General features: G+C 36.4%; 10 protein-coding genes, 1 long non-coding RNA gene and 4 pseudogenes across 18 annotated transcripts; 10 read left to right on the top strand and 5 right to left on the bottom strand.

Annotated features, from left to right (window-relative positions):
* The first annotated feature begins 217 nt into the window (after positions 1-217).
* Positions 218-14,158, top strand: ABO6 (DEA(D/H)-box RNA helicase family protein). Its single transcript, XM_086239690.1, has 19 exons — positions 218-655; positions 782-936; positions 1,034-1,121; positions 1,224-1,460; positions 1,994-2,089; positions 3,070-3,258; positions 3,407-3,566; positions 3,666-3,796; positions 4,225-4,395; positions 5,515-5,787; positions 6,307-6,501; positions 6,924-7,127; positions 9,513-9,582; positions 9,701-9,849; positions 10,184-10,492; positions 10,583-10,642; positions 11,729-11,881; positions 11,998-12,108; positions 12,832-14,158. Exons 1-19 carry the CDS (start codon positions 404-406, stop codon positions 13,300-13,302), a joined length of 3,474 nt encoding a protein of 1,157 aa, XP_086095816.1. The 5' UTR covers positions 218-403; the 3' UTR covers positions 13,303-14,158.
* A 3,730-nt stretch (positions 14,159-17,888) lies between these two features.
* On the bottom strand, positions 17,889-23,502 carry LOC147286659 (protein kinase and Mad3-BUB1-I domain-containing protein). The gene is made up of 14 exons (XM_086242070.1): positions 23,435-23,502; positions 23,204-23,351; positions 22,777-22,934; positions 22,588-22,672; positions 22,108-22,215; positions 21,925-22,012; positions 20,101-20,204; positions 19,942-20,013; positions 19,769-19,858; positions 19,533-19,690; positions 18,810-18,897; positions 18,605-18,739; positions 18,405-18,526; positions 17,889-18,170 (listed from the first exon to the last, which is right to left on the bottom strand). The coding sequence occupies exons 1-14, from the start codon at positions 23,500-23,502 to the stop codon at positions 17,981-17,983; spliced, it is 1,614 nt and encodes a 537-aa protein (XP_086098196.1). The 3' UTR covers positions 17,889-17,980.
* A 3,039-nt stretch (positions 23,503-26,541) lies between these two features.
* Positions 26,542-28,868, top strand: LOC147286660 (squamosa promoter-binding protein 1-like). Its single transcript, XM_086240103.1, has 2 exons — positions 26,542-27,066; positions 27,983-28,868. The coding sequence occupies exons 1-2, from the start codon at positions 26,765-26,767 to the stop codon at positions 28,212-28,214; spliced, it is 534 nt and encodes a 177-aa protein (XP_086096229.1). The 5' UTR covers positions 26,542-26,764; the 3' UTR covers positions 28,215-28,868.
* Positions 28,869-32,595: 3,727 nt separating this feature from the next.
* RING1A (RING 1A) lies at positions 32,596-41,393 on the top strand. The gene is made up of 10 exons (XM_086240142.1): positions 32,596-33,055; positions 33,192-33,234; positions 33,814-33,872; positions 37,614-37,695; positions 37,810-37,930; positions 38,553-38,594; positions 38,967-39,503; positions 39,724-39,831; positions 40,183-40,407; positions 41,105-41,393. Exons 1-10 carry the CDS (start codon positions 32,809-32,811, stop codon positions 41,132-41,134), a joined length of 1,494 nt encoding a protein of 497 aa, XP_086096268.1. The 5' UTR covers positions 32,596-32,808; the 3' UTR covers positions 41,135-41,393.
* Positions 41,394-42,277: 884 nt separating this feature from the next.
* Positions 42,278-50,048, top strand: LOC147286662 (uncharacterized; annotated as a pseudogene).
* Positions 50,049-55,218: 5,170 nt separating this feature from the next.
* TPX2 (targeting protein for XKLP2) lies at positions 55,219-60,385 on the bottom strand. 2 transcript variants are annotated; one of them, XM_086241450.1, is made up of 20 exons: positions 60,227-60,385; positions 59,251-59,333; positions 59,033-59,158; positions 58,862-58,929; positions 58,510-58,755; positions 58,328-58,424; positions 58,104-58,217; positions 57,906-58,013; positions 57,623-57,775; positions 57,466-57,528; positions 57,309-57,389; positions 57,053-57,211; positions 56,818-56,952; positions 56,636-56,713; positions 56,420-56,539; positions 56,143-56,309; positions 55,944-56,052; positions 55,768-55,827; positions 55,582-55,676; positions 55,219-55,491 (listed from the first exon to the last, which is right to left on the bottom strand). In XM_086241450.1, exons 1-20 carry the CDS (start codon positions 60,363-60,365, stop codon positions 55,377-55,379), a joined length of 2,316 nt encoding a protein of 771 aa, XP_086097576.1. In that variant the 5' UTR covers positions 60,366-60,385; the 3' UTR covers positions 55,219-55,376. The 2 variants fall into 2 exon arrangements, with proteins under 2 accessions (XP_086097576.1, XP_086097575.1); XM_086241449.1 differs by having other exon boundaries at positions 59,018-59,158.
* Positions 60,386-61,833: 1,448 nt separating this feature from the next.
* On the top strand, positions 61,834-62,202 carry LOC147286664 (uncharacterized). Its single transcript, XM_086240811.1, has one exon. The coding sequence runs from the start codon at positions 61,834-61,836 to the stop codon at positions 62,200-62,202; it is 369 nt and encodes a 122-aa protein (XP_086096937.1).
* A 4,236-nt stretch (positions 62,203-66,438) lies between these two features.
* Positions 66,439-70,258, bottom strand: LOC147286665 (uncharacterized). 3 transcript variants are annotated; one of them, XR_015121915.1, is made up of 7 exons: positions 69,846-70,258; positions 68,892-69,016; positions 68,320-68,439; positions 67,735-67,809; positions 67,585-67,640; positions 67,014-67,275; positions 66,439-66,871 (listed from the first exon to the last, which is right to left on the bottom strand). It is a non-coding gene; the product is annotated as an uncharacterized LOC147286665 (long non-coding RNA). The 3 variants fall into 3 exon arrangements; XR_015121917.1 differs by having other exon boundaries at positions 68,892-69,031; XR_015121916.1 differs by lacking the exon at positions 68,892-69,016.
* A 5,275-nt stretch (positions 70,259-75,533) lies between these two features.
* LOC147286666 (non-specific lipid-transfer protein 13-like) lies at positions 75,534-75,884 on the top strand. The gene has a single exon (XM_086240812.1). It carries the CDS (start codon positions 75,534-75,536, stop codon positions 75,882-75,884), a length of 351 nt encoding a protein of 116 aa, XP_086096938.1.
* An 8,116-nt stretch (positions 75,885-84,000) lies between these two features.
* On the top strand, positions 84,001-85,107 carry LOC147286667 (uncharacterized). The gene has a single exon (XM_086240814.1). The coding sequence runs from the start codon at positions 84,001-84,003 to the stop codon at positions 85,105-85,107; it is 1,107 nt and encodes a 368-aa protein (XP_086096940.1).
* Positions 85,108-90,381: 5,274 nt separating this feature from the next.
* Positions 90,382-93,171, bottom strand: LOC147286668 (LEAF RUST 10 DISEASE-RESISTANCE LOCUS RECEPTOR-LIKE PROTEIN KINASE-like 2.4; annotated as a pseudogene).
* An 8,400-nt stretch (positions 93,172-101,571) lies between these two features.
* On the top strand, positions 101,572-104,265 carry LOC147286669 (protein FAR1-RELATED SEQUENCE 5-like; annotated as a pseudogene).
* A 1,252-nt stretch (positions 104,266-105,517) lies between these two features.
* Positions 105,518-106,785, bottom strand: LOC147286670 (PR5-like receptor kinase pseudogene; annotated as a pseudogene). Its single transcript, XR_015121666.1, has 2 exons — positions 106,756-106,785; positions 105,518-106,634 (listed from the first exon to the last, which is right to left on the bottom strand). The product of XR_015121666.1 is annotated as a PR5-like receptor kinase pseudogene (transcript).
* A 12,022-nt stretch (positions 106,786-118,807) lies between these two features.
* LOC147286671 (uncharacterized) lies at positions 118,808-119,776 on the top strand. Its single transcript, XM_086240815.1, has one exon. It carries the CDS (start codon positions 118,808-118,810, stop codon positions 119,774-119,776), a length of 969 nt encoding a protein of 322 aa, XP_086096941.1.
* Positions 119,777-130,399: 10,623 nt separating this feature from the next.
* On the top strand, positions 130,400-135,197 carry LOC147286672 (palmitoyl-acyl carrier protein thioesterase, chloroplastic-like). 4 transcript variants are annotated; one of them, XM_086242086.1, is made up of 8 exons: positions 130,400-130,728; positions 130,881-131,148; positions 131,332-131,736; positions 131,837-131,970; positions 133,029-133,145; positions 133,436-133,616; positions 133,730-133,798; positions 134,678-135,197. In XM_086242086.1, the coding sequence occupies exons 3-8, from the start codon at positions 131,389-131,391 to the stop codon at positions 134,960-134,962; spliced, it is 1,134 nt and encodes a 377-aa protein (XP_086098212.1). In that variant the 5' UTR covers positions 130,400-130,728; positions 130,881-131,148; positions 131,332-131,388; the 3' UTR covers positions 134,963-135,197. The 4 variants fall into 4 exon arrangements, with proteins under 4 accessions (XP_086098212.1, XP_086098211.1, XP_086098213.1 ...); XM_086242085.1 differs by having other exon boundaries at positions 130,400-131,148; XM_086242087.1 differs by having other exon boundaries at positions 130,400-131,123.
* The last annotated feature ends 8,386 nt before the right edge of the window (positions 135,198-143,583 follow it).

Raw genomic sequence — 143,583 nt, forward strand, 5'->3', positions numbered from 1 at the left:
AAGTTTGACCACTGAGAATCAACTCCGAGGTGGATGTTTGACCAGCCACGTGTCGAGCTGTGACTGGCTGTTCGGATCGATGTGGATTTTCCCACAAACACTACTCATAATCAATTAATGAGATCCCTAAGCCCAAACCCATATGAATCAGCCCAAACCAAACCTAGTAAAACTAGTTTTGCCCGTTCAAACAAACAGAGAAGCTAAATCAATCGTTCTTAGCACAGACCAGACTGACTTCACAAGTAGTAGACATCTGCTGATTGATGTTCCTGCTCAAACAAGTGTGGGTGCCGAAACTCTCATAAATTGGTGCAAAATGGTAGATGGGATTCCTTTACACCATCGCCTTCTCACCACTACTTAGGCGCCGAACCCACGCACACCACCACCGCTTTTGAAGATGCGGAGAACATCAGTGAGTCTCCTTCTCAAGTCGGTCTCCAACACCAACACTTCTTATCGTTCTTGCTGGAACGCACACACTCGCTGCCTCAGTTTGCTTCTTCTACTCCAACCACACTCTTCTTCTTCTTCTTTCTCTTCTTCAATTTCCAATGAAAGATTCCTCATTTCCAAGCGCGGCTTTTGCGGCTACACTGCGGCGGAGCAGTTCTCCGACGACGAGTACGAGTGCGAATTCGAAGACCATAAGGTTACTTTCTTTCAAATTGTTTTTTTTTTTTTTGAAATTATGCTCTGTTTGGCTGCGGAGAAAATGCCGTGAAAGATTGAAGTTTTATGCTTTAGTTAAAAATGTAATTCTTTGGTTGGATTGTAGGCATCATCTTCGGTGGTCAACATTGACGAGTGGAAGTGGAAATTGAGCTTGCTGTTGCGCAGCGAAAAGGACCAAGAGATTGTGTCCAGAGATAAGAGGGATAGGAGAGACTATGAACAAATATCGAATCTCGCCAAAAGGATGGGGCTTTATAGGTAACAAAGGAGGAACCTTACTTAGGATTTTTTATTGATGTTGTTACTGTTTTGTTAATCATCGATTGAGAGGACAAATTGCTGGTTTAACTCGTAGTGAACTATATGGGAAAGTTGTGGTTGCCAGCAAGGTTCCTCTTCCAAACTACAGGCCTGATTTGGATGATAAGCGGCCGCAAAGGGAGGTAGTGACTTCTCGGAAACTCTGTGAAAGCATGAATATTTGTAATGCACTGTGAGTGGTTTTTGCGAGAGTTGAGTTGGTTTCATGCTTTCCATTTGAGTAGGTGGTTATCCCTCTTGGCTTGCAAAGGAGGGTAGAGGGTTTACTGCAGGAGCACCTTGATCGAGCCCGGTTAAGTTCTTCAAAGGTCAATGACAAGTTAAGTGACGGTGAGCAACTTGATCAGGTTGAAAAAGCAAATCCGGATGAGAATGCAGATTATTTTCTAGATGGGTCTGTAATGGAGAAGGTTCTTCAGAGGAGGAGTTTGCGAATGCGTAATATGCAAAGAGCTTGGCAGGTAAAATTGACTTTCTTTTGTCTTTGCCATGTGGTATCAAATGCACACTTCACTAGGCAACAGATCCTAATAATTTAGGTGCAACAATTTGTTTGTGTCAGCAATTCTCTATTTCGGTATTGCAAAAAACATTGGAAAGCAAAGGAGGCATGGAAATGCTCTCACTGCAGGATCTGTCAGCATAAAAACCCTGCATCATTTGAAGCTACCTTATAGTTCTTTTTAAGCTATACATTTAACAGACTCCTATTCCATAAAATATGCTTGCTGCACACCTGACCTCATCTTAAAAATTGGTATAGATGGAGTTGCCTGTGATCCCTCTGAAAAATTCTTATAACAATATAGTATTATAATTAGTTTCGTTAATTGAAATTTGAATAACTTCCTGTTAAGAAGCTCCTATCAAGCTAACTCTGCATTCATGTAGTTCCAAAGATGTCATCAATTATATGTGATAAAGTAGAAAGCCATAACAATACTATGCTAATGATTCTGGTCTCTTTTTCAATATGTATCCTTTTGATGTATAGGAATCACCTGAAGGCAAGAAGATGTTAGACTTCCGGAAATCACTACCGTCTTTCAAGGAGAATGAAAGGTTACTGCAAGCAATTGCACAAAATCAGGTTTAATTATAAAACTTGTAGCTTCATTTTCATTTAACCAAGCGTTGAAAGTTATTTCTTTTTTTTTTTTTTTAACTAGTTGAAGGACTTCTCAAAATGAATATATATTTATAAACAACATAAGACTTAGTAATTTATTTAGTTTTTGTTCTTTACCAAACTTAGCATCAACTTTTTTTTTTTGCCTGAAAACTTAGCAGCATCTTTATACAGTAGAAATGTATGAAATATTCTAATATATAATTCATCCAGAACTATGTTCTAATGGATTGAATTATTTGGGTTTGCCACTTGGGGGAAATCCAAAGGCAGTTAGCTTTTGGGATCATGTGATGGAAAAGGTTGAGAGAAGGTTGGAAGAGTGGAGAAAAGCATTCTTGTCAAGAGGGGGCTGGTTGACTTTAATACAATCGGTTTTATGCAGCTTACCAATTTGATTTTCATAGTTGTCTTCCTTTCTGTTGGCCAAACAAATGTTATAGCCAATCCCAAAAAATGCATGGGATGGAAGGGCAGAATCATTATAATTACCACTATCATTCTTGTGAATAATTAAATAGAAATATTTGATGGCATTAAGGACTTGACATGAACAAATTTAGGTAGACAGGACAAAAGAGGAAAATAGAAAAGAAAAAATGACAGAAAAAGAGAGCACACGGTTTCTATTGATATCTTCCCTTGATATAGTTAGAGATTGTAGATATCTGAGGGTATTGTATCCAATCTTGGTCATCTATATGTTTAAAACCAATTTTTTTATTCCTCCTAACTCAGTAACGATAATTTTGTCAGTTAGGAGTCTGTGCTTTTATAGTAGAGAATATATTGTATCCTCTGAATCATGTAATTAATAATATTTGGCTGTTAAAATAGGTGCCTCTTTGTTGTCTTTCTAACAATTGTTGAAAATACTTCTTCTGTACTATGTTATATATTTTATCTCCACCAGCATTCCCAACAAGTTGTTGTGTTGATAGGTAGTGGTGATATCTGGGGAGACTGGATGTGGTAAGACCACTCAGCTTCCTCAATATATACTAGAGTCAGAGATAGAATCTGGCCGTGGAGCATTCTGTAGCATTATCTGTACACAGCCTCGGAGAATATCTGCCATGGCTGTTGCAGAAAGAGTGTCTGCAGAGAGGGGAGAGCCTCTTGGTGAAACAGTGAGCCTTGTCTCCCTCAAATAAATACATAGATGCAAGCACACACGAGCACTGTGAATTTATTTACTTCAAAGAAAGAAAAAGATGTACATTTAAATTGAAAACTTCTTTATTCTGCTGCTATACCACAACAGAGATTTTTTGGTAGGTTGGCTACAAAGTTCGGTTAGAGGGAATGAAAGGAAAAAATACCCATCTACTTTTTTGTACCAGTGGTATTTTACTTCGCCGTCTGTTGAGTGATCGCAACCTGAATGGGATAACCCATGTTTTTGTTGATGAAATTCATGAGCGAGGCATGAATGAAGGTGCACTTCCGTACATATCCATTTTATTCTCCAACTGTGCAGAAAAAGAAGAATACCTTAATTCTATTTTTTTCCCCCTTCTATAACTGTTTTTTGCAGACTTCTTATTGATTGTACTGAAGGATCTGCTTCCACGCCGTCGGGATTTAAGATTGGTTTTAATGAGTGCCACTCTGAATGCTGAGCTATTTTCAAATTATTTTGGAGGGGCACCAACAATTCACATTCCGGTTAGCCAAATTCTGAGCTTTTCAGGTTTACCTAGTGTCAGGAGATTGTGTAGGCTGTATTAGCCACATGAATATTCATATATATGGTGGATCAGGAAAGTCTAACGAATATGAAACATTCTGCTGCAAGTGAACCAAAATAGTGAGTTCCAGAAAATAAAAAAACAAAGTAGTGATTACTAAAGATGGACTGTTACAGTATTATAGAATTGCAGTAACTAAGGCAACATGAAATTGATCTAATATTAATGCATTAATAAATATATCTCTTATTTCATTTTGGAAAATAAGAATTAGTTGGGTTACATGTTGTAGCACAGGCTGTCCTTGTGATTCTATTCCTTATACTCTACCATCAAATAATTTAAAGAAATTCCCATGCAATCTTTTCTCCCATCAGAATTTTAATGCATTTTTCTGTTATTCAGGGCTTTACTTATCCTGTGAGAGCACACTTTTTAGAAGATGTACTGGAAATGACTGGGTATAAGTTGACTTCTTTCAACCAAATTGATGATTATGGCCAAGACAAATTGTGGAAAACGCAGAAGCAGTTAGTGCCTCGAAAAAGGAAAAACCAGATCACTGTTCTTGTTGAGGTATGATGCTGTTTTAAAAAGGCTGGTTTTCCATGGATTTTTCAGAAATGTACAAGTTGAATGCTTGCAAATTGAAATACATAGTTTTGGTAGGGTGATTTGCATTAGCGTCATTAAAACATGTTGTTCTCTTTCTTTTCAAATTTTGAAAAAGATGGTTTTCCATGGATTTTTCAGAAATGTACATGTTTGAATGCTTGCAAATTGAAATACATACTTTTGGTAGGGTGATTTGCATTAGCGTCATTAAAACATGTTGTTCTCTTTCTTTTCTAATTCTAGATGGGTGGAGCAGAGGATGTCTTTTTAAGGGGAGACTTACCGTCATTCAGTCAGTCTTGAGTAGCATTCTTATTTTGTGTCTCTTCAGAATGCAAATCAGGGTAGCTAGAGTTTAGAAAAATTTATAAGAGGTTTCCTTTTGGAGAGGTTTGGTGAGTGGGGTAGAAGGATCATTTAATCAGTTGGGATCTTGTGGTGAAACTGAAGGAGAAAGGTGGGTTAGCTCTTGGAAATTTGTTAAAAAGAAATAGGGCACATTACTAGGCAATCTTCCCTTTTCTTAATCTGTCTTAGCTACCAAGTAAGTGTTTCTTGAAATTCATATTTTCTTATATTCTCGTTCAATCTGAAATTTCCAGCAATCCTTCTAAACCGGAGTGAATCCTACACATATCTTACTTTATGTTGAATAATCTCTGTGCAGAGTGTTAAATACAAGTGCACTGAGAGGGGGAGAGAGAGAGAGAGAGAGAGAGAGAGAGAGCAAATATCTCTTGTGGATGTAGGCAGGATATTTTCCGAACCACGTAAATCTCGTGTGCACTATTTTTCTTCTTTGTTTAATTATTATGCTCAATTGTTGTTTGTTATGAGGTGTGATTTATATCTTAATCTCAGTTAGCACCTGATTTAATCTCAACATCTACTCTTAAATTGTTCTATATATTGGTTAATATAAAACAAAAAGAAACTAAATTGCTCCCTTGTATTTCTTTCCATTCTTATGTTTTGCAAAATGATATGACTTATTATAGGGAAAGGAAAAAGCAGCACATGTAATTTAGAAGCTATGTACGAAGCTGGTGCGGTTTTACCTATTTTGTTGCTTTTATACAGGATGCTCTTAATAAATCAAACTTTGAGAATTATAGCCCCAGGGCACGCGATTCATTATCATGTTGGACACCTGATTGCATAGGATTTAATCTTATTGAGGCAGTTCTATGCCATATATGTCGAAAGGAACGACCAGGTGCTGTTTTAGTATTCATGACTGGGTGGGAGGATATCAGCTGTTTGAGGGACCAACTTAAAGCCCATCCCCTTTTAGGTGATCCTAACAGGGTTTTACTTATAACCTGCCATGGGTCAATGGCAACATCTGAACAGGTCAGTTAATTTCTATATCTGCTATTCTGCTCTAGGATTTGCATCAGCAATTCAGCATATAGGCTACATGAAAGATTTAGTTTAACCACACGTAAGTCGGTGTGTTGAGCATATAAAAATTCCACATCAGATATTCTAACCCTTGCATCTCAATATATAAAATCTTGGGCCTGTCCACCCATTGTTAATTGATTTTGGGTTAGGAGCCCCAACTTTTTGATGGTATTAGAGTATGAGACCTTAAGTTTGAATCTGTGCAATTGCAAACTTCCATATAATTTGAAGTCCACATGTTTAAACTATCAAGGAATTGGCCAACAATGTATATCAAGCTAATGGAGGAGTGTTAGAACTTAAACTGATTGTTTGCACACATCCTAATGGCTTAAGCTTTTAGGAATAGTGGTAAACAAACAAACTTTATTAATGTATATACTTCAACATGATTGACATTTCATTCCATAATTTGTTTTACTAATCTCAGCCAGTATTTGCTCATCACCTTTCTTTTCCCCGCAGAAACTCATATTTGGGAGACCACCTCCTAATGTACGTAAAATAGTTATTGCTACAAATATGGCAGAAGCAAGCATTACAATCAATGATATAGTTTTTGTGGTGGATTGTGGAAAAGCAAAAGAGACCACATATGATGCTTTGAATAATACACCTTGTCTACTACCTTCTTGGATATCACAAGCATCTGCTCGGCAAGTAAGTCTTTTGGTACCTTAAGCCACTTCACCAAGGGTGTTCACCTTTCAGTATACTTGTAGCACTAAATTCTGTTGCATCATAATTCGATAATTCTTGTCTCCTTTTTCTCACTTTTTTCCCTTCGGACATTTATGGCTCATTAAAATCAGAACTGCATAACTTTCATTTGAATTCGATTGTTGCCTGTGTTCTCGTGTGTGTTTGGACATGGTTTTTTATGAGCCGGTGGTGATGTTTGCTTTCACATGCCCATATATTTTAAAAGACATTGACTGGTTTTGAAAAGTGGGATTATAGTAGACTACTTATGTATTGCTTTCAGGGTGTCACTGGTATCCCTTATGGCTTCATCTATTTCATCTTTATGCATCTAATGTGCAAAGGGCTTTCTTTTCGTGTTGTATTATACTTGATTGCAGAGGAGGGGAAGGGCTGGTCGTGTACATCCAGGCGAATGTTACCACCTTTACCCCAGATGCGTTTATCAAGCTTTTGCAGAATATCAACTTCCTGAACTGCTGAGAACTTCTTTGAACTCTCTCTGCTTGCAAATTAAAAGTTTGCAGGTTGGTAGTATAGGAGAGTTCTTGTCAGCGGCCCTGCAGCCACCTGAACCACTTGCTGTAAGTGTTGTTGGTCAATGAATATTGCATGCTGTTTAATAAGTCTGTTCAATGCCCATATCTATGTCATGAATGATTAGCATATTGTTGTTGAAATGAATGGAAAAAGGTTGAATATAAGAGATCTTGAAGATTGAACCTGATGATAGATATCCGTTATTATGCCTCTCCCAGACCTTTGTTGCGTTAGTGAAATGCTAACTTATCATAACAAATCTTGGAAAACCCATAACCTTGCTCTCTCTGCCCAATTGAGTAATCCAGGTAGAATTTGAGCACGCTGAGTGGCAACATTCAGAATAGAAATTTGTGGCCTTTGTTACGTAGATGATAGATTCTGCCTTCATTTTACATATTTCTTTTATTAATCCTGTATTATTCCCATCTTGAACTTAGTCAAAGAGGGTTACCTCTTGTTTGTATATTATGTATCTATAATATACTAGTATAAAGAAAACACTCTTTGTTGCTTAAAATCACCAAAACACTCTTTTAAAAAAAAAAAAAAAATGGGAGTGTTCTAGGCCATGTTTACTAATGTGGAATGAAAAAGAAGAGGAATGGGAGACATATAAGGAGGAGTCATTGATTGGAAAAGTTCTCCCCTTAATGGGGGAAATCACAATACCAAGTTCTCCCTCATCAATGGAATTCCTCCATATTGAGGAATGATTCCCCATTTTTAGCTTGGGCTCCGCGTGGGCCCCACAACTTTTTTCATTCCCAAATGTAAGTAAACAGCTGAATGGGAATCACTCGCTACTTTTTTGATTCCCCAATACAAGTAAACACAGGATTATAGTAGAATGGGAATGACTCCCATTCATTTAACCCTCATTCCATGTCAGTAAACGTACCCTAGTGTTTTATTATTGTGCTGGGTTTGGTGGTAGTTGAAGAAGTTGCTGATATAGATAGTTGCTGCAAATAGGCTACCTTAGTTTCATTGAACCAGTGCAAATAGGCTTTCGGTGGTTATGGAGATTTTGAACCGTTTTATATATAGAGCAGTGGATGGTGGTATGCTGTTTGGGTTCCAGGTTGGTACAATTAAGAGACTATTCAAATTTCTAATTTCCTATTTGCTGTACCATCATATTTTTGTGATGCAAAACAAGAGCAGCTAGACCACTTGAGGAATTTGTTGATTTTGTTCTGAAGCTGTCACTGGTTTAAGAGTGAATATGGAGAAAGTGAATTTGTGCTTGTGGGCAGACTGGTTAGTAACTTTAATAGTTTAGTGTGTGAATGGGCCGGGCTTTAAGGTGGTTCCTTGCTTATGAGTTATGATTTATTTAGGTCTAGACTGTCTAGTTGTGGGATCCTCCTTAATCGTATCCAATTATTGAGAGATTTGGGAAGCATCTTGCTGGTGGAAGAATCAATATCTCTCCAAAGGGAGAAAGCTCACTTTGGTAGAAAGCATGCTTTTGATTCTTCTTACATATGTCCTTGTTTCTGCTTCTGAAGGCAGTGTTGGTTGGTTGGTGAAGATTCAATGTGATTTTCTGCGAATAGGGATGGGTGATGATTCCAAATATCACTTGGTCGATTTCGATACTTTTTGTTGTTTGAAAAAGGATGGTGGACTGGGAATGAGGAAGTTGAGAATTTTCAGTCTAGCAGTTTGGGTAAATGGTTGTGGAGGTTCGCTAGCATATAGTGAGGGTGAAGGTGACTCGACTACAGGAAATGTTAGCAGCACACTCGGTATGAGTGCAGAAAAATATTTGTTAAGGAGATATGAGTGTGGCATCTTTGTGTGCTATGGTGCATGTGTCTTAAGAGGAGCTTTTGAGGGGATAAAATTTTCAGTGCTTGAGTTGAGGCGTCAGTTAATCAGATCTCTTCTTGAATGGTCACATAGGAAACCAAACTCTTTTTTATTGTTTTTTCTTGCTTTTTTTTTCATTTTTTTTTCAATAACGCTTACTTAAATAAAATACTTCACTAATCAAAGGAAAAAAAAAAAAAAAAAGGGGTACAATCCAATGACTGATTGGAAACAATCACAAGTGAAATTGAGAATAATTGAGAGTGAGATTGATGGTTTGATGAGGTTATAACTACTCATGTCTGATTTTATTATTAAGCATACATAAAAATATGTCTATAAATCTGTATTCATCAGGGGATCCCAGTGCACCCATCTGTGAATTTACCTGATCCAAGTTCAATCAATTTTAACTTCTCTCTCCCAAACCTGTCCCACATTACAAAATTTTAAATTGAATTAAAGAAAAGCGGTTGTGTTTCTACAGATGATATGGGCCTGCTCATTTCCATTTTGTTATTGCGTCTTAATTTAGTGCCTTGCTTATTTTATTTTATTTTATGAATTACTTTCTGTTAGTCACACAAACTGACAAATTCATTAACTGACAGGTCCAAAATGCCATTGGTTTTCTTAAATTGATTGGAGCATTAGATGAGAATGAAAATTTGACAAATCTTGGTTAGTCTGTTTTCTGAATGAAAGTTGTACTAGTTAATGTGTAACTAAATTCCGTTATTAGTGTTCAAATGACTGAGATTTCTAGCCTTTTGTTCTTTGTTTTTTGTTTCTTGATCAGGAAAATATTTGACAATGCTTCCAGTAGATCCCAAACTAGGGAAAATGCTGATTATGGGGGCTGTCTTTCATTGCTTTGATCCTATTCTTACAATAGTGTCTGGTCTTAGTGTCAGGGATCCTTTCCTTTTGCCGCAAGACAAAAAAGATGTAAGTACAAAATTCAATAAGTTACTTGTTAGTGCTTCTTATTTGCTTCTGATACAATCAAACAGACTTGTAAGTTGTTAAGTTATAACTGAGCATTATTTTTCACGCATACATATGTGGAAGTGCTTTACATGTGTTGGCTGGTTGGTAGGCCTTCTAGCAGAGTAGGAGATGCATATAATGTGGCAGGATAATTTAACAACCCCCCCCCCCCTTTTCCCCAAATCTGTTCTGTTGATGTTCAATAATCATTGATAGGATCTAACAATGGACTTATTAAACACCATTAACTAGTTTTTCCTCTCTCTCTCTCTTCTCTCTCTGTTTGATCCAGTTAGCAGGGACAGCAAAATCTAGATTTTCTGCAAAAGATTACAGTGATCATATGGCTCTTGTTCGTGCATATGAAGGATGGAAAGATGCAGAAAGAGAAGGATCAGCATATGAATATTGCTGGAGAAATTTCCTCTCTGCCCAAACACTTCAGGCTATCCATTCTCTTCGGAAGCAGTTTAATTACATTTTAAGAGATGCTGGCTTGGTGGATGCGGATGCAAGCATTAACAACAAGCTAAGTCACAACCAGTCATTGGTTCGTGCAATCATATGCTCTGGGCTCTTCCCTGGCATAGCATCTGTAGTGGTATGTTTTCTCTACTTAAAAAATATGCTTTTGTTGTCTAATTCTTAAATTCTCAGTGTCTTTGACATTTGTATCTTTTCATATCTGCAGCACCGAGAGACATCCATGTCTTTCAAAACGATGGATGATGGCCAGGTTTTGCTATATGCTGTAAGTTGCAGTGCCTAATCAAAACTAAATTTTTCATAATTTGTGAAATAAATTGGAACTGTAGGTGGGTGAAGGTTCAAAATTTTTACTCTGTTGAACTGGAATCCGGGCCAATTGATGAAATTCCTATATGTAATTAATTATTGCTGACATCAGCTAGACTGAGACAAAGTTGACTTGGGCTTAGTTTTGTTCTTTCCTAGAATGAAATCTTTCTCCATGCACAAGTTTTTATGCCTGCGAAGAGGTATGGCTGGTAGTCTGCATTACAAGGCTGCTTGTAGTCACTGCTATACAATGTAGCAGTGACTGCTGTGTTGGTCTGGTAATGTGGACATATGTAAAAGAATTTGCATAGTTAATATGTGACTGCTGTGCGGGGATTCTAATTAAACATAGTTGTAGGCGTACATACAATGCAGGCATTTTGCACTTTTTAACTTTTTTCTGACACTTAAGTAAAAGAACATCACATTTTGAAAATGATTGTTGCTATTGGGACCATCTTAACTGACCGTGGTCTCTATTAGGAAGATGGTACACGACATGTCCGGTTAAGATGGTCCAAATAGTTTTATTCTTTTGAAATTGTCATACAGTTTGTCAAATGTGAAATGGTGGGTTAACACATTAATATGAATTTTTCCCCTAAGGCATTAGACATATCTACTATTATGTGTTGGGTTTGCATTCATGTCCTAAGGACTCTGCTGTTATGCATAGACTCATCTACATAATCCAAAAGAGTAATACATGCATGCATATGCCAGTCCACCGGCTGTGCAGCACATGCACATAGGTTAGATGCTGGAATGTCCTTTTCTTTGTGATAATTATCTTTAAAATTTTTATGGTTATCATCATTTCAATTAGGATAAAATTGATTATCTAAATTCAAAATTTTACCCAAGAAATTATTCCAATTGGCGTTGATTGAGCATTTGTTGGAAGTGAGAGCATTAAAATTATCACAACAAATTTTCAATACATAATAGTTAATTATTATGTGAAGAGATTATCTACTGATGTGATAGTGTTGCTTCTTACGTATGACTGTCTGGTCTCATTGTATGGTCTCATTTTCAGAATTCTGTGAATGCACGTTACCAAACAATTCCCTACCCCTGGCTGGTCTTTGGTGAAAAAGTAAAGGTCAATACTGTTTTCATACGTGATTCCACTGGTGTATCTGATTCAATTCTGATTCTTTTTGGTGGTGCTCTGAAGCATGGGGTCCAGGTGATTATTCGTTGACATATAAACACGAGTTAATTTAATTGAAGGGAATTGACTGTTGTGATTTTGTAATTTGTACTTTGCTCTTTTTCATTCTCTGTTCTTTGTTCCACCATTAGGCTGGGCATTTGAAAATGTTGGAGGGTTATATTGACTTCTTCATGGATCCTAGTTTGGTGGACTGCTATTTGAAGGTTAAAGAAGAACTTAATGAGCTTATTCAAAAGAAGGTGAGTCAGGAAGTGAAGTTTTTTTCATGCATCATCTGGAAACCCATGCAGATATCTAGCACTTCCTTTTCTCCCTAACAATGATATTTTCACTCATAAAATGCACATCACATTAACGTTGTGCTTTAATTATGCATTTCTTTCGAGGATCAAGGTGTGAAATTTTGGGTGTTGCACCACCTAAATTTATTTAGAGAATGGGTAACCTGATACTTTTTCATTAGCTTTGCACTTTGTGAGAGAATGGAACTTGTATGGATAACCATAGTTGAGTGGTTGGACGAACGGAGACCGGAAAAGGATTTTTCATTTGTTGGAAATTTCTTTATATATGCTTAATGTCAATTTGTCTCGTGTTGTCTCATGTACTATGTTCATTACAAAAATTTGACAAAGATGATCAATTCCTTTGTTTTCAAAATGTTCTACATCTTTTAGAACTTTAATTTCAAATTTCTTGTTTTCTTTCAGATAGAGATAGTTATACATAGGAAATAAGAAAACTATATTTTCTTAAGGCATAGAAAAGCCTACCCGGCATGCATAAAAAATATGCTTCTGGGACTAATGAACTGCAAAGACTGGATTGAAATCCCAACTGAGTGACTGAGTGTTGCTTTTGATCTAGCTTGATAAAAAAATAAATAAATAAATAAAATTGAAATTTACAAAAGAAAAAGTAATTCCTGATCTTTTGAGTGATAATCCCCTGCAATGATGCAGCTTGAAGATCCTAGCCTTGATATCCACAAGGAAGGGAAGTACCTTATGCTTGCTGTTCAAGAGCTGGTATCTGGAGATCAAAGTGAAGGAAGATTTGTATTTGGCCGTGAAAGCAAGAAGCCAAAGGAGTCTGGTGATAACAACAGATTCACAAAAGACGGAACCAATCCTAAAAGCTTGCTGCAAACTCTTTTGATGAGAGCAGGACACTCCCCTCCAAAATACAAAACAAAGCACCTTAAGACAAATGAGTTCAGAGCACTGGTTGAGTTCAAGGGCATGCAATTTGTTGGGAAACCTAAGAAGAATAAGCAGCTTGCAGAAAGGGATGCTGCTATAGAAGCACTAGCCTGGTTGACTCACACCTCGGACAGCAGTCGTGATGGAGATGACAACTCCCCACCTGATGTCACTGACAACATGCTGAAACTTCTTGGGAAGCGTAGAAGATCAAAGCGCCAGTCTGGTTGATCATGACTACTGATCCAGAAGATCAAGCTGCTGCCATCAAGTGGGTTGATGATGATGAGTAAATGATCTAGAAGATCAAGCTGCTGCCATCAGGTGGTTGATGATGAGTAAATGATCTAGAAGATCAAGCTGCTGCCATCAGGTGTTTGATGATGAGTAAATGATCTAGAAGATCAAGCTGCTGCCATCAGGTGGTTGGTGATGAGTAAATGATCGCTGCCATCAGGTGGTTGGTGATGAGTAAATGATCTAGAAGATCAAGCTGCTGCCATCAGGTGGTTGGTGATGATGAGTAAATGATCTAGAACAAGCACAGGGTGCTCTAAGAGCAGGTCTGGATATCTCCTGGGAAAAACAAAAAAAGAAACAGAAAAACCATATTTTTATCAGTTATATGAAAGGCTCGTGAAGTCTTGGAGAGCTCTGGGCATTTCGTCATTAGCATATAACTATTTAGGTGCAGTATGCGGGTGAAAGAATAACATTTGTCTTGTTGAGATTATGTTGTGTAATTTTAGGCATTAGCATATATAACTAGGAACTACCTGTATTGTTAAGTATATATATTGATAGATGGGATAGTATATTCAAAGAGAAATAATTTTGTGTTTTCTTTTTGGGGGGAGGGGGGTCGTAGGTTCTAGAACTTTTCATCAAATTTTTCATTTAATTGTATCAGGTGTCACTATTCATTGATAGTTGCAAATTTCATTGATGAAGTTTTCAATTTTTCATCATACATTTCATCAGTTAATGTCGATGGTTTTATAGAAACTAATTACATTTATGGTTCTATTCAACTTGTTAGATATCTTGAGCTACACGAGCCCTTGTAATTTTCAGTTAATTCAATGAATTTATTGTTATTCTCGCACGTGATATCCTTTTAATTATGGTGCGCTGGTTAAGATTTTATCATTTGACTTATCCAATGCCATCATATCTAGTTTCTACAAAATTTTGAAAAGATAATTTATTGTTGTACAGAGCTGATAGAAAGTAATTTCTATGTACCTGGTGGCAACTTCCGTTTTCAGTATTCCAAAGAGAAACTTGATTGGAACCTGCAGCAACATAAACAAGGGGACTTGCAGCAGCAGACACAGAAGCATTTGGAGGAGGTAGAAAAAGGGCACATCTTCTCTATAGGGCAAACAGCAGAATACTGCCATGAGTTCACAGGAATGAGATTATGAGAAACCTCATATCCCAAAGAGTAAGCACAACCCTTGAAGATCCTGACACAAACCAATTTTCACAAGGGCCTGTTACCAGCGAAGACATATGTAATCAACAGAAAACATATGTATCATGCCATTATAAATATACAACTTTCCTTTTGCATTACCAGATAATCCCATATCTTGAAACTTGCTATTGACAAATGCCTGTTTGATCATTATCCCTACCATCTGGTTCATGTACTACCCAATTGCCACCAGATGCAAGACAAAGAATTATCAACAAGATGTATGTTTGAAAAAAGAAGAAAAAGCTAGAAATCATTGACCTCATAAATGGATGAAATTTTATTTGGTTCATGCCAGAAAAGGTTTGTAATTTGTATGGATGTGCTCTTAAATAGTCATCTAGTAGCTTTTTATATCAGAGACAATTTTGTCATAGTTTGTTGTCAAGGGCAATCTCAATAATGAATGCAGAGGCATTTAGTTAGCAGTTTGCAGTGAATTCAATTATGCAGACACTAATTGAAAAAATAAAGTTTGAGACATATGATCGATATATAGCTGATAATTAAAGAATGGTTTCATAAAAAAATAGATAAGTGATTTGTGTGTCTCTGTACAGGTGCTATTCATTTACTTAGATGAAACCAATGAGTGGAAAAAGAAATTCTCTTCTAAAGCATGAGAAAGGTGAGCCATTGGAATGCAAGATTTTAATTTAAATAAAATAGGTGGTGTGCAATCCAATGGCTTACCCTTCTCATATGTATGCTCGCTTTTCTCATTTTTATAAGAGAATTGGTGTTCATGTGGATGTATTGAAATAACAACCATCAATGACATATACCCCTTTAACCTTTTTGTGTGTATAGAAATTTTTATAGTCAAGTTATGCCTTCAGTTCTAATATGATGATGGACTAGTACATGCTAAAAGAGCTCATGCCAATTTTCTCTGCTTTGGATATTGAACCTAATAGAGCACATGCTATTTTTTTTCTTGGACAAGTACATGCCATTCTTTTTTTGTTTTTCTTTTCTTGTCAAATCTACTGATGAGTTATTATTCTTTGCACTTTTTTTAACTTAATTTAACCCTCATTTATTTTGGGACAGTTTAGTCAAGTTATTTATTCATGCAAGCTTACTCAGAATTGTTAATTTTTACTCTCTTTGTATTATGGATGGCACTGTAACCTAAGTTTTGTGTGGATCTCTTTGTCCAGTCGGATTATTTACGGAAAATTTCTCTAAGGCCAATGCTATTCAGACCACCCTAAATTGCTAAGTTGACCACCCTATTTCAAAATTCCAACTTTACCCTTAAAACAAAAAAATTTCAATTTTGTTCGTTGGGTCATTCGACAGTTATCTACCGAAATATTTATAGTTATTCGACAGTTATCTGCTGAACATTGGTGGATTATTCGGTGGATAACTACTGAATGGAAATGAAAAAGGCATTCGACAGTTATCTGCCGAAATATTTGTATTTATTCGACACTTATCTGTCGAACATTGGTGAATATTTCGGTAGATGACCACCGAATGGATCTGGATAATTTTATCATGTTTTTGCAATAAAGGGTAAAATAGGAAAAAAGTTGAAAAAAAATTTATTAGGGTGGTCAACTCAGCACAAAAGGGTGGTTTGCATAGCCTCCCTCTTTCTCTAAAGATGCCACCATGGAGACCAAGTTTCAAACCTTGAAACTTGAAAATGACTATTGAAGAATAGCAAGATTCCTAAGCTGCTTGTAATATTTCTGAATGATTACTCTATTTATATTTTTTATATTCCTTCTTTTACAAGCTTTGTCAATTGTGCTAGATGCAAAGTTGATAGTTTCTCATAGTTTGTTAACATCATCATCATCCGTTTCCCCTGCATTTACAGGACATTCTTGGTGAGGTCTCAAAATTGCAATGGTTAATCACAATGCATAATAAAACAATAGATGTAATAGTGTGGATTATTTAGCTTCTCTGCTGTTCTGTTCCATATCAGCTAGAGTTTAAATCCATCGGCTTGAGTCAATATAATTGTAGTGTATTTAGCATGCAATTGTCAACGCTGCTAATACTATATCCAACAACCCATATTTCTCATAGGCATTATAGAAGAACAAGAGTAGAGTATCTCTTGCAGCATATACTCCCAGTATGAAAATATTAATCAGGCTAGAGCATTGCAACGTGCAATTACAATAAACATTGAGAGATATATGCATCAATTTCAATGACTAGCAGAAAATAATGCATTGCCTCATACTCAGGGAGTGCAATATCATAGGATCAAACAAAAACAGAGATGTATTGGAGAACACATGCAAAGTACACTGAAATCTTACAAGAACTGAACCCAACTTAACCAAGGGAAAATCATGCAGATTTGTAGTATACATATAGGCCAAAGTGCACTTTTGGTCCTTGTGCTTTAACAAAAATTCTACTTTGGTTCTGTTCTTTCAATTTTAGAAATTTCAATCCAGTACTTTTATTAAATTTGCAATTGTGTCCAAATCATTAATTAAGTTTAAATGATTGGCAGAAATATGATGTAGCAATGATATTTTGGACTTTTTAAATAACCTATGAGTAAAACTTATTTAACAAGATGACGTTACCCAATTACATTTGGACATATGTCTTTTTTTTCTTAATTATTTAAGTTTTTATCTTTTCTTTTTTTCTTAATTTTATTTTATTTAAATTGGTTTTTTAGACTATAGTAATCATGAAGTATCTATAATATTCATTCATATGCGCGGTCACGTCATATTTACATCTAAAAAATAAATAGAATTAACAGTTTGAACCTAATTGCAAACGTAATGAAAATACGGAACTAAAATTGCCAAAATTAAAAGAACGAGAATCAAAGTGAAAATTCCATTAAAATACAAGAACTTTGGCCATATATATATAGAGATTTTTTCTAGAGAAAATGTCCGTATTTTTCAAATTTTGCAGATGTGTGGATTATCCGGTCAATAGATGTTGTAGCAAGTTTGGATGTCCACACAGCAACCGAATAGTCCACACATCCAAACTTGCTACAACACTTGTCAATCTGATAGTCCACATGGCGACCAGATAGTCCACACATCCGCAAAATTTGAAAAATGCGGACATCCTCTCTAAAGAAAGACTGTATATATATATATATATATATATATATTTTCGATAAAAGATTTGTAGATAACATATACTCTGTGCCTGAACAACACATGTACAACAAGTAGACAAACATGCATTTTTTTTTTTTGGAGATAAGCATACATATATCATTTCTTCAATGTTTGGCATTTGCAGTTTACAAATGCTCCAGACATGAGCTTGACTGAAAAATAAAAATAATAATTTACATCAGAAAGCTAGAAGCAAGGTTCGGGAATTTCGTCATACATGAATTTCAGAAAAGTTTCTTCTTTTGCTTGAACCAATACAATCAAAGATTGCAACAGAAAATCAGGAGAGATGATATGGACACTAATTAGAACACAATGAAGCCCTTTGCTTAACTAGTAACTCGCTAAGTTTCTTTATAAGCTTAGGGTCCGAGCACATGTAATCCTGGAAGGACTCCCTCAGATTTTGCAACAACTCCTTGTCATTGTAGCCAGGGCTACAGTTAAGCAGTTTTATAAAGAAATTCTTCCAGAGTTCAACATTCCAATATCTGAAGTCATTTGAATGATTAGAACAGAAGTCAAAATCGTCAAAGGACAAACTGAAGAGTGAAGGTAAAGATAATAGATGGAAGAAAAAAAATAAGTGCTCGGTTATGACCTTAATTTTCTAAGTTCGCCTTTATAAATGATCAAGTGGGGAAACAGAATTTGGTTTCCCCCTCCCAGAAAAAGAGATCAAGTTGATAGACAAATGGCGATGTATGCAGAACTGAGAATAGTACCTTTTAAATGATGACTTGGGTAGATAAACGTAACCACCATCAGGTGATGGTTGCTTGTCAATCTCCATGAAAGTATTATGCAGCATCATATGAACAACAACACAGAGGCCATATGTGTCTACCTGGTAACAAGTGACATAGGCAAATTAGATATAAAAATGGAAACTGAATTTACAATGCAAAATGAAATGTAGACTAGCCTGAAAAGTCCACGGCTTATTCTCTTGCATCTCGACACAACGAAATCCTGAAGTCCGGCAATCTCCCTTAAACTCGACATTGTTAGGAAAGAGATGCAGATCTATCCCTCTTCCCCAGTCGACAAGGGAAAGACCCTGCAAGATAATACCCAGATTAATCGTAAGAAACTAACCCAAATACTAGTCTTCTGCAACCAGAAATAACCTGATCAAGCCAAGGACCACTTCTGTCACGAAAACCATTTTCTGTAAGGTCACTTCTGTCACGAGATCCATCTTTTGTAAGGCCATTCCTACCAAAAGGTCAGGTAATTGATGTCACAAGATGGTAAACATCGTATGACACAATATCTTGAATGAAAATTACACTTTTTGTATTGCAGAAAACTCATGACAATTTTAGTCAGCACTCCATTGTCAGATATAAAAGAACACCAGAATGTAACAGCAATTAATGGGAGAAGAGAAGTCCTAGAGATTCTGTTTCATTTGTTGTTAGTAGCACTGCTCTGAGAAAATAATCTCAACTCAACACTTCTAATTACAACCACCATGTTGTGCTAATAAGCTGGCAATTCTAATTAGGAAAAAGTAGTCACATGTTATTATGGAAGATGCTTCTACTCTATATTCAATGACACCCTAATATTCTAAGTTAAGAAAGTGTCACCTTTCCAAAACTAAAGCATGAAACATGTCTCATAACCAGAGAATGCAGTAAGAATCAGGGAAGAAAAGGAAAGAATGTGAAACAATATTGCCAGTAAGCAGTAACCACGAGGAAAAAAAGGACATGCCAGATTGTGAGAAAAATATAATGAGTAGGCCAAATGGTCCAGTTTTCAGTAAGTTTGATTCTGATGTTTGTAAAAGTTCTCTATAAGAGAATGCAGCACATTCAAGATCCATTATGGAGAACATTCGTTACCTAGCATAACGAATAAGCAGATTATCAGGCTTGAAATCTCCATGAATGATGCCAACACCATGCAGAGTTTCTAGCATGTAGAGCATTTCTATGGTGTAATAAATGCATAGCACTTCTTCCATCGACTTGCCAATGACTACATTTGAGTTTATTGCATCCTACACAAGATCTTTAGCTTATAAGCATGACACAACTGTGCCAGACAGGAAAACCAATATGAAATATGATTAACCTACATGAAGTGTCCCATTAGCAAGATAGTCGCAGACGAGTATGCTACAGTCAGAATAGAGATGCATTCTATGAGCAAAACCAAAGCTTGGCCTCTGAAACAATGACATATCAAGCGTAAATAAACAGGACCAGAAAATACCAACAAAAAAAAAATGGAGAATCAGGAAATGCACACTTCCTTATCTGAGATTCGTTGATCCAGTTGACGATACATATAGAACTCCCAAGGGAAAGCAGGCTTTTGTATCTGCCACAGATTTCAAGACTATGAAACTATCCAGTAAGGCATTTGTCAGCAGCATTAGGAGAGTCCAACTACTGAGGTAGAACTTACCTTCAATGCAACAACTTCATCAGGATTACAGTTGACATATGCTTTATATACTTGAGCAAAAGCACCCTGACCTGCACAACCAGTGATCTGGTACTTTGTACGACCTGTGTGTATCACGATAAGGGCAATCAGCAATAATAAATTGACTTTCTAGCATCCAATGGAGTATCCATAGATAAAATGAAAAAAAAAAAAAAAAACTGTTCAGAAATAGAAACACTCGATTTTATTTAATGGAACTGAACATTCTGAAATGGAAAAAGATTCTGGCTCCCTGGGCCGTAGCTCAGGTGGTAACAGGATAGGGTAGTGTTGAAGTTGGTATTAGGTCTAATTCTTGACTGAAAGGGAGAAAGGAACCAATGATACATTAAAATTTACAAAGCAGACTTTTTATCAGGATATAAACTACAAATGTTAGGATTAGGGTCCACATAGCCAACCCCAAATAGTTGAGATTAAAAAGTCAAGTTGAGTTGCATATAAATTGCGAGTGCTGGTTGGTATTAGGGCAGTTCATAGCAAGCACAGGTCACCAAAGATAGAGATGATAAATTTATCTTCCAGCATCATTTCTATCTGAAAACCAGAATCTCAAGGATGTGTACTTAATGAGATAAACCTCTTTTTTATACATCAGAGGCAAAATGCAAGCAGTCAGTAAAAAAGACTTGTCTATCCATCTCTCTCCTTTTGTATCTGCGTCACATTATATCCTGTGAGGCAGTGCTCATCAGTTTTCCTAATTTTCTCTCTTTCATTTTTTCACTTAGTATTAATCAATACCATGATTAAAATTCCTAAATTGACTCCAAATCCTTAATTTTTTGCATTTGTTCCACCTTTACTTGCTTGAGAGGAAACAATTATTTGAACCAGAAGTCATAACGCACTTGGAAGAAAAGACACCTGATAGATTCCATAGGTTTTCAGCTCAATTATGAACAAGAGAGCCTCTAATTCCCCAAAACATGTTGTTTCATCATTATGAATGAAGCTTATTTTATGGAAATAAATTTGATACTATAATTGTGTACATTTATAGTGTTGGTAGGTCAAGAAAATTATTCAAGAAACCAATGGTGGGGACTAAGAAAATGTTGTCTTCCAACAAATAGGTAAAAAGAACAAACGAAAAGGTGAAAAGGTGGCATGCATACATAGTCATCCAAAAGTTTATTAAGCAAAACCAATGTTAATTTGAAAGCTGTTTACAGAAGCTCTGCTCATAATGTCCTTTATCCCTTCATTGTCCTCCTGTGGACTCACAAACTTTTGAAGAATAATCCAGCATTATTAATCAAAATTGAATTTTTGCATTTGGATTTTTGGATTTGAAATAAAGTTTCTAGGTTTGACTATTTAGTTTAAATTTGGTTTGCATCAAATGTTAATAAGAATAAAAAAAAAAAAATGAAAAACACAGTTTTGACACTTTGTTGTGGATTGAGAAGAAAGCACTAAATTTAAGTGATTAAATGGTGAATTTAAAATAATACATTTTTCTTGAGTACTTGAAATCCATCCTATTTCAAATAATCAAATTCACGTGTTGGACTAATTAACATAAAAATATTATTATTACTTCTAAAATCTCATTAAACAATTTACACTAAAACTTCAAATCTAAATGTCTTCTTCTACATCCACAAATCCAAACACAACATCAGAGGATTCCAGCACAGATATGCATTTCTTTGGAGGCCTAACATATCCTGTACCACTACTTAAGAAAACTACCCCACTTATCTTAGAAGTAACAATGTATCTATACATTCATATATTGGAATATAGCAATGAAAATGAACCAATAATGTGAATCACCTATCTCAATAGTCTTGTTCCTTGACGAGTTCTTCAAAGAAGACAATGCCACTTTTCCTGAGTAAGCTTTAGTAGTAGAATGGTATCCCTGAGACGTGTGTGAAAAGGCATAGATAAGAAGCTAACTCGTAATTGTACTACTTTTAGTGAAATTATGCTACAATGATGAGCAAAGTATCTCACATCATATTTCTTAAGTTGAGGATTGATTTTCTTTAATAGGTCTTTCATGATGGAACTGGACCATGGATTAATGAGACTCCCAAAATGAATGGATTCATCGTTGCCAACCTACACCACGAAAATGCAAATTGATCATTTTTCTTACAGCCTACATATATATTTTGCAACTATACAACAATTCAACCAAAATTTTAAAAAAATCTAAACAAATGGAATAAAGAATAAAAATGTAATAAATATTAATTGCATATGTGTTGATTCCTCCCGTCAGCCTTAAATCTAAACACAGAGCACACATAATATAATCCACATTAAAACAAAACAGGCTTTGCAACATAACAAGTCACAGAACAAGTACATAAAACAAGGCTAGCTGAAATATAATGTGAATAGAACAAGTAAAAAGAAGAAAGTGAACAACCCGAGTTTCAAGACTTAAGGTTTAAAATTTCATAAAATAAAGAAAAAAGGTTCACTTACTTTCTGCAATGAAGAAAGTAGTTCAGACATCCTATCAAGAAATAAGGTATGTGCCTTCTTCAGCCACTCAAACGGTTTAGCATTCCTAGCACCACAGTAACATCGTAAGCATTATATTGAACAACTAAACTGCACATCTCCATTTTAAGACACACACACAAAATCATATATAAAGACAAAGAGAGGGACCTTGAAATACCCATCTGATAAACCATGTTCGCATCGTATAACTTCCCCTTTGCTTCGAGAAAGGATGCATACCAGACATAAAGTAAAGAGTGCCCAACACAAATCTCACTCTCCAACATTTCCAGAAAAACGCTTCCAAAATCTTCAGTAAAGTCCATCTACAAAACCCACAAGCACAATTCAAGTAATTGAATCCTGAGAGTAAATAACGCATACATAACCAGCTGGTGATGGACAAACAAACTAAATGACCCCATCAAAGTGTTGAACTACAAAGTTAAAAATAAACAATATCTTAACCCAACAAAATACCATATTTGATATTATTAACATAAAGTCATAAACTATAGTGACCCATAAAATGTATAGAAGCAAAATGCTTGAAAAATGGTACAAATAGGTGTTAGAGAGGGAGTGTATGAAATACATAAAGGAACCAAATCTTGAGGAATCTGATGTCGTCTCGGTACTGATCATTGTCCTTGAATGCGGTGATGCAATCGGTTAGAAGCTTGGTGAGATCCGACCCGGAATTGTTTCCGGAGTTAAAATCCTCAAGGGCTTGCTTTATGGACCTGGGTTGGTAGCTAAGTCTCAGCAAATTTCAAGAAATTGGAAGGGTATATGTGACGGAGAGAGAGAGAGAGAGAGAGAGTACCAGAGCCACGGCAAGAGAGGGTCGTGAAGAGGGGTGGTGGCTTGCGAGTCTTGGAAGACGACAGCCATAGTCTCACTCTTTTTGTGTTCAAAACCAGAACTGAAATGTGATTTTGTGAAGTAGAAGAGTGACAGAATGAGAAGAAGCGCGGAAATGATTTTTTGAATTCGGAAGGATATATGTTTCCAATAGGCCCATACGCCCGCCCAACCCAAGCTTCAATTTGTATTTGAGGAAATTTAATAATTTTTAGGTCTTTGTGGGAAAAATTTACGAAAATGACATAAACTTTGGGGTAAATCGCATTGAAAGATATGTTTAGACTGTGTCACTGGAGGACATAAACTTTCATTTGGTATCATTGTGGGACAATTCGTCACTTCCGCTAGAAAATTCGTCTAAAAGATATTTAAAGGAAAAAATGTCATTACCTCAACATAAATTTTTAAAAAAATGAGGGAGGATGGATGCGCATAAGGTGCTTCCATCTCGCCCACTCCCCTTGATTATGATCACATTCAATTTCATTCAAGCTAAAAGCGGTCATTGACGGTGGCACGCCCTCACATTCCATTCAAAAAAGGACCAAAGGCTTTGCTTTCGCCCTTCCTTGGTTGAAAACACCCCTCCCCTCTCAGTCTGACCCCCACGCTCGCCTCTCCCCTCCTTAAGGCCTCATTTTTCTTAATTTCTCTTTCTTTCTCTCTCTATTGGATTGCGGACACCACAAGACCCAATGGGTGTTTAAAGGATTTGAATTTTTGTTTTCATTGTTTTTACTTGTTTCAATCATAACCGTGTAATATAAATTTAAGAGTTGTAAAAACATAATGTAATCCAACTCATACTCTTAGTGTGATTAGACCAGCATTAATGCACCGAATCTCATCAGAATCTGCAATTAAATTCGTATTAGTTAACTCCGAAGTTTTTTGGAAGATTATGGTTGGGATGTAGATTGCTTGCATGAATGCTTGCCTCCTGAAATCATTGAGAAAGGCCTTTGTGTTGAAGCTAGGTTGTTGGGAGTGGTGATGACATATGTTGTTTTTTTTTTTTTTTGTTCTCATTATTTGGATTGCCATGAGAGTTTTTGTTGGTATTTATGTGGATGTTGGTGGTTGTTTGAGATTCTTTAAATCTAGACACTGATGGTTGTAGGAGTTCTATGACTGACTTGTTTAGTGCTGAGGACTTACTCAAAAATAGCAGTGGTGATTGGCTCAAGGGTTTTCACTACGAAGTTGGGATTTTGGTTTTTTGGAGGTGATTTATGGGGTTTTTTTGGCCCACTCTTGCTAAAGATTTTGGCATTTTACAGCCCTAATGATAAATAAATTTATTTAAAAAGTTGTAATGATAAAGAGGTCCACTTTTTGACAAATAAACTCACGCTGTAACAAACTCGTGTTTTTACAATGATGAGTGCTCGACGTGGATTTTATTTTATTTTTATAAACTGGACAGATTGCTACTGTTAAACTGTAGCAATTAGTAACAGTTATTTTTACATTATAACGCAGATGGATGTGACTCTATTAATGTTTGGGCCTAAAATTTGCATTTGTCAAATGGGCCAAGCTGTCTAGAAATTGGTTATGCTATGTGAACAATAGGCCTAGTTACCAAGGAAAGGGACTGTGTTTAATTAAATGGGCCGTCCATGAAGATAGGCCCAAATCACATGGGATACCCAAGTCAAGAATCACGTGGAGCGAAAGCGGGCCGAGCCCAATCACGAGGATTAGACCAAAAAAGGCAAGTCCCACTAGAACAAGGAACTAGAGTATTTTCAAAAAATCAAGAGTCGATCATAACCCTTTGAGATTCTTGTCGGATTACAACCTCTTGAAGAATCAGGACTCTTGGGATCCAAGGTACCCATTAGGGTTTCTTTACTATAAATAGAGGCCTTTAGTCACCACTAGGACAACTCGAATCCCCAAAAAAATTCTCAGAGATCAAGAGCATCAAGCCTCCTAGTCTTTAATAGGTTGTTATTATGCTTCATTAATCTAGTTTTTAGGTGTTGTTGAGAAAATCTTATGGTTTCTCTCAAGAACTTAGGATCAAAACCCTTGTTTTCTTCGATTTTTGTTGGAATTAATATGAGTATGTTTCTTTGATTCGCTTATTGTTAGTTTAGATTTATTTTCTTGTTTTTAAATTCCGCATAAGTAGGTTTATTGCTTTTATGTATCGCTTTCTTAGATTAATTTAGTGATAGATTATGCGTTTTACTGTTCATACTCGTATTATTACAATTAATACCGAATATTGCTTGAGTTTTGATTTCGTATTTACATTTAATTGTTATTTGCTTGATTTTAATTTCGCACCCATCACTCGCACATTCACATTCATCCATCGCATCACCATCACCCCAGATACGACCCCACCACCCTAAGTCCTTGTAGCCAAGGCATCAGAACCTTTGCGACCGAGAGGTGTTCCTTCTTCAGTCCACGGTCGCCTGATCGGAAGTCAGATTCGCGCAACATCATCACTTGTACACCCGGCTTCTCGGTCGTGTACTGGCATGCCCAATGCACATTAGAAAGACGTGGTTCCCTAGATCCACGACCTAAACGACACGTGGCCGTAGAGATTTTGAGGCAAACAATTAGTTTGAATTTTGTGTTTTATGTTGGTTTTATTAGTTTTTAACATGTTAATGTAAAAGGTATATCTATAATTATCATTTTTATGCAGTTTCAAATAAAGTGTGAACAATGCTAAGCATTGCCGAGTGAGTGTTGGGTGAACAATGTTGAACGCTCGATGAACAGTGTCGAGCCTTCGACTCATTAAAATGGACTGACATGTCATTGCATTTTTGCAAGTGGGCTGTACAATTATCAACTTTTCTGTTTTGGACTTAAAAAAAAAAAAACAATTAAAATTGAAGTAAAAATAAGCAAATGATTTAGATCGGTGCTTAAAACCCCCATATTGCATAAATGGCTAGGAATGTTTAATGTTAGAGTAAATTTCTTTTGTTTTCTTTCTTTTAAATTCTATTCTTTTGACACTCCCCTATCATCTCTCCCCGGACCCCTCCCCGTATGCATTATTGTACAACAAACTAAACAACAGCCAACAGGCAATAGAGAGTTATGGAGCAGATTGTTGTGGTCCTCACTCTCCCACTCTTTCCTCTGTTTCACAGTTTCACTTTTTATTCTTCTCCTTCCCCTCCCCTTATACTTCCACTACATCCCAACCCATTAATATCTTCCTCTTCCTGATCTTGATAGCTGGCTCTTTTTCAAGGAAGAGCTCTCATTTTTTTTCTTGTTCTTTTCTCTGTCTTTGTTATTTGGGTCATTCATGGAAGTGAGCAAAAACAAGCAGAGGAAAGAGAAGCCCCATGTGGTGGTGAAGAAGGAGGAAGAGGAAGATGACGAATCTGAGCATGTGGAAGATCAGAACAAGAAGAAGAAAGGATTACTTGTACTGGGTGGAACTGGGTCTGCAGTGAAGATGAGGTGTTGTCAGGCTGACAAGTGCACAGCTGATCTGAGTGATGTAAAGCAGTATCATAGAAGGCATAGGGTGTGTGAGCACCATTCTAAGGCTCAGGTTGTGATTGTGGCTGGGATAAGGCAAAGGTTTTGCCAGCAATGCAGCAGGTTGGGGATGGGCCAATTTTTTCTCTTGTTTCATGTTTTTTTTTTTCCTGGATTATGTTTGGTTTTGTTTGTGGGGTATGGAATTTACACTAATTTGTTGTCAGAAATGCACATGGTTAATTGGGGATGTCCAATTTTGTTGCTTTTTTTTTGGTCAATGCTTGGTTTTGTATGTATGGGGTTTGGAATTAACAGTAATTGTTGCTCAATTGAGTGGTTTATCTATGTGGATTCGAGGAGATCAGTTTAGTGCTGTAGTTGACTGGTTTTTTACACTCTTTTGGTATGAATTTTAAAGTAATTGCATTAATGGTAGTTGCTGTACACTAGTCTTTAATATATTGTTACTCATTCTGTAATATCTCTGTCAATAATTTCACAATTCAAACAGTATTTATCTTTCTTTATATCTTCCTTTTCTTTTTGCAATTTGCAATGGGGTTTGAACTTAAGAATCTAGCAAGAATACCATTAGAACAGTTCACTGGTATAAGTGTGCTTGATCTTTTTTATTTATATTTTTTTTATATTAATAGTAGTCGAAGATAAAGATTCTTCAGTTCAAGGATAATATCATTTTATAATATTGCTTGTATATGGCACCCTTGGCCATTTCAGGAAGGATGAATATTCTTTCATAGTGTTAGATCTGGCAATACTAAAATATAAATTGAATTTCATTGCATGGGATGCACTGGATTTGCTGTTAGTTTAAAATTTATTAAATACTCATTCTCTCTTATCCAAAAATATAAAAATACATGAAGGTACATGTTACATATAACTTAAAATGTGTTTACACATTGTAAAATTGTTTTTCTCCTGCAGCATATTTTTTCTGTCATGCTCTAGCAGCATTTAAATTCACCAAAAAACAAACAAGTACTGATTCCTGACTGGAAACGTTGCGGTGCAGATTTCATGAACTATCAGAATTTGATGACACTAAACGAAGTTGTCGCAGGCGTTTGGCTGGACACAACGAACGACGAAGGAAGAATTCATCTGAGTCTCATGCAGAAGGCTCAAGCCGCAAAGGTATAGGCACTCAGTTGGAGGATGTTGTATGTGGGCAGGTTGATGATAAGGGAAGAATTCAGATAACCATCCAAGAAAATTCCTCTTACAAGCATTTCCAGATCAGATAAGATTTATCAAGGATATATGCTCTCTCTCTTCTGTCATTCAAGATGTAATAGTAGTTATAGAGTTCCATATAGATATGTGTTCAAGATTTTTATTTAGGTGAAAACACAAATTCCAATTGCATCATGACATCAATTTCATTGTGTGCACTAAGGTTGAGCTTTGGCTGTAGGTATAAACTAGTAATCATGTGATTCAGCTATATAACTTGTACACTTTTCAAGGTTGGAACTTAGGATTATTGTTCTGACTCTTTTGAAGTGTTTTACCTTGTACATTATCTCATGATGTTGAATTTTGAGGGCTATTATGTTGAAGGAAAGGGGATGCATGGAGCGTAAATAAAAAGGCCTCAAAAATTGGTTGCTGGAGATTGCAGCAGCAGATATCAAGGCAGAACCTGTAGGCTAATGGGTTCTAGGAACAGGCTAATGGGTTCTGAACTGTTCTCTCTACTGTTTGAACTATGCATTTTCATTTTCATTTTTTAAGGTGAGTAGATGCTGTTACCAGGAGAAATTGTCAATGGCCAATGTATGTATAAGCTATAACAGATGCAAATGCACGGTTCAATTGTTTTGAAGCAGGAAATTGAATAAATGTTAGCACCATTAATAGCCAGTGGGTTGGGAGTTGCTGCCTTTTCCCATTCCATGTGTTCCTTTGTTAGCAGAATGCATTGAGTGTGACATTTTGGTTGTTTAAACTTCCAAATTGCTGAATCTATTTTCATACTTTGATCAGCTATAATATTGTTGTTGTTTTTCCCTAAATGTTGATGGAGCTGTGATTGAGGTTTACTCGTGGATGCTACTATGATCGACCGATGTGTGGAAGGTCAATTTTGATGAAGCTGTGAAAAATTTGAAACTGAGGTCAGTGATACAAATTTTCCTAAACCTTGATGAAGCAACTTGCTAATGGAGCAAAGCAAAGTTGTGGTTTTCATCAAGTGCGTATTGATATTGCTGTTGCCTTTGTTTTGGATTACTGTCATGCTAAACTAAGAAACTGAACACCATTACAATGCAACTAAGCAAGTGGCTCATCTAATAATGTCAGTCGCCTCTTTGGGCTGGGCCGTGACGACTTGGGTAATGACCCCAAATATAAGGAAGAAAATTCAGAATTTAACATTTTTAAATAGGTCTATGTTATTCCAACTACCCTAAATTGCTGAATTGATCACCCTATTTTTAAATTTCAATTTACCCTTAAAATAAAAAATTTCAATTTTATTCGTTGGGTCATTCGACACTTGTCTGTCAAAATGTTTGTGGTTATTTGGCACCTAACTGTCGAACATTGAGAGAGTTTTCGGTAAGTAAGCACCAAGTGGAAATGAAAAAGATATTCGACAGTATTCTGCCGAACATTGTCATCCATAAACTGCTGAACTCCTTAGTATATTTCGATAACATGCTACCGAATGAGTCTGGGTGATTTTATAATTTTTTTTGCAAGAAAGGGTAAAATAGGAAAAATTTGTTCAAAATATGTTAGGGTGGTCAACTCAACAATGGAGGGTAGTCGGAATAGCCTTCGCCTTTTAAATATCTACAATTGATGGAGTAATAACCAATCAGATGAGTGAAAACTTTTTACTCTTTGAGTGAATAAAAGCACTGTAGCCTGTAAGAGCATGTACAATGGCATGATTAAATGCTATTTTAATGCTAAATATACTAGAATTGATAAAAAAAAAACTCACTACAATGTCATAGCTAAATTTAGCTTTTGATATGCTATTGCTAAATTTTTCACTATATATAGCAGAAAATTTAGCAATTACTATTGAGGAACTCAAGAAAAAAGTAGACTCACCATTTGAAAAGTATGAGTAAAGAAAGAATAAAAACTAAGTGAAAGAAAATTATTGGTTGAAAAAGTGCTGGGTCCCATGAGGAGAGAAAGAATAAAGGATATTCACATAGATGAAAAAAGTTACAAGAGGCATGAGGATGAACAGTTGTCATGGGTTGATTGGCCATGTATTCAAATTTTACAATTCCTAAATTTGACTTTGACATGAAAAATACTAAAATATTAATTTGGGTATTAAAATAATAATATTTAAATATATTTAATATTGGACTCATATTAAAGATCTTATTAAAATATTTACAATGATATAATTATTAAAATAATTTAATATATTAAAATTAACTTGTAAGGATATATATGAATATATTAAAAATATAAACATACTAACATATAGTTATAGCTTTTGTGTGATTGGAGCAAAAAACACAAAAGCTATTGCTAAATGCTAAAAGTCATGCTAAATATAGCATATAGCATAGCATATAGCATATAGCAAAAAGCCATTGTACATGCTCTAAGCAATAAAAAGGTTAATTTTAGGAAAATGACTCCAACTTAGGTGTTGAAGCCAGATCATGACTCGTCCTTCAAAAGTGTATCCGTTAAGACTAATACTTCACTTAAGCCTCAATTAAGGGTCTTACGTCAAATCTGTTACACTTTTTGTCAAAAATTGATCACGTGCCATGCATGTGATCAATTTTTAAGGACAAAATTGACATTTCTCACTATTAAAAGATTTATAAAAATAAATCTAAAAGAAAAATATTAAAAAAAAAAAAACAAACTAAAAGAAGAAAAATAACAAAATTAGAAACAAACTAAAAAAGAAAAAAATAAAAAAAACAAATTGAAACTAAGGAGTGATGCAAGGCTGGTAATGTAAACTAAACTATTCTCCAGGTAGTAGTAAAAAAAAGGGAGGAGTAGACCCTCCATCCTCCACCCTCAGCCTTGCCCCACCCAGACCCAGCCCAATTCCTTCGCACCCCCTCCCCTCCCCACCCACCCACCCAGCCCCAGCCCCAGTCCCAGCCCAGCCTCCATAGCAAGCCCACCCATCCCCAGCTCTGTCGCACCCCTTCCCCTCCCCACCCACGCCCCTCCCTGCCCCGCCTCCACCGCAAGCCCACCCATCCCCAGCTCTGTCGCACCCCTTCCCCTCCCCACCCACGCCCCTCCCTGCCCCGCCTCCACCGCAAGCCCACCCATCCCCAGCTCTGCCTCGTCGAAGCCACCGATCTGGAATGCTAGGGAGGGAGGGAGGGAGGGAGGGAGAGAGAGAGAGAGAGAGAGAGAGAGAGAGAGAGAGAGAGAGAGAGAGAGAGAGAGAGAGAAAAGGTGGCCGGCACGGGGAGCCTGCTAGAGTGAGGGAGGTCGGGGTGGGGGGCTGCCAGAGTGAGGGAAGGAGAGGGTATGCATTTTTTTTTCTTTATATTTTTAAATAATTAATTTTTAATAGTGAGTGAAGTGACAATTTTATTCTTAAAACTAACGGACGTTTGCATTAAATTAACGGAAGACCCTTATTTGACCCTTAAGTGAATTTTTAGTCTTAACGAATACATTTTTGAAGGGGGAGTCCTGATTTGGCTCCGATACACAAGTTGAAGTCTTTTTCCTCAAATTATCCTCAATAAAAAAAAGGTTAAATTACACCTTTTTTTTTTTTGTCATGGTCAAATTACACTTTTTCTCCATGTAGTTTAGCTGAGTTTCCACTTTTGTCTTTGTAGTATGGATATTGAAAATATTTTAAATTTATCTTTGTAGTTACCAAATGTTTAAACTGTTAATCCAAATCATCAAATCCATTGATTTTTGATCAATTTTTGTGGACTACTACCTGGAGAATAGTTTAGTTTTTTTAGAAAGATCCAAAATCAGTTGAGAGCATTGGGAAAGACTACAATTGACATAAAATCAATGAATTTGGCATAATCAGTAAAAATTGAAGCATTTAACCTTGAACTAACTGTCATTTTATATTCAGGTATGGTGAATATAAAATAGATTATTTTATAACACGCTCTTTCAAGTATGGCGTGAGTCAAACTAAATATATGAACTAACATATATTGAATGACATGAGAGCACATGCTACTATTGAACCTAGCATATGAGCTGCCCGCTCTTATACCATAAAGAAATTAACTTAACCGAACATAAATTGGCCTAAAAGTAAAGTAGCTCCATGAAGAAATTAGAGCATCTAACCGAGCATAAATTGGCCTAAAAGTAAAGTAGCTCTCATATCATGAAAAAATTAGAACATCTAACCGAGCATAAATTGGCCTAAAAGTAAAGTAGCTCTCATGCTATGAAGAAATTAGAGTATCTAACCTTGCATAAATTGGCATAAAAGTAAAGTAAAACTATAGTGAATTAGTGATAGCAAAAGGAGGAATAGCCAAATGGGAATGGGAAGAGTAAGACAGAGGGCCGCCTACCAAGGGAACATGTGCTGCTTTCTGCTGGCCGTAACATCTGATTCTCGTTTCTCATCTCTCTCTCTCTTTTTATCGCTCGGTTCTGTGTTACTGTATATCGTATAAAATAATAATATAATATTTTATAATTTTATTTTTAATCAAAATATATAGCCAGCGAAAATCTCCCACTCCCAGCATCTTCTTCTTCGGCTTCTAATCTTCTTCAAGTACGCAGAGAGAGAGCGAGAGAGAGAGAAACTCACACACCCACCCACCCACCCACCCACCGATCGATCTCTCTTTCTTTCTCTCTCTTTCTCTCTCTTTGTGTTGTTCATCAATGCCTGCACAGAAGCGCTCTTTGACAGACAACCTCACCGACGATGAAGACCCTCCACTCCATCACCGTCGCCGACGAGTCAAGCAATCTCGACCTCAAGGTGAAGACCAGCTAGACTATGTAGTAGTAGAAGAAACAGAAGACGAAGACGAAGAAGAAGAAGAAGAAGAAGCAGAAGAAGAAGGAGAAGAAAAAGAAGAAGAAGCAGAAGAAGAGGAACACGATCGAGATGATGAAACTGACGGTGGTTACGTATCATTTCTCTCATATTCTCTGTTTTTGCTCTGTGTGTGTGTTTGTTTATGTGTTTCTTCATCTGGGTCGTGTTTTGCTTCTCGATTGTTTGACTTGAGAAGTTATTGGCTTATTTTTCGTTTTTTCAGATTCTGAGGGAAGCCCATCTTCTACCTCTCAAGAAAAGCCCGAGTACTCTCTCTCTCTCTCTCTCTCTCTCTCTCTAGCGTACATTTTGGCATAGTTTTTTGCTTTGTTCTGTCATAAAATATATTCGGTGGGTACTAGCTTGTTGTATATTTTTGCTGATTTTACCACCTTCACGAGCAGTTTCTGAGAGCTCAATGCTTTGGATGTTGATGGGTTTTCCACTTATCCTCACATTATTCCAAGGGTACAATGAATGTTGAGTTGTTGTTGGTGTTGTCGATTTTGGTATTGCCTATAAGTTCTTGTTCTGCTTGATTTAATGCATGCTGGGATCCGAGCCTTTTTTTGAGCTTGTAGTACTTTTATAAAGTCAGTACGTTAAACTTTTAAAGGGCAGGTACTGGTTTTCTGATTTTCCTTTCTCCGGTACAGTTTCGGTGTCACTAGGGTTATTTTGCAAACTATCATTGATGGCATAGTAGTGGTTAAGCTAGTGGTGGCTGACAATATTGGGTATCCTCCAACTGGTGGTCTATATGAATTTAGAATTGCACCTTTTTGTGTTTATGAATGAAGATAATGCGAAGTAACGATTCTACGTACATCTTGTTGTCCTTGCAGATATATATTCGTGCAACTACAAGAAATTCGTAAGGATGTACACTGTCCTATATGTCTTGGTAACTTCTGCTTCTGAACCTTTTGAATAAAAATGTCATGCTTTAAACATAAGTTGGTATATCTGTCCACTGGATGCAACTGATAAAGATGGATCCTTGTGCCATATAGATAGACCTTTAATTATCCTGAAAACAGAACACAGAGTAGAAGTCTAATGTCACATCTTTACTGCATACTAACTAGCAATTGTCATGATATTGTTTACTGCTATTTGTTGGCCTCACTTATGAGTGTTGCTTTACTGGAACTTTAAAGTGGTATTTAACAATTAATTACTGTGCTATGATGAATCATAGCACACATATCTATGTTGTATTTATTAACTCACATTTCTATTTTGGTTTGTGGTTGGCTGGAAATTTTGCCATGCCCTGCCTTCTTGTTGTTACAATGCAATGCCTGCATTGCTTGCCATGTATTCTCAATGATGTAGAAAATGAATTGCCTATTTACTATTTAACTATTGATTCTTAGTGTTCTTTGTAGCTCTGCCACTGTTTTTAAACTGTAAGATGCCGTGTAGTCTCTTTTGTGGCAAAATCTAGTTACTCCCAACTTAGCTATTTACATGGCAAGTAAAACTAGCATTTGTTTAAAATTCTACAAGAAGTGAGATTCATGCCAATAGACTGCATTTCAAGGTCCATACTAATAGATATGTTTGACAAACTATGCAGTGCCTGCCATTTGATTCATATGGTTGGCTCCGTACACCACAATCATTTGTGGGTCAAGAATAGTCTGGATCTGGAAACAATGGATGGAAATCCTAAGTCGTATGCAAGTGTATCCTAAGCTAAATCAAAACCAACTATCAATTTGAGAAAGAAATAATGTGACTTAGTCTATACGTGAACAAGGGAAGCCTAAGAAGGGTGTGACTTGAGTTGAAGTGGTTAGAAAAACTTGGTGATCTACAGTTGCTCAACTGGTATTCTGTTTACAGAATGGAGTCAGAGATCTGCCTCCTTACACCCTTGCTGGGTTTACAAACCCTCTATAAGTCATGGCTCACTTTGAGAGAAAAAAAATCTTAGTTTTTCCTTGTAATCCTTGAATCTTGATTTTGTCATTTGGAAGTAAAGATAGCCTCAGTATAAGTGTGGGAAAACTAGTAAGTATTGAATAGTTTCTAAGACGTAAATAATAAAAAATATATTGATTTGGGAAAAGGGAAACTCAAGGGAATAGACCACATACATACTTGTGCTACTGCACAGGAAGCTTGAAACCTTGAAACAATGGCGATTAATAATTCACATAAGACGTGGTTGTGAAGGTCAATTGTGATGATTCCCATGCTCTGGAGCTCACCTTCCACCTAGCCAGCATCTTTGCTACTAATATTTAGTGTGACAAATGTCCAAAAGGATCGATACAAGGGGCCACAATTTCTAAATATTGTTAGAAAAGTTGGTATGGCATTTGGTGACTTAATACATTTCTTTTGAGTTACAGAATGAACCTCGTCTATGTAGATGAGAGGATCTGGAACTATTGGAGAATAGTGAGTTTTTGGATTTGCTTTCATTTCACAATGAATCTGTGATAGGTAGTGAATCACCAAAATTTAGGAGTGCTTGGGTGATGGGTAATTCTTATCAGCTAATAATGGTTTGAAATGCATGGGTGTTAACAGTTTTGTAGTAGGGTGAGGTGAGTGATGACTTAGTTAATATTGGGACTGATGATGAACATTGAAAGTTGAAGAGTAAGAGCAACTTGTTATTGATAATTGTTGGAAGCACCTTTCATTTAAACTTTTAGTGCCTTGCTGATGTTTTTCATTGGGAGAGAATAATAAATCTGTATCTGGAAGTCGGGTTGATTCCAAGGGTGATATGACTTTTCCTCAACACACACCTGCTCAATGTACTACTGGTGTCTTGCTGAATGGTCTGAACTTTGCATTGTGGGCACAATCATGTCATCTCTATCTTAGCTGGAGAGGAAAATCTGGTTGGTTATTTGGTATTGTCAAGAAGCCGAAAGTGACATCCCTATTTTGCTCAATAGGATATGCCATTGATATGGATAGCTGTATCATATTGGGCTATTTCAAGTATTTGTGTGATAAGATGCCACCCATTGGTTTTCAGCCTACAAGAATGCTTTGGAGTCAAAAGGGGGACGACATGGAGTTCTCTTGGGGTCAAGTTAGGTTTTGGGCATCTATTTGGTCTTTGGTATTGCCAATATTTAGGGAGTTACCAGTTTCGGAGCTGTGGTTGGGTAGAGTTGTTTTGGGTTTTTTCGAGAGTTGTAGAATCTGATAGAGTTGCAAGCTTTGCTTTGTTTTATTCTTTTTGAGAGCACGGGTTGTCGGGGTGGCTTTTTGATTTTAGATGTTGGTGGATATTTTGTCCACTTTCCCTGTCCTTTGTACCATGTTGTTGTTTTAATAAATTTCTTTTCTTATATAAAAAAAAAGAACAATAATGAACATGAAATTTGGAAGCATGAGCAAGTTCTTTTTCAATATTATCTATTAAATTTAAGATCATGACTCATGAATTGGAAGCCTTTCACTTTTAGCAAAGTTTTCTTTATATTAGAATTTATTTGTTGAATTTCAAATGTTGCCCCCGTTGAATATAGAATACGTAACAAAATGTGCAAAGGAAATATTAAAACATAAACCTAGTAACTTGAAAGAAGTCCAAATTCAATTTAAGTTTTGTGGGGGTTTATAGCTCTAGTGGTAGAGCCCTTATCTCCACATCCACGATAAGAGTTTGACTCTTGCTCATCTAAATAAAATATAAAATTGAATTTGAGATTCGTCGTCTTCTTTTATGAAAAGGCTTGGATATCTTCAAGAGCATGTGAAAGACTGAAGTCAGAATGGCCACATGCCATTGTCCTAGCAGTAATTGACTGCAGTGATGAACTTTAGGCTGAGTTCTTCACATCTTGGGTAATTGGTAAAGCTTCTTGCATTTTTGATGTGGTCTCTTGTAGTTTCTGTTGGCTTTGACGTGTGATTGCTGAAAATAAAATTAAAAACTCCTTGAATTGTATATATATAGAAATGAAAGAAACTATACTTCCTTGCCAAATGGTATCTTATTCCCCGGGTCTGCTTAGAATACACAGCATATATCACCCTAAAGTACCTAAACCTGCACCCTGCCTAGCTAGAACATGGTCACAGCCAAAAATCAGCTCAGCCTGGCCCATATAGAAGTTGCATCCTAAGATCCATGTCTCTTCTCTGTTCTCCCTGTACCCTATAGCTCCTGTTTCTATTGCCAGCACATGGGCATTTTTCAGTTATTTTTTATTTTTTATTTTTTTAACAGAAAAGAAAATTATAGACGGCCATCTTAATTTTTTAATGGAAGTATCTACTGAACCCAGATCGAATATGCAGTTTTCAGCATGTTGAAATTTTGACAAAAATATCAGCATTGTTTTGAACTTATCAATTATTTCAAAGAGGATACTAGTTTAGTTTTACATATAGATTGAATTCCTGTATTGGCTTTCCAAGAGTCTAGATTTGTCGGCTATATATTTTTCCCAGAAGTTCTCATTAAACATCAGCAGCCATTTGGATGTGTTATTTCTAGTGGTACTAGTACAATTACTCTGTTCTGGTGATTTTGTTAAAGACGAAAACTGTGATTCCTGCTTCTTGTTTCATCTGTAGTTGTCTCAACACATTTCTTCTTCTATTATCCATGATGGATTATCAATCTGGTAATGAAATCATTGATTAATTTCTTTTGCCTGGACAGGAATTATTAAGAAAACACGGACTGTAATGGAATGCCTACACAGGTTTTGCAGGGAATGCATCGACAAATCAATGCGAATGGGGTTTGTACTTTTGAGCTCTTCCACTCTTAACTCTTTTTTTATTTTCTGTAATAGTGCAATTTTGATTTTCTGATTATCTCGTTGGGTTAATTCTGTTTATCATAATACTTTCAGGAATAATGAGTGTCCTGCTTGCCGCACACACTGTGCCAGTCGACGTTCTTTGAGAGATGATCCAAATTATGATGCCCTAATTGCAGCTTTATATCCGGATATTGAGAAATATGAAGAGGAGGTATAAGTTAATTAGCTTTTGCACTTCTATATTTACTAGCACATTGACACATATACTGCATGTTGCTATTAAAGAGAAAGGATAAATACTTCAAATTAGTATTATTATCAATTAACTATTAAATCAATAAAGAAGTATCATGTAAGAAAATTAATAGGTTTTTTTTTTTTGGTTTTTTTTTTAAAATTTTTCTGAAATATAGATATTTAAATGAAGACATAATTAATAGGAATTTTTTTATTAGATGATTCCTCACAGATATATGTTCTTATTAACTGAAAATATAAACAATTTGAATTGAGCTTGAAAGTAAATTTTAATAAAGAAGATGGAAACAACAAAAAAAGAAAAGAGAGAGAGAGAGAGAGAGAGAGAGAGAGAGAGAGAGAGAGAAATTAAATATAAATATGAATGAGAGGGCTAGAGAGCTGAAAGAGAAAAGAGAGAAATTTATTCCTGAAAATGACTGTTTTTTTGGGACCGAAGAAAATGACGTACTTTTAGTAAGGGTTTTTCTAGTTCAAGAATATTCAAAATTTATTTTCACTTTCATGTATAGTATAGATGAGTGAATTTTGCAATATTTTTGCAAACCAAGTATTAATTCACTTTGTGGTTTCAGGAATTGGCTTTTCATGAAGATGAGAGGACTAGAAATGAGCAGGTTAGGTCATGGGTAACAGATTTGTTCATAAAGATTTGGATTGTGGTGTTTTTTTCCCATATAATTTCAATTCTGAATACTAAAGAGCATCGTTTTATGGGACATAGTCACTGTTTACATTGCTCTTTATTTGTTTCACCTTCAAAGGGCCTTCGCCAAAAAAAAAACCACACTTTTTTCCTCATTGTAAGATCTGAATGTTGGAACCTGACATGACCCTACTTTTTGACCACTTAGCCAAGGACCAGGGCAATGGAGCAAGTCCATATGGTCTTATATATATATATATATATATATATATATATATTCCCTGTTTAGGTGTTGCATACTCACAGTTTTCTTCCTGGTGTTCTGTTTAATGCTTCAATACAGATCCAAGCATCAATTGCCCAAATTATTCAACGACAATCAGAAGCTCTAATCAAGAGACGCCCACTTGGAAAAGATACACCAGATGGATTTATTGTGAGATCACAGCGCAATAATCGGAATGGTTTTTCAAGGAGGCGGAACTCTCGAGCCACTGAACTTCAAGGATCTGAAGACAATGAGGATGAAAACGACAATAATAACATGGGCAAGAATTCGTCTTCCCCTGATGAGCGACGTACTGGAGTTAGGCCAAGAAGGCTGAGGAGACGGGCAGGATTTCGGTCCTCTCAGCCTTCTTCATCAGTGGCCAATTCAAATGGAGGATGCACTGAAAATGATTTAGAAGTGAACCGAGAGAACCGGGGGGTTTCTCCTGGTCTTGTATGGACCTCTGAAATGCTTGCTTGGGGCCGGGGTGGTGCTCGGAGTCACACACGGCATGGCATTGCTAGTGGTTGCAACAATAAGAATTCTCGAAGCACTCGCTTATCAAAGTTGGTTGATTATCTTCGGAGCTTAGAGGAAGACAGTGATGAGGTATAGGGAGATGCTGTTGGACTGATTGATGGGTCATTAATGGGTCCATTCATCGCATGTGCTACCCATGGAGTTGTTTCTTGAGGGCAGATTGAATAAGATACTACTAACTAGTTATTTTGGCTTTAACTGAGCACGAAAGTGGCCGGATTAGAATCAGTAGTGTTTTCCTTTTGTGGTTCTGTATCCTCTTTGATCAAATACTATTCTTTGTCTGCAGTTAGATGTTCATCTCATGCTTATTTCTCTGGATAAAAGATGTACACCCAGTTTGCAGCAGCCGCACCTTTGCTGTCGGCCAAGTTTGTCAGTCAAGCACCTTTGTGAAGTGAGATTATTCTCCTTGTATTGCTAATCTAAATATGTAAATTGAATTTGTGAAGCTTGCTTTGGCTATGTAAAAGTTCTAATTTCATCTTGTGCTTTTTCGGGGGATGAGAGTTATAATTCTGACTGTGAAACTTGCTAGTCATGCCTCGCACCTTATCCTCAGTTGGATTGATAGAATGACATGGAGATGATTCATTCCAAAAATCTGACCAACTTTAATTTAGTGCTCTTTATTTCCGTTCATTCTAAAAATGTTAATATAGTGCTCTTTATTTCCTCTTGGTATTATTCTACATTACCTATGTTCTCCTGTGCTTGTGTAATTTTGCCTTGCGTATTTTGTATGCAGTATGTTGCTCGCCAGACGCCTTTGCGAGCTGAAGAAGTTGAATTGTTTGCAGTTAAAGGGCATCACAGTTCCAATGACGAGGAATTGACCCTAAACCCTTCAGCCTTAATGAATGATTCTGTGCCCCTTATGATTGATCCATGCAGATATGACCTGCAAATTCTGCAAGCAGAAGAGACTTTGGCTCGGGTTAAAGCCAATTGCACTACCAGTAGGGACCATTTGGTGAGTATAGGTTAGAAAAGGTTATTTTGAGCTCTCAATTTTACAAGCTCTCCTGAGCTAGATTCTTTACTATTTGCAACCTAAAAGGTGCACACACGTCAGCTTTGGGCAGAATATAGATCCAATGAGAAAAATTTTGTGGAAAACTTCAAGCAAAAAGTACTAACCAAATAAAAAACGCATCTGCTGGTTGAATTTTTCTCTGATTTGACAGAGGGAACATTCTGACCTCAATTTGTGCAGTATATTTGAATGTGCTTTGAGCTTAAAATGTGAGAATAGAATTATTTTTTATGCTCATATGTGATGATGCTTACATGATTTGAGTGCTGAAAACTAATCGGAAAAACAGTAAGATCCGTGAAACTGAATATGGTAGTATTTGCAGGCATATTGAAAATGATTTTAAATATTATTTGTGTTGCAAATGCTATTGAAATTTCTTTTGGAATATTAGACAATTAATGATTGTATGAGTAATATTTTCTTGTCAGATGGTTTGGAATGTTATGTTGGTACATCGTGAATGATGATCATTTATTAGATAGAATCATGTATGAATATGCGATCTTGATTCACAATTTAGAAACATACGATGCCGCATATCTGGCAAGAGATCATTCCTCACGATTGTATTGCTATCAAGAATCAACAATAGCCAAACAACACTAAATCAATATTTCTTTGCTGTTTTCAGATTCTAGCATACAGGCGGAAGGAGATTTAGGAAATTCCAAACTTGCCTAATGTATTTGGATGAGAAGATTGTCCTGTCCTCTGTATTGGCTGTTTATAGTTACTGTAAATGTAGTCAAAGAAAGAGAACCGGGATGCATTGATCCCCCCAATTGAGAAATTGTTGTTGTAATCTTAATGATGTCCAAGACTTGTTTCTATTATTTGTGTAATATGAGGAAGTGAAAAATATTCATATGATTTTCTACCCCGGGTGGAGAGGAGTGTACTTAAAAAGCATGCTTTATTTATTTATTTTTTTTTGTCAAAGAAAAACAGTTGGTCAGTGCTGACTGCTGAGTGCAGTGTGAACAACCAAGATTCTCTTTCCTAACCAAAAGTTGTTTGACTTGGAAGTGCTAGGAAGTGCTAGGCGTAGAAATATAAATCGGTTATGAAATCCCATTATGTTGTTTAAAAGATGAAATTTAAAATCATAAAATATGTAAAGTTTATTGTTTAAGCTAACTTATTAAGCAAGATGAAATTTAGAAGCTAGCAATGTGGTTCTGTGGGTGGTGGTAATAGTGATGGAGATGGAGATGGGGTGGTGGTGGTAGTGGCAGTGACAATGAAAGCGTTGAATGTGGTAATGGATACGAATATACGATGGTGGTGGTGGCGTTAGTTCCATTCCATAATTCTTCACTTTCAATTAACCAACGGTACTACATATTTTATTTTTATTTTTATTTGGGTGAGATTTTGAATTTGAGATTTTTTAACATTGTAAAGAGAAATATAGTTAAATGGTCAATGTAGAATGGGCAGCTGCTTCTGGGTGTAATCCAATCGGCATCGGCGGCTCCTGAAAGCAAAAATAGGCTGTGGGTAAGAACCTCAAAATCCCTTTTACATTCTCTGCTCTGCTCTGATACCCACGAGAGAAAGAGAGAGATTTTTGGGATTAATATTCTGTTCCTTCTTCTCCAATATGTAAGCAATATGGGGGGGGTTTAAACAACTGTATAACAATACAAGTACATCAGTAGCTACATATGAGTGTTTAGCCATTGGTTTACATTGTTTAACCTTCCATGTTTGTTTACTATTCTTTTTTTTTTTTTTTTTTTTTTTTTTTTTTTTTTTTTTTTTTTTTTCTGTTTCAGTAGAGTAGAGTAGCTTGGGTGAACTGATGGCTGAACAAGTGCTACTAGGCATGCCTGAACCATGGGCTGATGATTATTGTGAATCATCTGATCGTTACACAACAAAAATTGGTGGACTACCTGTGAGTGATGAGCAACTGCAGCTCATAGCTATCTATAGCATGTTTTGTTTTGTTGGAGGAAATGCTGCTGATTTTGAGTTTTAACTTGAGCCCTTTTTACTTTCTTTGTAACAGGACTGGCCTCTCCCTCAAGAATCCGTGCCGCCTAATCTGCTTCAGTGTAGTGCATGTGGAAGTAAACTAAGTCTTGTTGCGCAGGTTTTAAGTTAGCGTGTATATAGGTTTTCCTTATTTAGCTAGGAGTTAATGTCATAGCTGTATAGTTGACTTACCCTATTTGGTCTTTGTACTCTTGTATAAATATACCTTGATATATGAAATTAAATCATTCAGCCATATTCTAATTTGGTATCAGAGCCCTAGGGTTTTTTTTTTCTGTCGCTACAGTATCGCCGACGCTACAGTACTTCGCCGCTGCTACAATACTCCGACGCTACAGTACCATCAGAAAAGAAAAAAAAAAAAATCTCGCTAGGCTAAAGATTCCCGCTGCCTACTCTCTTTGCTGAAGGAAAAAAAAAATCCTAATTTCTACAGCTGCTACCTTTTCCAGAGAGAAGCGACCCCAGCCTCTCTTTGTACTGCCGCTGTGTCTACTTCTTTTCGAAAACCCTAGCCCCAATCGTCTTCTACAAAATCCTTGCTGCAATCTTCTTCTGCAACACATATGGCTGATGGAAGATCATCCAGTTTTGACTCCAAGTTCTCTCCGATCCTTGAGAATAAGGTGTCATCTATTGTGACCATTCAGGAGACTTCTTCTCCAATCCATATCAAATTGGATGGCACAAATTATCACATTTGGTCTAAGATTCTGGAGATGCATATTGCCGGCAGAATGAAGAAGGGCTATATTACTGGGAGAAAGGTTGCACCTGCAGAGGCAGATCATGCCTATGATGAGTGGGAAGCTGAGGATGCTCTAGTCAAGTCATGGCTCATCAACTCCATGATGCCTAACCTCATGTCTCATTTTGTTCAGTGTGGAACAACGAAGAAGGTTTGGGATGCTGTTAAGAGAAGCTATCTTGATGCCTCTGATTCGTCTCAGGTTTATGAATTGATGAAAAAGACCTTTCAATTGCGTCAGGGTGGCCGATCTCTCACAGAGTACTACAATGAGCTGAACTCCATTTTCATGGAGTTAGATTATCGAAGGCCTAATGATATGGAGTGTACGGCTGATGCTGAGAAACAGAGGAAGCGTATCCCTGAGGATCGAGTTTATATGTTTCTTGCCGGTCTTGATCACAGTTTGGATCAGGTCAGCAGCCGTGTTCTGGCTGCTTCTCCTTTACCAAGCCTGGAAGAAGCCTACTCACTGGTTCGTCGTGAAGCATAATGACAGGTCACCATGAGCACTGAAGATAGTTCTGAGGCTTCAGCCCTGGTAGTCCAGAAGAGCAGTTTTCGGCCAGCTCCTCTTGCTGGTTCCTCTGAGCCTTCTACTCGTCTCTGTACTTATTGCAATGGTACTCGACATACAGTAGATGTTTGCTGGAAGAAGCATGGTTATCTGGAATGGTATAAGCTTAAGCAAGCCGAGCGGAAAAACAAAAAATCTTCTCAGGTTGCTCTTGCAGACGCCTCTCTCTCTTCTGCTTCTCAGGTTTCTCGAGTTTCTTCTCACGGAGGTAATTCTGGTTTGGCCTTTCTTTCTTCTACTAACAATACTTGGGTTATTGATTCAGGGGCTACTGATCATATGACTAGTCATTCTTCCTTATTTAAATCTCTAATGTCTCCACCTGTTAAGTCTGTTCAGGTTGCCAATGAGACTCCCATGCCGATTACAGGGGCCGGGACCGTCTCTCTTTCCCCTTCACCATCCATGTCTTCTTTGTTGCTTGCCCCTATTCTTTCAAATAGTATTCTTTCCATTAGCCAGCTTACTAAGAGTCTTAATTGTTCTGTAACCTTTTATTCTATATATCATTGTGTTTTAGGACAATATCACGAAGACGACGATTGACACTGGTAGAGAAAGAGGAAGACTTTATTACTTGGAAGGGGCTAGGCAGTTGCAGTCAGAGTCTGGCCGTGGGTTTCAAGTTGAAAGAGGGACGTCTGAACGGGAGAAGATTCTTTTATGACATTGTCGTCTAGGACATCCATCGTTTCTTTATCTAGAACGTTTGTTTCCTAGGTTATTTTTCAATATTCCTGTTGCTAGTTTACGGTGTGAACAGTGCATTTATGCAAAAAACCATCGTGTTCCTTTTAAAGTCAGTTCAATAAAAGTCATGTTCCTTTCTCATGTGTTTATACTGATATTTGGGGTCCGTTTTCTACCTCTTCTACTTCTGGTCATAAATACTTTGTGTCTTTTATTGATGACTGTACTCGGGTGAACTGGGTGTATTTGCTGAAGTCTAAGAGTGAGGTTATTCATGTTATTCCTCAATTTTACAAAATGATTGTCACACAGTTTAATTCTCAAGTTCGGGTATTCCATTCTGACAATTGTCGGGAGTTTGTTAATCAGTCTCTTACTGATTTCTTCAAACAACATGGCATCATTCACCAGACGACGTGTGCTAACACGCCACAATAGAACGGCATAGCAGAACGTAAGAACCGTCATCTTCTTGAGGTGGCACGGGCCTTATGTTTTACTATGCATGTTCCTAAACGTTTCTGGGCTGATGCTGTCATGACCGCTGTCTTTCTTATTAACCGAATGCCTGCTCGTATTATTGACTATCATACTCCATTGAGGATGTTGTCACGGTTTCACTATATTCCTTCTGCCCTCAATCTTTGCCCTAAGGTCTTTGGTTGTGTTTGCTATGTCCATGTTCATTCTCTCCACATGGATAAACTTGATCCTCGGGCTCTTAAGTGTGTCTTCCTAGGTTACTCTAGTTCCCAAAAGGGGTATAAATGTTTTCATCCTCCCACAGGTAAATTCTATGTATCCATGGATGTTGAGTTCTGTGAACAGGTTTCTTATTTTTCTGGGGAGGTTTCTCTGGCTCCTATTCAGGGGGAGATTCAAAGTAAGAAAGAGGAACGTTTGTGGTTGGCAGAAAAAAAGTTTTGGATTTCGAGTGACATCGAATCAGGGGAAAAGGGTGATGAGTTGGAGGTTGAACGGCCAAACACGTTGTTTGGAAAAGTTTATACCAGGAAGAACAAAAATGATATTGTTGCGCCTCCTAGTGACTCCAATCCTCCCCTTAATGATACTACCATGCCATCGGATGACTCTTCTGAAATTGACTCTGAGGTACATGTTTCTTCCCCTATAACATTAGCTTTATATATTGTCTTGGATTCTAACCCTGAAGCTTCTGAGTCTACTATCTTGGAACCACAAGTTGGAGTCCAGGATAGGAGATATCCCCTTTGTACTAGTACTGAGCCTGATAGGCTCGGTTTTTCCAAATCATCTTCTAATATTGTTTATCCCATGTCTGATTTTGTCTCTTATCATCGTCTGTCTCAGTCTCACTTAGCTTTTGCTCTTCAGTTGTCCTCTGTGTCTATTCCTAGTCATTTTCAGGAAGCTCTTGGAGATCCCAAGTGGAAGTCTGCTATGGTAGAAGAAATGAAGGCTCTCTAGAAGAATTCTACTTGAGAATTGGTCGAGTTACCTCGGGAAAAGAAGATAGTGGGGTGTAAGTGGGTGTTTACAGTGAAGCATAAGTCAGATGAGACGGTTGACAAGTATAAGGAAAGGTTGGTTGCCAAGGGTTACACTCAGATATATGGGATTGATTATCGAGAGACCTTCGCTCCTGTGGCCAAGATGAACACTGTTAGAGTTATTCTATCTCTTGCAGCTAATTTGGATTGGCCATTACGACAATTGGATGTGAAGAATGCTTTTTTGCATGGTAATCTGATGGAGGAGGTGTATATGGATCCTCCTCCGGGATTTACATGCACCAAAAGGAGGAAAGGTATGCAAGCTGAAGAAGGCACTGTATGGATTGAAGCAGTCGCCGAAGGCTTGATTTAGCAGGTTGAGCTATTCCATGAAGGCATAGGGCTTTAAGCAAGCCTTGACAGATCACACTCTGTTCTATAAACGAGATGGTGATGATATTACTTTGCTTATTGTCTATGTTGATGACATGATTATTACTGGTAGTAATATAAGAAAAATAGAGAAGCTTCAGAGTTATTTGGCCAAGGAATTTGAAATAAAGGATTTGAGAGTTTTAAAATACTTCTTGGGCATTGAAGTGTCTCGGTCTAAGCAAGGAATTTTCCTTTCCCAACGGAAGTATATATTAGATCTTTTGGCTGAAACTGGTAACTCTGCCTGTGAACCTGTGGATACTCCTATCGAGGTGAACCATGGTCTGACTATCTATCCTAATCAGGTTCCAACAAACAAGGAGAGGTACCAGAGACTAGTGGGGAAGCTGATCTATCTAGCTCATACTAGGCCTGACATATCATATGTAGTCAGTGTGGTGAGTCAATTCATGCATAATCCGAGCAATCGACACATGGATGCAGTGAATCGTATTTTAGCTTATCTGAAGTCTTCTCCAGGAAAAGGTATTATGTTCTCCAAGCATGGACACTTAGATATTGTGGAATACACTGACTCTGACTTTGCTGGATCCAGATTGGATAGAAAGTCTACTTCAAGGTATGTGTCATTTGTTGGAGGCAATTTGGTGACTTGGAGGAGTAAGAAACAGAATGTAGTATCTTTGTCTAGTGCAGAAGCCGAATACCGTGCTCTTCACCATGCAACTACGGAGGTTACTTGACTCAAAATCCTCTTAGGTGAACTTGGATATGGTCCTCAAAAACCGATAGTGCTCTTTTGTGATAACACGGCGGCTATTGAGATTGCTAATAATCCAGTACAACACAATCGAACTAAACACGTTGAACTTGACAGGAACTACATCAAGGATAATCTAGATTCTGGTGTGATAGAGGTTCCTTATATTAGGAGTGTGGATCAGTTGGATGATGTGATGACTCATGCTGTTACTAGTGGTTCTTTCCATACATCGCTATCCAAGTTGGGCATGCGCGATATCTATGCACCAACTTGAGGGGGAGAGTTAGCGTGTATATAGGTTTTCCTTATTTAGCTATGAATTAATGTCATAACTGTATAGTTGACTTACCCTATTTGGTCTTTGTACTCTTGTATAAATATACCTTGATATATGAAATTAAATCATTCAGTCATATTCTAATTTTTTACTTTCTCAAAACTGATCAATTTATAATTTTTTGACAACATATCATTTGAAATTAACAGCCACTGTTTTTTATTTTGTTTATTCCAGGTTTATGCCCCAATTTCAAGTCCAAATTTATAGATTGAAGAGCGTGCCCATTTTGTTTTTGGTTGTCTAATGCCAAAATGTGGGAGCACTCGTTTTAGGTCTTTTTCATGAATCTGTTTTGATATTACAAAACTGGAATATAAGTGTTGGTTAATGTTGGTGCAAAAATTTCTTTTATTCTCAAGATTATATATATCATGCAGCTGGCAAGCCATTCGTGTTCAAAAATCAAACAATGTGGAGGAATCAAATACCACTTCTCAGGAAGTGGTCCCTTCAACTTCATCAGTACCAGTTTCAAACACCAGCTGGTGGGAGGATTTGGATGACAAAATGATGAAGATATTGATCTGGAGGAGTTAGGTAAAGCACTTAATGACGCTGCGAGCTTGGCTTCTCATGCCAAGAAACCACATAGCAATAATCTTTGTAAGAATATGAGATGGAGAATGTCTTTAATTCTCCTTTTCATTTTAAAGAAAAAGGTAAAAGTAATCAAATTATGTTATGTTATGTGGAAAAGAACTGGAAAAATCATTTCTTCATTGAGTTTAGAATTAGTTTACAGTTCTTATATGCTTGAAAAACCATATTTTGCTGACATTTTTGGATGAAAACTATGTGCTGACTTTGCATCTTCGTGTTTTAGTAGTTTGTCTGAACTTGTTTCATGTGCTTATTGCAGTGGTGCCTTGATTTTATATATACACTCAAGAAGAGTGATCCTCAAAGGATCTTACTTCTATATGTTCGAACTACTCATCACTTTCCATTACAAAGAACGAAAATTCTGATGATGATCATGTACAAGATGAAACATGGGCAGAGGAAGCTTATGAATATGATAAAGCTTTGACTGCTGACAGGAAATATCTTAAGTTCGAGAAATGATTGGACGCGTATTGGAATCGATGGAACTTAAAATGCAAGTAGTGGAATTACAATTGCAGTAGCACTTGTTATCATTATTAGTTGAAAATATATAGAGATTCTTATTATGCATTTGGTGGTCAATATCAATGCGAGGCTCACTATGATGCAGAAGTGCATGGAGTTCCTTCAGGCTTTATTTGATATGATCTTCCTGAGTAACATGTGTGCCAATTTCACCAACTTGTTTGTGTTTTTTTTTTTTTTTACTGTTTTTTTGGTGTGTGTGGGGGGTGGATTTCAGAAATCCTTTGTGGTTAGACCCCAAATTATGGTTCATACCTGTGGTTTGCTAAAGTTGTCTATTTAACAGACGTAACAAAATGCATATGTAAAATGACCATTTCTTACTCTATTTTTTGCAGCTTTCTGTACAATCTCTCTCTCTCTCTCTCTCTCTCTCTCTCTCTCTCTCTCTCTCTCAGACACACACAAAACTATTCAGAAATCAACCAGGGGTGGAGTTGGTGGCTTTACGGTGTAGGTTTGGGTGAGGAGCGAAGTTGATGGAGATAAAAAAAATGAAGAAAATAAGGGTTATATGGTCTTTCACACCCATTTTTCATGGAATTATAATAAATATCATAATATGCCATTTACATGCTTCATTTTCTTACAAAATTTAGGATTTTGTGAGAAAAACACATGGGAGTTTAAGCATCATGAATAAAACACAAGGACGGAATGTCTTTAGGAACTAAGCATAGGAGGTGTATCTGTAATTTTCCCTGTTTTAATCTTTTGTTAGAGCTAACCAATGAGGAGTTGCAGCCACAGGTGATTAGAATTCTTTTTCTTTTGAAAAGACAATATTTGTCCAGCTTTAATTTGACCTCAAATTGGAATCTGGGTATGAAGTTAGGAGAAGTTGTGTCTGAGGCTTCTCGTAGATTTGTTTTTCCTATGTTTTCCGAAATTGGTCTAACAATATCATTGTTAGAATTGGTGAATCATATCTGCTTTTCAACCTCCCAATTTGCCTTTCTTATCTCTTGTCATATCTTCTGTACTCAGATATTCATATGGTGGGAAGCCACTCCTGGCTACACCAGCTGAAGCAAACCTTGGGAGATGTAGGTTGTGTGGTGGATCAAGGCACTATGAAATGCAACTAATGCCCCCGTTATTATACTTTCTACAAGGAGCAGCTGATGAATGTCAAATACAGTCACTGGAGAACTGGAATTGGTTGACACTTCTGGTGTATACTTGTTCCAAGGTAAGTCAACTCTTTGCAAGTTGGTCTGATTATTGAGGCCTTCGAATTTGTTCATATCCATATTCTTCAGCAGGTGGTAAGTGACCTTTAAGTATATTTAGAAACAATGCAATGTAAATCTGTCCCCTTTTTCCAGAGCTGTTCTCAACATTTTAATCAAGAAAAGTCCAATGATGTGAACTAGCTTGTCACAGAGGAAGCTGTTCTGTTACAATTAGAGAAATCGTTTCATGGGTTAGCTGCACATGGCTATTTCTCATAATCGGTACAGTGTCTTCTGGGAAAGAAGAAAAAAACAGTACATTCCATATGCAGGTGAATCGTTGTGGCCTCTTAAATGTTTGTACACATATAAGGTTGGCATGATGCACCAGAGAAGCTTCCAGATTGAAGATTCTGGCCATAGGGTCGATATCCCAAAGCTCTTTTTACCTTGGAGAATCATATAGTTGCCTCATGGGGATTAGGGGTTTTGTCACTTGGTTATTGATGGTGGTTACTGTGTAGCATCGACATAGACTGGAGTGAAGATAACTTTTTGTTCATTAACCAGAAGAGTTCTGGTTGTTTTGGTAAAGTTTAAAGAATTTCTTTGTCTCACCAGTACTTATGCTTAAAGGAAAGGACATTAATTTTTTTTTTTTTTTTTTTTTTTTTGAGGAAATGAGCTCTTGAGTCTGTCTGTTGTGGCATACATGTTTTGGTAGGAACAATTTCCTACAAGGATGTGGAAAGGGTAGGTCGGTGAGTTAAGGAGCACGAGTAAGTGTTTGGGGTTTCCAGGAAAAAGGAGCATAAGTTTTAGTCTGGCGCCAATGTCTTCTTTATAAGTTTGCAAACAGGGGCTGTGGAAAGGAAAGGGCAGGTAGGTGTATGTGTTAAGAAAAGTGAAAATTTAAATATATTTTAGCTATAGATTTTATTAATGATCTATAAACATCTTTAACTAAAGTAAAGTGATGGAGTTTTGGTCCATGTAATATGTTTTCTATAGTTTTTATGGACTTCCTTCAGTTTCATATTTATTCTGAATAACTTTCGTTCTTAAAAGAAAAAAAAATGATAGGGATGAAAAAAGTGGGTGGAGTGAGCAATTGCTAGCTGGCGATAATTAACTTGAAAAAATTGCCACGGATTAATAGTTGAAAGAATTCACTTCGTGTATTTCAAATCTATGAATCCAAGTTTTGCAACTTCTGCAAACATTTGAATCTAGCCTCTCACCTTTCCATCCCTTTTTAGTCTTATTCCATATGACACTGGTATGCAGGCTTAGGAGTAGTTTGATGTGCTACCTACATTTACTTCAGTGAAAGCTGTATATAAGATATTGGAGGAAATTAAACCCATTTTTCAGATGGAGGCAGATGGATTTAATTTCCACCAATTCTCACATACAACTTATGCACTTCCATTACTGATTTCTTCTTGAAACATAAAACTGATGTAGCAAAAATTGGAGGTGAGATATTGGAGGAAATTAAACCCGATATGCAAATTGACGCCTCCGGGATTAATTTCCTCCAATTCTCCTCACATACAACTTGTGCACTTCCATTTACCAATTTCTTCTTGAAACTTATTTCTCAATGAAACTTAAAACTAATGCAGCAAAAACTGGAGGTGAGATATTGGAGGAAACTAAACCCTATATATACGCAGAATGATGCCTCAAGGGGTTTAATTTCCACCAATTCTCACATACAGCTTATACACTGACATGCTTTACTTTATGTCTTCTATTCTCATGTTTATGGAAGAACTAGACCCTCCCTGGTTTTTATAGCAAGAACCAACACAGTTCATGTGATATATATGCACACAAAACTTACTCAAAAAGAAGGCAAAATGAGTGTGAAGTTTGTACAACAGTTGGTTGTTTGACTGCATACCTAACTCAAAAGCATGCCTTATATTGTTTTTTTTTTTTTTTTCCATTATTAAAAACATGCACTAGCAGACAAATGATTAGTCCGATGCCTTCAATATTCCAAAAATACCTTAAATCCTAGGCCTACTTTTTATTATTTATTATTTTTGTATTTTTCCTAGTTATGAATAAGGGAGACCATAGCCGCTCTCGGCAAAATAAAAAACATGGCCTTGCTATAGCAGCAATGCACACATGGCCTGGGCATTGCCATGACCAAGGTAGAGGCAAAACCAAAAAGTTCAGCCTTGGCTTCATTTCAAAATAAGTAATAACACATATAGAGTTTACAATCTAAGAAGAAAAAAAAAACTACAATTAACATAGTACATAACCATATGGTTTACAGCTTTGCATAGAAATTGAGAAAAGAACAATTGAATACTTGTAGTAAGACACAAAAGAATATATGGTTTGAGTCAATGTGAAACCTAGAAGCAGAGCGCAGCAGCAAATGACAAGATTGACCAAGGGTCACTAAAATAATCACGTCTAGAATTGTTTGCCATATCTTTATGTGTGGGAATTGTCAAACAATTATTGTGTTCTAAAAGCTTAAACTGTTAGAGAATTAGCGCACCAATAATGTATATTAAGCTAATACGAATGATCCAAGTAAATACTTTCTAATGAAGGCAAGTAAGTGATTGATTCCCAATTCTTCATTAACCTGTGAATTAAGCGCTAAGGTTCAGTTGATAAAGAATTCAAGAATAAGCTGTGGATGATGTATTAGAGAATTTAGATTGATATATATCAGTAAGTGTAAGATAACAAATCGCAATTTCTTTAATTTTAATTGTATCTGTTCGTCGCAATTTTTGGCTGAGAGAATTCTCCTAGTAAAATGTTGGTTACTCTCCCTGTACAGGCGTTTTGGTTACATCTGAAATTCGACTGTTCAATATAAATCATGTTGGTTACTCTCCCTGTACAGGCGTAATGCTATCTGAACTACATTTACTCATTACACCTCATGACTTATAGGTATTTTAAGTTTCAAAGAAATCAAAGAAAAAAGAATTTTAAGGATTAATTTGAAATATTTCAAATGTTGGGTGTAAATGTGTAATTCAGGGTGTTCTGATTAGACTGTTGAAATGCATATAAAATTTCCCAAATTCTTTTCGTACCATATCCATGCATGATATGTTCTTGAGTACAATGTGGTATCGAAAGTGGTACAAATGTTTTATCCTTGGTTATACTTTTGGCCATAACCAAAAGAGAATATTACAAGGGTTAAAACTTAAAACTATGGATTTTTTTATTTTTTTTTTATTTTTCAGTCTAGTTGAAAAATAAGGTTATAATCCAGCTCACATGCTACAATGCGCTCCTAGTTTGATATACTTTAATGAAATGTGTGTGACATGGAACCCACTAGGTGCTTGGTGAATAGCACCGATCGCTCGAAACTATTCACCAAGTGTTCGGCAATTGTCATTATGCAACAATGAATATTTGAAACTATATAAAAATAAGAGATAATTAGGCTTGAGTCTTTTAGAAAAATAGTTTTTAGATAGAGATCAGGGGTGTTTTAAAATTTATAAGAAAATCTTTTTAATTCATAATAAAGTCCGTTAATTTATAAATTTTTTTTAATTCATAATAAAGTCCTTTAATTTATAAGAATTTTTTTTAATTCATAATAAAGTCTTTTTAATTTATAAAAAAATTATTTTAATTCATAATAAAGTTCTTCCCCGATTTGAAGGGTATTTCTCCTCCTAGGGTGTAAAGTGGGCTTTGTAGAGGCTGCATATTAGGTTTTAACTCCGGGATTTTGGGCGGAGCCAAAATTTCCAGAGTTAAAACCTAACATAAAGCTATCAAAGAAAAAAAAAAAAAAGAACTTGATTAAAAACCCTAAATCACTACCGGTCTTAGGGCCCGTTTGGCACTACTTCTTAGAAGCATTTTTATTAATATCGCTTTTATCAGAAGCACTTATGTTAAGAAGCACATACAAATTTTTATAAAACTTCTAAGTTGTTTATGCATAAGCACTTGAAAGTGCTTCTTAAAAAACTCCTTAAAAACGCTTTTATAATCCATAAACACTTCTATTTATTTAAGTCAAACACTACCAAAAGCGCTTTTGACAATTCTAAAAGCAGTGCCAAACGGACCCTTAGTCTAATAAAGACTCATAAAATGGACTGAACTCTAAGTCTTTCTAAAAATAATATATATACTTTATGTCTTTTCTTACATAAACATATCAAAACTAATGAAACCAACATAAAACACAAAATTCAACCTTATGAAATTACATTCACACGCATTATAATATGAAAATAACTGTTACAAATTGTCATTGTTTGACAAGGGTTACAACCAATGTAACCCCCAATGTTGTATAGTCTCTCACAAAAAGAACATAGGCCGAGAAGCGGTTTCTTGCACGGTCTTTCAATCACCTAACTAGGAGTCAGGCAACAGCTCAAAACATTAACTCACTCATCTTTTCAAGCCGACCAAGTTGTAACTGATTGGTGGCACTCCCTTCTCACACTCTTAGCCGAAGAAAGACCAATATTTTTCTCGTGGCCTTGTTTGGTCGAAAAATAGCAAACAAATATTCCAACCGGAATTCCTCCCAGACGCCCTTCAGATCTCAAAGGCTACATAGAGAAGATATTATACATATTATGTTATATTACCCATAAATTTTGTGAATAAGCTCGTAGTGGCCCCCTCACTTTGAGTTTTTAAACTTTGGCCCCCTAAATTATAAATTCTGGCTCCGACCCTGAATCACAAACTAATAAGCTTAACAAGAAAGAGAGGGAAGAGGGAGGGAGGGTTGCCGGTGGTGGTGGGGTTGCTGGGCTTGGAATTTTGGTGTTTTTTTTTAACACTTAGGGGTAAATTGGAATAATTTGGGATATTTTTTTTTTGACTTTTAAAAGAAAACAATGAGGTCTTGCTAGAGTTTTCCAAACTTTCTCTATAACTCATTGTCGGACCAACCTGGTGCTCTAAGAGCATCTCTAGCCCTTCCCTAAACCTTTTTTCAAATTTAAATTTGAAGGCAAATGACATAAAACACAACTCTAATCCTTTCATAAAATCTCCTCAAATTTGAGATTTTCCTAAAAATTTCCACAAATCAAGTTGAACTTTTTTCTCAAACTTATCTTCATTGGAGGAAAATATAGGGAAATGACAGGAGATGCTCTACAGGGCTACATAAAGATAGAGCATCTCAATTAATAAAAACCACCCATAATCATAAGAGTAAGGAGTTCAAGAAAGAACTCCTTTACCATTTCAACCATAAACCTAAACCCGCTTTGCCTCCCAAACACCATCCTCCGTTCTTCAACTTAATAGTAGTCTAAAAATTCTTGTGCCATGGCTATATCCATGCCCATGGGAAAATTCTGATAATTATAAATTTATATATATTCAGAAAATTTATTAATAACCAGCAAAAAACTGATGTTCACCTAATTTTGAAAGAATACTAGAAATTGGGTTTCTCATTCCAAGTGAAAAATTTACAGTAATCTTGTGCGTTCAGTTGGTGTTAAAAGAATGATACACGAATATATTGCTATTAGCAAATGGAATACATAAACTCGTACAGACCCTATACAAGGGTTCAAGAGTTCTTGAACAACTACACCACCCCCGCAACCTGGTACCCAATCATCTCATCTGTGAAGCAGCGCTGGAAATGGCGTTGTTGATCATCATCCGCCTTTCTTTCCGTTGGATCACACGTAAATTTGGTGATTTTGCTTTTGTTGTTTCCTTTGAACCCCTGTATCATGCAGCACCAATCAATCAATCAATCAAGTAAGAAAACAATGCAATAAAGAAAACTGTTAAGGTCAGCATGCATTTTCCTTACTTCTTGGGGCAGAAAGGATGCTCAAAATTAGGCACTGGCCTTGCATGGGGTACCAGTGTCCTTCTCAGTTGTTTAAGTGCCTTCTCTTCCTCCAACTGCAAACAATAGGTCAAGTATATTAAGTTTGTATCATGCAAGCTACTAATACCATCAACTATGCAAAAGTAGATATAAAATCATGCATACCATCCTTGCTGCCTCACTCTCCTCTCTATATCTCTTGTACATTTTTTCTTTCTGCTTAACCTGTAAAATTTAACTTTGATTAGTACTGAAAACACCATGCTTTCTAGTTCTAGCTATGCAAAAGTATTATTTATAATGACTTCAATTATATGCTACCAAAGGAGGATGTGGATTACCTTTTGATCAAATTCTGCTCTATCCACAGCCCGATGAACAACATGGAGATTGAATTCTTGAACTTGAGTTAGAGGCTTACGCACTTTTTCTGGAACAGGAATTGGGTCCCTACATTATGAGAAAAAGGGATATGAATCATTCACCTCTTCATACTTAGATGCCAGGGCTAAATAAATCCTACAGAATTAGCTTTCTTACTCTTTCAAGATTGGTTGTGCCTTAAAAACCCTTATCTGGGCTGCTTCTCTCTCCATTCTCTGTCTTTCTTCCATTTCCCTTTGCATTTCCTCCTCATGCCTCACCAAACTCTCCAGTTGGAAAGGTTCAGGTTTTGTGCATTGCTTGGGATCTGGTTTGGGTGGGATCTGGTTTTCAGAGAATAGGAATCATGTAAGAGAATAGGCATCGTAATACCACCTTTATTGCAATTGCAAGTAAATAAAATCAGGAAAAAAGAAAAAATAGATTTATGTACCACTGGGTAATCAGTTGTATAGGGATATGGGTTAGCCTTGGGCACCCTAGCTCTTTCTTCTTCCCATTGCTTCTGCATTACTTCGGTGAAAAATCTCCTTTCTTTCTCAGCCCCTCTTTCCTGATGACGTAAAGACAAAACAAATAAACAGGTTATGAACAGATTGCATCACTGACTTCTGAACTTCATTTGTTCTGAAGGAAGGGATTGCCATACCTCAGTGTGGAGATGGAATGGATTTGGCCTTGTGTTTCTCGGAAGCGGATTCTGGTGGGGCTCCGAATTCAAAGACAACTGGAAAACAGAACGTATTATTTATGAGAAGCTGTACGTACTGATACTTTTCTTTCTTATTATGCTAAATTTGCAGCAGGATCAAGAAGATTCATTTTCACTACCTTATCAAATAGATCAGCAATGGCAGAAGGTGGCGGTGGTATTCTTTCATTTGTTGCAAAATGGAATTCCTGAGGTTTAGTCACATGTTTCTTGGCATTACAGAACACCCCCAGATCTCCTTTACTTTCAAATATCTACAAAATATGAAAAGAAAACATCTCAATTAATCGGTTCCTAAAGTTTTTAAGAAGAATATCATTGAAAACTGAAAAGGAACTGAAAGGTAGGAAATACCTTCTTATTCAGAGGCTTTGCCTTGAACTTTGGAATTTTTTCAAGTTCTTCCTGCTCAATTTCCAAAGAACTTTTCACCTTGGTTGGACGGGCCCTCAATAATGTATGTAGCACAGGGGTTTTAGGTTCAGTTAGATGGTGAGGCTTCCATTGATTATTCTGTCATTAATGGAAAGAGAAAATCATCAGTGAGCTAATTAATTTAACTAGTTTAGCAAGAATGAAGAATGGAAACAGCAAATATGATTCTCTATACCTGTCGGGACACATCTGTTGAAGCCACTGAGGCTGTTTCTGCATTCTGATTGGCTCTTGCCATTGTCTCCAAATGGAATTCCTGCATCAATTAGAAAGACGTATTATTATTAACTTCCATTTCCTTCTTACCAACATCCAATCCACAGTAGCTTTACCTGAAATTCCGGTGGCTGGGGTGTACTTCTTGGCATTGCAGGTAATGACGGGGCTTCTAGAATCTGTAACAAGCAACAAAATCCAATGAATCCAACAGATATAGACAATGGGCGAAAGTGAGAATCACAAATAAAAGTAAAAGAATTACAAAATTACCTTTTTATTTACTGGTCGAGCCTTAAACTTCGGCATTTTAGCCATCATCTCTTCTTCAATCTCAGCAGTACTCTTCACTCTCACTGAACGAACACGCTGGGATGTTTCAAATTCAGGCTCCTTAGGCCTTGTCAAGGTGAGTTTTGGCTTCATCTGAATGACAGAAACAACATCAACCTAAATAGTAAATAAAAGGAATTTGACAAAAATAAAACAAAATAAGATATAAAAGAACTTAAAGAATCAAATTTCATAAAGTGGGGACAAGACTAAGTTTCTTTACATGTGAAAGAGAACCGTGAGGCAGTGACAAGTCTCTGGTACTTGATTGGAACCTTTTCATCATTTCAGCCATCGAAACAAATGGTGCTGCAGGTTCCCGAACATACACCTGTATATTGAGAAAGAATCACCGAGTCAATTCTGATATTGAATATGCAAGAGAGTTTAAAACTGGAATAACGTGGTGAAAACAACAAACCTTTCTATCCTCTTTTTGAGTTTTAATAGCAGTTGAGGAGATTAAATTGGAACTGCCATTGATATAACCCAATTTTGACTTGTGGGGCAATGTTTGGGGCTTGGGATTTAGAATCTGTATATGAGGGGACAACAAGACCAGTTAAGGTAATCTATAGAAATGACGTTCACAAAACAAGTGCCTAGAAATGATAGTCAACACAGAAATACAGAAGTAAAAGTAACCTGTCTAGATCTTCCTCCTTCCAACTTCTGCCGCTTAATTGCCTGACTCTCCTGAGCTAAATTGGGAGTCCCAGTCACATTTTTATCATTTGTTTGTCTACAATTTTGAGTTCAGTATCCAATCAGTACATCAACATTGAGAAGAATTCAACACGTATCAGAACATTGTTAAATACACCAACCTTTTCACACTAGATGGTTTGATATTTTTGGTTTGTGACGACTGTAAGTGACTTTTTTGCTTCAGTGCTGACGGGTTTCTAACCAAATTGGCTATCTTTTTAGCTGTCTGGTGCTTCTTGGAATCACTCACTAAGTCTCCCTTCTTGGAATAACTCATGAGTGGTTTTGGAGTGCAAGCTTCAGTTCCTACTTCAACAATGGGTTTAGTATTCTCCTTATTAGAAGATACTCTACTTGCCAAAACACTGCAGACAAAAATAAAAGGGAAAACCATAGAGCTTAAAATACATTCTTATCCACCAATAACAAGTAAACATACTCAAGAAAAAGATTTGTAGCGAGGAAACTAACCTTCCATTATCTTTAGCACATTTGTCCTTTCCTTCATCATCTTTGCTAATACCCTTATCAGCAGAGGCCTAAAGGGATTATATTAGGATTAGATACTGAAAGCACATAAGCAATCAAGAAAATAGCTTTTAACAGGAGTAAAGTTCAAATTAGTACATTGACTTGGCTTACGTCTTTTTCTTCTTTAGCCCCACTAGAGATAATCTCTTCCTTCTCTTCTGCAGGCATGAGCTCTGATTGAGGCTTAGTTTCCGTAGAATTATCATTAGCTTTGACTTCAGAGGATGATTCAAAGTTCTGCGAAAAATTAAAACACCAGTTAGACTAGAAAAGGTTTAGGATTCCAAGGTTTAAAGGCGATATAAGAAAATAACGTAAAAGATCACCACCTTCTGCATTTGCTCTGCTTCACTAAAATCGCACATGCTCTCAACTGTAAAAGATCTACCAGTCTTGATTCTAGGCATGAAGGCTGCAACAATTAATGAGTCCAAAAATAATCAAAACCTTGTCACCGTTTATATTGACCCAAGCAAACAAGAAAATGTATCATGCACAAATACGCATGAAATTCACTTTAATTGAAAAAGGTAGAAACAGAGATTAAAGCATAACTAAAATGACAATCCCAAAGACAATTCCAGTCAATTACGTACCTAAAAAACTTATATATGGATCTCTTAAATTGCAAAGAAAATTTGGGAAGTTAGGAAAAAAAGAAAACCAAAAATCTTAATTTCTTTGAACAACTTCTTTTATCCTAATTATGACTGTCTTGGTACTAAATTGATTTTATTTTTCTGCACAATAGCAACAGAGGACTGCCAAAAATTCTTATGTCTATCAGACTCAGACTCTTAGTAATTGTCATCTTACTCATATTTTCTTACCCCATAACTTCAGTTTAATTGCTGAAAATAGATTAACCAAAAACAGAAGTAAAAAAGAAAATCTTGCTTTCAAGAATTTGGAACCCCTCGATTGAGTTTAGTTTTTCATTTGTGCAAACGAAATTACTAACAAAAAATAAATAAACTGAATTTTTTTTTTCTAGTCCCTGAACTCTTAGCATCCAAAGACAAGCAAACTAATTTTCTGAGAAAGCAAACACCACAAAACAGAGCAAGCATCGAGACACCAATCGCTTCAATTGGAACAAATTCACAGCAGAAAAGAAAATTGAAACCCTAAAATTCCAAGAGAGGTAACGGAATTCAAAGAAGCAAACCAAGAACCCTAAAATCGAGACCAAATGCAATCAAAGAAAGATAGATCTGAGAGAAACCCTAACAAAGAAGAAGCACCAGGCAAATGAATTGAAGAAATTCACACAATAAAAAAGACGAAGAGGGATAGGGAACGTACGTGAAGGGGCATATGCGAGAGCGGAGTCGAACCAGAGCTCGGCCTTGTGCTTGTCCTCATCGCTCTCGTCCTTCATGAAATCGAAGTAGCGCGGCGCTAAGAACTCATAGACCTCGTCGACCATCATCATCGTCGTCATCGTCGTGGTGGTGGTTGCGTTGGAGTCCTCAGCCACAGGCATTGGTTTGGGTGTTCAAGCAATTGTCTGGTGTTTGGTGTCTGGATTCGAAGGAGGAAGAGATTTGGTGATTAATGAGAGAGCGTGGAGTGAGAGTGTAGAGGAGTATAACGTTAGGGGAAGGATCTCTAACGGTCTAATTTTTTGAATTTGGGGCCAACGGCCAACTAATGCGACTGTTCGCACTACGCACCGAGCTGTTTCTAACGGCTCTATTTTCTTGCCTTTTGATGACCCAAACGATGTCGTTTGGGTTCTTACAAGTTACAACCTGCCACTGCGGCACTGCTTATGTTTTCTTTATCGTCAAACATAAGTCATTGACCAATAAAAAAACTGTCAAACATAAGTCACTGTGTGTAGGTGACCTATAAATCAATTCAGTCTCTTTTATTTTTATCATGTGTCCCTGGTCTCTACCTGTCTAAATATGATCCAAACATTGTTTATCAGTTATAAGATTGAAATGAAATCCTCATCATTTAAACAAAAAATTTGATCAGGTGATTTCTTTTTTCCTTTACTACACAGTCTACACATGGGAATATAGAGAATACACTTTCCTTTATTAGAAAAATTTGTGGACACTCTATTCAACGCTGATTATATTTACTAGCGCATTTCAATTAATTTAATTTTCGCCGCTAATTGTATTTCTATTAGCATTTACCCAATGTCAAAATTGATTATAATTGTGGTGGTGTGTTAGTTATCAACTAGTTACTGGTTTAATAGTATTTCTCTCCATAATATTAAAGAACTCTAAAATTTAAATTCTTCTTTCCCTAGATATAAGAAAGTTATATTGATGTTGTCATATATATACTATCGTCCATGAGTTTTAAACTTAGAATCACGTCCGACAAAGGGAAGATCGATTAAGTATTATCCACTAGACCAAATGATCATTATAAATATTATATTAAATTAGTCCTTCAATGTTAAGCAATGTAAGGTTATCCTTAAAATTTAAATATATATGTTATTATTTTTTTTTAAACCTCTCCATCCATTTTAAACATGTTGTTTTTTGTTTTTTTAGAGCTCCATAGCCTCCATTTAAAATATTGTAATTTTAAACATATGTCTATTTTATTCCCATATGCTGTAGAGTGTAGATTGTAAAGAAAAAAAAAAAAAAGAATTACCGGCCACCTTGTCATATATATATATATATTTTATTTTATAGTCCAAGAAAAACAGCATGCACTCATGAAGCATGATAGTTTAATATTCAGATAATTAACAAACTAGCCAACTAATGCTGCTGCAATTACTGTAAGTAAATAAATCGTGGTAGAAACTCTCGGTTCCGACCTCCGAAATTAACTACTACATATACCATACGCAATCTCCTATTCACCAAACCATCAAAAACCCCATTTACATTTAGCGACTCTTATTATACAAACCAAGCCAGTGCTTATATATGGCTCGCCATTTTGCCTTTGTCTCTGTAGCAAGCCTTGTCGTACTGCTTTGTGGCGCGTCGGCCGCTAAGGCTCAGACGGCGTTGTACTGCGCCGCTGTTTTTGTGTCGTTTAGTCCTTGCATGACGTTCGTTGGGGACTTGAGTTCGGAGCCGGTGGAAGGTTGCTGCGACTCCATACAGGCTTTGAATTCGATTGCAAAGCGCGATCAACATGAAGGTGGTCCGCAGATGATATGCCAATGCATTGAGAACTCGTCTTATTGGACCAACGTTCCTTTCAATGCCTCTCGGATTCAAGAGCTTCCTATAAGATGCCAACTCCACCTTAGCTTCCCCATTTCTAATAGCATGGATTGCTTCAAGTAAAAATATTATTCTCTCTTCATTAATCGTCTCTACTTAGGTATCGTACGTACCACATTTACGTGTGTCGCACATTTGTTAGAGATATGATTAGCAATAGAATTAGTAGATAGTAACATTCTAGACTTTAAGAAGACTATATTTGTGTATCATTATACGGATCACAATATTAATAGAAATGTATGTGATTCTAATACACATATATGAGTGTCGGATTCTGCGTCTATACTAGAAATATAGTCCACAATGTGAAACACAAATATGGGAGAAATATTTTTCTCATTGCCAAATGTGATACAAACACCTTATTGCTTTCTTTTCATATTGCAATTAACGTGCAGTTAACTTTTGTTCTTTGTGCAGGGTTTGACTAAGAAGCTTATGGGGAATGCATATTCAAATTAACAATTTGAAGATTAAAGCAATAGTACTACTAAGCCTAAATATAGTAATTTAATTAGGGGAATAAGTCAAGGCTTATATTATATATGTAAGAGACCCTTGTAAATACTTGATGAGTTTCTTCTTCTCATGGGAATGAATAAAGGAAAACATTTAATTGCAAGATCCCTAGCTATGATTCACAATATGTTATATTAGCAAACTTGGTTTTCTTATAATGTTTGATTTGAAAAATGCATGTATCAGCAAATATATATATACTTATATATATACAAACCAACAACCCAAGTGCTTGAGCCAAAAAAAAAAAAAAAACAACAAATTATGGTACTGCACCCTATTGAAATTGAATGAAAAATTATATTTAATTATACATATATATAGTCCCTTGTTATTTCTTTGTGTAATATATATGCATATGCAACCCTAGCCGTCACCCCCAAACGCTCTCTTCTCTCTCCTCAGTACTCTTATCTTTCTCAACCAAGTATTTTCAGGGGTGGGGGTGGTGGCTCCTGTGTTCCTCATAGGCCCACCGCTCCTATCTCCGCTTCTTCCTTTTCCTTTTCTTCTTCGCTTATGAGATACTCTTTTCCCTCTTTGTGAGAGCTTTTTCATCTCAGTAAAGGAGAGTTTTTCCAATCGCTCTAGTTTGGTCTATCAGTGGCATTGTGTGCTATCTGCTCATTGATGCGCAGCGTCGGATCCTGCTTTAGCGACGCTTAGTTGCTCTCTATAGCTCTTTCTTCCAGTTTGGCTCTAGTTCTCGTTATGCGGTGTAGGGAGGTCACTATATATGCTTGTCGGTACCGGTCCTGCCGGTTACACTGCCCGATCCGTCACCTTGGGCTACTGTCAAACTCGATTTAGAAATGTTGGTTGGATTGTGGACCCAAATGCGACTAGTTCTCTAATGTCTACGGTGCTTCGCTGACTCTGTTTGGCAGCGCGCTGTAGTGTTTGTTCGATGCTGACGTTACGAGATCAGACTCTTATTCTGTTGTAAGCGTTTAGCTTTTTGGCCCTATTGTTGTAGGGCTTCTTGCCATAACTTTGTACGTATTCTCTCTGCCTTTTTGGCTGTTTTAATGTAATGTTATTGTTTTCTAAAAAAAAAAAAAATGCATACATAAGCTTCTTGGATGGAATCTCGTGGAGAGTTGTAGAGTGTATGGGGTGGTTCTTTGTTGATCAATTGATAAGTTATGTTAATGGATCGACAATGCAAAATTTATTTTTCTTTGAAAAATTTACAAAAAATGACCTATTTTCATAATGCAATTTTAAAAAATCTCTCATTTTGAAAATCCTTTTAAAATTCATTCTTAAAAATAAAAAAGATAAAAATTCTTACAAAATTAGTTCTTTTGGGTTGCAAAAAGTATAAATTGCCCCAATCAATCAATATTTAAGCGGTGATATGGTCAAAAAGAGGGTTGATAGATAACGTTTGTCATTATCAAACATGCACCATATTATCGACCATATACTATTGGTCGATATCTGACCAAAAAAAAAATCTCGATCAATAACTCATCTGACGCTACCATAACCAAAGATTGTTACTTAATTGGGGGATTTTGAACTTTTCACAGCCTAAAAGTGCTATTTTTATAGACATTGTTAGATTGTAAAATTTTTGAACCTATTATAAAACGGTGCCATTTTTATACATTTTTTTTATTGTATAATCAATTAGTGGAGTTTAAAATTCGAGAGCTAAATCTTAATCCTTAAACTCTAAATGAAAATCCCACCTGCTAATTAAAGTAATTAACTATATATGTCGCTAATGGAAAAGAAAAATCACAAAAGTCCCTTGCCGATCAATTTGAACTTGAAATTTTTGCGAAGTGTTGCCTTGTCAATTGATGAGAAAAAAAAGAAAAACTGTCAAAAGTCCCTTGTAAGGGTGCTCTATATGTAATTAAAGTTATGTTGGGGTTTAAGTTTAGGTTTGTTTTGGGCCCTTTATGTTTTCTTGTATTGTCATTGTGCTTCGGCCCGATCCATTTTGGGCATTTGAGCATGTGGGCCGTTTCCTTTAACATCTACAATTTAATTCCCTTCTTCCAGAAGTTACACTCTGACAAAAAAAGAAGGTGGTGTAATCAAAGTCATCCATGAAGCGTGATAGTAATTTGTTTAGGAGGCAATCAACAAACTAACTGATTAACAATGAATTAAAGCTTTGTTTATATGTCTAAATGATATATATATGTACATCCCCCCTCATAAAAAAAGCATCAGTACTTAGTACGTCTCCAATTATATATATATGTATTAATTAGATTCCATAAAAATTAGTGATCATGGCTCGCCTTTTTGCTTGTGTGACTATCTTTCTCTTAATTTGTGGCTCGGCCAACGCTCAGGCGTGTGCTGATGTCTGGCACACATTCGGCAACTGCGTGACGTTTGTTACCGGAATATATAACGAATATGAACCATCAGTGCAGTGCTGTAACTCCATCGAAGCTTTGAACTTGATGGCCAAAACTGAAGAGAACGGAGCTCGGAATATATGTCAATGCATTCAGGACATGGTTTCTATATATGCTCTTCCTCCTTTTGCGCCCTCCCTCATCCAATACCTTCCCATCAAATGCAGTCTCCACCTTAGTTTCCCAATTTCTACTAGCATGGATTGCAACAAGTAATAATCTCTCTCTCTCTCTCTCTCTCTCTCTCTCTCTCTCTCTCTATGTATTAATAATATGCATGTTATAGCTTGATATATATCAATTGATGGTCTATTCTACTGCTTAAGCTTATGTATGGGGTCTAATTTGTTGTTTAACATGCTATCATAACTTTGATCGCAGGAAATTTTGGGTTCAATTGTTCAAAACGTCAATTCTCATTTTTCACTTTCTTGTTGATTTGTAAGGTGTATATAAGGTTGCACCTATGTGTTTACCTCTTTATTTGTATATGTTAGTCTCTATACACGCACCTTAGAAAATTGTATATAAAAGATCGAAGATATTAGATTAATTTACTTTATTAATACATTTCCTAAGAGTTTAGGTTTTTAGAATTTAATAATTGTCTAACTATGTATATTATAAACTAGTTATTATTCTTATAATATTTCACTCCACTTGGTAGAAGATGTAATAATTGTTTGAATTTGTCTCCCTTACATTAAAAAACCAATGTAATGAACTTATTAGTATTATTATTATTTTCTGCCACTACTACAAAAAAGGCCTTTAATATCGGTGATCCACTGATATCTATCAGGGTGAAAATCCGATATTTCCAGGGGTGATATCTATTCTACCCCTAAAATAGATATCAGTGTAACACCGATATCTATTCCATGTTTTAATATCAGAATGTTTGAAAAAACTGATATCCAAACATCTCAAACTGATATCTAAACGTATTTTAAATATCGTTTTTGTATTTTAAATTGATATCTAAATGGACTTTGATACTGGTTTTCAGTAAATAACCAATATTAAATCATTTTTATATATCGCATTACTTATTAAACTGATATCTAAACTAACTTTCATATCAGTGGTCAATTATTAATTGATGTTAAACTCATCTTTACATATCGCATTACCTATTAAACTGATATACAAACTAACTTTGATATCGGTTCTCAGTTATTAACAGATGTTAAACCCGTCTTTATATATCAGTTTTTTAATAGAACTGATATTAAAAACTCCGAAAAAAGTGATCTGTAAGGTTGGTGTGAAATAAATTTATTTTTTTTTTTTGTGCAAAAACTCATATAAATGCCCTGACCATGCAAGTACACAAATGTGTGGCTTGAAATTGGTGCATTTTCAAATTTTCCTTTCATCCAAACATTCCAAGTACAAAAATGCATTCCATTGATCCATACATTTCAATTAAGTACAAAATAAAAGGATTACAAATTAATCCCACAAAAACAATAGTCACAGCCATGATCAATATTTCATAACCCCTATCAATTGTTCCAATTCAAAGCTGCCTACACTTTCAAAATATTGGCATGGCAGCAATTCTCCTAACATTTGACTACATTGTTCTAAAATCTGCATGCACTTGTTCTTCCTTTACAAAAAATTGGCTTGGCCATCTAAATACCACAAAATGGCTAACGTACCCTGGGGGCATCAGATGCTTAGCTCGCTCCAGAACTTGTATCAAATTAGCTGCATATTTCCAATCATGCTCAGAGAAAGAGTTGTACAACACCCCATTTCTTTCAACTCGGTAAACGTAGTCCTCAACCACATTAGGGAAATCATAGTTAATCACCACCCTGTAACATGAAAAATCATAGTTAATCTCTTACCACTCTTGATATTTGTCCCAGTGAGTCGCTGTTAGTTTTTCATTAATAAGTTGAGCATGAAAACTTAGGGGAAAAAAGAAGAAAAGAAAGTGCGATGACATGAGCTAACCTTATATCTTTGATGTCAATCTGGCAAGTAGCATCATCAGTAGCAGCTAATAATACTGGGGACTTTCCGCAACAGAACTCATGTAGAACCAAGTCTCTCTCATGTTGAGACTTGTCCCCATGAATTGCAGCAGCCCCAATAGTGTCTGCAACCACAAGCTCTCTGTGGAACAAAAAACAATGACCTTAGAACCTTGTTCCCGGCATCTAAGGATCTGGTCCAAGTGCGTCTGCTTCTCCATTTGTGGGACAACTTCAAAATACTGCAGATTTATAAACAACTTATGTTTTTGTGAAGCTTGACAGAGTTCTCATAGAGAAGATAATAATGATATCAAAGTGATCAAACACTCAAAAATTACTCATAAATCATAACCCTTTTCAGATTAAGACTAGTTCATTGAAAAAGAAGACATTAAAATTAAAAAAGAGAAGAAAGCAACTAAATAAGTACAATAGATTGTAAAAAGGAAACAAACATCAAATTTTGCTCAAAAGGAGGAACCAACAAAACTAAAACCCAACAATCCCAATAAACCCTTTTATAAGAACCTGAATGCATTAGTACTCACCAGACCAGCAAGACAAGCATTTTCCTAGAAATCAGTGTTATCACATAATATATAACCTGCAAAAGTGGGAAACAACATACACTCCTTCAAATACCTCCTTTAATGTTCATAACTACATAAATAAACCAAAAATGATAACATATACAATACCAACTCCATGAATCGATCTCGCCATGGCCCAATTAGTATTCATAGCTCCTAGTCTAAACCAATTAGTTCTGAAAACTGCAAACAAAAAAAGGGGGAGAGGGAGAGGAAGGAAGTGAGAAAAGAGTCCATTAAAGTGGAGAAATAAGAAACTTAATGCTCAGATATTGGAGTCCAATTCCATTTATCACTAGGACTGAGACCAATTCACCAAATAATCTACAAAATTAAATACTGATTACTCTAAAATTAAATACATTAGTAATGATAACCAGACCATCAAGACCAATTATTTAAAATAAAAATACCATCCAACAACCAAATGAGCTAATATGTGCATATGCATTGACATTCAAAGATTTTTTTAACTGAGGAACATGTTCTGGCCACTTGCACCTTCAAAGATTTTTTTTGACTGCCATAGTCCATTTAGAAATCATCAGAGTACTTGACTTTTCATGTCATATGATATATGCAGTCTATAATTAATAGAACCATCAGGGTGAGAATTGCATTGTGAAACTTGCAAACAGCCAGTATGGTCTAGATCAATAACAAACAGCCTCTATCTGAATAACAGGGAATCACCTTGTAAAATGTCTCGCCAAGTCGCCAGAATAATTTGGGTTTGCTCCAAATGTCACAGTGTAGTAAGAAAAACTAATAGAGAACTTCTGTAATAAATATGCTAGATCAACAGTCCAAATGCTGCAAACGAGATGTCAGTATTCAGTCAGATATATCAAAAACGTTTCACATAAACTTATATTGAATATTTGACCTTAAGTATCAAGCATAAACCTAAGTGCAACTTTAAGCTATCAAGCATTCATATGGCACTACATACCTATTCCAACTTCACAAGAAGTATTCATTTATACAAACAATACAAGATTTCTGTAATAGGACCAGCTATAGCATGACCTTCATTAAAAAATAGCATTTAGGAAAGAGTAAATTAATCTAGTCATACAAATACTAATCTAGTATTTTCAACACTAGATCAAGGAAGCACTTTCATTCTTCTACAGTTTCTATCTTCACCAAGCTCTGAACTCATAATCCTATAAAACATAAATTAATTTATAAAGAACAATAATCATAAGGGAAAGTATATAACAGAAGGAACTTAAGTTTTGACTTTGTAAAGAAGGGAACACCTAGTTGTGCAACATAGTTCTGCCAATGTCTGAATATCGTAGTTGTTAATGCCAATGGTCCTAAAAATCATCAGAACGCAGGCGAGGCCGCAATACCAAGAATATAGCTGGTTTATGTGTGGGACCTATAAGCAAGACACCTAAACAAATTAAAACTAAAGTCACAATTTATTGTGTATTTGAATTTGAATCTGTATACATAGGGAAATCATTCAATTATTTGATTCATATTCAAAGGTGGTGCTGATACATAGGGAAATCATGGTTCACATAAACGTAGCTTCACAAACTCTGACGAACCATCAAATTAAACTAATCAATTTTCATCATATAGATTGAATTTCCACAAATGAAACGATCAACAAATTGAACAAGGAGCTCAACTTTTACAACTAAACCAACCAATTAAAAAACAAGGAGATACATATCATCAACAATAATAAAGCTGAATAATTCATCAAAGATATATATTACAGCTCAATACTTTGTAATGCAAATCATCAAATCTGGTTGTAGTTTCAGATCAAAATCCAATCATTTTTCAAAGAGTAACAAAGATTTTTTTGACTTCCATAATCCATTTAGTAACAGATTTCAAAGAGCACAAAATTTGAAAAATGTGAATATGGAAATTGAGAACACAAGAAATGTCCAAATGAACTGAGTAATCGAAGCAGATTTCTAGGATAAAGTGTAATCAAAATACATAATTTATACACATATATAATCAGAACTCCCACCTCAAATTTTTCTATTTGTTGCTTCAACACATATATCCTCCACGTTCTAAACCTTGAAGTTATATCCTAAAGCTGAATTCTCCAAAAATTTATGAAAAACCCAAGACAAGTATAAAGAAAACCCTAAATTTGAGGAAGCACCCAAACCCTAAATTCATTATAATTTAAACACAGTGAAAGGGAGACAGAGACCAAGAGAAAGAGGAACCCTAACCTTAATTCGGTTCAATTACCCACACCAATAGAGAGCTCAAGTTGACAGGAGAAGAACCCCTATCGAACCGCTGCCACCCACCGCTGAAGTTGCCAGAATCGAACAGAGAAGGTCGCGACCTTTCAAGCTTCAAAATTCTACCGTGCGTGGTTGTCGAAGAAAAGGGAGGCCATGGATCAATTCAGCTCAACGAGAGGAACCCATTGCGGTCGGAGTTGGGCCGCGACACCACTGGAATTAGGAGATCGCTTCGCATGAGTAGACCTTTGGCTCTGCCTGGGTTAGGTTAGGGAAGGGAAAGGAAAAAGAGAGGAAGATATGGCCGGTGGTCTCGCCAGCCATCGCTGTTGGACGGTGGCAGTTCGATTGGTGAGGAGGCGCGGTGAGAGAGAGAGAGAGAGAGAGAGAGAGAGAGAGAGAGAGAGAGAGGAAAGAGTGAGTGAGAGAGAGAGAGAGAGAGAGAGCTCGGGAGGGAGGGTCTAAGAGTTAGAGTCGAGATGAGTGAAAGAGGGTACCAAAAAAATTTTAAGTTGGAGGAAAAGACCGGTTCAGGTAACATTACATATCGGTTTAACCCTTATCTACTGAAAAAGGGTTACATTAGATATCATTTAAAAAAAAGTGGTGATATGTTATCTACTTTACATATCATCAAAAACCTCAATCGATATTAAAATTTTTACGATATCGATTTTTCAAAAAATCGATATGTATCTAGTGATATTAAAGGCCTTTTTTGTAGTAGTGTGCAGGCTCAACTAAGAATTTATGAATAGAAGCAAATAATTTACTGGGCAAAATGGTCGGAAGCCTGTTATAGCATGTATTTGGCAGAATCTGTAATGAATTAGTGGGAAATGCAAATTGATGAATAAAAGTTATTGTACGGAAAATCAAGGCTACGTACTCCAGCCTCTACATTTGGTAGGACATGATTAATAAATAAATTACATTTGTCTTGGTGGATATTCATCTCATGATATTCTCATCAAAGTGCTTTGCTGCAATTACTATTTACCAGTGGAAAAAAGGAAAAATTTGATAATGCCCACTTAAAATTATGACCCTTTTTCTACTTTGTCCTTATTTTTTTTCTTACAGCTAATTGCTCTCGAATTTCACTTTTGTGTTTTAAAAATACATACCGTCAAATTTTCTAGTACAAATTGTCATGTGCAATGCACATTGCAAATAGCCGAATGTTTAGGCCCTTTAGGGGTACAATAGTTCTTTTCACATGTGTCAAATATTAATTAAAAGGCTAAAGTTCAATTTAGACACTCAACTATAGAAGGTATTTCAACTGCATCCATCATCTACAAAATCATTTAAAAACATATCCAATCTAAAATCTAAAATTTAAATTGAAAAAATGAAAAAAAAAAAAAAAATTTCTTCTTTTTTTCCTTTTTTACCCCTCTCCACCTCCCACTTTCTCTCTCTTCCCTCTTGTCGGCCAACCCTTCCAACCCAGCCCCTCCCAACCCCAACCCCAACCCCACCCCTACCACAACCTTTCTGCCGCAACTATAGCTCGTAAGGGGATGGCCGACACTAGGGGGACCCGCCGGTGGCCTTGGGCAACGATCGAGAAATGGCCAACCTTGGCTGGGCTGAGGTGCACACAGGGAGGGAGTCGCACAGGAGAGGAGAAGGAAGATAGGGATGGTCGGGGGGAGAGAGAGGAGCTACGGGCTAGTGGTGCTGCGCTGGCTGGGCTTGGCCGGAGTTGGCCTAGTCACGGCCGAATTGTGCGAAGTCACACGAGAGAGAAGGGAGACATGGGGTAGAAGAAAAATGAGAGAAACGAGAGAGAGATAGAGAGAGATAGATAGAGAGAGAGAGAGAGAGAGAGAGAGAGAGAGAGAGAGAGAGAGAGAGAGAGAGAGAGAGAGAGAGAGAGAGAGACTCATGTAAGTGGAAGGGGAGGGTCCGGCGGGTTGTGGTGGAGGTGAGGTCGGGAGGGGCTAGGTTTGGTGGGTTGACCGGAGAGAGGCAAGAGAGAGAGAGAGTGGGAGGTGGAGAATGGTAAAAAAGGAAAAGAGGAAGAAAAATTCATTTTTTCAATTTAGATTTTAGATGAGGTATGTGCGCTTTTGAATAATTTTATAAATGATGGATGCAGTTGAAATACCCCTATAGTTTAGTTTCTAAATTGAACTTTAGCCATATATATATATGTGTGTGTGTCCTCAAGTACTGCCATATAAGGGAAACAATCTTTATCATCCTTCCTTGTACTAGCTCGTAGCTGAATGATTTTTATGGTAGATGCTACTGAATTATCATGCATCCCCTTCTCTCTCTAATTGGCGTACGAACTATATGAGGACTTTAGGCTGGTACACATGTGGCTGGTACCAATATATAGTCTCCCTGACATTATTAACATATAATTTTGTGTTATTAATCATAATAATTAATGCACCTTCATCTAGCTTGTTCATACTTATTAGAATATTAGTTTCTTTTTCTTATTTTCTCTTGTTCATTGGAGCCAAGGGGTCCAGATGGTTTACTGATCTTAGAAATCTGAAACTTGCTGTTGCAATTTGGAAGTCATCTGTGCTGCTGGGTTCGCAGATCATGCAATCAAGTTGCCCACTCTCTTGCGAAATATGGCTTGAATTGTACTGATGCTATTTCTTGGCCTGGGTTGGTGTTGCGCCCTCTTGGTTGCAACCGGCCCACTCTTAATTCTGATGTATTGCTTTAATTCATCAATGAAAATCTAATTTTCCTTAAAAAAGAAAGAGAGGGGAGTGGTAAGAATCCTCCTCTTTTGTTGGGTGCAGGCTGAGGATATAATTAAGTGCTGTAGCAGTAGACTTAGGAGCCGGCCCATAATTTAGAGAGAGAGAGAGAGAAGAGAGAGAGAGAGAGAGAGAGAGAGAGTTTTCATAACTTTTTATATTTTAATTAGGCTAAAGTTTAATTTAGACACTAAACTATAGGGGATATTTTAATTGTATCCATCATTCATAAAATCATTCAAAAACATACCCCATCTAAAGTCTAAATTAAAAAAATGAATTTTTCTTCCTCTTTTCCTTTTTTACCCTTCTCCACCTCCTACCTCTCTTAAGCCAACCCTCCCAACCCAGCCCCTCTCAACCCCACCCCCACCACAACTTGCCGGACTCTCCCTTTCCACTTACCCAAGTCTCTCTCTCTCTCTCTCTCTCTCTCTCTCTCATTTCTCTCATTTTTCTTCTTCCCTGTGTCTTCCTTCTCTCTCCCCCCGACCATCCCTCTCTTTCCTCTCCTCTCTTTCGCGAATCCCTCCCTGTGCGCAGCTCAGCTTAGCCAAGGCTGGCCATTTCCTGGTTTCCCAAGGCCACCGGCGGGTCCCCTTAGTGCCGGCCATCCCCCCACGAGCTATAGTTGGGGTCAGGAAGGTTGTGGTGGTGGTGGTGGGGTCGGGAGAGGCTGGGTTGAAAGGGTTGGCCAGAGAGAGGGAAGAGAGAAAGAGTGGGAGGCGGAGAGGCATAAAAAAGAAAAAGAAGAAGAAAAATTTATTTTTTCAATTTAGATTTTATTTGGAGTATATTTTTGAATGATTTTGTAAATGATAGATGCCGTTGAAATACCCTCTATAGTTGAGTGTCTAAATTGAACTTTAACCTATATATATATAGAGCTTCTATTAAGCAATTTTTCAAATAATTTTATTTAAAGGGATTCTTCGTTGGACCCATTTCATATTATATTTTAATGATTTAAGCTAGACTTAACAAAAACACACATGATCCGTTAACACGACACACAAATTTACGGGTTCGAGGTTATCCGGTCGGGTTAATATCAGTGTCACCCTTTTAACGGGTCAAGTTGGGTCAATTTGCAGGTCACCCGTTTCACCCATTAAGTGAAGAGCATTTTAGTAATTCCTAAAACTTAAAAAAACTAACTCTAAAAAACCAAAACTCCAAGTTGTGCACATGATTCAAACATAGGACCCCAAATTGAAGCAACGCCTTATCCACTGGACCACCAAGCTTTTTTATGCTTTTTATCCCAATAATTATGTTATACTAAAACTAGTAGAAAACATAAAAAAACTAAAACAACACAACAAAACTAAAACACCCAGCCTCATAGACATAAACTCACTCTAGCCTAAACCTAACTTCACAACCGCCTCCTCTCTCCCTCTCCTTCTATATCTCTGATTCTCTGTCTCACTCTGTCTCTCTAGCTCTCTCTTTCTTGATGTGCTCTTTCTCTCTCTCTTTCTCTCTCTTGGCCTGGGTGCGAGATGGGTTGGGCACACAACGCGTGGAGGTTGGGGGCGCGTCCGGGGGGTTAGGCTAGGGGAGGTACGAGAAAAGAGGGGGGATTGGGGAAGGGAGGGAGGAGGGTAGATCGCCGGAGGGGGGAAAAGGGGGGAATCGGGGTGACGGGGAGGGAAGAGGCCAGATCAGGGGGGAGGGGAGTGATAACTGTGAATCTGTGATTTTTTTTTATTATTTTAAATTTTAAATTATTTCTAATGGCTTGGGTCGTGCATACCCGTTATTTTTCGGGTCGTGTTTGGGTTTGAGTTTTTGCCATCCGTAGATTAACGGGTCGTGTCGGGTTCACCGGTTAACACTAACGGGTCATGTCGAGTTTGATCTGAACCCGCAAAACATGATTTGTTTGTCAGGTTTAATTCAAGCCTTCTAATTTTAGGTCTCTATTTAAAGATTATGCAAAAAGTTGGACAAATCTAAAAAGTTTAAGATATCTAATTTTGATCAAATAAATAGACGAATAAAAATGTTTTCAATAAATAGTTAAATGATGACCGTTTAATCAAACATTTAAATAGTTTATAATTTATCTAATTTATTGCATGGATGATTATTCAATAAAGGCCTAAAAAGTAGACTATGTGATCGTTAAAATACAATGCTTGACTAAGTATATAATCTTAATTCATTTATATTGAAATTCAAAAGAGAATTCTAATAACCTTATGGAAATCTAATTAATAATTGTATCTATTGAGATATTTTTCACTCCACAATTATATATTTGATAAAAATAGTCGGATACGATTTCATAATATTGAAAACTTTAGTCAATTATGAATCTTTTAAATATCCATGTATTTTACCAACCAATGTCATAAGTTTTAACTTGTGGGAAATTTTGGCTCAATAGGGCGCTCACATTGACCCATTATAGTTGAATATTGTATTTAATTAAAAACAATTTGTTTAAGTCGGGTTTGAACCTAAGTTGTCTTAGGATATGACATCAATTCGATATCATTTGAACTATAAACTCTTGTATTTTTTTTTTTTTTTAGATATGAATAAATGAGGAACTCAATATTATTATTTTTTTTAAAAGCCAGAGAAACTGATCATCAAATAGCAAGTAAATGAGTGGAGCCCCTATCCAAATATCCGATCGGTCTGAACTTCAAGTTTTTGTAACCTGTTGCCTTACAAAGTCATTCATGAAGCGTGATAGCTAGTGATTTGTTTAGGTGGCAATTATCAACAAACTAACTGATTATTTGGCTTCTGGCCATGGATTACTCAAAAACAATAAATCAAAGCTTTGTTTATACGTCTAAATGTTATATATTTATACACATCCCCATTCCCCATATATACTAAAAAGCATATATATATATATATATATATCACTAGCTAGTCCCAATTAGTTAGCTTCTGTAAAAATTAATTAGTGATCATGGCTCGCCTCTTTGCTTATGTGACCATTTTTCTCTTAGTTTGTGGGTCGGCGAATGCTCAGGCGACCCCGTTCTGTGCTGATGCCTGGCGCGAATTCAACAACTGCCTGAGGTTTGTTACCGGGCTATATCCTTTAGTACCAACAGTGAAGTGCTGTAACTCCGTCGAGACTTTGAACATCATGGCCAAAAGTAATGAGAATGGACCTCGGGATATATGTCAATGCATTAAGGACATGGCTTCTACAGATGGCATTCCTTTTCAGGCCTCCCTCATCGAAGATCTTTTCATCGGATGTGGTGTCCACAATAGTTTCCCAATTTCTAATAGCATGGATTGCACCAAGTAATAACCCGGCCTCTCTCTCTCTCTCTCTCTCTCTCTCTCTCTCTCTACTTTCATATACATTGTTGGTCCATTTTATTGTCCACATTTTTGGGGTCTAATAGTTTTCTATAATGCTATATATATATATATATATCATAGTTTTGGTTGTAAGAGATTTTGGATTTGAACCTTCAATATTTCACACTCCTTTGTTAATTTATAAAGCTTAAAATGAGACTGCACCTATATGTTTATCTCTTTATTTAATTGTATATGTTAAGATTTAATGATCGTCTAATCATATTGATTATAACCAACTAATTACTATTGATCTTTTATTGTTTAATGCAGGCTCTACTGAGAGTTTAGTAAGATCGGAAGCCTTTTATTAGCATGTATTTGGCAGAATGTGCAATGAAATAGTGGGAAATGAAAAAAATTGATGAATAAAAGCTATAGTTCGGCAATAAAGGCTGCTCCAGCGTCTAAATTTGGTGGATATTCTTCTCATTAAAGTGCTTTGCTGCAATTACTATTTACTACTGAAAAAAAAAAAAAAAAAAATAGCAGTGTACACGGTACTATGAGTCTATGACCCTCGTTGTACTTTTTTTTTTTGTCTGAACCCTTTGTTTAGTTGTTATACTTTGGTCACTATTTCTATTCACGAATTTACCCTTGAATTTCACTTTTGTGCTTAAAAGATCCATATATACCGTCAATTAAAGTTTCTATTACAAATTGTCATGTGGGGCCCCATGCATTTTTATTTTTTATTATGTATGTGATAAATATTAATTAAATTACATAGGAAGAGAAATAGAAGGTTCCTTTTCCTCTCCTTATTCTCTCCCTTATCCTCCTCTATTTCTCTTTCTATTTGAAGTTGAGAATGTGAGGGAAGGGATGATCGGAGTGGATATATTTGTTTTAAAAAGTTTGTAGTAGGTGTGAAAGTAGGGTACGTACGTGGGGAAATAGAACCAATGAATAAGGAAATAGAAAGAGTTTGATTCTCTCTCTCTCTCTCTCTCTCTCTCTCTCTCTCTCTCTCTCTCTCTCTCATGAATAAGCTAGGAAATAGAAAGAAAGAAACTAAAATTCTAAGAAGAATATGTGACCTTGAGGAAGGTACACCATTATGATTGATTAAAAACACAATTATACATTCATAGACATTGGACTTTGCACGCCTTTCTATTTTGCTATTTCTCTGGATTTCAAATTAATCTCATAATTAGGAATATTGATTAATCCACAATTAACTTATTCACAAATTCCATGAACATATATACAATGAAACGCCTCAATACCAGGCCAATAGTGAAAAAATGAGTTCATATTACGAAGCTCCAGCCTAGAGTTCAGTTCAGATTACAACATTGTTAGTCCTTCCGGAACATAGATTTCTACACAGAGAGATGAAAATCAAATTTGGCTGTGACTCTGTCTGGAAGCAGTATTTGAAGGAAAGAAGCCCACCATTTTGCTGATGTGCTCTCGTCTCTCTTTTTTCTGTCCCATTGATAAAGTGCTTTAGAGGAAAGTTATATGGCCAAAATGAGTTCATATTACGAAGCCCCAGCCTAGAGTTTAGTTCACTGATTCTTTACCAAAGACTTTAGACTCATCGAGGATATTGTCTCCACCACCAAGACTTTGAGAGTACTTGAAACCTGTTTATTGAATCATCGGCATTTCATCCTTTTGGCAGACCACCCTTGCCTTCTTCTACTTGTTATGATTCTGCAAGAAAACATTCAAGTACATGATTTAACTAATATTAAAATTTTTAAGGTAAAAAAAATAAAATAAATGAAGATATTCTTTTTGGGATAATTAAGATATAATAAACTTACCATAAAATTGCTTTCAATATAGCTCGATAATCTGGTAAATCATTGATCCGATTGAAAATTGATGTGTCTTTCTCAATATGTGTATTCTGAATTTGAAATAAAATTTTCTCCGGAGTTTTTTCAAAATATCTTCCAAGACTGTTGCAATCAGAAAGTAAACGTAGTTACATTTGCGAAAAGAAAAAAGGACCACTTAATTCTATGTTCCTCACAAGTTCCTTTTTAACCTAAATTCTTTATATATTTTGTGTAATAATTATAAGGTTAAGGGAATTCATGATAATTACAAAGCCATAAAAATCATTCAGCTAACTAGCTCTACTACAATGAAGGATGATAAAGGCTATTTCCCATTATATGGAAGTAGCTGAGCGCGCGCGCACACACACACATACAAATAAATATGCATATGAATGTTAAGAGTGGGATTATTTGTACCCACCTGTTTACTCAGTATCTCCACTTTTAAAAAATGTCAAGTTACTTTTCTCCCCTTTTGATTTTACGAGTTGAGGGAGGAGATAGAGAGACCCACTAGGCACAACTTTGGCCGACCAGCAATTTTTCTGACTAGCTCTTCCCCATGCTGGTAGTGCCGGCCATCTCCTCCGTCCTTCTCGATCCTCTCGGCCCCCAGCTCCCCGACTCACCCCTCTTTCTCTTTTTCTTTTTCTTTCTTTTATCCCTCTTTCTCGCCCACTTGAATCAACGATAAAAGATGCCATGAGAGGAGAGAGGAGGGAGGGAGGGAGGTGGGGATGTCGACCACCAGTGAGACGACCATAGGTTAAGGATGTAGTTGGTGGGTCTCTCTATATCCTCCCTAGCTTGACTCAAAATCAAAAGGGTAAAAAGTATCATTTTTTACCATTCCTTCTAGATGGGGACACTTAGTAAAAATTTAGTATAAATAGACCCAAGAGTAAATCAACCTTATGAAACTAAAGAGAAAAGGAATTCAGATTTAGTGAGCAAATAAAATATATAAAAAAAACCTAACATGCTGTATAGAGATGATCTTACAATGAAAGAATGCCATAGGAGTGAAGAACTTTCAAGACATCCAAAGCAAATCTAATGGTGGTATCAAAACTCTCTCGTTTCGTATGGGTCATTGTTATGACTTGATTAATTTCCCATGCTTGAGTGAGCATAGATTCCTAATTCATTTATAGTGAAATTCAAAAGAGAATTTCGGTAACCTTATGGATATGTAATTAATAATTGTATCTATTGAGATATTTTTCACACCACATTTATAAATTTGATAAAATTACGTTGGATACAATTTCATCATATTGGAAACTAAGTCAATTATGATTCTGTAACATATCCACCTGTTTTACCAACCAATACAAGTCTACCTTATGGGGAATTTTGACCCCATTGGCTAAAGGTGTCAAACATAAGTTGGGCCTAACTCACGCTTTTGCGTTGTACTCTTGAGTCTTGTTGGCCAAAATTAATAATCGTGCTTGTGCTCGTGTTGTCCCATATAGCTAAGATCCAGGCCCGACATGGCATGTGGCTCACGAGCTATTCGTGCTCATGTCATTACTTTAATAGGCTAGCCCACGGGCCCTTTTTTATTTTTTATTTTTAGGATGAGAAACCTTATCTTAAGATATTTTTTCTTTCTTATACTTTAATATTAACATTTTTTGTTTAAAAATTTGAATTTTCATGTTGAAAAGTTCTTTAAAAAAGGAAGAAACAATGTTATATGAGTCGTGCGTAGTTCGAGCTCATTTCTTGCTCGTGCCTGCTAAAAATTTTGCATAGATCTTTTTGTTTGTTTGGGTTTCTAGTCTAAAATCTTAAATTTAGGAAAATCTTTTCCTTATATTTTAAGGATTGTCATGCAAGATCATTCTATCTCTGTTATTGGAAGTTTTTCTGAAGGGATATTCATTGCCGTGCTTGTTCCGCATGCGCTTCACGTGCCATTGGTGCTTTGCTCTTTTCTTTATTCTTCATTAATTACTAGAGGTTTGGAACCAGAGAAAAATTTGCAGTAAAAAAACATAGGCATAACTGAACCATGTCGGTACAAACAAGGTAGCTCAGAAGAAAAAACCCGGAAAGAAAAACTTAACAAAACTAAAAACTTAGACCAAGGTGTGTGTGAGATTATCTAGTCATCTAAGCTCTCGTAAAACGTACACATGTATCAATCACCCACTCCTTTGGGACTCCATGGACCAAGATCGCCTTTCATTAATTATATGGGTCGGAAACGACGCTTTGATGATACGTCTTTTTGTAAGCACTCTCTATTTGCTATGACAGACAATTTCCTTAGGTTTTAAAAAGAAAAAAACATAAGGTGAACTTATTTCTACCAAATGTGGACTTTATTTGTATAAAATTGACATATTTATTTGTACAAAGGGCTCTAAAATGAACTTTTTAGTAATTTACTTTAAATTTTTCTCATTTTGTATAATCACATATTTTATTTCTTAGCATCAAACCGAATAAGGGTACAAAATTATATCTTTAATATTATAAATACAGGAGAAGGATTTTGTGTTATAGGCTTCACAAAAAATAGGATTGCCTAAAATACCCTTCACTCAACAAAACATTTATATTAAAAAATCCTAATAAATGAGGGTATAGTTGTAAAATACAACAATTAAAATAAAATTTTAAAAAATCAAAAACACTCCACTACCTTAAAACATGGAGAGAGTGGTGAGAATTTATTAAACAATAAAAAAATATTAAAAGAGAAAAAAAAAAACACAATATAAATGTTAATTAACATGTGCAGTGCGTGCCAAAAGGCTAGTATAGTTGATAGTTGATAGTTGATAGTTGATAGTTGATAGTTGATAGCGTGGGGGTGGGTGTTGACAAGCCAAGACAATGAGAGTTGTTTCCAATTTTTTTTTGTTTTTTAATATTCATTTTTTGGTTATATATTTTTGTAATGTTTTCAATTCTTTTAGTATTTGGGAAGCATTATTTGCACTCCAAAAATGTCATCCTACACTCCAAACATAAGAGAATATTTTATCTTATGTTTGGAGTGTAGGATGACATTTTTGGAGTGCAAATAACATTTCCCTTTTTATAATGCTAGTTAATTTTTTTTATTGTCTACATGTGGCACATGTCAAGAAAAAAAATGGGTTCCACATTAGTCGTGTTGAACAAAAGAGTGGGGCTCACATATGCCACGTTAGTAGATAATGTTTTGGTTGACGGAAATATTGTGGGAGGAGTGACAATGAAACTTCCAATTTACTTGAGGGTGACTCTGTAAGGTTTTGAACCATAGGTCTTAGAGTGACTTTAGGTATATATTTGAGGAGTGTGAAATGAAATTAACACATAACTAACTTTTGAGTGGTGGCATAATTGGCATTGGGGTTTTTTTTAAATTAAAAATCACTTACCTGAACTCGGATGAATCTGACCTGGCATCCCGAGCCAGAAAAAATGAGACATCATTTTTTTTTTTGATTTGACAATGCCGAGTGCTCGGTGAATTTACCGAGCACTTGGTAGTGTTTTTATTATAACTACCAAGCGCTCTGCACCATTTCCTCCACCGATTTTTTAGGGTACTTCCCAGAAGGTTCATCCCTTCTGATCTTAGGGTATAGAACGAGGCTTGTGGAAGCTGAATGTTAGGTTTTAACTCTAATCTCAGAGTTAAAATCTAACATGAAGTCAACAAACCAGTGCTGAGCACTTAGAAGAAGGAGAAAATGTTAGTGTCGAGCACTCGACGATAGGACCGTGCGCTTGGTGACCTACTGCCGAGCACTCGAAGACCATACTGAGTGCTCGGTGACGCAAGTCAGGGATTTAACCTTGCATTTCGGTTACATGGAAGTTTCTCTCTTTTTTATTTGAGAGAATAATTATGGGAGCATTAGGGAAGACAACTTTTTCCCATGAACTTGATTCTTGTGCAGCCTTTTCCCGCATGAGGAGGGCATGGGTACAACACTTCCTATCTTGTTTCCATGTTTAATCTTTTTAAATATAAATCATGGTAAAAAAAAGAATCTTTTAAATAAAAATAAAAATAGTTGATTTAGAACATAAGAAAACAAAGGATAATTTCATATGGAGAAAAATAAAGAAATTAAACTGATTCAAAGTCACAGAAAAAAATGAAAAATTGAAAAATTGGAGCTCAAGAAGGTTGTGCATTGTTGGAAAAGACATAAGATGATTTTTTTTCTCAATCTTGTATTTTGGATACTTTTAGGCTATGGTGTAGGTTTTAGGCCCCTAACGTGTGAATTCAAAGGGAATGATGCGGTGTACATGAATATGGTACATCATGTGCTAGCTTATGAGTTTTTAACCAAATAAGATCGTTCACCTGTTTAAAATCATATTTCTAGTGTTTAGTAACAGTAAATTATTTTAAAGCCTACTTTATAGCCCTTGATGATAAATAAACTTACTTAAAAGATTGCAATGACAAATAGGTCTACTATTTCACAAATAAGCTAGCTTATGTTAATTATAACTATTTTTTCGTGTTTTTGGAGATGTGTGCTCGACATTTTTTTTGTTTTTTTTGAAACTAAAAAAATTGCTACTATCAATTAGTAACAGTCATTTTTACCTTATAACACAGATGTATATGACTTTATAAGCGTGAATTGTGTGTTTTTTGTGTGTTTCATTAGTTTTTGACTAGTTTATGTAAAAAAAGACATAAGGTATATTTATAAATATTTATTTATAAGTATTATTTTTATGCAGTTCAAATAGCTATTGTTGCACATGTCAATAATTGCCACTGTCTGACAATGGGAATTTTCGAGCACTTGATGAATAGTGTCGAGTATTCACTGAGCGCTCAATGAGTTTCGTGTCGAGCGCATTTCATTAAAGTGAACCAGGTTGGAAGGTTACTGTAGCGTGTGAGCTGGGTTAACTGTGTTATTTTTCAAGTGGACTTTAAAATAAAAAAACCGTTTTAGTAATTTTTAGGTAATTTCTATTTTTTTGTTTTCCTTTACAATTAGAGCATTTTTACTAACATGGAATGAGAGTAGAATAAATAAGAGTTAATCTCATTTCCAATCATATATATGCTTACTTACATAGTTACATGTCAACTGAGTAGTTGAATAAAATATAATGTATTCCGTACATAGATATTTTAGTAAATATATTTGATTATATTCTGATTCTTGATTATTAGTAAATCAAGTCCATTTTCTTTTTTATTCAAAAAGTTAGTAAACAACTTAATAAAAATGACTCTCCACGCTACAATTTCTACTCTCTCCGATTTCTTTTCTCTCTCATTTCATGTTAGTAAATGTGGCCTTAAATTTAGGATTGGTTTTTTCATCCTATTAAGACTGAGTTAAGTGTGGCTAGTATTTAAACCCTTGTTATAGTCTTTTGTCATTTTCTTTTTAGAGTTTTTCCAATTATTATTAATAAAATTCAATGATTTGATTTGATTTTCTATTTTGGCTGGTGGATTCCAGTTCATTTTTGTGGAATTCCACGCTTGTCAATCCATACTACGTGATTTCACAACGTCAATAGTATAGATATAAGCTTTTATGCTACTGTTTCAATTTTTGGGTTTAATTTTGATTGTTTTTTCAAAGCTTATATTGTTAATTTATGGTTCTCTTTTGAAAATTTTTAGACAAAATTAGTTCGCATGTCAATTAATTGATATTTTATTATTTACGCAATTAAATTTTATTCCATATGTTCTTTAAAGTGAAAAAAGTTTACATCTAATTTAGAATTTTAATATGTGCGTGGACAAGATTATTCGTATCTTTTAATGAAGAAATATGTATATAATGAGTCTAATGACTCATTCTATAAAAAGAAGAAAAATTCTCTTGTTAGTAATATTGATTATTCAACAAGAAACCAATACATCATCACGAAGGATAGGGGTTAAAATTTAAAAATGTTTTCCATCACTAATAAAAGTTTTACATATAATTGTTTTGAATTTTTCACTCGTTTAATTAGCACCTAGATTATTTAAGCATTTTTATTTTACATTTATTTTGATCTAATGAAATATTGAAATTTCAATTTCGAACAAAAAAATAAAAAAACACCGACCCCTTCCCCATATTTTAGTAGGAAACCAAGTTGATAGTTAGCCCCAGCCAGAATCCGCGTACCCCTAATATATATTTTGGTAGGAAACTCTCTGCGTTACTCTTTCTCACTCTCTCTCTCTCTGTCTGCATTCCTTCTGCCGCAAGTCGATTCAAGATTTTTGAGTTGAAAAACAAGAACCAAACCTCATCATTATCATCAATGGCACCTTCTGCTGCTAAAAGGTGTAGACCAGCGGAACCCTTTGTGGCTACCCTGAAGAGACAAAAGGGTTTGGACCGCAAACTAAGGCACTCCTGTTCTGCCATCTTGGAGTCTTTGATGAATCATCGCCATGGCCACTTCTTCAACCACCCAGTTGATCCTGTGGCTCTCAACGTACCCGATTATTTTAAGGAAATTTGGTGGCCCATGGATTTAGGCACTGTCAAATCCAAACTGGAAAAGGACGTGTATTGCTCTGCCGATGCCTTCGCTGCAGATGTCCGACTCACTTTCTCCAACGCCTTGAGGTATTACCCTTCTGGGAATTATATCTATTCAGTTGCCAAACATCTCAATGGGATTTTTGAGACCAAGTGGACAGAGGCCATGAATGTTGTTTCTCAAAGGAGACTACCTCAAACTGTTTGTGAGGGTTTCTCAAACAAGTCCAAGGTTCCTGATCTGAGTGAAGGGTTTAGGAGGACAACCCACTTTGATTCTCTTTCTCCTAAGAGTCCTTTGTGGAAGAAGGCTTTGTCCACAAGTCACAGAAACTCCAATACTGTTGTCTGTCATAGCAAGAGGAGACAGACACTGGATCAGGTTCTGGGTTCTCCTCTTCCTCTTCCTCATAGTCCTTTGTCAACCGACCTTGCCACACTTGTTGATCATGCAATTCAACATGCTTGTGCCTCTGTCACCAAGTCGACAGAGGCTACCATCAAACTTTCTCCAGCCAAGGCTCGGCGAGCTGAGATGCTAAAGTGTCAGTTTAAGGACACAATATTGAGAGCAAAGGAGAAGCTAATGGGTTTACCATATGATACTCCATCACAGACGAAGAGGATTAACCAAAGGGACAAGCAAAGAGAAATAGCTCGTGATAGACTTTGGAAGATGAAAAAATCAGTTGAATTTGAGGATCATTTGCAGGATCTCAAAGAACTTGAGATATTGTGTGGCAGTGAGGACAGTTCTGTCAAGGTTTACCTTGGACTGCCACTCAAGAATTTGGGTTTATGTCTCAAGACGGATGAATTGGAAGATGAGGACGAGGAGACATTTTTGAATGGAGATTGGGAGGAAGGTGAGATCCGTTCATGATTGCAGAGCTAGCACCCTGCTGCCTCTCTCTGTTGTATTTAGTTCCCACTTCCAGCTCATATTTACTTCTTTGTGACTTTGTTTCCAGTTTTTGTTGATTAACAATTGTTTAAACTGTAGCAAGAAGGAAAATATGTAATTAACAATTCTCTTGATGTTGAATGATATTATCTCAGTTTCTAATCGTCTTTGTCCTATAATTATATGTCCCTCGCACTACAGTAGGTACCAATTTGAATTTTCCAAGTATTTCTGAATATAAATGTAGAATAACCAGTAAGTTTAGCACACCATAATATGTATTGTTTACCCCACATTGTAATCTTAAGGCAACATCAGTATGGTATAACCTGCTAATAAGATTATAAAATAATGCAAACTTTGACATTAAATAGATTAGATATCATGTGCTTGTTCGTATTGAATTTTGGTTCAGAGTTCATTTCTTAATTTGCTTTCCTAACTTTAGCATTGTGCTACGATCATATGAGTTTAATAAGGAATGATGATGACAAAAGTCTGAGTATTTAGCATCTTGAACTACAAATAATGATTTCTTGTATAAAGAAGGTTCAGCTGATAAGATTTGATGATAGTCAATGCCTTTTTTTTTTTTTTTTTTTCCCATGGAAACACTTTCTTCCCTATTGCACTCTCTTCCTTTACAGTATGTGTCATCTATATGAAGGAAATTTAAAATTCCATATCATAGTAAAAATGTACCTAGGTAAACTTATGAACCTAATTATCTAAATGGTCAAGAACATGTAGTGAAGTGCCAACTGCCAAGCCAATAATCCGTTCATCTATTTGAGGAAGATGGTTTCTTTGATATAGCAAGGCCCTGTACCTTCATAGATAGCAAAGCCACTCCAAATTTCTCTAGAATCTTTTGTTTTTCTGGAACCTCTTCAAGGACATAGAAGCTAAAGTACAGGGCAATCAATGCTAATTTGTTGCGATGTGCAATGATGGCTATTTTGAGGGTGATATTACGGTGCATATAACAAAAAGAAAAAAGGTCAATTATTTTTAGGTCATGTGAATGGTGATTGTGCAGGCACAGTCACCTGCTGAAACCAATATATAATTAAGGAAAGTTGGAACAATTAAGTTGAAGCTCCATGATGGCATAGTCAGAGAATTATCCAATGTTTGGTATGTTCCAGATTTGAAGAAAAATTTAATTTCTTTGGATGCTTTGGAAGCTAATGGGTTCAATATAAATTTGTCAAATGGTGGTTTTAAAGTAACTAAAGGAGCTTTGGTTGTGATGAAAGGAATTAGACAGCAGAACTTATATTTTTTGCAGGGGAAAATAGTTGTAGGTGGAGCAGCCACCATCTCAGAAAGTGCAGACTCTGACAATACTAGATTGTGGCATATGAGGCTCGGACATGCTGGTGAAAAACTCTTCAAGGGCTTGTGAAACAAGGGCTATTGAAAGGTGCTAAAATCTGCAAGCTTGATTTTTGTGAGCATTGCATTTTGGGCAAGCAGACAAGGGTCAAATTTGGTACTGCTGTACATCAGACCAAGGGTATTCTTGATTATGTGCATTCTGATGTCTGGGGTAAACACTGGTTCGTAACCTTTGTTGATGATTATTCTAGAAGAGTGTGGGTTTACACGATGAAGCACAAAGATGAGGTGTTGAATATTTTTTTGAATTGGAAGAAAATGGTTGAAAACCAAACTGGGAAGAAAATTAAACTTTTGAGGTCAGACAATGGTGGAGAATATACTTCTGATCCTTTCTTTAAAGTTTGCAAAGAATAAGGCGTAATTAGACACTTTACTGTACGAGGAACTCCACAACAAAATGGAGTTGCTGAGAGGTTGAATCGAACATTGCTTGAAAAGGTGAGATGTATGTTGGCACAATCTGGTTTAAGAAAAGCTTTTTGGGCAGAGGCAATCAACTATGCTGCTCATATCATCAACCGTTTGCCTTCAGCTGCAATTCAAGGGAAGACACACATTGAGGTATGGACCGGAAAACCTGCCTTTGATTATAATTTTTTGCATATTTTTGGCTGCCCTGTTTACTTTCATGTGACTGAAACAAAACTTGATCATAGAGCCAAAAAGGCTATTTTTGTTGGTTTCAGCAGTGGCATTAAAGGTTACAGGTTGTGGTGTCCGGAGTTGAAGAAACTTGTAATCAGCAAGGACGTGAAATTTGATGAAATCAATATGTTAAAGAAGAATGAAAGAAATGTTCAGCAGGTGGAGCTTGAAAAACTTGCCTCTGTCACTCCCAGATATGTCCAAACTGATGGTGAAACTAGTACAAGTGAAGAAGATGAGGTCTCTACAGAAGAAGAAGAATATGACCATGTTCTAGAGCATCAACCTCAATTGGAACAGTCCATTGCAAAGGGCAGACCAAAAGGAGAGATTAAAAAGTCAGCAAAGCCTCAATTCCATGAGTCTATTGCTACCGTCAGACCAAAAAGAGAAGTTAAGAAACCAGCAAAGTTGAATGATTATGTTGCTTTTGCTTTTCCCATTATAAATGCAGAAATTCCAATTAATTTCAAGGAAGCCATGAGAAGCTCAGAAAAGGAAGAATGGAAGATGGCTATGAGTGAAGAGATGAACTCACTTTTGAAGAACAATACATGGGAATTAGTTCAATTGCCTAAGGGGAAAAGAGCTATTGGCTGCAAGTGGGTGTACACCAAAAAGGAGGATCTACATAGCAAAGGTGGAGTGAGATTTAAAGCAAGGTTGGTTGCAAAAGGCTATGCCCAGCAAGAAGGTATTGATTATAATGAAGTTTTTTCTCCTGTTGTTAAACATCCCTCCATTCGTGTTATGCTTGCTGTTGTTGCACAATTTGATCTTGAATTGGTGCAGCTTGATGTTAAGACAGCCTTTTTACATGGGAATTTAGATGAAGAGATTTACATGTCTCCACCAGAGGGATACAAGGTGAATGGAAAAGAAAATTTGGTCTGCAAATTGAAGAGATCACTTTATGGGTTGAAGCAATCACCAAGGCAATGGTATTTGAGATTTGATGAATTTATGAATTTATGAAAGGCCAAAAGTATAAGAGAAGTCAGTATGATCATTGTGTGTATTTCAAGAAGTTGCAGGATGAGTTTTTCATTTATTTGCTATTGTATGTTGATGATATGTTAATTGCTGCAAAGAATATCAAGGAGATTGAGAAATTGAAAGCACAATTGAAAAATGAGTTTGAAATGAAAGATCTTGGTGAAGCAAAAAAGATCCTTGGTATGGAAATTACTCGGAATAGAAAAAAGGGTCTGGTATATTTGACTCAAAAGCAATATTTGGAGAAATTGTTGCAGCGTTTTGGAATCAATGACACCACCAAATCTGTGAGTACTCCCTTGGCTGATCATTTTAAACTTAGTGCATTATTATCTCCTAAAAATGAAAAGGAGAAGAAATACATGGCTAATGTTCCATACTCTAATTTGGTTGGTGGTTTAATGTATGCTTTGGTTTGTTCGCGACCGGATATTGCTCATGCTGTTGGTTTGGTAAGTCGTTATATGCATGATTCGGGTATAGAACATTGGAAAGCAGCTAAGTGGATATTGAGGTATCTAAATGGGACTAGAGATGTCGGCTTATGTTTTGAGAAGGATAATTCCAGTTTTGGAAATTTTGTGGTTGGATATGTTGATTCTGACCATGCAGGTGATTTAGACAAAAGAAGGTCTACTACTGGATACTTGTTTACTATGGCCAAGGGTCCAGTTGGTTGGAGATCAATTTTGCAGCCCACTGTAGCTTTGTCAACCACTGAAGCTGAGTATATGGCTATTACAGAAGCTATAAAAGAGGCTATTTGGTTACATGGACTGATAAATGATTTGGGGATTTATCAAAAACAGGTGGAGGTTTATTGTGACAGCCAAAGTGCTATATATTCACTTGGCTAAAAATCAAGTCCATCACTCAAGAACTAAGCACATTGATATCTGCTTTCATTTTGTGCGTGATATTGTGTCTAAAGGAAACATCCATCTACAGAAGGTTGCATCTGCAGATAACCCTGCTGATATGTTAACTAAAGTGGTTGGGAGTGCCAAGTTTGAACATTGTTTGAACATGGCTCACATTTTGAATGTTGATTAAGTTGTTAGATGAGCAGCTGGAACTTGGCTTCTTGGCTTGGCATGAGTTCTCTTGTCAAGGTGGAGGATGGTGATGATTACTTGTTGATTTGTTAGCTCTCTTGTGGGTTCTCTCTCTGTTGTGAAGTCTGCAGTCTCGCCAAGGTAGAGATTGTTAAATATTGGCTCAATTATTAATTTGGGCTGCAGACCTTTGGGCTTCCCAATATCTCAGCATGCTTTGGACAACTAGCTTATCTCTAATTATGAAGACCTTTACTATTCCACATAGTTTTGTCTTAATCACCTCTTTGTTTCAACGTGGTTTTGGGGAATAAATATAAGAGCATACTTTAAGAAGTATGCTGTAGCTTTTGCTGGTGTGTGTTTATTTCATCTTGTGAGAGAAGCTATTTTGTTTTTTGAGAGCCATTTAGAGAGAAAGCTTGAGAGCTTAATTTGTACTTTGTAATCTCCATTATTTAGTAAATTGTTACAGCTGCTCCGTGGATGTAGGCACATTGCCGAACCACGTTATATCGTGTGTTTGTTCTCTTTTCTCTGTTCTTGCATCTCTGTTGTGATTGTTTTTGGTGCTTTAAGCACAACAGTTTGCTTAACAGAGTACGACTACTTTACTTTGCCTTCTCTTTAAATCCACCGTGAAACCTGAAGGCTAAACCCGAAATCCCAATCGTTAAACCCTTATAAAGTTGGTGGTGAAGAAATTTGGTATACCAACTGGATTTTTGGCCCCAAACTAATAGTGATTCATTTGTTTTTGCCTAAAACTGAAGGGATTGAGTCCGTGACATCATGTTTTTGGCACAAGTTTTGACACAATTTTAGAACCCTTAAGTCATATTAAGTTTGATATGGCAAAACTAATGTCACAGATCTGCCCCCAAAACTGAAATACAAAAAGATTTTTGTACTGCTGTTGAAATAAAATTGAGGGGCAGTTTCAGTTTAGGTACTAAACTAAAGTTTCCTTTCAATTCAGCTAAGTTTTTTTACTATTTCAGTTCACCCAAAATTAAAAAATCAATTAAAACTCTAATCTATAAAACATTTAAGGTCAAATGACACTTTTGGTCACTGTACTTTTGCGAAATTTCTACGTTAATATTGTTCTTTTAATTTTGACAATTTTGAGTCACAGATGTGATTTTAGAAATTTTACAAAGTAAAAATGAAAATGGCTTTCATTTTGACTTTTTATATAATGAAAATTGTTTTTTTTTTTTTTCACTTTCTACATAATGAAAGTTGTTTCAATTTCACAAACTAAAAATATTTTTACAATTCAGCTTGAATTTCCTAATAAGCATATAATTAATACAGCCCTAGCTTGTTTCAGATAGTTGGGATGTGGTCACAGGTTCTTCTGCAGGTCTTGTAGGTGAAAACAAGAAAGGCTTTGGTGCAATTTGCAAGGAATAAAGAGGTCAGCATCTCTACCACCTTGCTCATTGATGGCCGATTAGATGGAATGGTCTGAATACACCATAAACTTATTAATATCATCTTTCTTGCTATCTCCTTCTCCTCTTCTAATACAACCCCAAAAATATTTTCATCATTTTCCAACTCTAGATCTTTATAAACATAATTTGGAAACATTTGACTAACATGAGACACTCCAGAATCCAAATTCTTTCTTGCTCCAACCATTTCGAGAACCAACATCCCATAGCTGTAAACATCAGATTTGTGAGATGCTCCTCCAAAGTTCCGACTAAATACTTCCGGTGCAATATATCCAACAGTCCCTCTTGTACCCATCATCGACACAATACTCTCCTTCGTCATGCATAGTTTTGCAAGGCCAAAATCATAAATTTTAGGACATAAATCTTTATCCAAGAGAATGTTCTGTGGCTTTATGTCAAAGTGCAGAATTCTTGTGTTACAACCACGATGTAAGTATTCTAGTCCTCGCGCAACTCCAACTGCAATTTCCCATAATATTTTCCATTCTAACCGACAATTTTCATTAGAAGATGCGTGATCAAGTGTGAATTTATCCAGAGATCCATTAGGCATGTATTCATAAATCAGAGCTCTTTTATCATTCTCATAACAAAATCCCAAAAGAGTAACTATGTTGACATGAGAAGTTCTACCAATGCTAGCAACTTCATTAATGAATTCTAGCTTCTCCATTAGCCTTGGACTCCATTAGCACTTTCACGGCCACAACAAGGCCTCCTGCTAGCTCTCCTTTGTATACAATGCCATACCCTCCTTTACCTATTTTCTCTTTGAATGAGTTTGTCATTTTTTTCACATTCGAATAACTATACCGCTTTGGGGTAAGCGATCCATAATTTCTTATAAATGCTTCGACATCAAACTCATTCCTTTTAAATTTCCTGAAGATGACCTTTCTTTTCCTTGATATGCACATAATACCAACAATGATTATGGTGGTCCCAAAAACAGTTCCCAAGATAACTATATACAAAAATTATTGAAGTTATTAATTTGTGCAAGAAAGGAAAAAGAAAAGAAGAGAAATATTCAAAGAAACTTCTGTTTGTTATATATTTCACTATATATACATACCTAGAGCAATAAGTACCTGCGGACCAGAACCTGGAACCAAAAAGGTTAAATCGTAAGAGTTCTTGTTTTTTCACTAATAATCATAAGAGTTCTGTATATATATATATATATATATATATAGGCCCCTTCTGGGAAAGGGGAGGGGCCGGCGGTGGTAGGGTTGCTGCTAGATGGTGGGTGGGTGGGGAGCGTTGTTTGCTGGTACGTTTTTCATTTTTCATTTTTTTTAAATTTGATTTGAGGTCAAAATGAAAGATTTTGAAAAAAATAATATTGAGTATTTGGTAGGTATGAAAGAATTCCCCTCAAACAAATCAGAAACCTTGATAGAAATGGCTTGACATTTTCTAACATCTTGCTAATCTGTAATTTATAAGACAATGACAAGTTAGGGACACACATACTTGATGATGATGTGCAGGGTTTAAATTTACAACCAATTAATCATTTTAAAACAAAGACCTAAGTAGGTCGAAGCCTAGGATGGGATAAAAAGTGTGGAGACACCAAGTCTGGAATTAAATGGGCATAAAAATTTCTAACATCTTCCAATTAAGGATCTGTAATTTGTATGAGAATGACAAGGGACATAGTACATACCTCCTTCTGATTTAGTGTTTGTATAACATATGGTTGAATAGGGCTGGTCTTTGCAAAAGCAAAGGAATTCACCACCATTACTAGTGTCAATCCCACACTTTCCTCCTGAATCCTCACAACTGTTGCATTGAGTCCATTGACCATTATTAATCTGCAACCCCAATTCAAAACCCCTATTTATCTCAACAGTGATATTTTGAATTTCCTGTAAAATAGTAAATCGGAACCGGAACCTGCACCTCAGTTGTACATCCCTCAGAATTTCCAATTGTTGAATTTCCTGTAAAATAGTAAACACTGGCGTTGGCTGTACCGCCTGTCGTGCAAGGCTGCTGACTCGGAATCCCAGGAGAGATATTGCAGCCGTAGTAAAAGGTCACGCTGCTATTCCCAGAAGTGGGATAACGAAACAGAGAGGGGTCGAGGGTGGTGTTCTGTAAACTCGGGGGGCAGATAGTACCCCAGTAATCCTGTCTAGCAACTTTTACAGTCGGAGGACTAGTAGAATTCATTTCAAGGATTCTGAGCTCGATATCGATGCTGGTGATCACTAGGGTGTTGTTTTTGCATTGGACCACGAATGCAGGTTCACCACAGTAATCGGGTCGGTTTACTCCCCAAAAGGGGTACGTGATGTTTGTGTTGCCCCCGCAGTTAATGGGTTGGCTGCAGTTTCCATATTGTGGATCATCTGCACATAGAGATAGCTCGAAGTTGATTGAAATGAAGGAAGTGATCAAAAGGAAAGGAATCAGAAACTGAAGCAGAGGAGAATCCATGTTTTAGATGAGAAGCACGGAGTGAGGGGCAGAGAAATTCAAGTACTTACAAGTTACAACCACAGGATTATTGTGATTAGGAAAGAGATAGTTATAGAGGAATACTGGATAACTGGGTGTTGTAAAATATGTAGAGATTAGGGATTGTGGAAAAGAGGAGGCAGAGAGAAATATATCAGTCGTCATCTTATTCATCTTATAAATATCCTTATATAGAGGTAGGGTTTACTAGGTTTTCTATATTTACTAGTATGCCCCTACAACTAATTACAGGAATAGCCACACATAATAATATATTTACAACACTCCCCCTTGGATATTCCATGTCATTAGTGTTGTCTCTGCTATGCGCTTCTAAGTTGCCTCGTTAAAACCTTGCCAAGTAATAAAAACCCTGTGGGAACAAAAACAACCTTGGTCGAAGGAAAAAGAGTACAACGCGCGTGAGTGTGGAGTAGTCGCATCAGAACCTCGAAAGTAGGTGAAGTCATATCTTCTTGATCATAAGCAGATAGTATGTCAATGGGAGCGGGGTGCATTAGAGTTGCTACACCAAAACCTTGCCCGGTAAACCCAATGGGAAAAACCCGTGGTCGAAGGGAAAAGATGAGCAAATGCATATATATCAGATCAACACATCTTCAAGATGTAGTATGAGTAGGGTGACCATGCCAAGATGTGCCTCATTAAAACCTTGCCAGGTAACAAAACCCAATGGGACAAAATAACCCTGGACGAAGGACAAAAGAGTACACGATGGTCAAGCGAGTATGCTTCGGGATACTCCCCCTGATGTCGACTGCCCCTGAAGACTACATACTAGGTAAATCAACCAATCTACGCAACCCAATACCTCGAACATGCATCAAGAACGTGGACTTTGGCAGTGACTTGGTGAAGAGATCTGCATGGTTGTCTTGAGATCGGATCTGCTTGACTTCAATCATCTGATGCTCTTGTTGCTATTGATCGAAGAAGAACTTCGGTACAATATGCTTGGTGTTGTCTCCTTTGATGAAATCCGTCTTCATCTGCTGGATGCAAGAGGCATTATCCTCATAGATAATCGTTGTTCATCAGTGGTGGAATTCAGCCCACACGTAGTTCGAACATGCTTGGAAACTGCTCTTAGCCATATACATTCACGAACTGCTTCGTGAAGGGCTAGAATCTCAGCATGATTCGAAGAGGTAGCAACAAAGGTCTGTTTCGTAGACCTCCAAGATATTGTTGTATTCTCAATGGTAAAAACATAACCAGTTTGAAAACGCGCCTTATGCGGGTCTGATAGATACCCTGCGTCAGCATATCCAAAAGGCGGGCATCATTCCGAGGATCGAGGGGGTTCGATTCATTCCTTGATGCGTAGCTAGGGATATAATAAGCCCATATCCGTCGTACCTCTAAGGTGGCGGAAAATGTCTTTTATGCCATTTCAGTGGCGGCGTGTTGGCGCAGAGCTACATCTAGCTAACAAGTTCACAGCGAATGATATGTCCGGTCTAGTACATTGAGACAAGTACAATAATGCGCCTATTGTACTTAGATATGGGACTTCTGGTGCCAATATCTCTTCGTTATCATCTACTGGATGAAACGGATTATTCTTAGGATCTAGACAACGGACGATCATGGGCGTGCTAGAAGGCTTCGCTTTATCCTCATTAAAGCGCCTTAACATCTTCTGGATGTAATTTGATTGATGGACCAAAATTCCATCTGCACGGTGCTCGAGCTCCAGGCCGAGACAGAAGTTCGTTCTCCCAAGATCTTTCATCTCGAATTCCAACTTCAGGTGTTTAGTTGTTTACTTGATCTCTTCAAGAGTACCAATTAGATTCATGTCATCGACATAAACAACTACAATAGCAAAGCCGGAACTTGTTCTTAATAAACACGCAAGGGTATAGAACATTATTCACATATCCCATCCCGATCAAATACTCACTTAGACGGTTATACCACCTCCGTCCAGATTGTTTCAATCCATAAAGTGAACGCCTCAAACTAATGGAGAGCGTGTTCCGTGGTCTAGAACTATTTGCATCGGGTGTCTTAAGTCCTTTGGGAACTTTCATATATATCTCTGTATCAAGATCCCCATAGAGATAAGCAGTGACCACATCCATAAGCTGCATACTCAGTTTTTCAGAAACTACCAAACTGATAAGGTAGTGGAACGTTATGACGTCCATTACGGGGGAATACTCTTCCTCGTAATCAATCCCAGGGCGTTGAGAAAATCCTTGCGCCACTAGACGAGCCTTGTATCTCACAATCTCGTTTTTCTCATTACGCTTCCTTACAAATACCCATTTAAATTCTACAGGTTTAACATGGGGAAGGTGTAGGAACGACAGGCCCAAACACCTTTCTCTTTGTCAAGGAATCTAATTCGACCTGGATTGCTTCTTTCCATTTTGGCCAGTCGTCTCGACGTTGACATTCATCAACGGAGTGAGGTTCGATGTCATCGCTAGTTATGATTTCAGTAGCTACCGCGAATACAAATATATCATCGATGATAATCTCGTTTCGATTCCAGAGCTCACTTAAGCATGCATAATTTATAGAGATCTCTATGTTCTCGAGAGTGGGTTCTAACGTTGGAGCGTCCCCCAACGTCGTCTCTTCTGGGACGGACCCATAATCCGAAACTATTTCGTGAGATGGATCGATTGAGATCGCGATGTCAAGGGGACTCATTTGTGCCAAATGTATCCTCTTCCGGGGATAAGAGTCCATCGAACCTAGTGGTCAACCTCACTTCTGGGCAGGGACATATGACTGGTTAGCCACTATTGTTGTACCTCGTCCATCTGGGACGACACGTCCTCCTAGGACGACACGTCCTTCGGGGACGGATATCTTTGCAGGCACATTTGCAGCAGGTATATGTGATCTCGTCACTTTAGCTAGATCAGAGAATGCGTCTGGCATATTATGAGTTATACTCTGTAGATCTAGAATTCTCCGCACTTCACTATCACATTGTGCGGTTCGGGGATCGAGATGAGACATAGTGGGGACATTCCACGTCAATTCACGTCGTTCTTCAGGAAAGGTGACGTTCATATCTCCCCCTAACGGCGGGAAGACTGTCTCATCAAAGTGACAATCCGCAAATCTAGCGGTAAAGAGATCGTCTATCAAGGGCTCTAAAAAGCGTATAATGGATGGGGATTCATAATCGACATATATGCCCATCGTTCGTTGAGGACCCATTTTGGTACGTTGTAGCGGCGCAACTGGCACGTAAACTGCATACCCAAATACGCGTAAGTACGAAACGTCAGGTTCGTACCCAGTCACCAGCTGTAACGCGGAGTAAGGTTGGGTAGCAGTGGGCCTCAACCGGACCAACATGGCTGCATGCAAGATTGCATAGCCCCACGCAGAAATTGGAAGCTTGGTGCGCATAACCAAGGTTCGTGCGATCATTTGTAATCTTTTAATGAACGCTTCTGCGAGACCATTCTGGGTGTGAACATGGGGAACTCGATGTTCAACATTAATCCCTAGGGGCATGCAATAATCATCGAAAGTTTTCGATGTAAACTCTCCGGCATTATCAAATCTTCTGGACTTTATAGGATAATCCGTGTGGTGAGCCTTCTGGGCGAGAAGTTTAGCAAAAGCATCGTTTCTTGTGGACAATAGTGTAACATGTGATCACTTTGTCGATGCATCAACCAAAATCATAAAATATTTAAATGGTCCGCATGGTGGTTGGATAGGTCCACAAATATTCCCTTGTATCCTTTGCAGGAAAAGGATGGAGTCTTTACTAGTCTTTGCATATAATGGTCTAGTATTCAACTTTCTAAGCGAGCAAGTTTGGCATAGTGTGTCACTAAACACAAGATCCTTATTAGTAAGGGGATGCCCGTGTGATGAATTGAGGATACGGCGCATCATACATTGACCTGGGTATCCCAACCGGTCATGCCATAGAAAGAAACTGCTCGAATTGGTTAACTTCTGGTTAACTATGTGATTTGCCTCAATCGATCTAATGGTGGTCATATAGAGACCGCTCGATAGACATTTCAATTTCTCCAATGTACGCTTCTGGCCATACAAATTGGAGGTTATGCAAAGATATTCCACTCCATTTTCCTCAGTGGTTTCAACGTGATAACCGTTGGCTCGAATATCCTTATAACGCAACAACGTTCTTCTGGAACTTGGAGAATATAAGGCCTCATTAATGGTAATTCAGTACCATTGGACAACATAAAAATGGGCTTTTCCATGGCCCTCTATCAGGTTGGATTGGCCTGATATGGTTGTCACAGAGGTATGAGTAAGCAATAAGTTTGAAAAATACTTCCGATCTTGAAGTATGGTGTGCGTAGTAGCACTGTCTGCCAGACAACAAACTTCCCCACTAAACATGCTTATTCATAAATTTAATTCAATAGATCACATGTATGAAAATAACTTAATTGAATTAAATAATATTCGAGCATAACCAAATTTCCAAAACAAATAATCCAAATCATAAATCACCAAAATAATCTGAATAAGAAAAACATTATTCAGAAAATAAATACGGCACAAGCGCCGATCATATCCATGTCATCGAGTTTCTAGTCCTCGAAGTGTCCAGTAGCAGTCTGGAAATCAGTGACCTCTAAGGTGGTATCCATAGGAAATGATCCCTCAACGAGATTGGTCTCTCGAGTTCCGCGACTGGCGTGATACTCATTTACAGCTTCCGCTGATGCACGGCAGGTGCGGGACCAGTGATCAGTTCCTCCACATCGGTAACAGAGATCATTCTGATTCTGATTCTGGTGGCGACGGGCTGGACCAGTGTTCCTCTCATTTCGAGTTCTTAGGGCCGAGGGACCGTGGTTTCTACCACGTGGGCCATGGCCACATTGGCCTCCGTCATACAGGCCATTCCTCTGAGAACCTTTCCTTCCATATCTCGGGCGGTCAGACTTTGTGCCCTTTCCATGACCTCGGTATCCTCTTTCGCGGTTTGAATCGCGATAAGTAACAGCGTTTGCTTCAGGCAATGGTGCTGCTTTAGTACCGACAGGTCGGGCTTGATCATTTCTCATTAATAAGTTGTTGTTCTTTTCGGCGAGCAACAGAGTGGTGATCAATGCCGAGAACTTGGTAAAATTCCTCTCCCTGTATTGTTGCTGCAGGACCAAACAGGAGGCAGGGAAGGTGGAGAAAGTCTTCTCCAATAGGTCAGCTTCGGTGAGCTCCTCCCCACAAAATTTGAGGAGCGACCGGATCCGGTAGATCTCCGAATTATACTCATTCACGGATTTGAAATCCTGGAAACGAATGTTCTGCCAATCATGTCTTGCTTCAAGCAAGAAAATGGTCTTTTGATGGTCAAACCGCTCTTCCAGAGCAACCCAAAGAGCTCGTGGATCCTCTTCAGCGAGGTACTCAACTTGGAGTGCTTCCTCCATATGCTTCCTAATGAAGATCATGGCACTTGCCTTAAGAGATTCTGCGACAACATTGTCTGCATTGATTGTCGATCTCATCTTCTTGGCAGTCAAATGAAGCTTAACATCTTGAGTCCACTTTAGATAGTTTCTTCCGGAAACTTCCAAAGCGACGAAATCAAGCTTGTTGAGATTTGACATTCTTTGGTTGAAAGGAACAAATAATCATAATTAGTGCTTCGGGCAATAATATCCATAAACAATAAATAAGAACTTCAAGTTCTATAACATGGTATAGACATGTAAAATCTACTGGTTTTATCATGTATGGTGAAATTATAAAGGAAACTTCAAGTTCCTTATATGGCATTATTGAAGCTACAGGTTCAATATTTATGTATGAACTACTGGTTCATTAATTACCTGCAATTTCTACACATATATTCTAGTGCAAAAATTTAAACAAGTAAAATATTCATATACCCAAGTAGAACAGAAAAATATCACAAAATTATTTGAATAAAAGTTTCTAGCATTTAGGGTATATATATTAAATGGTTTGCATACTAACAATAAACTATCAGCAGCACAGTGGTAAAGGTGCACTCTTGGTACCCAAGAGGTCCTGGGTTCAAACCACAAGTATGACAAGAATTAACATCTCCTTTTTACAAAGTTTCAGGAGGCTCACCATGTGTCAGCGTGGGAGTGGCAGCGATTTGGCGCTGACGTGGCAGCGGCTTGGCTGCCTGCGTGGGAGACACGTGGCAGCTGACGTGGCGGGCCTGGGCTGCCTGCGTGGCGTCCACGTGGCAGCAGTTGAGAGGTAGGCCTTGGGCCTGTTGGGCTGGCTGCGTGGGCCTGGTGCATGGGCCTGGGCTGGCGCCTTGGGCCTGGGCTACTGGCCTGGGCTGCATGGGCCTGCTGGCCTGCATGGCTGCTGCGCTGGGCTACCAACAACACGCGAGGATGCGCTGGCAGCAAGGCTGGCTGCTGCTGTTGGCAGCGAGGGGCTGCAAGGCGCGGGGCTGCTGCGCGCGCGAGGGGGCTCTCCTGCAAGCTGGCACTGCTGCTGGCAGTGAGGAGACGCTGCTGCTGGCAGCGCAAGGCAGCGCGGGGCTGCTACTCGGGGTGGTTTCCGATCACCCAAAAATTCTTCCTTTTTTTTTTATTTATTATTATTTAATCATTCAATTCAAGGAAGCATGTATAAAATATATAAACCCAAATAAATCAATCACATAAATTTAGGGTTCATGCTTCATGGGGATTTTTCAATCAATCAAGGTTAAATAATCATGAACATAAAATTATTTTATAAAACCTACTTGGTTGAAGAACAAATTGAATGATGATCCTCTTTCGTTTAGCGATCCACAATCCAAAGAGCTTCTCGTGCTGATAACGTGTTGTAAAATATGTAGAGATTAGGGATTGTGGAAAAGAGGAGGCAGAGAGAAATATATCAGTCGTCATCTTATTCATCTTATAAATATCCTTATATAGAGGTAGGGTTTACTAGGTTTTGTATATTTACTAGTATGCCCCAACAACTAATTACAGGAATAGCCACACATAATAATATATTTACAACAGGTCGTGCATTTTTATTATTTTTTCTTAATTTTAATAAGCAATAAAAAAATTATATCAAAAGTCAGCAGCCTCATTTAAACAGCAAATACCTTCAGTTCAGCAGTCCTTGTAATTTGGTATTTCTAATCGTGTCCGGGTTTAGAACTGGGAATTTACTGGTCATATCAAAATTCAAGCGTAATTTTATTAGATTTATAAGTAGTCTTCTACTCTTCTTTGGGTGGGTTGTATTTTTCTCAAGGCTTGGAATGTACAGTAGGGTACAAAACTTGTAAAAGAACTGTTCAGTTAAAGGATCACAATTGACTCCGACCACAACAGCAAGACAAATTCTGATCTTAAATGAGAAGTGACCATTATTTGAAGGTAACTGGATCCTCTGCTGATTTTAATTGATAAGTCAAATGACATCAGTTTGATTTGCGGTTTCAGTTGAGAGTTTTGATTTTGTTATCCGGCCCCTATCATACTCTCTCTGTTTTGTGGTGTAAGTTTAATTCTCTCTTTTGAAGTATGCTTAAAAGAGTAGGACTACTTAACTTCAAACTTTACTTTGCCTTCTCTTTGAATCCACCCAAAAATATCAACCATTGGGTACAACTATATTCTATAGGGTTTTTTGTGTAATGTTTGAATTTTGTTTAGAGTTGAAGTCCTTAAGGCTAAACCCTAAATCCTAAGTGTTAAACCCTTACAAAGTTGGTGGTAAAGAAATTTCGCATGCCAACTGGATTTTTGGCCCAAACTAATAGTGATTCGTTTGTTTGTGTCTAAAACTGAAGGGGGCGGATCCGTGACATCATGTTTTTTACACAAGTTTTTACACAATTTCTGGAGAGCGGATTCCTTACCAGGCTTTTTGGTACCAGACTGGTACCCAACTTTGTATCTTAGCCCTTCAATCAATCTAATGGTTTTATAATGCACCATAGGAGTAATGATGTCCCTATTTATTCTCACCCAAATAAAATAATATTTTATTTTTTATCTAATTCTTTAAACAATTTTTTTTTTTTGTTGTGTTCCTTAAACAATGTGAACCCAGTCTAATTGGCTTCCCGCGTTTGACAAAAAAAAAATATTGGCTTCCCGCTTGTTTAGCTCTGGAGCTTCTTCCAGACTTCCACTTCACAAACATTCACTCCATTAGACTATAATTGCTTCCAGTGCCTTTCATTCGGTTTTCAACTCCCCTCCTATCTTTCCACTCTGAATTAACTCAATCATTCATTGCTGGGTTGCACAACAATTTGTCTTATCTAATCTTTTCAAGGTATGTCTTAGTTTTTCAATTTGTCTCCAAAAATTCATATTCTGATTTATGTTTTCGTCTTTTGGGGTTTTTTTTTTTTTTTGAATGCTTACTACTTGCTCTGCTCTTAGACTTGGCATATTGCAGAGTTGAAAATGAGTAATTCAACAGCTACAGACATCAATGATAAAGATGATTTGGGTGATTTAGCTTGTAAACCAAGATGTGGTATGGAGTTTGATTATGAAGAAATGGCCTACAATTTTTATAATGAATATGGGAGGAAAATGGGGTTTTCCATTAGAAAAGACAACCAAAACAAAAATAGAAGAACAGGTGAAGTCACTTTAAGAGTTTATCTTTGTTGGAAGGAGGGTTTTCGACCTAAAGCTAAGCAAAATCAGATCATTAAAAATCCAAGAGCAGAGACAAGGACAGGGTGTGGTGCTCAAATGGTTATCAAGTTGAATAGATATAATGGTAAGTATTTTATACATAGTTTTGTGGAACAACACAACCATCCACTTGTGAAACCAGAGTGTGTACATATGCTTCCATCTCACAGGGAAATACATGACTCACAAGCTATTCAAATAGATTTAGCAGAAGAATCTGGGATATTTCCTAGTTCTGCATATGAGTTGATGGGAAGACAAGCTGGAGGAAGGGAATCTCTTGGATATACAAAAATAGATCAAAAGCACTATCTTCGATCTAAGAGGCAAAAAAAAATGGCATATGGTGAAGCTGGCAGCTTGTTGAAATATTTTCAAAATCATACACTAGAAAATCCCTCATTTTATTATGCTATACAATTGGACAATGAAGAACAAATAACTAATATATTTTGGGCAGATGCTAGAATGATAATTGACTATGGTCATTTTGGTGATTTTGTTTCATTTGATACAACTTACAAAACCAATGAAGCAGGTCGCCCATTTGGTGTGTTTGTAGGATTTAATCATCATCGAGAGATTGCAGTTTTTGGGGCAGCATTGATGTATGATGAATGTGCCGATTCATTTATTTGGCTATTTGAAACATTTTTGAAGGCAATGTCCAAGAAGGCTCCAAAAACCATTTTCACAGATGGGAATCCTGCAATGGCGCCGAAAGCTCTTGCAATTGTTATGACAGACACATACCATAGGCTTTGCACATAGCATATAAAGCATAATGCCATAAAGCATTTAAATTAATTGTTCAAGGGACCCAATGTGGTTAAGAGCATTATGTCAAAGTTTATGGATGAATATGAAGATGAGGATGAATTTCTAGCTGCTTGGGATGCAATGCTTGAAGACTATAAAGTGCGTCATAACCAATGGTTGGAAAGCATCTATAAGTTGAGGGAAAAATGGGCTATGGCATATGTAAAGTGGGCATGGTCAGCAGGAGCAAAAACCACCCAACTGAGTGAGAGTTTTAATTCTACATTAAAAAAGTATTTGAACTCAAACCATGATGTGCTACAATTTTTCATGCATTTTGACAGGGTGCTTAATGAAAAAAGGTATAAAGAGTCTCAAGCTGAGTATGAGTTGTGTTGTAAAAATGCACAGGTTAGAGTTCCTGCTATGATGGTAAGACAAGCAGGTAATATTTATACCAAAACAATATTTGAGGATTTCCAACAGCAGTATGGGGACTCTATTGATTTACGAATAAAAAAAATTGATTATCATGATGAAAATATTGTGTATACAGTTGTTGCACCTTATGGTGACTTTAGAGAAAGACAAGTAAGGAGGAAAAAAGATTCAGACAACATATCTTGCAGCTGTAGATTATTTGAGATGAAAGGTATTTTGTGAAACCACACCATTAAAGTCCTTCGGGAAGCCATGGACATGCTAGAGATTCCTAGTCAATATATTCTTAAAAGGTGGACACAAAAAGCAAGAGCCCAAAGTGTACAAGACATGCATGGGAGGGACATTCAAGCCGATGCTAACTTGCAACAGACTTCCCGATATAGGTCTTTGTGCCACACATTTACAAGGATATCATCTAGGGCTTCAGAAAATGAAGATGCTTATAGTTTGGCCCTTGACTATGCAAAAAATTTGAGCAAAATGATTGAAGACATGCTAAGTTTAAAAATTGATGGTCAAGTGCAAGATAAGAATGAAGACCCTGCTCCCATTACTAATATAGATTGTGCTAATGGTTATAGTGCTCATTGCTCGGATAATGTAAATGTTGTCCAAGCAAAAGGATTAAAGAAAAGAGAGACTTCTCGAAGAAGAAGACGATTTAAAAGTTTTTTGGAGAAAGCTTTAGCAAAGAAGAAACGAACATCAAGCTCTCTTTTGTCAAAGGTAAAAGTTATTTACAATTGAATAATATATAATGACATGGAGATTTTTACAATTGAATCTAACTATGTTCATTATGCTATACAGGAATCACAAAATTGTAAGGAAGCAAGTGCAACAGAAAATTATATTGCTGCTCCTCCATTACCTTCTAAATCTTCTCAGGTAAAGTTTAATTATATTATCTTAAAAATTTATCATATTAATTAATATGTTATACTTAAGTTTATTGGGCATATAGATTCCTACAATGATGGGTGGAACTAGCCAATGTCTACCAACAATGTACCCTGCAAATTTGGTTAGTGCTTATGAATTTATTATGTATATGTTTATCCTTGATGTTGATAGTGGATTATTATTGGTTTGTTATAGTGGCAGGATAGCATGCTTAATTCAATGTCATGGATGGCATATCAAGAACCTCAATGTACTACCTTTCAAGCGTTACTTCAAACTAACCCCACCACATTTGCCCTTGCATATCACGATGAAGGACCAACACCTTCAAGTTCATATCACATTTGAAAGGATACTAGAATTCAGATTTAAAAGTTGAAGAGAAAAGCCTAACAGCAAAGATGCCACTGATGTTCTCTTTCTGTGGAGGAGACATAGTTTAAGGACTATATACTTTGAAAAATTAGAGTGCAATGTGCAGAGCATCTCTGTAGCAGCAACCTTAATATCTATTCAGAGCAACTCTTATCAAATTTTGTGATCATTTTTACTTTGTTGATGTTTTTTCTTTTTAGTCTCTATTTTTGTACAAACACAAGGTGAACAAGAGAGAGAAATGTGTTGATTATAAAGGGCTAATAGAAGAACATGAAGATTAATTAGGCAAAAATTAGATAAGACAAATTGTTGTGCAACCCAGCAATAAATGATTGAATTAATTCAGAGTTTGAAAATAGGAGGGGAGTTGAAGACCGAATGAAAGGCACTGGAAGCAATCATAGTCTAATGGAGTGAATGTTTGTGAAGTGGAAGTCTGGAAGAAGCTCCAGAGCTAAACAAGTGGGAAGCCAATTTTTTTTTTTGTCAAACGCTGGAAGCCAATTAGTATGGGTTCACGTTGTTTAAGGAACACAAAAAAAAAATTGTTTCAAGAATTAGATAAAAAATAAAATATTATTTTATTTGGATAAGAATAAATATGGACATCATTACTCCTATTGTGCATTATGAAACCATTAGATTGATTGAAGGGCTAAGATACAAAGTTGGGTACCATTCTGGTACCAAAAACCTGGTAAGGAATCCGCTCTCCAAATTCTGAACCCTTACATCAAATTAAGTCTGATATGGCAAAACTGATGTCACGGATCTGCCCCTAAAACTAATTAAAATACAAAAAGATTTTAGTACTGCTGTTGAAATAAAATTGAGGGGCAGTTCGGTTTAGGTACTAAACTAAAGTTTCTTTTCAATTCAGCCAAGTCTTTTTACCATTTAAGTTGGCCCAAAGTTAAAAAGTCAATGAAAAGTCTAATCTATAAAAATTTTGAGGCCCAATGACACTTTTGGTCCTCTTATTTCGTGAAATTACTACTTTATCTTGTTATTTTAATTTTGGCGATTTCAATATTTGGGTCACAAATTTGGTTTACGAAATTTTACAAAGTGAAAATAAAATTCTTTCATTTTCAAGTTTTATACAATAAAAAATGTTCAGTTTTTCACTTTCTAGATAGTGAAAATTGTTTCATTTTCACGAACTAAAAATTTTCTTACAATTCAGCTTGAATTCCCTAATAAGCACATAGTTAATACAGCCCTAGCTTGTTTCAGATGGTTGGGATGTGGTCTCAGATTCTTCTGCAGGTCTTGTAGAAGAAAACAAGAAAGGCCAGGCTTTGGTGCAATTTGCAAGAAATGAAGAGGTCCTTCCAGCATCTCTACCACCTTGCTCATTGATGGCCGATCAGATGGAATGGTCTGAATGCACCATAAACTTATTAATATCATCTTTCTTGCTATTTCCTTCTCCTCTTCTAATATAACCCCAAAAATATTTTCATCCTTCTCTAACTCTAGATCTTTATAAACATAATGCGGAAACATTAATTCACTGGTAAGTGACACTCCGGAATCCAAATTCTTTCTTGCTCCAACCATTTCGAGAACCAACATCCCATAGCTGTAAACATCAGATTTGTGAGATACTCCTCCAAAGTTCCGACTAAATACTTCCGGTGCAATGTAACCTACAGTCCCTCTTGTACCCAGCATCGACACAATACTCTCCTTTGTTTTGCATAGTTTTGTAAGGCCAAAATCAGATATTTTAGGACAGAAATCTTTATTCAAGAGAATATTCTGAGGCTTTATGTCAAAATGCAGAATTCTTGTGTTACAACCACCATGTAAGTATTCTAGTCCTCGCGCAACTCCAACTGCAATTTCCGATAATGTGTTCCATTCTAACCGACAATTTTCATTAGATCTGTGGTCATGTGTGAATTTATCCAGAGATCCATTAGGCATGTATTCGTAAATTAGAGCTCTTTTGTACCTCTCATAACAAAATCCCAAAAGAGTGACTACGTTGACATGAGAAGTTTTACCAATGCTAGCAACTTCATTAATGAATTCTTCTCCATCACCCTTGGACTCGCTTAGGACTTTTACTGCCACAATAAGGCCTTCGGGTAGCTCTCCTTTGTACACAGTGCCATATCCTCCTCTACCTATTTTATCTTTGAATGAGTTTGTCATTTTCTTCACATTCGAATAACTATACCGCTTTGGGGTAAGCGATCCATAATTCCTTATAAATGCTTCGACATCAAACTCATTACTTTTATATTTCTTGAATATGACCTTTCTTTTCCTTGATATGCATATAATACAACCAACGATTATGCTGGTCCCAAAAACACCTTCCAAAATGGCTATATTCAAAAAGCATTGAAGTTATTAATTTGTGCAAGAAGGGAAAAAAAAAAAAAAAAAGAGGAAAAGAAATATTGAAAGAAACTTCTATTTGTTATATATTTCACTATAAATACGTACCTATAACAAAAGCTAGCCAACGAGCTAGCAAATGACGTGAACCTGGAACCAAAAAGGTTAAATCATAAGAGTTCTTATTTTTTGTCCAATAATCATAAGAGTTATATATATACATACATAGAGAGAGAGAGAGAGAGAGAGAGAGAGAGAGAGAGAGAGAGAGAGAGAGAGGTGCTCTAAAGCTAACTGTTAATATGTATCTAACCACCATTTTGGGCTCATTACATATATAACTAATGCTATAATCTGAACCATCCATTTTTTGGGCCTCACTTCAAAGATCATGATTACAAACAATCAACCAAATTGGAAATCATTTAGTCATCTAATTGTAATCAAATAAATAGACAAACATTGTTTTCGATGAATGCATATAAATGGTTGTTATTAAAATTAAATGGCTAAATGACTTTTGAGTTTGGAGATTTTTCACAAAGATGATATTTGAAGTAGGGTCTAAAAAATAAATGCTTCGAATTATGAAATTATATCTTGTGCTGAGCCCAAAAAGGTGGTTAGCTTCATATTAAATTGCTAATTAGTTAGCTTTAGAGCAATTTTAATATATATAAAGCGTATATGTGATACAAATTTGTAATAATGGAGACAATTAATGGTATCCTTCAAGGCCATTTGCCATTGACTAATGCTAAAAAAATCATTGAATTTAAAGTTTTGCTGATTTTGAGTTCATTTTTATTCGGCTTAATTTTTTTTTACCGCCCATAATTTCAGTTGATTCTCACTTTACTAAAATGTTTATTTGTCCTACTTTACTATTTCTCGGTTGCACTTTACCTTTTGCCATCCATTTCGTCACCCAAGTCGTCAAAAATGCTGACTTGGTAGGGGCATTTTTGTCATCAATATTATTGACAGATTAGCTGATGGAATGAATGAAAAAAGGTAAAGTGAGACAAAAAAATAGTTGTAAGTGGTAAAGTAGGTGGGACAAATAAATATATGGATGGGTGGTAAAAACACAATTATGGTGTGTTTGGATGGAGAAAAAAAACTTGGAATTTAAATAAAACTCAGCATTTAAAAAATTATATGTTCTAATTTCCTTGTTTGGGTCCATAAATATAGAATTTTATAAATTCTATGTGGAAAAAAACTTGGGATTTGAAAGTTGTAAATTATAAGTTTAAGGCTTAATTGTGTTTTTACCACCCAAAGTTTACATTGATTCCCACTTTACCACCTAAAACTTTATTTGTCCCACTTTACCACCCAAAGTTTACATTGATTCCCATTTTACCACCCAAAACTATTTTTCGTGTCCCAGTTAACCTTTTTCCATTTATTCTGTCACTTTAGATTCAGGGGGTAAAGTAGGAATCAATGTAAACTTTGGGTGGTAAAGTGAGAATCAATGTAAACTTTGGGTGGTAAAGTGGGACAGATAAAGTTCTGGGTGGTAAAGTGAGAATCAATGTAAACTTTGGGTGGTAAAGTGGGACAAATAAAGTTCTGGGTGGTAAAATGGGAATCACTCCAAACTTTGGGTGGTAAAAACACAATTAAGCCTAAGTTTAAATTCCACCTAAATTGGTGTCATTTTCAAAATTCCAATTTTTATTAAAAAGAAAAAAGTCGTGTCCACCCATCACCTTGGCAATTAATTACAATACCACCACCACTACCACCATGCCGCCGCTACCACCACCACCACCGTCACCACCACTGCCACCGCCACTGCCACCACCACCGCCACATCTGCCTCCACCATCACCACCACAACCACCGACACCACAACCACCGACACCACCTCCACCGCCACCACTACCTCTGCCACCACTACCACCGCCACTGCCGCCACTGTCACCACCACCACCACCGACACTGCCACCACCACTACCACCGCCCACTGCCACCACCACCGACACCACCTTCGCCGCCACCACCACAATCGCCATTACTGTCACCATTGTCGCCGTCACCGTCACCACCACTGACACCGCCACCACCACCACCACCACCGACATTGACACCGCCGCCGCCGCCTCCATCACCAGTGCCATCACCACCACCATCGCTGTTGCTGTCACCACCACCATCACCACCACTGCCAATGTCGCCATTGCCGCCACCTCCAATACCTCAATTTTTGCCACCACCATTTCTTCCACCGCCCGTGGGCGACCCCTACTACCATCGTCAACTCACCACAAACATCATTTTTATTGTTGCCACCATCACCATCACTCTTTTATAAAACTACTATAAATTTCGTATTTAAATTCCATTATGATTACATTTATCCAAACAAGAGAATTTACAAATCCTAGAATTTTAAATCACACCATTTTTAATTCCGTCTTTGTGAATTCTTTAGTAGTTTCAAATTACTTCATCCAAACGCACCATTAAGCTTTTTTATTCACCACTCTTAATCTATTTGTTTGACAATAATTAGATGATTATATTTTTTATGGTAAATTTGTTAAATTTTTGCATAAGTATTAGATAATCAATTTGTTAAATTTTTGCATAGATTATCTTTGATGGTAAATTTAAAGAATTGACGGTTCAAATTGCCCTTAAATAAATTTAAAAAATTGAAATTTTTTTTATAAAAATGAAAAAATATTTCTAAAAAGCACACGAAAAATAAAAATTAACAATTTTTAAATAAAAATAATAATCAACTAAACTCATTTATTTTCTCTAAAATCCCTCTAAAACTGCCATTACATTGTTCATCTTTCACAAAAATACAATGCTTATTATCACTTTTGCCTCATGATATTGCAACAAAAACCGTCATCAATCAAAATTTAAAAACTACAAAAAAATAAAATAAAATAAACCACCAACAACACCCACACTGTCCACCACCCCCAGCCACCCTTCAGCCGTTCCACCACTGGCGACCATAGCCGGTAGCCTCCCCCATCCCAATATCACCCTTTTTTTCCTTCTCTCTCTCTCTCTCTCTTCCCCTCTTTCTCTCTCTTGATCTGAACCCATGACCACGATCCCTTCTTCAAGCGTCGGTCATCGACTACCGTCGCCAATCCCTTTAGATCGACTTGGTGACGATCTGCGAAACCTAAGGAATAGCTCCGCCGCTCGACGCCGGAGAACCACCAAACGCAATATACGTACTATTTTCTTAAAAAATTTGAGCACTTGTACTAGAGCGAGGAAAGAGAAAGGATGAGAAACATGATAGAGAGAGAGGGATAAAAAGAGAGAGATAGGGGAGGAGGATGGGGGTGGTGCGCGGTGTGGGATGGAGAGAGGGGAGGGAGGAAAGGGAGGGTGGTGGGGGTGGGGATGTGGTTTGATGGTAAGGGTGAAGGTGATTTTTTGTTTGAATTTTGGGTTTTTTTCATATTTAGTACCTGAACTTTGACCATTGTCTTAATGTGGTACCTAAACTTTTATTTGTCTCAATTAAGTACCTAAACTTTTATTTTGTGTCTAATAGGTACCAAAATGAATTTCTGTTAAAATTATCAACAAAAGATAGGGGCAATATAGTCACTTCAAAAAATTTATATTTTAATTTTAATTTTTAATTTTTTTTGTTTGTTGTGTGTTTTTTTTAATAATTTTAAATATATAAAGAAAATAATTAAAATATACTTTGACTATATTGCCCCTAATTTTTATTGACAATTTTAACAAAAATTCATTTTGGTACCTATTAGACACAAAATAAAAGTTTAGGTACTCAATTGGGACAAATAAAAGTTTAGGTACCACATTAAGACAAGGGTCAAAGTTTAGGTACTAAATATGAAATAAACCCTTGAATTTTAAATTTTTTGAGAGTTTTTAATTTGACTATGTGAGTTTATTTTTTAGAGCTACTATATGCACACCATTGTTCTTCTCACTACACATCCCTTTCTTACCTCACACCATTTTTTCTTGAATGCTGCTATATGCACACCTTTTTTCCTCTCATTACACACCATTCTCATGCATTTAATGAATTACCATTTTAGCCCAACCTAAAATGACCATAAAGGACTACCAAACAAACCATCCACCCTAATTAAGTCCCAACCCCCCGCTGCCATTGTTGCCGGTGGTCCATCCCACTGTGCGTCCTCATATTCTCTCTCTCTCTCTCTCTCCCCTTCCCTCTGTCTCTTTCTCTCTCTCCTTTCTCCCTTACTCTCTCTCTTATGTCCTTCTTTGTCCTCACCTTGACCCCACCCTCAACCACCCCTACTGCCGGCAAGGTCGGTGGCGGTTCAACCCGCCATTTCTCTTCTATCTCTCTCTCCCTCTCTCCTTCCTCTCTCTCCTCTCTCTATTTCTCTTGTGAGAATGTGGAGTGTTATCCCACATTGAAAAAAATATAACCTTGCATAGTGGCTTATAAGGGTTTGGACTACTCCTCTAATTGCCAATTGGTTTTGGGATGATTGCTTAGATTTCTTCATGGTATCAGAGCAGGTTCCCCCACTTGTGTTAGGCTTAGTGGCCACACGTGCTCCACATCACCCAATATGAGTTGTCAAAGTGTTTGGCTTAATTAACACTATACGTGCGGGGGCGTGTGAGAAATGTGGAGTGTTATCCCACATTGGAAAAGTATAACCTTACATAGTGGCTTGTAAGAGTTTGAGCTACTACTCCAATTGCCAATTGGTTTTGGGATGGATGCCTAGATTTCTTCATCTCTCTCTCTTCTCTCCTATGTCCTTATCTTTCCAATCTGTTGCAGATCGGTGCATTGGACCTCAAACCCAGGTTCACTACAGTAATTGGTTACTCTCCAAAAGGGGTAAGTGATGCCTGTGTTGTCCCAACAGTTAATAAAAAATTAAAGAGAGTACAAAATTAAGAAGTTTTCTAACAAAATAAAAAATAGCTTGAATTGTCACTTCAGTAGCTTGCATTGTTTAGGTGCCCCCATTGTTTAAATTTTTTGGCTCCGCCACTGATTAGAAGGAAAGGAATCAGAGATTGAAGCATAGGAGAATCCATGTTTTAGAGGAATGAAGTAGAGGTTGCAAATGAAAATATATGGAAAGAGTTATGGTTGTTGTTGTTTCATTGTAATATAGTTGTTGTACACGCCAAGTCTTGAATTATAGGCCTTTGAAATATTCAATGAATGGGATAGATAGAAGTCTTGAATTATAGGTGTAATGCCCCGAACCTCGAGCCCGTATTACACTGAAACTTTGACCTGTAAACCTCTTTTGAGTCTTGAACTGATAGAAAATAACTAAAAATGTTTTTATCTAATAAAGTTTTTAGTAAAAACGTTGCCCATATAAGCATACAATTGACAGGCTCCACATTGGTACCGTACAAGACCGTCGCACCAAGTGGACCGTCTACATAAACTTCCACTCGCACCGTCGCAACGCCGTCATACGAGTGGACTTACAGTGGCCCTTGTACCGTCGAATCGCCGTCGTACAACAAGCCAAATTGTCGTACATGCACACAGATTGACCTTCCACCCGCACCGTCGCAACGCCGTTATGCGAGTGGACTTACGGTGTCTCTTGTACCATCGCAACGCCGTCATACAAGTGGACATACGGTGGCCCTTGTACCATCGAATCGCCGTCGTACAACAAGCCAAAATGTCGTACGTGCACGTAGACTACCCCCAAAGGACGAGGCATCCCAGCACACGGCCGAAAGCCTATGTGTGTGCCATGATGGGTCCCAAAGACCTATTTGTATTTGTACCTGTGGGTGAGGGTACTTATATGGCGATTTGAAAATCGCTCTGCCACTTTCTAAAATTATTCTTGTAAATAGATAAAGTCAACGATTTCTTAAGCTTTTCACAAATCCTTAAATCATGCAATTAATAAATCGTCTCAAAATAATATAGCTCTTAAAACCATGAAATCAAATGTCAAGCCAAAACATTATAAATTCATTAAAAGTAAGAATAAATCTCAAATTCAATTCTCAATGGATTATATTGAAAAAAAAATATTCATTCGGAAACCATAAAACCTCTTCATATCAAAATCAAACTCACTATTCAACAAATTCAAGTAAAGCTCAAGGCAACAAGTAAAAATTTCAATCATGAAACTTCATAAAAACGTTTATAAAAAGAAAAAGTCCACTCACATATCCAAAATAAATCCCAAACTTAAAAAAAAGAAACTTGTCCGAGGCTCACTTCGATTCAGAAAGCTCGTCTTAGAGTGAAATCGGTATTAACAAGATCTCAAACTTGTCACGCCCCTCGCCAAATACTCAACTCGATTCAATTAAAGCACATTCCAAGGTTATTGATTTACCAAGTAATAGCAATTCATCACATTTGTACATTCCATAGAAATTCACTTATCAAATCAATAGTAAGACATCATCAATCAAATGGTCAATCCCTAGCAATTCATATAGTGCACTAACAGCACAAAAACATCATCCAAACAAGTTCTGGAGTTTGTCCATTCATGTCAACATGTCAAACAATGTAAAACCTATTCGCTCCCCACGATTATCTTTTCAATTTAATTTAGGTAAATAAGAACAAGGTATTCTCAATATCTCCAATCACGTTCCGTTCTGTTTCTCGAGGGTTACGTAAAATGACCAAATTACCCTTAGAACTTAACCAAAAGCCTAGGGTTTACTCAAACGTTATCTCGAAACTAAATCGATTAGTTTTAGTGAAATCAACATGAATGCCCTCATCGGTAAAATACTAAATTAAGATTCCAGGTTTCAGATTTTGGGTTCATAAATTGAAATGGCATCGGATTACAAATTCTCCCGAGCCAACGTACCTGTTAAGACCAGACAACAAACAATATACAATAGATTCTTCAACTAGCTATTAAACAACCGAAACGAGCAGCCAACCACCACACACGGTGGCTGCCCGGCCATAAACAACACACAAACACTCACCAATACGCAAACAAACCCTAGAATTGGCCTCTGGATGTCCTGGGGAAGCTGATTGACAAGGAAAATCACCTGACCCGCCGCCACAAGTGGCGGAGCCGACGGTGGCAGCGGCGGCACAATCTAAGAAAATGATTTTTCATCTAAAAATCAACCCAAGTTTAACCTAGGCACTTCAATTGGATGAAATACAACTCAGAAATCATTCAAGTAGGCTCAATTCAAGGTAAACTCGAAATGGGTCAAACCCCATAAATTCAAATTTCTACTTTCACAAAATTGAACAATCAGACCAAGGGGAAAACAAAGCTCATACATAGAGGATCGTTTTTCGTAACTGGATCGCCGACCAACTGTCGCCGGAAACGGCCGAAATCGACGGCGGAAGCCGCCGGCCTTTCTGTCGTCGATTCGCCGCTGTGGGCAGTCGCCAGAGCAAGGGGTGGCACCACTGAACTCGCTGGAGCCTGGGGAAGAGAACCCAAGTGGTCGCCGGCCTTGAACTCGTCGGAAAAGTCGAGTCGCCGTCGGAGAGCTTCGTTCAGAAACGGCGTCGCCGTTGCTGTTTGGTTGGCTGATCGGACCCCACTGGGAGGTCGGCGGCGTGGAGACGAGTCCAACGCCGGTCGGATCACTGAAATCCGGTGCCGGACGACCAAAGGTCGAAGAGAGAGATCACGGGGTGGGGGGGGGGGGGGGAAGAGCGAGCCATCCGAAAGAGAAAAACCAGCGGGGAGAGAGAGAATAATGCCCCCAGAATTTTCTGGATTTGAGTATTTAAAACTCGTTATACAAAATTACAAGGTTGCCCCTCCCTTCAAATGTCCATATCTCTCAAACCCTAACTCTGATTTATGAACTCGTGGACTCGAGATCTAACCGACGGGCCCAAAGTCAAAGACGAAAGCCCACTAACTTTAAAAGTCAACTTTGAGTCAATCTCGATTTAAAACAAAATTTAAAATAAATCCAAAACCTTTTTAATTTTCAAATAAATTCTTAAAATGATCAAAATATATTCTCCAATTATTTAGAATAAAACTTTGAAAAATACGGGATCTCACAATAGGCCTTTGAAATATTCAATGAATGGGATAGATAGAAATTGAAGAGGCCTAATCTTGTTTTTTCTCTGTTACACCTGCCAACGCTATACGGCGACTAGTTCTTTTAAGTCTACTTGGAATTTATATGTTTTTATTTGGGTTTCTAATTTCGTTTTTTCTCTGTTACACCTGCCAACGCTATACGGCGACTAGTTCTTTTAAGTCTACTTGGAATTTATATGTTTTTATTTGGGTTTCTAATTTCCTAACCCACTCAATTAATGATTTGTGGATTGTTCTCTACTGAGGGATCTCACAATTAATAGGCCTTTGAAATATTCAATCAATGGGATAGATAGAAATTGAAGAGGCCTAATCTTGTTTTTTCTCTGTTACACCTGCCAACGCTATACGGCATAGACTAGTTCTTTTAAGTCTACTTGGAATTTATATGTTTTTATTTGGGTTTCTAATTTCCTAACCCACTCAATGAATAATGCTATACTTACCACATTCTTATACCACATTTTTATACCATCTGACGTGTCATTACTTTATTGGATAATGTTTTTCTTTTTCTTTTTGGGTTTTTCTTTTTCTTTTTTAGTATCCAATGTATGAATGACATGTAAGTTGCCACATAAGGTGGTATAAAATTATGGTATAAAAATGTGGTATATGTAGCACTACTGCCCACTCAATTAATGATTTGTGGATTGTTCTCTACTGAGGGATGGAAAATGTGGTTCTTTCAGAAGGTGGAGACAAAGTCAATGGATGATGGAGTTAGGAAAGGTAGAACATGACAAGAAGGAAATAATAAACATAGAAGAATATTCCATGACTTTTGTTTGGGGAGGCCAACCCCACAGCGACAGGGAAATATGCCCAAAATATCCAACTTTTTTTCGGTTCAAAAGGGAGGAGAAGGTCTTATATTTACCACTCGAGTTTGAGCCCTATGAAGAAATCTAATTTAAAGATAAAACCCAAGTCAAATTAATCAAAATGCACAACCCAAAAAAAGAGAGAAAACAAAGGAATTAATATAGCAAACTTATACCTAATATTGCAACTTAAAGAAACAAAAGAGGAAAGCATCCAGAGGGGGAAAAAAAGCTTTTACTGCTGAAGAGTTAGTCACATATTATAATAAAGCATCAACTTCATTTGACATTCATAGCTTAATCCTATAAGAACTTTTAGGCAAAGAACTTTCATAGAATTTTTTTCATTTCTCTGATTGAAACCAATAGAATTATTGTACATATTTGACTTTGAAAATAATTTAAGCATTAGTTTTGACAAAGTCCATTCACATGTGATCGACATGTAGGTGTGCTTGATTACATCTTGTGTATGGACATTAGTTAATTTGTAAACCTCAACTTAGAGGTAGACTTGTCTAAGGATTATCCTTAATGCTAAACAGAGGTTCTCCCTGCCGACTCACCCCCTCCCCCCAGCCACCTTACCCAACCCCCCTCCCCGACCCACCCCCCCCTTCACCCCTCCCCCACCTTTACCCAAAACCTCAACCCTACCCCCTCACCCCACCAACCCGACCCTCCCAAATTTTTTTTATTTTTAAAAGTTTTTATTTATTTTTAATTAATTATCTGTAAGTTTTTAAGATTTTTTTTTATTCAAAAGTTTTTAAAAATATTATTATTTTTTAAATGTGGGTAAAAAGACAAAAATACCCCTGTCACGTCAGCATATAATGGTTTATTTGACAGAAAAACTAACGGAGGTACAATTTTGACACAAAATCAAAGTTAAGGTACTTTTTGTCAAATTTTTAAAGTTGGGGTACTAAATTAAAAATTAGTGTATAATTGAAGTAGTTACAGATAATTTGCTCTATAATAATTACTAGCGAGTCAAATCACTTAAGAACCTTAAGTAGAATGAACTTGATTGTCTTCTTAAGTTTCTCCTACGCGCAAATCAGTTGGTGACATGTGGAACAACACTCGAGTGAAAAATTGCTAGAATATCTTGGCTTAACTAATCTATTAAACTGAATATTGAATAGCAGATGCATATGCGTGCACACGAGAACACAAGTAGACTCTATAAAAGCTAAAGCCAAGCTAGCTATAGGCTATAGCTTCAACATTCAAGTGCCCTAAAATAAATTTAAGTGATGGAGGAATTACATAAGGCTGCTTCAGCATATTACAAAAATGGGCCAGGTAACCTTCGGAAACTAGCGACTGACTTCTTTCGTTCCATGGACACAAATGGCGACGACCGAGTCACTCAGAGGGAGTTCATGACATTTTTTCAGCAAAACGGCTATGGTCGGGTTGACTCCAACTTCTTCAATGCTCTGGATCTGGATGGTGATGGTGTTCTGGACTTCGAGGAAGTTTTGACATTTTACTACATCGTTAAAACCAGGAACGTGTGGTGCGATGGGTGTAGAGTGTGTCTCATGGGGTTGTATTTTACGTGTGTTGAGTGCTTCGACACAGGCCACAACAGCTATGATCTGTGTTCCGACTGCTATGCCGACGGGGTGTACAGTCACAGACACTCCTGTTTCTTGGACAGTTATATGCTGCTCAACTTAAAGGGAATACAAGCTCGTCGTGGTCAGCCACTACTACAAAAAATGTAATAGACATCGGTCAATAAACAACGTTTTGTATTTTTTCCGTTATCTTAATTTACCACACAACGGTTTTTAACAAACCGTTATATTAATGTATATTATCCCATGGTATTTGGTTTGATAATTTTTCCTAATAATTAACAGACAATAGTTTTAGGGAATACCGTTGTGTTGGGCAAGTTTCACAAAAATATAAAATTTTGCGGGTCTTTGTATTTGACAAGCGCATGACCGCGTTAATGAAATATATCGCGCCTTAATTAGGTCTTTTTGGGTCAAAGCCCTTTGACTTCAACTTTCAGAAACTCACACACACTTAGCCCACAACTTAGTCCTCATTGATCAATCGATCTTCCCTCCTCAACTCAATCCTCTGGCTTCACCGATCGATCTTCCCTCTCGCGCATCAATCTCTGTCCTCATTGCGCGTCAATCTCCATCTTCGACATCGTCCCAGCTCCCTCTCCATCTACACGTCTCTTGACGTCACCGACCTCCATCTCCGTCCTCATCGTCTCCGCCCATTCCTCATCGCCCGGCCATCTCTGCACTCTCTTGAATCATCTTCGCGCATCTCTGCACTCCGATTCAGGTACAGTTGATATAGGGTTTGATTTTGGGGGATTTTTTCCTCATTACATTTTGTTCTTTCTTTTTTTGTGCATATCTGATTTTTGTTCTTTGAGGTTCTTCTAAACCTTTTTGTTTTGTGTTTTTGCTGAAGGTGAAGTTCATATTGGTGATATTTGGTGATATTGTTGAGCTTGGGGAAAGAAAATAGCTAGGCTGCTGATTGAATTGGAAAGGTGAGTTCATCAGGCCCTTTTATTTTTTTTTCGTTTTGTTGGTTTTGGCATCTTGTTTTCTTCTATTTTGATGGTAGGGGTTTTATTTGTAGACTATTGAAAGGATTATATTGATTTCTTGATGCTATTGATTAACTTTTGTTACTCATTATAATGAATGTTTGATTTTGATGAGAAAAATAGTTATGAGTAAGTAATTGTATATTGAAGTGGAAAGTTGCTACCCCTCCCCTACCCAATAGAAACCATATAAGTTCATTTACTCCATTGTGTTTGCTTTATTTCAATTGAGGAAATTACTAAGACTGAACTAGGTGTATAATTTTAAGATGCATTGTGCTAGCTTGAAATATCTAATTTAGATCAGCCTGCAGGTTAGTGTTGATTTCCTCTCTGTCACCTACTCTGTCTCTCTTATTCTTGTTCTAGTTCTGGGTGAAGTTATTGTGGCTTGATAAAAATGGAATTAAAATAGATGATCTAGGCTTTACTTTGGTCAATCTTAAAATGGAAGTTATTGTGGTTTGTGATTGATTTTACTGATATGGGGTTTATTGGGTTTTACTGATATGGGTTTTACTGTAAGACCAGTTAGCTTTCAATTGCATGCCCATGTTCAATGGTATAGTGGTTGTGTTTAGTTTATCTTTGTATTTTTTTTGTTTCACTAGAGTCAATATTGGTATGATTTTATAAATGACATGCATGTTTGTATGGACAAGTCAAAGATGGACAAGTCATGGATGTATGCGGATAGAAGATCAAGGGCATATGAGTTAGGGATTCAAGAATTCTTCAAGTTTGCATTACAGCATGCTAGAAACCCAAACCTCATTCATTGTCCTTGCCAAAAATGTGGAAATATGAGACAATTTGGGATTGGAGTTATAAGGGATCATCTATATTTTAATGGGGTTGACCAAAGTTACCAAAATTGGATATGGCACGGAGAAGTTTCTAGTACATTTGCGAATGCAGCTAGAAGTGTGGAGGAACAAGAAGATAATTTTGTCTCCGAAACAGTGGATATGGGAGATAATGAAGAGGAAGAATTTTCAAATGATTCTAACGATTTCATGAATTTGGTTGGGGATGGCGATGAACCTTTGTATCCTGGTTGTGATAAATTCACCAAGTTGGGAGCACTGGTAAGATTGTACAATTTGAAAGCGAAGCATGGATTGAGTGATGCAAGTTTCACTGACTACTTGATTGCCTTTGGAGATTTTCTTCCATCAGGTAATAACATACCCACATCTATGTACGAGGCAAAGAAGATTTTGTGTGCTTTAGGGATGGACTATGAGAAAATACATGCATGCCCTAATGACTGCATCTTGTATAGAAATGAGTATGCAGATGAGATTAATTGCCCTAACTGTAATGTGTCAAGGTGGAAGTTAAGTAGGTATTCAACTATTAAGGAGGGGGTGCCTGCGAAGGTGTTGTGGTACTTTCCCATTATCCCAAGGTTTAAAAAGATGTTTCAGTCTAGTAAAACATCTGAGAGTTTGACTTGGCATTATGATAAAAGAGTGAAAGATGGTAAGATGCGGCATCCTGCAGATTCTCCATCTTGGAAGTTAGTGGACGATAAGTGGCCTGAATTTGCTGAAGATCCTAGAAACCTTAGGCTCGCACTTGCATCTGACGGGTTCAATCCCCATAGTTCTTTGAGCAGCAGATACAGTTGCTAGCCAAATTCAAACTACACTCAGCTGGTCAGCAACTATTCCCTAATTTTGCTAGTTCCTCTTTTTTCTTCTCAATATTATATATATATATGCCCCTTTTAATGTCGGGTTCTTCGTTTACGGCTAAATAACTAAATAATGGATCTTTTGTGGGGCATATTTCACTTTATAATATAACGATCGAAATCGTCTATTTTTTAAGTCTTAATTTAAAGATCATCTTTACAAAAAATTATTTAGCCATATATTTGATGATCATTACAATCATTTAAATGTTTTATAAAAATAAATTGTGTTTGTTGAGAACAATTAGCTTATTAATAGTTGATTGAACGATTTCTAATTTAGTTAATTTTTTGTAAGAATAATATTTGAATGAAAATCTAAAAAATGAACAGTTCGGATTATGAGATTGCATTATGTAGTAGGTCTAAAATGCTGGTTAGAGCTGTTCGAGAGCAGGGATCAAGTTTATGGAAAGATCAATTGTCATTCATAATTATATAAGATTAATTTTAACTTTTTGGTGTATGGGGTTAGATCAATGCATTGAACATTAATATATTTATAATATTAAAAAAAAAAAAAACCAAAAACAAGTAAAACAAAAAAGTCAAATTTAAAACATGTAAATAAAGAAAAAAGTTATTTCTTGTTTGATAGGTTGTCCATGTCAGTATGTCACATAAAAAAAAGGCTTATTATTTGGTTTACCCCCTAAAAGTAATTTGAATTCTCACATTACCCCCTGATGTTTTTTTTAATCTCACTTTACCTCTTAAAACTAATTTTTGTGTATCACTTTACCCCCTGTTTACTATTTTTCTATTTTTACAAATTTTGGAAATTAATTAAAAATAGTTTCGAACTCAGAAAAATACACGAAAAATTTCTACGGACTCGTCTTGACTAGTACTAATTTATTATTGGGTCAAATTACAAATTTTCCCTTCGAGTGTTTCTATTAAATTTGTGGAGTCAAAGTGTTAAGTCTTAAAATTTTAATATAGTCGGAGGGAAAATTGGTAATTTGACCCCATAGTAAATAAGTACTAGTCAAGACGAGTCCGTATGAATTTTCAGTATATTTTTCTGAGTCTGGAACTATTTTTAATTAATTTTCAAAATTTGTAAAAACAGGACAGGTGTAAAGTTATACACGAAAATTAGTTTCAGGGGATAAAGTGAGACGAAAAAAATATCAGGGGGTAATGTGAGAATTTGAATTACTTTCAGGAGGTAAACCAAATAATAAGCCTAAAAAAAATTATCATTCCATTATAACCTAAAGAAATAAGTGACATAATTATTTAAACGCCTGTACATGCAATTGAATCTGATAATCCCATCGCCTAAATATTTTTTTATTAACGAAAATACAAATTTACTATTTATTGTGTTATTATTTGAAATAATTAATTGTTTCAAAGTTCGAAATAAAAAAATTAAAGGAAAAGCCTTGGCCACTACACTTCGTTGTAGAGGCTATGGCTATTACATACCACTGCCAAGCAATATAAGGACCTGACAAGAAGGCCTGCAGCCTGACAATGTGACAGCTTGGCAGGGGAGGTTTATTCAAAAATTGCGGAAAAGAGAAATTAGAGAAGGACCGATGTTGGTTTAGTTGGTTTAGCTCTATAGCAACCTCATCCTATTAGACTGTTAAGAAAAGAGATGCTGCACTGTCACTATTGACTTAAGTGACTGTTAAGAGTCACTTTTATTGGGAAGGTGACTGTTCTTATCAACTGCAAATCCATATTTTTGTAGTAGTGCTCCTACCCAAAAGTTAATAAGGTTTTAAATGACTAATCGTAGAAAATTTGGATTTTCTACTTGTCTTATTTTTGTTTGTTTTAATCGTAATAGTGTAATATAAATTTCAGAATTTATATAACTCTATTCACATTAAAAAAGTATTACGAATCTATTTTATCTTTTATTCCTTGCCTTTGAATAATATATACATGTACTTGACTAAAACTAAAAGTCAAGCTAAAACAAGTGGAGGATCTAAAATGTTAATAATATATATATATATATATCTATCTATCGTCTCGTTCAAGTAAGGATGTCCTTACTTTAAGAAAAGTAAGAACATCCTCTCTCGGTACTACAAAGCAATGTAGTTCCATAATCAGAACCATTCAGATTTTAGGTCTCTCCTCAAGGGTCACCCCTGTAAAAAATCAATCAAATCAGTAATTGTTTGGTCATCTAAACTGTGCAAATAAATATAGTTCATCAGATAATTAAAATTGAAATGATATTTGCTATAATAAACTGACTAAACAGTTTTTGATCTGGTTGATTTTTTGCAAATGTGATTTTTGAATGATATTCTAAAATATAGACTTTCCGATCATCGAATTGTAGATCCAAAGAGGATTTTCTTACTTTTCTTAAAATAAGGACATCCTTACTTGAAAATTTGCCTATATATATGTATTGACTTAAATTTTCTATTTGATTAATTATAATCAAAGGTTTTTTTGTGGTAATTAAAGAATAATTTGTGATATGGCTAACTACTATCTACAATTTGATTAATGGAAACAAATCATTGACACAGGTAATCGCTCCAGTACCGCAACAAATTATACTTCATAACCCACCAGCTCCACCTGCAAGGGTATATATGTTTTCTGCCTTCTTCTCTTGATTCATTTAGTAATTAATTTATATATCAAAAGGTACTAATATAACATTTTATTTGCTTTTGCATTAATTATATATATTACTTTTATATTTTGGCTTAAGATTATGCAATAATAGTTTATTTTTCACACAGTGCACATTCATGTTTGCCTAGATCTTCTAAGGCATGCATGTGGTATATATTAATTGTAGTTTGATTATGCTTTGCAGAACAGAATGCAGCAAGCATTTCAGGCATTAGAAGCTGCAGTTGCTGTTGAAACTGTGGCGACTATGTGTACCATCATGTGAATGGGATTACATAATTAATAAGGCTAGGTTTCGAAGGCAGGACAGGCATTGACAAATATTACAGAACAATAGTAAAAATTCTGTTGTGAGGCAACTTTTCTGATGGAGGAAGAAGAACGTACGTAGAGATGGAAAAAAGCAAGTCATTCGTGCAGAAATTCTGTCACGATGTGAATTTGAAGTGAACAGATGTCTTAAGCTCTTTTGGACACTGGCCCAAAACATTTGGTCAGCTCTACCTCTTCTTCCTCCATTAGAAAAACTTCCTCAGATTGATTTTTACTATTTTGTGCTGTCCAGGCCTATCTGCCTTGAAAACGTAGTGCCGTTGTGGACAAGCCAGTGATGCAATTATTGTGTTTCAGCGATGACGTTTATTTCAGAACATATAGCATATATGTACGTATCATGTGTACTTTAATTTCATTTCTCAACTAGGTTTGTGAAATTGTGATCTGACAAAAAGTTCATTTTCTGTTTTGATTTGTTTTTTTGTTTTTTGGCTTAAAGCATATGATTTGAAGATTAATGTCGTATTTCCACTTTCTTTGTCATGAATTAAGAAAAGGTCATGACAAAGAAATACACATTAATTTCTATGCATGGAGAGATATGTGAGAGTGGTTTGACGTTGAAGAAATTTGTAGGTATTTTTCTCTTCGGCTCTTCCTTTTGATCTGAATCATCCTAATCATAAATAGGATGAGTTTTGCAATATATTGGGAGTTTCGGTTGTACTTTGTATGAGTGGTATTTGGGGGTTGCCAACGGTTGAGGGACGCAATAAAAAGCTGCAGAAAGTTTTATGTTTAAAATTAAGAGCGATTGCGTTGTACGTGCTGAATGAGTGGAAATTAAGGAGGACTTCTTTTGTGGCGGGGAAAGAGGGCCTTATTAAAGGCGGTGGCACAAGCCATCCTTACAAATTTTACGAGTTGTTTCTTCCTCCTGATTGTCATTTGTAAGGAAATTCAGTCCCTTATAAGTAGATTTTGGTGGGCTAGCTGATCATGTGGATACGTAAGGAGAGTATTGCGATTCATTATAGTTGTGGGAACATGGATAAACTTTACATGGGACCTATGTCACTCATTTGGAATGGGTCCGGAGAAAATAAGAGAAAGGCATAGGGCCTCTAGACATTACATGAAGGTGGGTTGCCTTGACATAGATGATAAGACCTATGTTCTTATAAATCTAATGGGACTTATAGACAAGATTCTATCACCTATAACATTAGGGGTATGAAACACCATAAATTGGAGGACCAATTGAACACAAAGTAAGGGAAACAACCCCGAAACTCACTTAGGAGGGTCGGATGCTTCCAATTAAGCAGATGGATGCGTCTGAGCCTATGGATCCTTCCGAGCTTGCGGATAGGTCCGGGTTTCTATCCAATCTCACGGATACATTCAATTGAGAACCCGCGGAGGTATTACCACACCACCCACTGTTCAAGGAATCTAAGAACTCTATGTTTTACTAGGATACTAACTCCCATATGGATCAAAACGGCTTGAATCCTTCACAAATGAGGATTCAAGCTTATAGAGTTCACTCCTAAATGAAATATACTTGTCGGTAATTACAAGTTTAACCAACTTGGCCATAAAGATTAAATCATCCCCTATATATAGACTCTCGTAAGATCATTCAAAGATATGTGATTCTAGAGCTCTGAGCCCATTGTTTCGAGTTAATATTAATCTTGCTTACTGACTTAACCGTTGGAGAGCCTTTGGCCAACACCACATCAGTGTCACCATACCTCCGAAATTAAGACCGTTACGGTCGAAAGAATGTGACTTCAGTCGGATACATCCCAAAACAATATCTCGGCATGGGAGCTTTGTGTAACCTCGGTCGGGCACGCACCGAGAGCACATTAAAATAAGGTTTTCGGTTGGACATCCCTCAAGAAAACCAACTGTAGAGGATAATACATATCTGACAACTGTGAAAAGCACACCTTGTACCAGCAATGCCCAAGCCCTACACGTGTCAGCTATCCCAAAGAAGGAAAAAAACAAATCGATCATTTCCCTGAAGTACTATAAATACCAAACCCTAGAATGAAAAAGGCATTATCATCAACCCACACACACTTGCCAAAGCGCAACAAAAATCAAGATTCAGAACCAGAAATCTTCCTCTTTTCTAGGTAGACTTCGAGAGTCCAAAGGATCCAATCTTACTTTCGTTTGTTGCTTCACCCTTTTTATTTGATTCAATTTTATATTTAATTTTCAATGCTTAATGTTTGTCTCTTCTTAAGGTTAGTTGTTACTGGATTATTTATTCCAAAGAAATGAACCTTTTCCTTTCAGCACTTTAAATATATATATATATATATATTTATGTTTATGTACATTTTTCAAATCGTTCGTTGTTCACAAGGGATAAATGGTTAGATTCGTGGTACACACCACTATTATTTATCAATTAACCCTGAGTAGTGTTACTTTTATCTTTTTGTTTAAAGTTCAGTTCTTTTATTTAAATAAGGCCACTTTGAGCCCAATAGTGCAGACTTCCAAGTTTATTCATAGAGTTAAGTTAGGGTTGACACAAACTAGTGAAGTCCTAATTCAAATTAGGCAAGCAAAGAACCTAGATCGAGTTCATGGTTCCTTCTCTCGGCTGGACAATTGCCAAATGCTCTAAAAGTCAACTAGGGTGAGATATCTATCACAACCATCCTGCATTGGGCTCACGGCCCATGCAATGGCACGCCCGTAGTCAAAAAAGGTCCAGCCAAGTAGCTGAGATCTCGGCCATCCACGCAACCAAGATTTTCTAGCGAAAATGTATAGTTAAGCTGCGTAGGCATAAATTAGAGGCCGGTTTAGGCTTTCGGGATATTGGAGCATTTGCTCTGGCCATGATTACTAAGATGGCTAAGCACATTTTTTCTTCACCTAATTCACTGATAGCCCAAGTATTTAAAGCAAAATATTATGCCTTCTCCAAATTTTGGGAGGGTAGTGTTAGGGAGACCTAATAATTGGTGCCTTAATGACATCTCATTGCCACATAAGTATTTACATAAGCTATTTTAACCTTTTTAAAAATATTATATATTATAAATTTAAAAAAAAAAAATATTTAGAAAAGATTTCATCCCCAAGTTTAAGTATGCCTTACCTTTTAATTGCATCCATCCAATTCAGATCTAATGGATACAAATGATTTTTATGTATTTTAATGGATCCTATCTCCTAAGCACTCTCTCATAATCTGTAATAACTTGGTTCTAATTTTGTTAAAATTAGTTTTAATTATATTTATTTTATTATTTTTATATTTATGTTAAAAAGAAAAAAGAAAAAAGAAAAAAAGGGGGGGTGGGGGCTAGTTGCATACGGTTTCAGCCTTGAATTATTATTTTTAGCTGGGTTTGATATTGGGTTTTCCTTCTTGTGAAGGAAAGCTTGTAATTGGTTGTTTTGGAGGTGGCTAGGCTGTGTGGTGGAGGTGTGTGCTTGTGAGTTAGGGGGTGTGTGTGTTTCGGTGGCATGGTGTGTGCTTGTGGTGTTATAAGGCTGGGTTATATTAAACATTAGCTTAGAAATTAACACCAAACCAAGAACCCAGCCAACCCGAGAAAAGAGAAACCAAAGGAAAGAAAAGGAAACCGAGAGAAAGAGAAGAGACAGAGAGAAAGAGAGACAGAGAAAGAAAGGGGAGAAAGAGAAGGAAGGGAGAGGAAAAGAAGGTAAAGTTTATTTTTTTTTTTAAAACCTCGGTTTTTCTGGATTTCAAATTTTAGTTGTGATATCTGTAATAGTGAGGTTTATTTGATTGTTAGAGTTGTTTATATGATTACAAACAATCAAGAAATTGAAGGAGAAGTGAAGGATTTTCGGGTTGGGTGTAGAGAGCAAATTTTCAGTTTTAAAGTTTTTGAATTTCATTTGTTTTGATTGTGTTTTCTTTGTTTTAAATTGAAGTTTAAGTTTTAATTTATCATTTCTTAGCCTTAGAAACTGATTTGGATGGTGAGAATCGATGAAAAATGAAGTTGGGTGAAAATGGAGAAATCTGCCATTTTCTGCAATTTTTTGTAGTGTTCGGGTAGCCTATTTTGAGGCCTTATAACTTGAATTTTAGAGATCTGTTTTGAGTGTTCTTTATATGGTTGTAAAGAGGGGTTGCAGAGCTTAAAAAACAAGTATAAGTTTACTCAATTTGGAGGTGATTGATAGAGTAAACATTGAGCCAAATTTGAAAAAAAAAAAAAAAAAAAAGCAAAATCTGGGCTGGAGGTTGAAAATGATGAACAGTACCACCGGACCACCACTCGCACCATCGGCATGTGCGGCGGCTCCGGTGACTGGGGAAAGTCCCTCCCCACTGCATTTTTGATTACGAGTCCGATGGTGGCCTTCGTTTTGTGATCCGAGATCCATAACTTAGTGTTTTTACTAAACACACTAGAATTAGAGAGTGAACGACTTTTATTATGTAATTAATTGTGATTTTTCTTGTACTGGATTAGGTTTGGAGAACGACCCAGAGACACGAGGCTATTTCTAGTGGCAGATTAAGCTCAATTTCGAGGTAAGAGGATCTGGGAAACCTTAAACTGTAAAAATTTGATTTTATTGAATGTTAATTGAAAAATGCAATATGTGTGCTAATATGTGACTTATATGAATTATTTGAATTATTTGAGCACGATATAAATTAGTTAATTATTATTATATATAATTATATGCATGTATTTGAACGTGAAACATGATTCATTGAGAATGGAGTTACGGAGGTGAGTAAGGATTATGAGTTAATTTACATTTCGTAGTGTGCGTGGGGAGTGAAGCCCCTTTAGTTGCAGCTGATAAAACGATCTATTTTCCCAAGGCACATTGAAACCTTTGGTTGTGGTCAAAGTTAGGATATCTTGCACTTTAGTTGCGGTTAAAGTGAAGACGTATTGCAATTTATTTTCAAGGAATTATTAAGAAAGTGCAGCATAACATTCATGCATCTATAATATTATTATATATATTATTTACTCCATGTTGTATGATTCATTGAGATTCAATATAATTAATTTTGCAATGTTAAGGTTGATTGTTCCCACTGAGCCGTTGGTTAGAGCTCATCCCCTTATAGGCTTATAATTTGTAGGTTCAAACACTGAAGATCAGAACCCTTAGAAGAGATAACAAGAAGAAGTTTGTGTAAATAAGTGTGAACAAACTTTGAAATTTAGTTTCGTTTTATTTTGAAAGTTACTGAGACAGATTGTGTGTTGTAAACTAAGATTGAATTCAGTATGGTAGTTAATAATATGCAGTTTCTTCTTTTATTTTATTATTATCCGTCACATTCTGGTTATAGAAGTTAATTCTATAATTAAAGTGTGATTCACACCTTAGAATTAATTATGGATTGGGGGCGTGACATAATCACTTTCATAATCTTGACCATTTATTAATATCATGTGGCTAAAAAATAAACTCCTTATTTTCTTTGATATTTATGTTGCATCGATCAAAACTAGGCCGTTTTGCTATTCATACCACATAAATTAACCATATTTAGCTAACCACAATGTGGCAGCTTATCTGTACATGACACGTGAGTTAATGAGGTCCACTATTTTTTTATTTGTTATTTAATACATTTTCAATTAAGTTAATTCTTTTTAATATATTTAATTTTCCAAGTTTTATCTTCTATTTCGATCTTTTTAAACATGAGAAACAAAAACACCCAAATATGCGTAAAGAATTATACTGAGGGTCATGTTGGACTCAATTTATATATATTTAATATCCTTAAAATTATACATTTTTGTTCATGTCTTTTAGCATTTCTATTGTTTTACTTCTTATTTTTATTATTTAGTTAATTAGTGGGTTTTATTAGTTTTTTTTCATATTTCTTAGAATTTATTAGGTTGCATTTATTTTATTTAGGCTAAATTTAAATTTAGGAATTTTATGTGTTTTTATCAAGGAATAAAATTTCAGGTTTCGAGGAAATTTTGATGGAAATTTCGACGGAAATTTCGAAGATTTTTAAATTTAGACAAAAATTAGACGAAAATAACGGAAATTGCTATCAAAATACGGAAATATTGAATGAAACTTTACCATATGTTTGTTTAACATATTATCTACTAAATTGATAAAAATATTGAAGAAACCAAATATTAATAAAAATTCGGCCCAAATATTGAGACCCAAACTTAATTAAAAAATTAAAATAAAATGAAACGACCCAGCCTCAAAACTAGGCTGGAACCACCTCTTTTTATTTTTTATACCCAATAATAAAACTGCCCAGCCCATTTTTATCTTCAATTGGACCGATTTAGTTATTTTAAATATATAACCCGGCCTCAAACTAGGCCGAAATTATTTCTCTTTGCTTGAAATTATATATGGCCTAGCAAATTGCATTTAGATGGGTCAACTCATTCTATAAAAACACGAGAAAGAGATGACCGGGCCTCTAAATAGGTCGGAATCACTCTTTTATTTGATACGACATAATGGATTGAGCCACTCATAAAATATTTTGGCCTTTCACTCACACAAGTCGAGCCACTTTCATGATCCCTCGCCAAAATCCGACCTCCTCTAGGCCTTTGAAGCCACTTCACAAAATATTTTCGCCCAGCCTCTTGTAGGAATTTTCTCCCGGCCTTATATAAGCCATTTCTCCCGGCCTCATGTACGTAGTGGGCAAACAACACTTTTGAAACTAAGGGCGGGGTAACCCAAATAGATTTTAATTGATCACTTTCATCATGCTCACAAGGTTGGGCGATCAACATAGTTAATATTTGGGTGAAATAATCACGAAAAGAGATTGGGAGATCAAATCATAAAAAATAGGAAAATAAAGTTGTCTGGGCTATGTAGAAGGTATTTGGGTGTGAAAAATGATAGAGTAGTTGGGTGGATCGAAATAATGGGAAAAAAGCAATCCAGGCCAATCATAGGATATTTTGTGAGTGGAAGTAGCCTGGATAACCTAGAAGAAATTTTAGTAGAAAAGGAGAGGAGAGAGGCTGGACAAAACAAGAAGAATAAGGCTGGACAAAATATTTATAGGCTTTGAGTGGCCAACTTCTATGTCTCTTTTTCAAAATAGTCTGGCCCACTTAAAAGTAAAAACCACTTTTTGGTCTTTAAAAACATGTATTTTGTTAGGCATATATAAATATACATACATTTATTTTTAAGCCAAATATCTAACCATATATGTATATATATAATAAAATAATATATATATATATATAGAAGGCCATGCCACTTAATGGCCATTTTTTCAATTGCATGTATATATATAAACATATATATATATATATGCACATACAACTAGATATGTACACCATACAATTAACGCCACTCACCAAACTTATATATATGTGTGTGTGTGTTTAATGCCACTTTGCTGGCTATCTTCCTTTGACTTCTAGTATATGTATACAATATAATATAATATAATATAATATAATATAATATAGTATAGGCCACATAACTAATCATGCACACACACACATATATTATAAATATAAAAGTGCATTTACACCTAAAGAAGGCATATATGCACATGCCACTGGCTTCATTTCTTTTGACTTCTATTATATATATATATATATATATATATATGAGCTTCCAATAACACCCGTAAGCTTCCAATATCAAAGCCACTCAATGACATGCTTTTGGTTTTTTTTTTAATTCAAACCGCCCATGCAACAAAGACATTCTACTGTTTACGCCCACTTGATCACTTAGATGTTCCCAACTATTCTTTTATTTTCTCACTTCAAACCAAACACCCAATTGCTATTTGATTGTCCTCTTGAGATTTTGGGACCCCATAGCAGCCCCCTTTGAGCTCCCTTAGTTCAAAGAAAACAACGCATGGCAAGTGTTTGATTTTATTCCTCACTTAGGCCTCCTTGTTGAAAACTCACTTAAAAGATATAGGCCGGCTTCTCTATTTTATTCATCCTCTCCTCCGATCATCTTGCCATGGTAAATGCAAATTTATGGCCCAAACATGCCCGTAACTAAAAGTCTCATTTTTGTAGTGATCCCACTCTATCTCAGAAAAAAAAAAGCCTCTTTTATAATATATATATTTTGTACGTGAGAGTTATAGGGGCCATAATATAATTTTTGCACAGGGCTACCAACCATCTTAATATTGATACCAGAACAGAGTCTATATTCCATAGAAGTTTCCATGAAGACTTAGCCAAGTAAACGGCCGGCCACGGTGATTCATTTTCCTTTATATATTAACGGCTTGCTAGTTTTCTAATAGTTTTTGGATGGTAGTTGAAGCATTGACAGGACATACTGGGAAAGTAGGTCATCCGATCTCACTTCAACACTCATATAAGTTTGTTACCTGATTCGTCAATACTGTAATTCCCATAACTTCAAAACCTGGTACGAAATGCATTTCATCCCTACATGGTTCCTCTTTAACATTCATTGAGGTTCGATCACATGCATATATTATGTACTTCTCATAAAACATACATATTATGTACTTACTTTTCTAATGCCAACAAGCTCTAGTCAACCAAAAATAGTAGTTACTTTTAATATTTTTTTGGCAAATCATTGCAGCAACTGAGACGGGGCATTCCATCAAATATATAGTACTTACTTTTGATCACCACCACAATGGTACTTACTTTAGCTGCACCAACATTCTTCATGCCAAAGCTTGCTTGGAAAAATAAATCAACCTGTTATGGAGGAACAAACTTATTAAGCAATGGCCTACATTCTGCACCTGCAGCTCCTAAGGTTCATGCCAAGGGCCTCCCCAAAAGCAATGTTATCAGTGCCTCATCGAAAGAAGAACATAACATGAACTTGGAAGCCAGAAAGCTTGATGGTGTTTATGACATGTTTGGTGGAAGATTGGTGCAGGGTGGGCTTGTTTTTCAACAGAACTTCTCAATCAGATCATATGACTTAGGCCCAGATGGCAAAGCAACAATTGGGTCCTTGATGAAACGTTTACAGGTTTTGGATTTTTCATCTTATAAATTTGTTAAGTGTCATCCATCTGAAATTAAAGCTTTATATACGAGAAGTTGTTCCTGGCTTTTGTTTGTATGTGTAGGAAACATCAATTCGTCATTGTAGCAGTGCTGGCCTCTCTGTTAATGGTTTTGGTTCAACACCAGAGATGAGTAAAAGGGGCCTTGTATGGGTGCTTCGTAAATTGCAGATCGTAGTGGAAAACTATCCTTCTTGGTAAATCAATATACTGTAACATAATCACACTTTTAGCTGCCCAATACATATAATTAGTAAATTGAAGAATATTTTTCATTGGATTAATTATCATCATGGTTAAACATTGTCTTCATCGATTTATTTGGTCATAATTAGAAAACCAAATGGTATCCGATTTAGTTAATTTTTTATATGGATGATCCTTGTGTGGGGACTTATAACAAATAGATATATGGTTTGGATCATTGGATTGCATTGAGAGTTGAGCCCACATGCGATTCCATTTTAAATAAAGAACGAATGCATATATTTTATGGCTTTTTTTTTTCTTCACTGGCCCTTTGATCTTATTCTTAGTCAAGTTTAATACTTTAGGGTATAAATAGTCAATTGAGATCTTATTATCAGTTTTAGTCTCATAGTTTTAAGCTCCCCTTACTCGATTACATTTCAGGTTTCATCTCTCTAGTTTTGAGTTACCCTCGAGAGTTAAAGTCTAAAATACCTTGAACGATAATTCTATACCATAAAATATAGAATCATATATTTACCCTATAATGGTGAATCATGTCAAAAATATGATAAAATTGGCAAAAAATCATCAAAAGACACGTACAAGTCCGTTCTCTATTTAAAGAACATATATAGGTTTTTTTTTTTGCTCTAAGAAGTACGAACATTCATATCCTTTCATTGTTTATGACCTCTCTACTTGTTAGTGCCTCTACCTAAAGAGGGTAAATGCTCTTTTTCGGTGAAAAAATAGGGCCGGTAATGTTCCTTTTGGTGATCAAATAAGGTAATGTTGTTTTTCGGTGAAAAATATATAGAGTAATGTTCTGTTTACATATTTAGGTATATTTATCTATATTTAATTAAAAATTTACTAAAATAATGATTCAGATTGGCAAACTGATAACATAAGATGCGAGAGAAATTGTAAAAGACTTCCCCTATAAAGATATAATATATGACCAAATGGTAGCAATTCTCCATATTGGTTAAATATATATTCATGCAAACAGGGGGAAGTAATTTTGTCTAATAACAGTACTGTTGTTTTTCTGTCTTTGAAGGGATGATGTAATTCAAATAGATACCTGGACTAGTACTGCATCAAGAGATAATGGTTTCTTCCGAGATTGTATCTTTCGTGATTACAAGACTGGGCAAATTCTTCTTCAAGCAACTAGGTTGGAATCCACACCATGATATCCCTTATTTACCTTAAAAAATGAAGGATCCTCAATAAAAGGGGCCAGTATACACACACACACACACATATATATGACGAGTTTAACGGTTTAACGGTTAAACGAGTTTAACTGTTTGTACTTGATTGCAATTATTATGAAATTACATGACCAAAATTATCAAAACTGAAAAAGTGAAAAATGACTAAAAGTAAAACTGTAAGGATCAAAGGTGTCATTTGGCCATATTTTTATAGCTGTGGTTGGTTGCTATCGTCCTATCAATGCAGTCTTTATGTGATGATGAACATGAAGTCAAGGAGACTTTCCAAAATTATAGCAGAAATCAGGGATGAGTTAAAGCCTGTTCTCGGGGATTCTATTTCTGAGCCTCTCATTGACATCAATAGCACCAAACTACGACAATTGAATATTGATGATGCTAGAAATTATGTTCGAGCAGGTTTAGCAGTAAGTATTTATGCTTAATAGAAAATGGATGTTGAAACATTCATTATTATTTTTTTCTTTTTGAAGCAACACTATCTGACATATATATGCTCACCATGTTTAAATCATTGCAGCCCGGTTGGAGTGATTTGGATTTTAATCAGCATGTGAGCAACGTAAAATACATAGACTGGGTTTTTGAGGTAGCTATAGCTAGCTAGCAGGTCTTTTTGCATCTTCTCAAATTAATTTTACTTATTATGAATCAGTTTTCTTATGTAATATCTTTTGTTTTTTTCAAAACCTATACCAATCAAGAAATTTATTGATTTTTTAGCTGTTTATTTTATTTTATAAAATAACCCGTTTGCATAGGCTTATTAGAAAACTAATCATCTTTTTAGAATAAACCTATTTTGAATTTGAAAGGCCAAAAAATCTACCAAGCAAATACTGCATGACAGTTGCACAATTTTGACCATCAAATATTGACTGGGTTCACTTTTCCTATGTTAGGGTATAATTTTTCACAACTAGACCTTGAGGTACGATATAGGGTGTTTGTACTACAGATGGTCTCATGACTCGTGAATTAATCCCTATTTTAACCCACATCTTAACTTGATCTAATTGACTATGACACGACCTTGATGTGTCCTCCAAAACATGCAAGCAATGTTGGTACAGGGTTTTTGAAGGCCTAAGCGGCTAAGCCAAACCATGAAATTGGACCCTCCATTTATTTTGTTTGAATTTTAAATTTAAGTCTAATTTTGTCATACAAAATGATTAGGCATTTCGGTTGGGTAATGTGTTTAAGTCACAATATCAACAGGTTATGTTTTGCGGAAGTTTTTTTTACTATTTTTTTGTTCTCATGTCCAAAGTGTGTATTGTAAGCCAAAGCGTATGTTTAAGTGCATGCCAATCATTTGATTACATTGTTTGTGGTTTCAGTAATGTTCTTAATCTGGGTATCTCTTTGTTTGCGTTCAGAGTTATACATACTTCACATTCATATATATACTACTTCCAAAATTATTTTAAATGGAAATTAATTCATTTATACTGGTTAATATCAGAGCATTCCTATCTCAATCTTGGAGAGTCACCAGCTGTCCTCTATGACTTTGGAGTTTCGAAGAGAGTGTAGGAGAGATAGTGTGCTACAATCTTGGACCGCAGCTTCTAAAGATGGAATATCAGGCAACTCCAGGCATGATGATGAAGAGGTAGAGTTTGATCACTTGCTTCGTCTTCAAACAGGGTCTCAAATTTTGAGGGGAAAGACCATCTGGAAGGCAAAAGCTCACTTGCTGCCTACACTTGATGTTTGGTCTGCGGAAACCGATCTATCCATGGTGTAAATATTTTGGGTTTGATCGCTTGGCCACTTGTTTGTTTCTTAGATGTTAAAACCTAACATTTCGAGTGTATTTATATGTAGAAGCTCACATATAGATCATGTTTTCAACGATCAAAACCGTTTATTTTTTAGTTCCCCACTCAAAGATCATCCCTGCAAAAAATTAGCTTACTCGGGAATGTAGAAGTTACGTAACGATGGTCAAACTTATGAATGATATATCATGATTTTTCTAACGCTAATTGAACGGCTAGATGAATTCCGATTTGACTGATTTTTTTCAGGAATGATCTTTGAGTATGAACATAGAAAATAAAACGTTCCAATCATAGAAATCACGTTGTGGTCTTCATAATTGTTGAAACGACAAGGTTTCAATGAAAGAGTTCATAGAATTATACTCTTCAAGTGTTGAAACTATTCATTATGTAAAAGTCACATCTCGTGTTTTCAAAGATCCGAACCATTCATTTCTTAGTTCCTCACTCAAAGATCAACTTTCAAAAAAATTAGGTCAATGGGAGATGTAAAAGTTAGGTATTGGAGCTCAAACGTATATATGGATGTAATTAATTAAAATGTTCTTAGGCGAAGAAATAGGCATTTCGTCGCCCAAAGAGATCTGAGACAACAAAACAAGCGTTTTGTTGCCCCAAGGGACCTTGGGCGACGAAGCTCATTTTTTTGCCTTAGGGTGCTTTGTGTGCATTTTTATGTATGTATAAGAATACAATATGATCATGTTTCCAACGATCCGAACCGTTTATTTTTTAGTTCCCACTCAAATATTATCCCTGCAAAAATTAGGTCCAATCGGAGATGTAGAAGTTAAGTAACGGTGGTCGAATTAATGAACGATCATAATTTTTGTAATGATCCAACGGCTAGATGAATTCCGATTTGGCCGATTTTTTACAGGGATGATATTTGAGTATAAACAAAGAAATTGAACAGCTCCGATCGTTGAAATCACATTGTGGTTTCACAATTGTTGAATCGACAAAATTTAAACGAAAAATGTAATAGAATTATACTCTTCAAGTGTATTTATATGTAGAAGCTCACATTTAGATCGTGTTTCCAACGATCCAAATCGTTCCTTTTTTAGTTCTCCACTTAAAGATCATCCTTGCAAACAATTAGTCCACTTGGAGATGTACAAGTTAGGTAACGATTATCGAACTTATGAACGATCATAGTTTTTGTAATGATAATCCAACGACTAGATGAATTCCAATTTGGCCAATTTTTTGTATGAATGATCTTTGAGTATGAACACATAAAATGAGCGGCTCTGATCGTTGAAATCATATTGTGGTCTTCACAATTATTAGAACGACAAGGTTTCAATGAAAGAGTTCATAGAATTATACTCTTCAAGTGTTAAAACCATTCATTTATATGTACAAGGTCACATCTTGATCGTGTTTTCAAAGATCTGAACCTTCCATTTCTTAGTTCTTCACTCCAAAATCATCTCTCCAAAAAATTAGATCAATCGGAGATGTATATATAAGTTAGGTATTGGAGCTCGAAAGTATGAACGTGTAAAATTAAAAGGTTCTTAAGCGACAAAATAGTCATTTTGTCGTCCAAAAGTAGCTTACACGACGAAATAATTTTGTCATTTCATCTCCCAAGAATGTGAAAAATAGGCGGGGTAAATTTCACTTGCTTGGGCGACGAACTACCTTAAGCGACGAAACAAACATTTCGTCAATTAAGGTCCCTTAATTTGGGTGACGAAATTGGGTTCGTCGCATAAGAATTTTTAATTAAAACCCCCCGGATTGATCCCCTTTCTTCCTTCCCTCTATGATTTCTTCCTTCCTTTCCTCCCTGTCGCTCCCCTTCCCCTCTCCTCCCCGTCGTCGGCCTACCGAAACCCACCCCTTCACTTTGTCTCTTTGCCTCACTCTCTCTCCCTGCCCCTCTCTACTCACTCTCTGCACTCTCTCCCACAGAAACCCACACCAACCCAACTCCCCTCAACCCAGAAACCCCCAACCCACCCTTGAAACCCCCACAACCCAGAAATCCCTAAAACCACCCAAAAACCCAGAAATCTCACCCCAACTCTCTCTTTCACCGAAACATCCACCCAAACCCAAAAATCTCACCCCACTCGAACCCAACCCAACTCTCTCTTACCAAAACCCCACCCCACCCCAGAAAAGCCGAACCCACTTGCAAGAAACTCACCCCATTGCAATTGGTGAGTTTTCTGAATTTTTTGTTTCTTGTGTTTTTCTGTTATTTTTTGTTTTTTGTGTAATTTTCTGATTTTTGGGTTTTTAATATTGTGGATTTTGTATTTGTAGGATTCTGTATTTGTGTAATTTTCTGATTTTTAGGTTTTTAATGTTGTGGTTTTTTGTTATTATTATATTTTGAGGGTTTTTAATTTCCTTTATTGTTCCTTGATTGCTTTGTAGGAAAATTCTCGTGTGTGGGGAAAATTTGATTTGACAAATTGCGGAGTTTCGAGGTAAAATTTATTATGTTAGTTTGTACGTTGTATGTTAAAATCAATTGTAAAATTTATTAGTTAGTTTATATGTTTTCTAATTATGAAATTTATTAGTTAGTTTGTTAGTTTTTAAATATAAAATTTAGTTTAATTACAAAATATAGATTAATTATAAAACTTTGTTTAATTATTAAATTTAGATTAATTATTGTTTACACCTAAATTTGGCACGTATTTGTGGAAAAATAGCAGGAAATTAGAATAATTATTATTAATTATTCTATAGATTTTATTGATATTTTGGTGGATTTTCTTAGATATTAATTGTGAAATTTAATTGGGCGTGAAGGAAAATCAAGAGAGATATGGTAATAAGGAAAGGATTTCGAAGACTTGATGGCCAAGGAAGCCGATTTCTACTCACACAATGACTACTCGGCACTAGGTTATTACACTCCTATAAATACATCTCTTCAAGAAGGAAAAAGTCTTTACAAACAACCTCAATACAACAATCAACAAATCAAGAAACTCTTGCAACCAAATTCCTCAAGTTCTTCAAGCAAACAGTTTTCTTAGTTCTTAGGATTTCTCTTAGTCAATTTCCTTTGTTTTGTAGCTTTGCTAATAACGACTTTCTTAGTATTGATTTTACATTAATTCTAGAATTTTCTTCAGTTCACAATTAGTTGTCATTGTTCTTAATTTTTCTTAGATTGTTCATGCTACTAAAGTCTTTTAACTTTCACAGGCAATAAACGAACCTAAACAAGTTCTCGTTCCTTTACTTGTCACACAATTGTCTTGTTAGAAGTTAGATTTATTTCGACGCAAATTCATATTTTTATTAATATATATTTTCTATTATGGCTTATCATCCGAGAATAGTAGCACGCCCGCAAGCACTAAAAGGACGCAAAGCTTTATTTGATTCGCGGCCTTCTATCTCTAGGCCGTGACATTTTTCAGGGTAACACTTAAAAATGTATTTTACTTATCAAATGTATTTAGATGAGGTAAAAATCTATATATATATATATATATCTAGCTAGAGAAATATATATAATTTAGTTTGTATGTTAAATTTTAGGGTTAAATACATTTTTGGTCCACGAATTTTAGACGGTTTCTCAATTTGGTCCACCAATTTTAAAACGTGACAAAAATAACCCCGAATTATCCAATTTGTGTCAATTCAGAATTTTTCATCTAAATATCTAACGGAAGCTAACGTGGCCGTTAAACGCTGACGTGGCGCACTGAATGTGCGCCACGTGTCACCTCTTTTATTTTATTTTCAGATTTTTTCTATTTTTCTAGCTATTTTTATAAACTTTAAAAATTAATTAAAAATCTAGGCCGTGACATTTTTTCAGGGTAACACTTAAAAATGTATTTTACTTATCAAATGTATTTAGATGAGGTAAAAATCTATATATATATATATCTAGCTAGAGAAATATATATAATTTAGTTTGTATGTTAAATTTTAGGGTTAAATACATTTTTGGTCTACGAATTTTAGGTGGTTTCTCAATTTGGTCCACCAATTTTAAAACGTGACAAAAATAACCCCGAATTATCTAATTTGTGTCAATTCAAGATTTTCCGTCCAAATATCTAACGGAAGCTGACGTAGCCGTTAAACGCTGACGTAGCGCACTGAATGTGCGCCACGTGTCACCTCTTTTATTTTATTTTCAGATTTTTTCTATTTTCCTATTTTTATAAACTTTAAAAATTAAAAATCTGGACTCATAAAAATACACAGAAAATTTCTACGACCTCGTCTTGACTAGTACTAAATTATTATGGGGCCAAATTACCAATTTGCCCTCTAAGAGTTTCCAGAAAATTTGGGAAGTCCAAATTTATTTCTAAAAAATTAAAATACTCTAGACTCTTTGGAAATTCATAGAATAATCTCCCGAGCTCCAAAAAATACAAGGTTTGCACCGTTAGTCTTCTAAAAACTAACACTACCTTTCTCGTGAACACTTGCTACCCAAAAGACCTCTCGGTCTTATCTATAAAATAAATTTGGACTTCCCAAATTTTCTAGAAACTCTCAGAGGGCAAATTGATAATTTGGCCCCATAATAAATTAGTACTAGTTAAGACAAGGTTGTAGGAATTTTCCGTGTATTTTTATGAGTCCAGAGCTATTTTTAATTTTTAAAGTTTATAAAAATAGGAAAATAGAAAAAATCTGAAAATAAAATAAAAGAGGTGACACGTGGCACACATTCAATGCGCTACGTCAGCGTTTAACGGCCACGTCAGCTTCCGTTAGATATTTGGACGGAAAATCCTGAATTGACACAAATTAGATAATTCGGGGTTATTTTTGTCACGTTTTAAAATTGGTGGGCCAAATTGAGAAACCGCCCAAAGTTCGTGAACCAAAAATGTATTTAACCCTAAATTTTATTTGTTGTAACAATTAGTTGTATTTTAAAATTTATTTTATAAGGTGGAAGGTGATGGAGTCAAGTCTCGATGACGTAGTCTAGCCCTTTTCGAGTATTGGGAGCCCCTCTGTGTCCCGAAGGGCCCGTCGATCTCACCTCTACGATCAGGTCACCGCTCTCGCTTCATCTAATGTGACGAGGGGACCATATAGTGGGTTGAAGTCCTCTCAGATCATGCGCAGCATTGGGGCGCAGATTCTTGTCATGTGTGTGGAAAAAGGCCAATGACTGTTAGACCCTAACGTCGACAGTTTGTTCTCGCAAGACATGGGGGCGATTGCCCGTGCCGAGTGCGCCATGATTGCAACCACTTGTAACCCGAAAAATAATAAGAAGAAGAAAAAAAATTAATTTTTGTTTTTCTTTGGAATGGTAGATTTTATTTTATTTTTAATGGGCTTCACAAATTTTTTGGACTTGTATTTGTTTTGCTTGAAAACCTTAGGGCCCAACTTTTCCTTTTTTTTTTTTTTTTTTTTTTTTTTAAAGTCCAATATTTACTTAAGTAGCAAAAAAAAAATTTAAAATTTAAAATTTGTAACTCTACAGGTCTACAACCCAAATCACAACAACCAAAAACCCAATATCATCCCATGTCCCTTCAATCAAACCAAAAGCGTATCCAAAAAATCTAACACAAAATAATAGATTTCAGTAGAAAAAAAAGAAAAAAAGAACCCAAATCTTTTTACAAGGAGAGGGGGGTCATCGGTGGTGGAGGGTCGCCGGTGGTGGACTCCGACAATGACAATGGGAGGGGTTGGGCTGCTGGGTTGAATGAGTGGAGGTGGGTGGTGATGGAGCTGCTGGGTTAAATAGTGGGAGTGTTTGGCAACATATTTAATCAATTTTAAAAGCAATACATGGCTCAATTTTATTAGTTCACATAGAACCTCAGTACAAGCAGGTACTCAAACCTTAGTACCCAAGTAATTCCCTTTTAGTTATTACAAATAGGGATTCAAAGGTGGGAGAAAGAAAATTTTTTATTAATTAAATAAACCTAGGATTTTGCTTGAATAAACCTTATAGTTTCCTTAATTGCTAACAAAAGCTAGCTACTGAACTGAGTTATTTACACTTACACCCTCTGAGGTTTATCGTTTTTTCATATATACTCTATGGGGTTTCAAAAATTACACATGCACTCCCTGAGGTTTCAAAACTGTTGTATATAGCTCCCTAACTTCCCCTTAATGCATTGACTCCTCCGCTCACTCTTCTTCTTCCCCTTGAAACGTTCAAACCACCTCTTTGCACCCCTCCAACATTCTTATTTGGCCACCTCCTCTTATTGTGGCCTAGTGTTTTCTTTTGCAGGGGATTATGTGCAACAGTTTTGAAATTTCAGAGAATGTGTGTAATTTTTGAAACTTTAGGAGGTGTATGTGAAAAGACGATAAACCTCAGGAGGTGTAAGTGTAAATAACTCCTATTGAGCTACATGAATGTAATTAAAAAAAGTAAAATTATAGGGACCCAATTGAAAAATGACTCAAACTATATTCCCAATTTTATCATTTTCTCTAAATATAAACATGATGTTGTTTCTAATGGTTTTGAAATATCAACAAAATCAGAATTGGTACTTATAAAAAAGAAAGAAAGAATTTGATAAATAAATTTAGTGACTCTAGAGTCATTAAATAATAATGAAAAACTCAAATCGATCAAATTAGTTCTTTTAACTGTTGGCATTTCGAACGAGTAAGTGGAAAACAAACCATATGACCAAAAATAAAAAGAGTGGAAAACAAACCTCCTCTGTTCACCTACTGCGCGCTTTTTAGAACCCTTGGAACTGAAATCCGACTACAGATTTGCTTCCTGCACATAGAAACCAAGATTTATTTATTGAGTTCCACTGAACATATCAAGATTTGATTGATAAAAAGAATATGCATACAAGGATGGACATTGATTTAACAATCAAATTTATAGTGGTTAATTTCTTATGAGCTCTCATGCATATTTTAACATTGTGAAAAAAGAATACATGCATGGATGAGAGGGAGATGGAGAGCTCCTATTTGATTACACATCATATATCGTAGAGGTTGGCAAAGGAAAAAGAGAACATAATAAGAGAATGATATGGATTCTATACTAACAAGGCTCTTAATTGCTTGGATTCACAACGTCATCTGATGCCTTGAGTAGAAAAAGTCAAAAAACTAACATAAGAGAATGATGCATTCCTCTGCCTTCTTATATATTATAGATGAGTTGTACTTGTACACATGGCAGTATAATACTACAAGTACGTACTTCCTGTCACTTCAACAACCACCAAAAATATTAGAGAATTGATCGAAGTCGGCATTTGTAAAAATGAATCACCTTCGCGTTTACTTAGCTAAGTCTTTATATATTATACTCGTACGTATTGCAGACCCGTAGTATAATACTACGAGTATGTCCTGTCAATATTGCAACCACCGTGGCCGGCCGTTTACTTGGCTAAGTCTTCATGGAAACTTCTATCATACTGGAATAGTGGAATATATATAGATTCTGTTCTGGTATCAATATTAAGATGGTTGGTAGCCTCGTAGGCATCCGACTACATTAAGCATAAGAAATCTAATAGTTTAATAAAGATAAAGACAAATTTACTCGTGGATGTTGACAAATTTACTTTTTTACTATTAGGAGATAGATTTTTCACCATTAAATTTGATTGTAAGTCATACAACCATAACACCAGTCACGAACTCCATATGGCATAAATAGTCATTTCTCTACTTTTTTGTGATAGCCAACACAAATAACTATGTCAATGTTGGGTTAGGCTACAATAGAGCGATGCACCGATGCTCATGCAGCTATGTTTTTTACATGTCACGTGCTAGTCACGTGGCTTCCTAGCTAGCTACAATTTGTGTTAAATTTGTGAGTAACCGGCTGCCTCTAGTTTCGGTCAATGCCTTGTCCTCCTTTACACTCGCTTGTGCTGCATGCACTAAATAACTAAAACTCCCAAACAAGAATTCCACAATGTGTGATCTCAAAAATTTCCGAAATAACTATTTGGATTTTAATTGAGAAAAGCAATTTTTTATTTTTCAAAATTATCCTTGCTATTTGTTTCTTTTATAAAATTAAAAATGAAGATTTTCGAAAATATTTCTTATTTAAAAACGTTACGTTTTAAATGAACTATCTTTGCTTCATCATCTGCTTTGCCTCCAACACCTCCAAAAATCAAGGGTACTCGTCATCCTCTTCATCATTTTATTTCTTATCATAAATTATCCTCTTCACACTATTCCTTTGTAGCTTCTATTTCCCGTTCTGTGGAGTGTTGGGTTGAATAAGAGAAAATGAAAAAAACCTCTTTGGGCTGCAATATGTTTTTCTTTTCCATTTTCTTGTTTCTTACAACTGCAGCTGATACATAGATTCAATTTAAAACAACATACAAATTTCTAGAGACATGTAATAAATTCAAACTTCCATCTTCCACCTAACTCTTCTAGAAATACTAAAAACCAACATAAACTCAGCGGTCCTTTTCTAGGAACTATAACAAAAGCATAATTATGGTATTTTCAAAATTAATTCTCAACATGGAGTCCACTACTTAATTTTGTAGAGGCTAGGCACGTATAGATCCTAGATGGCGTGAGGCTATGAATAAAGAGTTAGAGGCCCTTGTTGAGAATCAAACCTGGACCATGA

This window comes from Dryas octopetala, chromosome 4, assembly GCF_963921425.1.
Source record: "Dryas octopetala chromosome 4, drDryOcto1.1, whole genome shotgun sequence".
Taxonomy (NCBI): Eukaryota; Viridiplantae; Streptophyta; class Magnoliopsida; order Rosales; family Rosaceae; genus Dryas; species Dryas octopetala.

Coding starts and splice junctions, on each gene's coding strand:
- ABO6 (XM_086239690.1), top strand. CDS start 404: ATGCGGAGAACATCAGTGAGTCTCCTTCTCAAGTCGGTCTCCAACACC. Junction 937..1,033: donor AAAAGGATGGGGCTTTATAG/GTAACAAAGGAG, acceptor TTTAACTCGTAG/TGAACTATATGGGAAAGTTG. Junction 10,493..10,582: donor CTGGCATAGCATCTGTAGTG/GTATGTTTTCTC, acceptor TCATATCTGCAG/CACCGAGAGACATCCATGTC.
- LOC147286659 (XM_086242070.1), bottom strand. CDS start 23,502: ATGGCTGTCGTCTTCCAAGACTCGCAAGCCACCACCCCTCTTCACGAC. Junction 20,014..20,100: donor ATGAAGTTGTTGCATTGAAG/GTAAGTTCTACC, acceptor AATCTGTGGCAG/ATACAAAAGCCTGCTTTCCC. Junction 18,898..19,532: donor CTGCTTATTCGTTATGCTAG/GTAACGAATGTT, acceptor ACCTTTTGGTAG/GAATGGCCTTACAAAAGATG.
- LOC147286660 (XM_086240103.1), top strand. CDS start 26,765: ATGGAAGTGAGCAAAAACAAGCAGAGGAAAGAGAAGCCCCATGTGGTG. Junction 27,067..27,982: donor TTTTGCCAGCAATGCAGCAG/GTTGGGGATGGG, acceptor GTTGCGGTGCAG/ATTTCATGAACTATCAGAAT.
- RING1A (XM_086240142.1), top strand. CDS start 32,809: ATGCCTGCACAGAAGCGCTCTTTGACAGACAACCTCACCGACGATGAA. Junction 37,696..37,809: donor GACAAATCAATGCGAATGGG/GTTTGTACTTTT, acceptor TAATACTTTCAG/GAATAATGAGTGTCCTGCTT. Junction 37,931..38,552: donor TTGAGAAATATGAAGAGGAG/GTATAAGTTAAT, acceptor TTGTGGTTTCAG/GAATTGGCTTTTCATGAAGA.
- TPX2 (XM_086241449.1), bottom strand. CDS start 60,365: ATGACGACGATGATGATGGTCGACGAGGTCTATGAGTTCTTAGCGCCG. Junction 59,334..60,226: donor TCTCGCATATGCCCCTTCAC/GTACGTTCCCTA, acceptor TAATTGTTGCAG/CCTTCATGCCTAGAATCAAG. Junction 58,014..58,103: donor CTCAAAAAGAGGATAGAAAG/GTTTGTTGTTTT, acceptor CTCAATATACAG/GTGTATGTTCGGGAACCTGC.
- LOC147286664 (XM_086240811.1), top strand. CDS start 61,834: ATGGCTCGCCATTTTGCCTTTGTCTCTGTAGCAAGCCTTGTCGTACTG.
- LOC147286666 (XM_086240812.1), top strand. CDS start 75,534: ATGGCTCGCCTCTTTGCTTATGTGACCATTTTTCTCTTAGTTTGTGGG.
- LOC147286667 (XM_086240814.1), top strand. CDS start 84,001: ATGGCACCTTCTGCTGCTAAAAGGTGTAGACCAGCGGAACCCTTTGTG.
- LOC147286671 (XM_086240815.1), top strand. CDS start 118,808: ATGGACAAGTCATGGATGTATGCGGATAGAAGATCAAGGGCATATGAG.
- LOC147286672 (XM_086242085.1), top strand. CDS start 131,389: ATGGTACTTACTTTAGCTGCACCAACATTCTTCATGCCAAAGCTTGCT. Junction 133,617..133,729: donor ATGTTCGAGCAGGTTTAGCA/GTAAGTATTTAT, acceptor AAATCATTGCAG/CCCGGTTGGAGTGATTTGGA. Junction 133,799..134,677: donor ACATAGACTGGGTTTTTGAG/GTAGCTATAGCT, acceptor GGTTAATATCAG/AGCATTCCTATCTCAATCTT.